General features: G+C 37.4%; 6 protein-coding genes and 1 non-coding gene across 11 annotated transcripts; 2 read left to right on the forward strand and 5 right to left on the reverse strand.

Annotated features, from left to right (window-relative positions):
- Positions 1-1,957: 1,957 nt before the first annotated feature.
- LOC135072800 (signal-induced proliferation-associated 1-like protein 2) lies at positions 1,958-32,612 on the reverse strand. The gene is made up of 11 exons (XM_063966837.1): positions 31,648-32,612; positions 29,145-29,378; positions 28,709-28,994; positions 28,027-28,627; positions 27,805-27,940; positions 20,188-20,303; positions 17,298-17,469; positions 14,671-14,771; positions 13,332-13,430; positions 12,853-13,062; positions 1,958-3,817 (listed from the first exon to the last, which is right to left on the reverse strand). Exons 1-11 carry the CDS (start codon positions 32,288-32,290, stop codon positions 3,707-3,709), a joined length of 2,709 nt encoding a protein of 902 aa, XP_063822907.1. The 5' UTR covers positions 32,291-32,612; the 3' UTR covers positions 1,958-3,706.
- Positions 32,613-43,184: 10,572 nt separating this feature from the next.
- Positions 43,185-59,180, reverse strand: LOC135072801 (cilia- and flagella-associated protein 44). The gene is made up of 42 exons (XM_063966838.1): positions 59,014-59,180; positions 58,444-58,603; positions 55,657-55,819; positions 55,426-55,580; positions 55,188-55,351; positions 54,981-55,111; positions 54,789-54,893; positions 54,465-54,614; positions 54,318-54,377; positions 53,977-54,219; positions 53,695-53,871; positions 53,419-53,610; positions 53,197-53,339; positions 52,736-52,872; positions 52,451-52,631; positions 52,187-52,352; positions 51,984-52,087; positions 51,797-51,902; positions 51,542-51,714; positions 51,191-51,400; positions 51,005-51,115; positions 50,471-50,639; positions 50,198-50,371; positions 49,923-50,120; positions 49,704-49,839; positions 48,827-48,926; positions 48,632-48,734; positions 48,406-48,525; positions 48,129-48,327; positions 47,869-48,028; positions 47,593-47,731; positions 47,297-47,499; positions 46,947-47,175; positions 46,702-46,806; positions 46,257-46,364; positions 46,001-46,155; positions 45,745-45,894; positions 45,500-45,641; positions 45,262-45,421; positions 45,060-45,173; positions 44,844-44,983; positions 43,185-43,385 (listed from the first exon to the last, which is right to left on the reverse strand). Exons 1-42 carry the CDS (start codon positions 59,039-59,041, stop codon positions 43,305-43,307), a joined length of 6,144 nt encoding a protein of 2,047 aa, XP_063822908.1. The 5' UTR covers positions 59,042-59,180; the 3' UTR covers positions 43,185-43,304.
- Positions 59,181-59,278: 98 nt separating this feature from the next.
- On the forward strand, positions 59,279-59,967 carry LOC135072545 (electron transfer flavoprotein regulatory factor 1). The gene is made up of 2 exons (XM_063966499.1): positions 59,279-59,446; positions 59,568-59,967. The coding sequence occupies exons 1-2, from the start codon at positions 59,402-59,404 to the stop codon at positions 59,778-59,780; spliced, it is 258 nt and encodes an 85-aa protein (XP_063822569.1). The 5' UTR covers positions 59,279-59,401; the 3' UTR covers positions 59,781-59,967.
- A 544-nt stretch (positions 59,968-60,511) lies between these two features.
- LOC135072536 (synaptotagmin 1) lies at positions 60,512-98,907 on the reverse strand. Of its 5 annotated transcripts, none has more exons than XM_063966479.1 (11): positions 98,786-98,907; positions 73,794-73,895; positions 73,158-73,283; positions 72,554-72,696; positions 72,030-72,128; positions 71,185-71,379; positions 70,935-71,111; positions 66,545-66,662; positions 65,525-65,658; positions 64,099-64,306; positions 60,512-63,295 (listed from the first exon to the last, which is right to left on the reverse strand). In XM_063966479.1, the coding sequence occupies exons 2-10, from the start codon at positions 73,891-73,893 to the stop codon at positions 64,112-64,114; spliced, it is 1,287 nt and encodes a 428-aa protein (XP_063822549.1). In that variant the 5' UTR covers positions 73,894-73,895; positions 98,786-98,907; the 3' UTR covers positions 60,512-63,295; positions 64,099-64,111. The 5 variants fall into 5 exon arrangements, with proteins under 5 accessions (XP_063822549.1, XP_063822553.1, XP_063822551.1 ...); XM_063966483.1 differs by lacking the exon at positions 98,786-98,907 and adding an exon at positions 77,396-77,539 and having other exon boundaries at positions 66,545-66,653; positions 72,030-72,122; XM_063966481.1 differs by lacking the exon at positions 98,786-98,907 and adding an exon at positions 77,396-77,539 and having other exon boundaries at positions 72,030-72,122.
- Trnal-cag (transfer RNA leucine (anticodon CAG)) lies at positions 78,624-78,695 on the reverse strand. The gene has a single exon. It is a non-coding gene; the product is annotated as a tRNA-Leu (tRNA).
- Positions 98,908-136,641: 37,734 nt separating the features above from the next.
- Positions 136,642-137,271, reverse strand: LOC135072803 (uncharacterized). Its single transcript, XM_063966839.1, has one exon. It carries the CDS (start codon positions 137,269-137,271, stop codon positions 136,642-136,644), a length of 630 nt encoding a protein of 209 aa, XP_063822909.1.
- A 397-nt stretch (positions 137,272-137,668) lies between these two features.
- Positions 137,669-138,798, forward strand: LOC135072804 (uncharacterized protein K02A2.6-like). Its single transcript, XM_063966840.1, has 2 exons — positions 137,669-137,730; positions 137,976-138,798. Exons 1-2 carry the CDS (start codon positions 137,669-137,671, stop codon positions 138,796-138,798), a joined length of 885 nt encoding a protein of 294 aa, XP_063822910.1.
- The last annotated feature ends 5,381 nt before the right edge of the window (positions 138,799-144,179 follow it).

Here is a 144,179-nt window from a genome sequence, read left to right on the forward strand (position 1 = left end):
ATTTGCATTTGATTAACTAGATAATCGAAATCAAATATTTACAAATAAATAGGTTTATAAAAAGAATCCATTCAACACTATTATTATCTCAAGGGCCAATTTTTCAATCGCCAGATTCTTAACTCATAGATTTAAGTCATTTTACAATGTTCTTATAAAAACATGGTAACAACAAACTCTCCAAACAGATAAAGTTACGAAAAATTTTAAAAACTGGCCCAAAAAAACAATACCTTTACTTGTTTTTTTTTTCATCCTGACCCTGAACCGACATTTTATAGGTAGGTATTTAGTAAACACACAAACTCAATTAAGGATACAAAGAAGTAAAGTAAAACTATAAAAAAGTCTTACAGTAAAATACAGTTTTAACCTATGTATGTATGTATTTAAATTATATGTATGTATTTATCTGATTTTTTCTCTAACTATGAGTAAATTAATTCTCAGTAATGGGGAAGGGAGGTGTGTATAATTTATTAACGACACAGCAGACTACAAAAAATTTTAAATAAATGGGATTTGGTTTAAAAATCATCTTTGTGCTAAATTTTTTTAACTCTTACTGTATTAATATTTGGCAGGTTTCAATTCTGATTATTTCTATTTTTACAAGCTAGTTACCAGTGTAGGATATTATATTATTATTAAATTAACAATCATTATCTCATGATTGAATTAATCGACGTCAAACGTGTTGCCAGAAAGTAAATATATACATATTTATAAATAAATAAACGTGAACAATATTATATAGTTTACACAACTGACTACACATTTGATCGTGATAAGTTACCTAATCTAATTGGTGTTCACCTTACAATGATTACTTTCATTTTAATTAGCTATTGAAGATGCTTCCTCAGCTGATCATATCAACGATACAGTGCTATTAGACTAAACCCGTTCTTAGTTCCTAATCCTATACAGGGTCGCCAGGAGTTGACGTTCAAAGCTAAAGTTAAGATTCCTTACATCAAGGTGTATTTAAATCACGCCCATGTATGTTCTACGATTTTGCTTAGTTTAGGAGATAGAGTTAATTTTGTGATTTATCCTTAACTATTAACTATGGTTGTTTTTTAGAGTAGGCGCACACCGTTGATTTTTAGTTGGCCGATAGTTGTGCCTGATTTTAATTTGTATGAAGAATCGGCCAAATCGAATCGGCGTAGTGTGCGCACTCCCATACTGATCAACTGCCCGACTAAACTATCGGCCGACGAAAAATCAACGGTGTGCGCCTACTCTTAATCTTTATCTCACTCTGGCGAGCACTTGTAGTTGTACACCTTGATGCAAGGAATTTAAATTTTAGCTTTGTACGTCAACTGCCTGGCCATCCTGTATAGCAACAATACTTTCGCACCGTGCTTTAATTCGGAAACTCAGTTAAACAAAAACATAATTTAAAATATGGTTTTTCCACACAAATAGGTAACACAATAATGGTCACTAACTACGCGGGTAAAAAATTTTTGTTTTGTGATGTCTACTCTGTGTGGAAGCACCGTTTTCATTTTATAGCCAAATCAAATGCTAGAGATATGAGACAAGACCAAGGGCACGGGTATACTCGTAACATGAACTTGTACGTCTTTTTAATTCCCCTGGAATATCATGTTAGCGGATTTAAAAAATACAATACGTCTTTATTCCTAAGTTTAGCTAAACACTAACGCGAAGTGTGTAGAAATTTTTTAAACAATAAAATTGAGAGATTATGACCTGATTTGAATTTAATAAATAACCGCCAAAAGGTGTCTGGCGCAGTAGGGTAAAAAGATGTAAATCAATGGAAAATTATGAAAATTTGTTTACCAGGTTATAATAGTTTTCATTTGCGCTAGTTTCTTTGATGCGGATCATACAATATAAAAATAACAATATAATTTCTACCACTAAGTGATTTGAAAATACTTAAAATGAAGTAGATCTTCAGTAATGTACCTACATTACGTATAAATTGACATCTCAGTGTTTTCTCAATTGTCATTCGCATAAATCCGAAATAACTTTTGAATACGTCCAGTACGGCAATATTAATCCATTTTTAGTTCGAGATCACAAACCAAAACAATAAACTATCGTACATTAAAAATGTTTTGTCTTGCATTATTACAAATTCTACAATATACGGAATTGTATTATTTTTCGTCTAAATATAGCATTTCGGCAATAAATTAAAACAATACTGAACTTGTACTTGGTAGGTATACTTACTTTCTGGCCGAACATTTTTTTTATATTTTGCACTTTTGTAATAGGTACCAGTTTTTTTGAATTTTGCTGTGATTTTGTAGAAAATATAATAATGCGTAATGTTATAAGAATTCTGATCTTGAATGTATATCTTCTGTAGCTTTATTTGTGTCAATTTTACATTTTATAAGAGTAAAACCATTGTGATCATCGTGCAATATATGCTTAGACCTGCTTGTTATTCATACGTCGAATGGACCATAATAACAAGCTTTTTATACAGGGTGTTAGGTAAATGGGTATATGAGCCGACACTAGCCCATGTTAACATGGTCATATAAATGGTATGGTGAAGTCAGAAATTTGATATCATCATTTTATTTTTTTAAATTTTCATACAAAATAAATTTTACAAAATCCGATTTGTATGAAAATTAAAAAAATTGAAATGAAGATCAATTTTCTGACTTCACCATACCATTTATATGACCATGTTAACATGGGCTAGTGTCGGCTCATATACCCATTTACCTAACACCCTGTATATTTTGACTCACTCATTATTATTTAATTTATTTTAGTGATCTATTTGGGTAGTCAAGTAAATTGTAGTATACTAATGCTTACTCGAAAAGGCAACGATTAATATAATTTCATCATATTATTTTAGATTATAAAACAGCGAGTAACAAACAAATGTAATAAATACTACAAATATTTTATGTTGTACCCAACACTTTAGGTACAAAACATGCCAAATAAAGGCGTCGCCCAAAGCGCAGAAAAGGCACAAAATTCATAAGATACTGCGCATAATAATTCATATTATTACGCTACTGCAGTTAGCTAAACGCTACGCTTTGTTCGTCGATTTTAAACACTGCTTAATACCTACATAATGTTATGTAATGAGTCCAATAAATACAATTATTCACTATTTTAACCTTGTAAAATAATCTTACTTATAACTTAATTTTGTGGATGGAAATTTATATTTTTATCCCATGGTTTACATTTTAAACATATTTTTTTTAATATTTAGATTTTGTATTTTTTTTTACATTGAACGCTAGAGATGTCGACATTTTTATAGAAAGTCTCTGTTAAAAAATGAAAAGACTGAAAATTAACTGTAATTATATTCGACGGGGCAACACCCGCACTACACAAATCAAGAAAAGTTCAATTTTATTTAGTGCTGTCAACATCTCTTTCGGTAAGTGAATTTTTAAAGAAAGTTTAAATTTCTAGCTCTGTTTTTAAGTTCCCCAAAAATTCTCAAAAATCATGGCTAGGCTTTATAGCAAGGAATTGAGATTTATCCTTTTAAATTAGTTCACAGGTTTAAGTTCTCCAAAAATCCACTGGCCGAAATCCAGATTGTGGCGGGGCTTTAAGGATTTGATATAGGACTTTCTTTTTTCGTCGGTAGGCGGTGTATGGTGGTGTGGTGGGCGACTCACTGGCGGTCGACGGTAGCTCACTGGCGGTCGGCGACGGTTGCTCACTGGCGGTCAACGGTGCGCTTGAGCCACTGCGTGAAGTGGCGCAGTTGCCATACGGCGCGAGCGGACTCCTCGCGCAGGCGCGCGTTGTGACGGCGCAGACGACGCACCTGAAGAAAAAACATGATGATTAGCTATCATGTATCAATAGTTATCTATATTATTTCTTCATTTATTAACTATAACAGCGTTGAACTTTTACACTGTAATATACAGTTTCAAACATAGTATTGGAACAGAAATTACCATGAGGTACAAATAGTTAAAGTGTGGTCTTGTAAACGCACGACCTACGCCCGGGTCAAAACGTTTAATTTGAAAGTGCCCTTAGCCTTTAATGCTCGTTTTCACCATCAATACCTAATTTAAACGAAAACGGGCATAATAGTCGCGTTTTATGAGCGTCATCGGAGTATCGTGATCGTACACATCAGTTGTAATCGGAGGAGTCAAGAGATATCGATAGCCCTATTTTTCGCACACGTATTCTCCCTATTGTTTGGTGGACGCGGTTTGGGGCGTAACAGCCGAGGCTTAGGGAAGGGTACTCGCTGAAAATCAGCGTCGGGAGTCGGGACATGTAATATACAGGGTGTCCCAAAAACAATGGATAACCCTGTACAGTCCTATCAACTTAAGCTGAGAATTGCATTTGTGTGAGTGATCGCCAAAAGTACCGTTAGTAAAACACATACAAATAAAATTAATGTTTTATTAAAAGGAAGTCTATAAAACACTTGCTACCAATTGGGCCGATGTAACGACACTTGACACATCCTTTTAAATAAATAAATAAATAAAAACAGGTCCTCGCTCAGCATATGCCAAGGCACGAAGTACCTCGACGCTGATATTCTGCGAGCACCGTTTATAGAGAGGGCGTCCAGCCAGCCTTACAAAATACAACAAAAAGACAAACTTTATAAAATTACAAAATAAAAACAGACTAAAAACTTTTCGTTCACACCTTTAAAATACGTATTCAATTTGCATAAAATTTCTTTCACTTGGCTGCTTAAGGCTTGGTATTTCTGCTAAAGTAGGTATTTCACGCTGTCAAAATCTGCGCGCGCAATACTTCGCCGAAGACAGCGCGCCAAAGAGCTCTCCCAGCTACACAGTATAAAAATACCAGTTGGTTAGGTTAGGTTGACTTCCTTCCGTTCAAGCGTCACACTCACAACACTTTCAAATACAAATCATATCCAAGTGATACAAATTAAAACACCTTTCAGAATTTTTGGGAATATATTTTAGAATCGAATAAATATAAAATATAACTGCCAAAGTAAACACGGTTCAAAGAGGCGTGGCATCACCCGACCTTCCGGAAGTTCAAAAGAATTTCAATATTACGTCACCCGACCTATCGGTAGGTCATTTAATAATCAGTTCATCAGAAAAACATTTTATGATCAGTTACTCGTAGTAGCGATTATTTAGAGCTTTGATAATAAATTATAGTTGTTGCAATTCACGAAACTTTGCATGTGGTTAATTACATTAATCAGTACACGCATCAATTTTGTTGTCTTTTTGTTTATTAATAAATAAAAATATCATACTAAAATTGCATACATATTTGTTTGTATTGGTCTGGGTGTTTTCCTTCCATAATTTATGTACAACGTATTACGGGGCTCTGTATCGAAAATCACTATGAGCATCACACGCGGTTACCTGGCGCAGGCACCCGCTCTGAGCACTCATGGGAGTTTATGCAGAGGTTGCTAGAGTTTGACTTTGAGCTTTGTTTATAGTCATTACGAAGCAGATTTTGATGGGAAACTGCACTTGAATTCGAAAGGGTAATTTGACGGTGTTAGGGGAATTCTAGGAATAAATGCAGAGCCTCCTCATTGAGATTGAGACATTTCAATTTGAGATTTCACTTGACATTGATTGCAATCTGACATGGAGTTTTCAAACACTTGTAAAAATAAAAAGTAATTAAATCAAAAGCAGGAAGTATCTAGTATTGATATCAACTTCGACGCAAATGACTCCCAAAATAACTTTCTACCCCTTTCACACGTTTGTCATGAATTATAATATTAAGGAATTGTTAAGCAAAATTTCAAGTAGATTGAACCAAAGAATCACTGTCCCATACAATCTTTGCCCCCTTTTTTCACCCACTTCATTTCATGACCCCATTTCGGAAAATCGGATGCCTACGTCATACAAAAAACACACCTTCCAACTTTCAGGTCTCTACGATATCCGTCAGTCATTTAGGACAAAGCATTTTTACTAGTTGTCCAATATTCTAACGTTCCAGGTATGTCATTGACAGGAGGGCGTTACTATCTTAATGGTTATTTATTAGTCCCAACTTTATGCCACTTGACATTTCAGAATCGTTTGACTTTAGATACCTAAGCGATTTGATATTCAGAGTCTTTTAATGAAATCAAGTTCTAAAATAACTTGAGGTGTTGTACCCGATCAAGCTTTTCATTGCAGGACAGTTAAATAGTTTTATTATTAGTTTCTTCTTTAAGTCTTGATTTGTCAGAGTAGGTAAAGGCTCCATGAGAGCAAAATTTAGCTTTATAATAGTTATTAATTTTTTTCTTGAAATATTTGACGCCTTGTAATCTCTCGTTAATATAGGTCCACACAAATAAAGAATGTTTGACTTAGACTTAAATAATTATTATGCTCGTACATAATTATAAATAAACTAGCTTTCCGCCCGCCGCTTCGCCCGCGTAGTATTTTTCGGTTTTTATACAACCTACTTTCCGCCCGCGGCTTCGCCCGCGTGGAATTTTGTCTGTCACAGAAAAACTTTATCGCGCGCGTCCCTGTTTCAAAAACCGGGATAAAAACTATCCTATGTTCTTTCCCGGGACTCTATCTCTATGCCAAATTTCATCAAAATCGGTTGCGAGGTTTAAGCGGGAAAGCGTAACAGACAGACAGACAGACAGACAGACAGAGTTACTTTCGCATTTATAATATTAGTTGGGATTACACTCATATATAATTTGGCTTGCTATTGGTGAAAGATTTTTTAAAATCGGTTCAGCAGATCCCGAGATCACCCCTTACAATTTAACAAATATACAAACACACAAACTTTACCTCTTTATAAATTAGATAAAGATAGGTAATTTGAAACCCTATTTTGTTTTATTCTTTTTTTATTTTAAACATTTCACAATCCAAACTAATATTTACTGTAGGTAAGTAAATGCTAAACTAAATAGTAAAATATTAGTTTGGATTATGAAATATCCTACTTCCTACTAATATTATAAAGGCGAAAGTTTGGATGTCTGGATGTTTGTTACTCTTTCACGCAAAAACTACTGAACGGATTTTGTTGAAACTTTACAGTATTATTGTTTATAACCCAGATTAACATATAGGCTAACACTTATGACGATATGTGACAAATAAATTTCAATAAATAAATAAGACGTGTCTAAAAAGCGCCATCTATCTATCGTCATTGGTTAAAATCTACAGCGCTGGACAAACTACTGTATGACGTTCGTAAATATTCATTTGGGGGAAGCCGTGAAACGCCATCTATCAACATGATATCTAACGGGGGTAAAACGAGGTCTACGCGAATGAAGTCGCGGGCGGCCGCTAGTTTATATAGGTAACTTTCCCTCCGCAACCTTTTTGGTATTCCATGTATGTGTCTTTTAACTGATTTCTGTTACACATTTCATGTAAAATTTGTCCAGTTATCCATTTACATCTGCATCTGTAAACAAGGGTTCATGTTCTCCAGCCCAGATGCCGAGTAAACAGAATCGTCTTTCAGTGACGTGCAGCTGCCCCTATATTTGACCCACTGACCTAATTTTTTATTATTTATTTGTATCAGTGTCAGTGTCTTCTAAAGAGTGTAAAGACGATTGTATGTAGGTACTATTAAAATGTAATTTTAACTCATTGGTTTTGTCTCATATTTGAGGAATGTACTATGTATCATGAGTAGAGTCTTCGTTTAAAAGGATGCGAACGATTTAAATTTCAATAGGTAGACAAAATTGATAATTCTTAATTATCAAAAATTTTAGCTTTCTCCAGTAGCACTGATATTATTATACTGTGACTCATCAAAGTCATCATTGTCAAAAATATTGACAAATCGCGAACTGTCACGGCCATAAAACTGACACGCGTCCGTCCTCCGTAAGCGCCACCGCGCGACTGATTGAGATTGTCCAAGCCGTCATGGACGATTTTTTCCACATTTTTTAACATAGTAACTAAATAAGACGCAATATAAAAATTTCATCCGTTAAAAGCCCTCAAGTTATTTCTGAACTTTAGTTTAGTAAAAGATTTAGAATCTCAAATCGCTTATTTTAAAATAAAACCATAAATAGAAAACGAATAGAGGTAACTTTGGGAATTTATTCTATCGAGTCAACTTCATTAAATCGTGTTTCCATCCGTTAATTGCCCTAGAAAATATCCTCAACTATGCCCAATAAAAATCTTAGCCTTTAATTTTACTGTTTAGTACCTCAAAAATGATAAATGAAAACCTCATTTTCGCCATTTTCTCTGCTACCCGGCCTTAATGGATTTCGTACAGGAAATTCACTTACAGTAGGAGCCATTTCACTAATATTTGGAACACAATTACATAAAATTACACGTATCTGCTACCAGTACCGGGGGTGAAGTGAAGTATGTGAGCGACAAGGAAGCGGTGCGTGGCGGACGCGCCGCGCTTCAAGCCGATTGCCACTCTAAACTATCGGTGTGCACTCACACAAATGCAATTCTCAGCTTAAGTTGAGAGGACTGTAACCATCGATAGGCCTTGCCATGATCTCCCTAACGTCCATTTTTGACCCCTGTAAAAATATCACCGTTTTCAAGATTTTTAAGTTTTCGTGCATTTTTAGAAATTGCCACCTGCGATTACTTTTTCTCATGCCATTTCTACAAATGAGGATACTTTTCAATCTAGTTTTTTTCCTTATCACAAGGGATAGTTGGGCTATCAAAAGAAAAGATCAAAGTTTAACAAACTAGTTTGAAAGTATGAAAATTTTAAGAAATTGCAGAAGAGAAGGAAAAATTAATTCATTGTCTTGCACTTTTGATCAGCCATCGTGTAAAAAAAATGTAGGAAGACCATCGTGCCCATTACCTTAAAAAGTTCCTTGGTTAATTGAGATTCTGAAAAGGTATCACAAGCCTATGTATTCTGTATTATTTTTATCTTATGGCTACTTGAATAGCAACTAGTATGAAAACTGCAAAAATGAGTTTTTCTCGTAATAGTTAAACTAGGACTGCATAGTGGCATTAAATACAAATGGATAATTGTTAGCGTAGGAATTTAAATAAAGCAACATTTTATCATCATCATCATTTCAGCCATAGGACGTCCACTGCTGAACTAGGCCTGTACCCTAATGATTTTCATAATGACCGCTTGGTAGCGGCCTGCATACAGCACCTTCCAGAAGGACGTCCACCTACAAAGTGGACCGACGACCTCATAAAGATAAGCAGGAAGGTGCTGGATACAGGCCGCTACCAAGCGGTCATTATGAAAATCATTGGGGTACAGGCCTATGTTCAGCAGTGGACGTCCTATGGCTGAAATGATGATGGTGATGATTAGAGATTGCAATCCGGATTATTCGAAATTCGAAAATATCTGAAAATCCGGATTTTGAGGCTTTAAAAAAATCCGGATTTTTACTTTGAAATCCGGTTTTTTCGAATATTTTTACCCCAAAAATTTTATCATAAAATCATAAACCAAAATATCTATTGAATGCAACATGGATGCAAAACAAGCGAAGTTTTGATTGAACGAACCCGCAATTCGTCGCACAACACTCACACCTGCACTGTGCCTGCACAATGACGCGTCATGCCGCATGCGTAAGTGAATTCGCTAGTCGGCCAGTGAGTTTTATACGAGACGCTGATTCTGAAACACCATATCGCTGAGTTTTAAAGTGTAAGTCATTATCATCATCATCATCTCAGCCATAGGACGTCCACTGCTGAACATAGGCCCCTTGCCCAATGCTTTCCATGTTGCCTGGTTGGTAGCGACCTGCGTCCAGCGCCTTCCTGCTACCTTTATGATGTTATCGGTCCACCTTGTGGGTGGACGTCCCACGCTGCGTTTTCCGGTACGCGGCCTCCACTCCGAATTCAAATTATTTATTGCATGTCACTCCAGAACCTTGCTGCCCCATCGGCCGTCAGTTCTGCGTACTATGTGCCCTGCCCATTGCCACTTCAGCTTGTATCCGTCGGGCTAGTATGTCAGCGACTTTAGTTCGTTTACGGATCTCCTCATTTCTGATTCGATCTCGTAAATAAACACCGAGCATAGCCCTCTCCATAGCACGCGAGGCCACGTTTCCGAACCATAAGTCATCACTGGCACAGAATAAGTAATAGTACAGGTACAGAAGGATTACTCCGCAAGACGATTTAAATAAATGCGAGTCTTGCTACGACGCGATACAGTGGAATTCAGCTCGCACAGCACTACGTACCTACAATTTTATTCACCTACAAGTTTTGTCTCTTTCTATCGCGTGCCTCTGAACTCTTCTTACGCTGTTAGGGTTGCTGTCTAGTGAAAAAATAATTAATCTACTTATTTGTAATGAAGTACGTATGTAGGTAAGTATGCATTCATTATGGAAAACCTTGGGAGAGGCCTTTGTCCAGCAGTGGACGTCATTAATTTGCTGAAACGAACGGACGCATTCTGAGCAGTAGTCATGGTAGGTTAGGTTCCTATACTATCCTAAGAATTATTGATTACCTACATGGCCAACATACCTTTCAGCATCCATCTTTGTGAAGCGAAAAAAAAAGATAAATCCGGTAGATTTCTTTTCGAATTTAAACACCCGAACGCCGCACAATATTTCTTTCTCTTTATGTCCATTTTTAAATAATACTTCGATCATAGAATTATAATCATACTACAACGCACGCCAGCGTCCTGACGGGCGCGCGCGTGACACTCGACTGATATAATACCCGCCGGCGGGGCGCTTCGCTGTAGGTAATTATCGGATGTACCGCGCGGAGTGAGCCAGGCCTGTCACTGGTAACACACATTGGCTGTAGACCTTAGTCTTCAGGCACTGAGGTATTTTGGACGAAAAGATGTTGCGTCGTTTACCAAACGCTGCCCAGCCGAGTTGGATTCGACGATTGGCCTCTTTCTCAAAATTGGACCTTCCCAGCTGAATCGTTTGTCCGAGGTAGACATACTTGTCAACAATCTCGAGAATTGAGCTTCCAACCGAAACTGGGTAGGGCGCAACATGGACATTGGACATAAGCTTTGTTTTCTCCATATTCATCCGCAGGCCAAGTGTAAGTAGAGATCTTCAACCTCGCCCATCAAGTTCACCCAGCGGATTCGATTTGCTTACATTAATTCATCTCGAAATGTTATTGTATGAGAATGGGAGTGATTGTGGAGAAGTCCTTAAAATAGTTCTAAACAGGTGGTTGGATATACCGCCAACCATTTAGCTGGGTTGATGATGGAGTCAAGAGATGACCATAGGAACTCTTAAACGAAACGGCGGAATCGCATCGAACTTGGGTTCGTTATATTTGTCTTTTCGAGCACTTTAGTGCTAGATGATGCCCAGGGTCCTGATGATGAATCAGGAGGTGGCCATAGGAACTCCTAACCGAAACGGCAGAAACTTATAGAGTTTGAGTTCGTTGGATTCGTCTTCCCGAGCACTTTGGCCGTAAATAATGACCAGGGCCCTGAGATTGAAATACAACTTAAAAGTGTAAAATAAAATTATAATAAAAAAATGAGCTCCCCTGGCCTACCTGGAAATCTTTATAGACTTCAGACAGGTCTGCGGTAGTAAGGACAATCTGTTCAGGTGTCAGGTAGGGATTCTTAGATGGATCAAACTTGGAGTGCAAGTGTGGTTATGTTCCCCAGTCGACGAAGCACATGATGTCGTGCCCTGCGTGCCCAAACAACTGCAAGCAGGAAGATTTAATGAAGGCTACTGACAATGCCACTCTTGTGGCGGAGTTTTGGGCTGACGCTGTGTAGGTTTGTTGTCGACACGACAAGAAGAAGAATAAAAAAAATATTTTATAGGTACAAGCAAGTTTTTATTCTGAAATGCATTTTTATGTTAAATAATGCAAGGTTCAAATAATTTCGAAAGCTTGTAGCGCAAACCGAAAAAAAGAGGAATAAATTCCATGCGCGATAATGAAATAAAACGCTTTTCTTCAAATACTTTTACATCTTTTTGAAAAAAACTACGTTTTATTTAAATTAAATTGATGGTTTAAAAAATTTACCCAATATTCGAAAAATCCGGATAATCCGGATTTGTACGTAACACAAATCCGGAAAACCAGATTTAAGAAAAATCCGGATTTTGCAATCTCTAGTGATGATGATAAAATAGTGCTTTATTAAAATTCCTACGCTAAAAATTATCCATTTCTATTTAATGCCACTATGCAATCCTAGTTTAACTATTACGAGAAAAGCAGTTTTCATACTAGTTGCTATTCAAGTAGCCATAAGATAAAAATAATACAGAATACATAAGCTTGTGATACCTTTTCAGAATCTCAATTAACCAAGGAAGTTTTTAAGGTAATGGGCACGATGGTCTTCCTACATTTTTTTTACACGATGGCTGATCAAAAGTGCAAGACAATGAATTAATTTTTCCTTCCTCTCTGCAATTTCTTAAAATTTTCATACTTTTATACTAGTTTTTTGAACTTTAATCTTTTCTTTTGTTAGCCCAACTATCCCTTGTAATAAGGAAAAAAACTAGATTGAAAAGTATCCTCATTTGTAGAAATGGCATGAGAAAAAGTAATCGCAGGTGGCAATTTTCTAAAAATGCACAAAAACTTAAAAATCTTGAAAACGGTGATATTTTTACTGGGGTCAAAATTAGACATTAGGGAGACCATGGCGAGGCCTATCGATGGTTACAGGGTTATCCATTGTTTTTGGGACACCCTGTATGTCCCGAGTATCGCTGATCGGGCGCCTTTTTGGCTCGGGATTATGCTGGCCTTCTTCTTTCTTTAATGTACCATTTTTATATTTGTAAATGCCATCGCTTGTCTGGTGCCAAATTAAGATTGTATTATTTACTATTCTCCTCACCTCATCCTCCAAATGGTGGTGTTGCCTCTGGCGCGCGGCCACGTCGGCCTCCAGCGCCGCCACGCGCGCCGCCAGCCCGCAGCCGCACGCCGGCGCCGCCGACACCGCCGCCGCCGCCGACACCGCCGCCGCCGCCGACACCGCCGCCGCCGCCGACACCGAGCCCGCCGACTCGCTGCGCTGCTGCCGCGGCTCTGGTTCAGGTACCTCCTGCCGAAAAAAAGCATTATTAAAACGTGGCTCAGCAATCAATTGACATGCGTTTATGGTTTGTCATTCTCGGTTGCTTCTCTATGAAAGTGTAATAAAGGCTAGTGATGTCACTGTTTTTCTGTTCCCTTGGAAGGTGGTACACACAATACTCTCATTATTAAAGACTTTCTTGTAAAATATTTAGAAATAAAAAAATATAATATTAAAACTTCACATTGATGTGCTAAAATATTGTATTTTATAAGTAAATGTAAACTCAAGCTTACCGTTAATTCAGACCAAGAATCATGGACAGGATCATTTGTCATTGCTTCCAAGGAGGATTCAGTGTTGTCCATGGATGGATATTGATGTTCCTCACAGATCTGAAAACGATCGACCTATGTTACGAGTATGTCGAATACGATGTTATCTTAAATGACACATTTACTGGCGTCAATGTTCTATTTATCATTTTACCTGTTCTTGGCGAGAAAGTAAAGTGCCATATATAGCAATTTTGTTTTATTTTGTAAAATTTGTGTTTAGTCGACTATTAATGTGTAACATAATGGTGGATTATTAACCATCGTTCGTGAACGTGCATGAGTATAGGTAGGCAAATGAAACAAAACAGTGCAACATCACTTTTCAAGTTTTCTCAAGAAGTCCGTGTCAGGTTTCAGTAAAGTGCTCCATTTTTACTGAAACATTAGGGAATCTCATCTATCATTATTTCATGAATTGAATTCTATTTTATACTTGAACTAGCGGTCGCCTGCGACTTCGTACCCGTGGATCCTGTTTTACCCCCTTGGGGGTTGAATTTAGCAAAATACCGTCTTAGTGAGCACATACGTTCTAAAAGGAACCCCCATGCAAAATTTGAGACTTCTAGCACTTGTAGTTTCTGAGATTTCGTGATGAGTGAGTCATGCTCGTTTTCACCATCAATCCCTAATTTTTAAGTGACCCCTATGGTAACAAATAACAGGAGTTTGTTTACATAGGGGTACTTAAAAATTAGAGATTGATGGTGAAAACGAGCATCAGTCAATCAGTGACCTTTCGCTTTTATAGATAGATAAATACTTGACACTGGCTATGTGTACAGTCACGGAATGAAAAGGTTCGTCAGTTTTCAAATTGATTCCTTCAACGAATCGCGAGCACATATTACCTTTTGAAACTATGTTACAGAATAATCTCGAGTTAGAGAAAATAATCTTTAACTGTTCGTCAGTAAAGTTCAAAATCATTCAGATCAAAGTTGTTTGACGATTTATCTTGTCAAGAAGATTATTATGATTGATAAACTAAAACCTTCTTATTGGTTCAACCTGCCATTATTATTTCTCTTAAATAAAAAAACTCATTGTCAATTGGTCAATGTCATCATTGCATTGCACTGATGGGATAGAAAAATAAACGAGCAAAACCTTATTCGTTAGCAAACGTCATATTTATTTAAATGTTAGCAGCACTGTTTCTTGCACTGTTATGTTGGCAGGTTTGACTCTTACAGTACCTAGTGCAAGCAAAAACCGACACTAAGGTGACGAACCTTTTTATTCCGCGACTGTACAAACCACACGAAGCCAAACCTGAAAAAAAAAATCATTTTACCTGAAGCATAGCGCGAGTGGCGGTGTGCACTAAAGTGGCCCAGTCCAGCGCAGACGCGTCGGGCAGCGGCAGCGGCGGCGGCGCGCCCGTCGCACCCCCGCCCCCGCCCCCTCCCACGCCCCCCTCGGGTGCACGTCCACTTCCCAACTCGGCGTCCATCAAACGCATCAGCTCCTCCTGGGTAACGGTTAAAATTCAAAATTTCAGTGTTATCATTTACACAAGATTTTATTTTGATCGGTTTAGGTTTGGGATTGGAACCTGTTTAAAATTACATTTTTGAGTAATATATTCTTCTGTATGTTTCAATCTTTCGACAACTGTTAAAACCTTGAAAGAATATCATCATCATCATTCATTTAATGTAGGGCATTCACTGACAATGATTTCCATATTGACCGGTTGATGACGGCCTGCATTGCGCCTTCCTGCTATACCTTTATGAGGTCATCGATCCACATAGTGGGTGGTCCTACACCTCTTTAAAGAAATGGCAAAGAAATATTCTTAAAAGGGAACTAATGGGCGAAAATGCCAGTGTGGGGAGAACAGCCCAAAATCCTCGATTTGCTTCTGGTAAATGTGAGGGTTGTGCTCCTGCAGCGGAGATGTTAAAAGGAGTTAAAATTCAAAATTCTAAAATTAAAATTCATTTATTTTTGCAAATAGGCTTTAAAAAAGCGCTTTTACACGTCCCAATATTAACCCTACCACTGCTTCGGGACAATAAATGGGCCAGTGCTGAGAAGAAGCAGCGCAAGAAACTCAGTCACTATTGTCAGCCTCCTTTTCAAGGTTTTACAGTCTTTAAAATATACAAATTATAGTCATAAGTATTAATGCGAGCTAGGTAGTTAAACAGTTGATAAGAATAATGGTTCCATGGGCTGAAAGACGTAGCGCGGGCAGGCTTCCTACTACGTGGACCGACGATCTGGTAAAGGTCGCGGGAAGAACCTGGATGCGGGCAGCGCAGGACCGTTCATTATGGAAAGCCTTGGGGTAGGCCATTGGTTCCCAAAGTGGGGGGCACGCCCCCCAGGGAAGGCGCAGACTTTTAAAGGGGCGCGCGGGTCATTTGTGTACTTAAGTACAAAAAACCTGCGACCGCTGAGAGAATGCATTCCAGACTGCTCGATACGACCAATAAATAATCTTGACCGGAGGAGGGGCGCGGAATTTTTTGTATGGTCAAAAGGGGGCGCATCTCAAATAAGAAATACATACATACTTGAAATCTACAAAGTAACACAACATCCAAAATTATTTAAAACTGCTGCTGAGGTATACCCGAGAAACACAAGGTCAGCAAATAGACTAGTATTTGACTTCTGCCCAAAAATCGCACTTTGTCATAAAAAATGCTATTCTATGTGCATTAAGGTTTATAACAAAATTCCTGAAAGATTTAAAATAGGTCTTGTAAAAGTAATGACCAGAAAGCTTAGGGAATGGCTGACCACTTCCTGCTTTTACAGTGTTCAGGAATTTCTGGACAAAAAATTTGCATGTTAATGTATTTTAGCAGAATAGAGCACTTCGTATTTATCTGTATTAACCTATTCTTTGCAAATAAATGTCTTAAGTTTGGAACCAATGGGGTGGGCCTTTGTGCAGCAGCGGACGTCATTTGTCTGAAACGAACGAACGATGGTTGATTACCGTGAGCGAGGTGGTGTTGTCGCGGCGCGCGCGCAGGTGGCGCGGCGAGTCGTCCTGCGAGCGCCGCCGCAGCACCGCCTCCGACACCGGCGACGACTGCGGCGAGCGCCGCGCGCTGCGCCCCGACCCGCCTGCCACACATACAACTTGACAGAGACTGTACCATCGGCAACAGTGTTAACTATCCATTGCCTGTCATGTTGTCTCGTACTATCGCAAAGAATCACCATTTGATTAGAGCGAGAGCAAAAACGGTAATGGATAGTTAACAGTGGCCGTGTTTACGGCTTGGGATCAATCATTTTGCAAAAATCAACAAGCAACGATAAAACATATTTTACATAAATTGTGTAAAAATTTTAAATGTTGGGTAGTCATAATTGGCCTACAAAATCTCACTAAAACACATTGTAATATAAATTGATATTGTGCTGTGTACTCTCCTTAAATAAATAAATATTTATTTAGTGGCGAATTCTGTATTATTATGCGTAAGTAAAATTATGGGCCAAGAGTTCCCAAGCGACTCATTAGCTAGGCCAAACTAACGCATACTTTGGGAAGCTCTGATACAAATGAAAATACGAGAAGTGGATATGGCAAGGACGCTGTATCTAGCCTTTATTCAAACATTACAGATGACCCACGCTGAACTGTCCCACCAAACTCAATGACAGGGGGGCGCTACCATCGTTCAACTATATGGTTTCCAGCATGGCAAAAATCGGAACCAGCGATCCGGTATTGATGATGGCGCCCCGCTGTCAATGTCATGGCTAGGACAGTTCAGTATATTGGAACTTTAGTCATGTGACCGCTTCTCGTTCCCCTATGAGTGTATTCGCAACTGAGACATTCGTTTGCGAATCTTCATGTCTTGAGTAAGTCGCCACGGGACTCACGCATTCGCAGTCGCAGCTATTGCTCGACGCGAACGTTACTGGCATCTAGTTGCTCTCACTCACCAGTTCCGTAGCCGGAGCTGTCGGAGCGCGGCGGCGAGTGCGCGGGCTGCGCGCGGCGGGCGCGGGCCGGCTGCTGCGCGTCGGCGCGCGCGACCACGCTGTCGTTCGCGCCCGCCACTGGACTGGTGCATTCGCAGCCGCAGCGGTTGCTCGACGCGAACGTTACTGCCACCTGGGTAGACAGAAATTAATCAGTTTAATTCATACACCAAACAAATATTGCGTATTCATAACGATGCAAGACCATGTGCTCGCCGCATATACAGTTATCTCCTAACACACCGCTTAAACCAAGCTGCATTTGAATTCTGCCCACAACTTTTTGTAGTCACGATCAGGCCTGTTCATCTCCGCGAGTTTACATCGAAAACAAAACACGCACGATGGCCCACCTACAGGATACTATTCGACAAGGCCTCACATACGAGCGAACATTGACTCACGCACGCGTATTCTTGTGTATGATGGAAGAAAATAAAGAAAATGGTGTACTAAATACTGTGCAGTATTTAACTGCCTAAATAATAATAAAAACACAGAATGTACTTTTTTACGTTGCCTCAAGACACTGAGAGGTAAATAAGTAGTTAATATTATTCATGATAATTCATGCTAAATCATGTATTTTCTCCGCCATTTTCCGCAGTTTGGCACCTCACGTCACATCATTTTACCGAAGTCATCCCTATAGCTTCGGCGCAGTGCCGATCACTGACGTTTGTCAATAAAATGGTGCTTGACTCTTGAGACAGGCTAAATTACACCATATTGTTAATGACATTGAGCATACATTTTTTTAAATACCTTCGCGAAGTAAAACTTCTGTACGTAGTACTTATTATTATTCTGTGCCACGATAGCCGAACGGTAAAGGGGTCGGACTGACCGACATCCGAGGAACGCTAGTTCGAATCCCGCCGCCTCAGGGCTATTGAGGTGAGCTCACTCGTAACGTAACCATAATTTAGCTCAGTACGAGGGGCTAACGGGACTTACAAATTACTGATATTCTTTAAAAATATCAAACTTACGGTAACTGGATCTGAGGTCTTAAGTAGGTCGACCAGCTGGTCGTGGTGTAGAGCCACCACGGCCGCGCGACACACTTCCAGCAGTCGCGCGCCGCGCCTGATGCCGGCGCGCGCCGCGCACCCGCCGCCCTCTACCGCCGTCACCAAGCCGTCCGGTTGGACGTGGAATCCTGGAACGATTGTATGTTTTGTTAAAACGCAATCAAAAAGGTATCAAATTATTCAGTACTAAGAAAGTATAACGCCGGGTCTCCAGCGCGTGTTTTGCAAAAATGTCCTCCACAATGAACAAAAACATCGACCACATTCAACATTTTTTGTAGAAAGAATGTTGTTTATGTGCGCCATGTGTGCTCTGAAAATGGCCTATAAGAAATTGATTTTCCAAATTCTATTCTTATCTCCATTTGTTGTTAAATCACGGTTATTCAACTGTTTCATTAATAAAGTCAACAGACATTTCTACACATAAGTGGACTATTTAGAAAATGAATGGCCTTCCGTCACGCGACATCAGCAACATCGAACAGATTTGTTTTCATTTTAATTTCTACCTCGGTATATTTGTTAAGTAAGTTCTTTTTGACTCGTCAGAATTTTTTGGGATCTTATTGAATATATTATTATACATTACCTATAACGAAAACGAGTCATCGTAGGTATTTTAGAGGTAGGTTCTGAAACCTACAGAAATGGTTGCAAAACATTCTGAGAGAGTATCTTATGTCCTGCAACTTCGATAAGGAACTTCTCCTTAGAATGCTAAAGCTGGTGATGATTATGATGATGAGTAACATGGCGGCGGCAGTACACTGCTGATGACGATCACTAGCACTACGCACCCAGCTGCGAGGCGGCGCCGCGCTCCAGCGTGAGCTCGTGCAGCGCGCGCGCGTGCGGCGGCGCCACGCTGGCCAGGCGCCGCAGCAGCGCGTCGTGCCCGCGGCGGCAGTACACTGCTGATGACGACACTAGCACTACGTACCCAGCTGCGAGGCGGCGCCGCGCTCCAGCGTGAGCTCGTGCAGCGCGCGCGCGTGCGGCGGCGCCACGCTGGCCAGGCGCCGCAGCAGCGCGTCGTGCCCGCGGCGGCAGTACACTGCTGATGACGACACTAGCACTACGTACCCAGCTGCGAGGCGGCGCCGCGCTCCAGCGTGAGCTCGTGCAGCGCGCGCGCGTGCGGCGGCGCCACGCTGGCCAGGCGCCGCAGCAGCGCGTCGTGGCCGCCGCGCACGCGCACGCTCTCGCCGCGGTGGTAGTACACGCGCGTCCAGCCGCCGCTCACCACCCAGCCTGAAGTCATCAAAGATATTTAGTATCATCTGCCAAAAGTAGGTCTCGACTCGAAGCGCTGGCGCCCGTTCCAGATGTTCAACGAGGGCGTACGGCGGCGGGTGCCGTTTAATGAACTCGCTGCCCCGTGCAGCGTTTGTGAAAACCCTACGGGTTACCTACAGCGTCTGCGCCATAATGCCCTACTCATACTATTTTTCGATACTGACACGTGTACGAGCGCTTAAGTTCAAAACGGTTTTTTATTAGTCTTTTATTATTTTTAAGACTTGACCATTTTTAGATACTATTTTAACAATCTATACAAATAAATACATTTTTGATTTTGACTTTAAAAATAGAAGTAAACAAACTTACCCAGTAAAGAATTGGTCGGCAAAACCAAGATGATCTGTCGAGTGCTGTCTTCGACTAACACAACGCTATCGGCTGAGACGCCCATCATGCAATCTAGCAACGTGCCGCCAGCACCTTCGTCCTGTACTTGTACCTAAAATATAAATAGTAAGTAGAATTATCCAATTAAATAAGGTTTTAGAGCAAAACAAGTCTGGCAAACTTACGTGAAAACACAGTGCACCGCCAACTAAGACATCGGTAGTGCAATTCTCAACACGCGGCAAAACCGTATTGTTGTTGGAGTTGTTCCCGCTTTTCATCAACAGTGATGAAAATATAGCTGCAAAGGAATATGAAAATGTGTTATTATATTTTTACAACCTATTATATAAGGTGTTATTTTTTGTACTGATCATACTTTACCAACGCATCTAATAAAATCATACAAATACAACCCAAGTGTTTTTAAAAAAAAATTCAGGCTAGTTTTCGAGTAAAACGACAAAGAATGTTTCGAAAAAAATAAAAAATAAATCATCCTTTGAGCGCGGTGAGTATTCGTTTGTACGCACTATCGTAGTAGCCGGCCGAGGGCAACGACCACTGCCACGTGCCGCGCCGCGTGAGTCGGCCATATTGATATCGCTGCCAGTCGCTCCGCGCCCACAGCCCGCGCCGAGCCGCCGATCGGCATGCGGGAGCGCAACAACATTAATAATCGTCCCAGTCCGTCCAATGCGCCCAAACGTATTGCAGTGTATGTGTGATTTATTACAATGCCGCGCTTGATCAATAACAAAACGCAGGTGAAATTATGTTTCGGGCACACTAACTGGCCGACGAGAAACATTGACGAGTCGAAAACCTTCATACCTTGCTTGTTTGGAGCCGCGCAGCGCTTCAGGGAGCGCAGCCGTATCCTGACTTGACGAGATTCCGTGGGTTTCGAGGACGAAGTTCTGGATTTCAATTTCAATCACCGGCACAGTGCTGGCGGTACCCAGATGCGAGCGCCGCAGACGGCGGCTTTTGCGTAAAAATACGGAATGCCTTATTGAATCAAGGAGTTGTTGCCAGAGGGCCACGACCGCGACCTAGTTCTATCGATGGTTATTGCGGAAGTCTACCTAGGTACATACCTACAGTGTGATTTGGACAGATGAGTGCTTGTTTACGCGAAAGGGACTTTTTCCGTAAAAAAGTTAGTGCGCGAATTGTGAATACAACATCCGACGTGGTGTCTAGTGAACAGCAAGCAAGTGTGCAGCCCGAAAGCATTACCTCAATTCGATCGTGGCTAGATTAGACAGTGCAAGACAGTGTTTACGTGAACATTCAACAAAGGCTTGACGTTCAAAATGTATTGTGATTAGTGTAATAATAACCTAGGAACTTTAAATAACAACATTCAAAATAGGTAAATGTGTGAATAAGTAAAATCAATGAATCTAAAGTGTGATGGCAAATCTTAATTAGTTTTATTTACAACACCTATTCATATTCAATATTAGGGTGCATTTCCACTGAAGCGAAGCGAAGTAGTAATAGGTATGTACCTATCAATTTTTTATTACGTCTCTAAATAAATTGCGTAGGCATTACGAAACCGTAGATATTGAATTCCAATTTCTATCCTATTTTAAATTTCTAGTTTAACGCGGATGATTCGCCTCGGTTCGTTGGAAAAGTCCCCCGCTATTACACTAATGAAAATACACTTATTTACCTACTTATGTAGCTAGATTTTGTTTCTCCCAGCGCGTAGTACCTATTAACATGACGTAACATCGTACATACTCACGAGTGATAATTTTTGGTAACGTAGGTTTAGTGTAATCTAACCTTAATGTTGCAATTTCTTACAAAACTTGCGCACAAAAAGCAAATCTAGTATGAAAATCATTAAACTTCTAATGCTCGTAACTCAGTTCAGACTGAGTTAAGAGGTATACATGTCATAGTAAGTTTGGTTTATTACACTATTAAACAGTACTGTACCGTTATTCGAAGCCTTTATAATGAGAGTAGTGTCTGTCTTTTCCTGTTTGAGTACTAGTTTTGACGTATAATCTGCCCACGTGACTTCCGCTCCGGTCCCCCACCGCCTAAGCACGCCTCAATTAGCGACACTAGCGCCACCAACGGTAGCTCGAAACTAGGTTTCGATATTCTCGCCATTGGTGTTTTAGTTCCCGTTCGAGACGGTCGTAGAATTAGCTCCGCTAGTTCGCGACCCATCTCACAGGTACTAGTCGTGACGTGATTCAGGTAAAATATTACCATCATAATGTAAGTACTTCTAAATTATTATGTACTGGCTGAAAACTTATAAAAATTACTGTGATTACTTATTTCGCAGTGTAATTTATTTTTACAACGGTGTTACCGTTCGGGGGTAGATTGCATTTAATCTAACTCAGTGTAATTTTAAATAATTATCTTTCTTCTCTAGTAATACTTGTACCTAACGGTATTCCGTTAGACGTGTTTTAAAAGTAACATTACTTTTTAGCAATGTTTGTTTCTAACGGTTTTTCGTTAGATATGTTTTTAAGCTAACTTTTCTTCTTAGCAATGTTCGTACCTGACGGCGTGTTCCGTTAGATGTGTTTTAAAACTAACATTCCTTTTTAGCAATGTTTGTGCCTAACGGTTTTCGTTAGATGTGTTTTAAAACTAATATTCCTTTTTAGCAATGTTCATTCCTAACGGTATAACACTCCTTTTTAGCTGTGTTTGTTCCTAAGGGTTTTCCGTTAGATGTCTTTATTTTCAAAAGGAAAGAGGAAATATTATGTCCACGTGCAGAAGAGGAGCAAGAGTTGGCGTAGAGGTCAAATCAAAGGATGGTGTGGTGTAATGTGATAGTCGCAAGATGTGATTGCTTGCTACAATAAGCTGTAAGTACCAAATTACCAATACCATTTCAGACATACGAATTCCATCGGATGGATTGTGTTGATTTATAAATCAACAAAATAAATAAACGGTAAACTACCTTTATCAATATGCATCCGGGGAAAGTATGAAAACTTCCACTAGGTAGGGTAGCGTACCGACGTACCTATTCTACCGCCATTATGGAAGTCTAACGCATGGCTATAACCCAAGAGTGAAGTGTGCAGTTTGTCCTATTAGGATACGGTACGTAGGTATAATAATACCTTTGTGGTTTTCTTAAACTATGATTTCAGGAAAACGCTATGCTGTTACTGTGTAGATAAACAGTGAGTCTGTGTAATAAACGGTGAAGGATGTACATCGTCTATTCAGCCTGATATGCAGTTTATTTGATGCTAGCGGCGTCTGGAAAATTTTTCGGCAGCAGTACGATCGCAACTCTGCTCCGCAGATCGATCTGAGATTTCGCCTTATGCTAAATACCTACAGTGGAAAACTCAAACTGGCTACTCGGCAAGCTAGATGGCAGTGTAACCAAAACGCAGCAGCATAATCCTGTAGCGAGGGTAAGTTCTCTTGGAGCAAACAGGGAAAAACCAGGAGCCAGAACCTTTTCTCCCTCATCCCACCGGGATAGGAGAAAACTCAAACACTCAAGGAGTCTCATATTGAGCCAGGCAACGCCGCTCATTTTTATTTACGTCGAGAGGTCTTAGTAAGGCATTGGTCCAAACCCTCTTGTTATCCCTCATCCCACTGGGATAGGAGATTACCCAAAGAGAATCGGACTCAAATCATTACATTTCGAGCCGAGCAACCTCGCTCATTTTTATTTACGTCGAGAGGTTTTAGGGCATCGCTCTAAACTCTCATGTTATCCCTCATCCCACTGGGATAGGAGATTACCCAAAGAGAACCGGACTCAAATCATTACATTTCGAGCCGAGCAACCTCGCTCATTTTTATTTATGTCGAGAGGTCTTAGGGCATCGCTCTAAACCCTCATGTTATCCCTCATCCCACTGGGATAGGAGATTACCCAAAGAGAACCGAACTCAAATCACTACATTTCGAGCCAAGCAACCTCGCTCATTTTTATTTACGTCGAGAGATCTTAGGGCATCGCTCTAAACTCTCATGTTATCCCTCATCCCTCTGGGATAGGAGATTACCCAAGGAGAATCGGACTCAAATCATTACATTTCGAGCCAAGCAATCTCGCTCGTTTGTATTTGCGGTTCAAAGACATGAGGGCATCGTCCTAAATCCTCATAATTTTTGAAGAGTTATAAAACCCAAACGCCTTATTCCACGGCAAACGAAAATAAGTAAAGTTGCCGAGTAGACATGAGGGCTTCGCCCTAAATCCGCATAACTATAAAAGGGTCTGAAATTCTATTTAGCACGGCAAAATTAAAGTAATGTTGCCGGGAGGACATAAGGGCATCGCCCCAAATCCTCATAATTTTCAAGGGTTATGGAACCCTAATTAAAATGCTTTATTTCATGACAAAAGTAAGCTATTTAAGACCTGCCATGGGTAAAAGGTGGAGACAGTGAGATTACGCAAAAATTACTCGATTCGTGTCAGTTTGGCTTATTTCATTACTGCCGAGATGATACAAGGGCATCGCCCTAAACCTTCAGAATCTTGAAGGATGTTAATTAATCGGGGCCGCAGCTATGCGCCCTGAATTTTTGGTACCGAACAGTTAACGCCTGGAGAAATTAAATAAACTTAAGCCTTTATGCAGCCTCTGCATAGTAAAGTTACAACTATTGACCTGATAGTCTTTTAAATAAGGTATACATTCATAGACGCTTGGCGGGTACCACAAAGTACTGAATACTAAAATAAGTATTTGTCTGCTATACATACCTATAGTACACCGACAGACTCATGCAAATGTTCTGACGGCAATTGATTCGCACAGAAAGAGTCGCGACATTCGCGCCCTTACCTATTGGACGACTTCATTCTGGGGTAACTCAGGACCCATCCTTGCTTCGGGGTCAGATATAACCCATGCCCCTATTGTAATAAAAGCACACAAGTCTGGATAATAAACACAATGAAGTCGGTCCTTACCTGTATAAAATAAATAAACAAAATAATAACAGTCTTACAAACTAGTAACAGTAAAAGGTGAACTCCATAAATACAAAATGGCCTAACCGAGTCTCGGTTACCAAAAACATACAGATCAAGTCACGTAACGTTACAAATCCTAAAGCATTGGCTCTTCTCATGTTATAACACTACAATTCATGATTTGCGTGAGGCAAAGAGCATTTTAACCGCCAACTTGAGGCGCTCATGGCACCCAATACCAAATACTTATGATCCACAATAACCAAAAGTATAAAGCTTATCTGAGCTTAAAACAAATTGGGCACGCTGCATGGTAACGCATTTCGCAATTGAATTTCACTGTACAACGAAAACAGTGACTTTAGTAAACCGTACTTACTAAATATATATTAAACCGCGTAGGTTTACATACTACAATTTATTATTTTCTCATTTATACAAGCCATTACATTCGTTGGAGAAAAGATTGCATACCAAAAGTCACACAAGTCTTCAGTCTCTTAACTGAACTTTCCGTGTGCCCTATTATAGTGTCAATGACTACGTCTTGTCTACTTAATTTAAGTAAATAAATATAATTTATTATTAATGTCATATGACACCATGTCATATTGTTAATTCGACCTTTTGTGCACCTCTGTGGTTCAATAAAAATTGTCGTATGAATATGAACGACTTTTACGAGGAGTTAAAGGGAATAAATCAAAACCTTCAGTCCAAGAAAGTAATTTAACTCTGATTTTTCCAATTATCACTGTGACCTTAGGGTCACACAGAAGTACATAAACATGGTTGGAATTAATTTTGGATAATGTGCCGCACTCTTAAGCTCTTTGCTTGGGGCCGAAAGTCCTTCGCCTACCTACATAGTACAATTTACAAAATTCGTATTTGATGTGATTTAAATCCATCAATTATTATACTGTAACGAAGGTAGTCACAAGCAAAATGTTGTGGCACACATAACTGTTTACGAGTTAACTTGTTTTAAGTACAACAGCCTCGTGAAATATTCTAATACCTACCCGACTCGCTAGGTCAATAAAGTAATTTGTCTCTGCTGACTATTGTCACAAAAATTAGTACTTACCTACTGGCAACTTAGGTATGTACACTTCAATGAATCATGAGTGACATTGGCGATGATATAAAACTTAGTGTTACACAAACATCATTACATAAATATTTTTACATAAATATTATTACATCGTGCAAATGAGCGATCGTCCAACGGCATTCAGGGTGATGAAAATAAATCATTCGAAATTAAATCCGATGCCCACCCTAAGGGCCTTGATGAAACCTGATAAGGTTTAGATCGGCTACGAAACTATCATTTAATTCTAGCTGTCCTTGCGACTTCGTTTGCATAACTTTTCCCGCTTTCGCAACATTCTTATTGATGCTCCGCTACTATTGGTGGTAGAATGATGTTATTATGATTTTATACATAGAATTCGTGGTTAAAGGACTCCAACACAAAGATAGTTTTTGTGTTGATGCAAACAAACTCTTGTTCAGCCCTATAACATTATTATCATAATTGTAATTACAATAATACATAATTACATATTAAGATTGCTCTGAATTAAGCTGGTTGACTAACCGTCAATAAGCTGATCTAGCTGACAAGTTATCACTGTTAGCCCTAAAGATAATGGTCGCACAGTCTTACCACAGCACCGACGTTTGTAAACCGCAAAGTTTACTAAGTTTGTACTAGGAAAGTCTGTATTATTATAAATTTTATCAATTCCGACTCAAACTTCGCTATCCCTAGCGAACAGCGATAACGCGGAATACTCAGGCAATACAAAAGTATCGTACCTATACATAGCCGGCTAGCTATTGTCACCTATTCATTACACCGTCCACCTAGGCTACGGTCCTGTAAAGGTTTATAAATATTAAAATCTGAGCTGATACCTAAATGTGGGAAATGTTGGAGATCATCAAACGCCCGCTATCGGCAAGCGACCTTAACTGTACCAGTGAATATTCTTATCCATACCTAATAATTATTCACTCCTACCGAAGCTTATTAAATTTTTCCAACGGTCTGATACTGTGAGTGAGGGTGGACGTAGCTTTTGCGCCTTTTACATGACGTAAAGTAACCGATAGTTCATTATTACATAGTTGTTAATAAACGATGCATTAGACGTGAATTTACGGAGATGCAGATGCAGGTTGCGTTCTGTAAAATATTATAATGTACCTACACATAGTACATTACCACTCAGTAGACAGATAAGCTAAAGTTCTAACTAATTCATAACATTTCTCACTGATCAATGTCTTATTCTTCAATTGATCACATTGGCGATTACACAGCGCCACCAGGAGATAATAGACACGTCTCTCATTATAAAGGCTTCGAATAACGGTACAGTACTGTTTAATAGCGACGTTTTACCTGAAAATAAAACGTTTATTAAACATACTTACCTTATTCGAAGCCTACTTTTTAAATCTACCTGGTGTCATAAAACACAATGGCGAGAATATCGAAACCTAGTTTCGAGCTACCGTTGGTGGCGCTAGTGTCGCTAATTGAGGCGTGCTTAGGCGGTGGGGGACCGGAGCGGAAGTCACGTGGGCAGATTATACGTCAAAACTAGTACTCAAACAGGAAAAGACAGACACTACTCTCATTATAAAGGCTTCGAATAAGGTAAGTATGTTTAATAAACGTTTTATTTTCAGGTAAAACGTCGCTATTTTGTAATCAGAACACAAAGTTTGGTCGATGGGCGCGCGAAAAAAAAAAAGACGCCACTTTCCATACAAAATCTGGCATTGCCATTTATCTTAAATAAAGATTGATAATAAATAATTATGTACTTACAAAATTTTTGGCCTGTTTCCACTGTTGTAGCCGTCACGTAGTTTTTCGACAAATCTTTTAAATATTCCTGTCGTGTACGTGTGGCCATTGTACAGAATTTTGGCGACTGAATTGCTGCATTCTCGCCATTAATTACCTAAAACAATATTAATTATTGTCAAAATAATAATTTATTTTATGTTCATCATGCATTTTTGAAACTGTGTAAATACGATGACTTACCTTACTTAAAAGTAAATCAGTGAAAGCTTCACCTTTTGGATACACTGCTCCATCTTTGATTGGAGGCCCAAATAAAGGTACTTCTTTTGCACGACTTACAGCTATACTGTAATGCGTGTTCTCCGTGCACGGATCTATCGCTCGAATCACAACAAAAACGTGTTGGAATTGAGAGCGAATATTCCGCGGCGTAAATGGCGCAGCACCTGGTTCTTGGAAGACAATAGTTACTATGTCGTTGCCTATATGTCGCTTTCTCAACAACTGCTGTCTATTATGTGGTGTATATGGAAGCATTGTCGAAACGTGAAACATTATCTCACAACCCTGGTATGTCGTATACACTGAATAGAGGCCTGTTGAATCGGTGCGATTGTCGAGACCCGCTTTATATTTCTCAAAGTCTTTTAATCGAACGGTCTGTCCTAACATTTGCAGGAATTCGACGAAAGCGGGACCGGCTTCCTGGTTGTTATACATTTCTTCTTCGGTAGCTTGGCCGCTTTTGCAATACATAACGCCGACTTTGTAGTGTCGGGTTACGCATTGTTCGTCCAGCCGAAGTAGCTGTTCCTCTGCTCCACTGTTAGGTACACCTAACCTGAAAAGGTACATTTTGTCATTTAACAAACTGATCAATACCGCAAAAAGTTGGATCAAACTGTATTTTTTTATTTCTTACCTCAAACAACCCAACTGCATTTCAGGTGCGACATAGTCCAAAACCTCTTTCGTGCAGTATGTAGCGCTGTTGTTGCTTGGCTTTACGGTAGGCAGCGCATCTTCAAGCACAGATCCCCGAAGAGTCAGCAACTCCGAAGTTCGTATTATGAGCCGGTACTGCCAGGCGAGCTGGGAAGCCGGCACAGACGCGTCGCCACCACCTCTACGTAATTCCACACGTTCCTTTTTTATGGAAATGGCTATAGGTCCTAGACTTTCGTCCATGCCGAACCAGTTTTGGTGAGCTACAAAAATAAATTAGACTTAGTATGGATATAGCCTTGGTTCCAGGGAAAAACATAGGACAGTTTTTTTTCCTGGTTATTGAAAGTAGGATATGCGCGTGCAAAATGCAAAAATTGTTATAGGTACCTAACTCTGTAAAAAATACTTACGTTGATTATAGAAATAGTTCCTATAATATAACGCGCCTAAGTCTTGGCTCTCAACAGGCAGTGGCGTGAGGACTCTGGCGAAGGGGCAGCCGTGTCGCCAATGGGTGTGTCCCGGCGGAAACTCCAGTACTGAGAGCCCGTAAGCGGCGCGGGGCCGGTGCCACCCTCCGGTCTGGCCGGGTATGGCACCACGAGCGGTTCTCCAGCAGAGCGACACACAACGCTCTTCTTCACCTAAGAAAAATACAAAATTATGCATCAGATTACGCCGATGAATTCCTTTTCGAATCGTGCGGAAAAAGTACTAAATAGTTAGATTAGACAAACAGAAATTATAACTTTTCAGTAGGAAGTTACTAAATCACTGTTTCAACCATCCATACTCAATATTATAAATGAAATAATCTTGTCTGTCTGTTACCTTTTCACACTTAATTCAGTGAATCAGGTTGGAGTCTAGGAAAAATGTGGGATAGTTTATCCCGATTTTTAAAAGTCTTTCTGACCGAAACCAACGCGCGAAACCGGGAGCAAAAGCTGGTTTAATTATCTACAATACCAGATTAGTAGCAGTGTGTTTTCCTAACGTTTAATTAAATCCATAATGTGCTTGGTTGTGAATCATTCTTAACTGTGTGGAATGTTAGCCACATTAACTCACATAAGCTGATTTATCAATGATGATAGAAATGAAAGTGCAATTACTTCATTCCTAAGAAATCTTGATCACATTTCACACAGTCTATGGACATCGATTATAGTAATTACACAAGTTTGGATTAAGTGAGGTACTATTATTATAAAGATTTAAAGAAAATAGTAAAATATTGAAATTGCAGAATAATTTTAATGAGTTATTAATTAATGAAACCTAATAAATCTAAAATAGAATTGCTGACAAATAAATAATAATGCTTATTACAATTGATTTTTAAATTGAAATTAAATTAATTGATATGTTTTCCGGTTTTTATGTGCTACTGCTCATTTTGTTTTCATTTAAAATATGTACATTCATAGTCCAATCAAATAAATTTTGTGGAGACAATTTAAGTAGGAAATATTAATGGTCTGAGGTGTAATGAAGCATTGCTGTACAATTATGTGACAAAAGTCAAAGAATAAGACAATGGAGTCACAGTAAAGTTTTGAACATCAATAATTTTTTGATAGTTTCCAAGTTATAGTCTAAAAAAATATTTAAACATTCCCTGACCTTCCTTAGTTTTTCAAATAATATCATGAATTATATGTAGGAGATATCATAATTTTTTGTTGAAATGTGGATACCTACCTAATATGGCCACATAGTACATCAATGTTATTCATATGTTCATACCTATCTTTAGAATGAACAATACCTTTCTCAGTAAATAACCTCATGTTTGATACAAGAAAACTGTATACCAATAGTATTCAGCATATTAGTCATAAATAATAATGGATGCTCCAAGAACAATAATAATGTGAGAGCTGAATTTGTATGTCACCTTATTCACAGGTGACACAATGGCAATTCTATAGAAGATTAGCATGGTTAAAGGAAAATAGAATTGTTTATATGCCAGTTATTTACAAACCAGCATTAGATAATATACCACAAAATGTATGATTTTTTTTATTGAATTAATTATCAGTATTTTTGTGTAGGATGAATGTATTTTAATTAAAGAGATATTGAATACCTGTATGAAGCTAATTTTTATTGTTAAATATAATGTTAAAATGTATGTATGCTTTATAGAACAATCACAGCTATTGCTGTTATTCATCAAATAGGTAGCCTGTATGTACCTACAGTAGAATCTCGATTATCCGGACTCATTCTTCACAGTTTCTAATTACCGATTCCGGGTCTGGACCCATAAAAACCGAAGGCGCCGCCACCGTAACATGGTACGGACGTCTTCTTAGTTCATTGTTAAAAGAAATGGATGACCAATGGTCTAAAATTTAGATTTTTAGACTCTAAAATGATGTATTGAAAACCCTTTCTATTGTAAAAAGTTAATTATTGTTTGATTTTACTTTGAAATCGATTATCCGGATTTTCGATTATCCGGAAACCCTTACCCCTGGTTTTAATTGATCCGGATAATCGGGATTCTACTGTAGTTACAAATACAAGTATACATAATAATAACAAATTGTCTATCTCGAAATGTTATTGGCCCATTCTAATCTACGTTATTATTATGTCATTGAGAGGACAGTTAGCAGATAGGTAAGTGTTTATTAATTTTCTTTATAATAAACACAATTGCACATTCACAGTTTTGGAACCGATAATACCTTAGCACCTAGTTAAAATCTTATATTTACCTGGTTATTTTACTTTAGTTAAGTCTTAGTACCTAAATAATTCATTGGTTCGTTTGTTTTAGCCAAATGACTTCAACTGCTGGATAAAGGCCTCCCCCAAAGTATTCCACAATGAATGGATTGAACAAAATAATTACAATGATAATTTTTGTGTAAAATAATAAAATTGATAATGTCTTACCTCCCAACTCATTTCTAAAGAATGGGCAGCTTTCAAGCAGTTCATTTGATCTTCCATCTCCAGTATCAGGTACAGCATCTTCACCTGGTGGTAAACCTTTTGTTGCCAGCAAGGACGCAGCTGAGGCTCCGGTGGTAGTGTTGCGACGTCTACTAAGCAATGCACCTCTGATCTCCGCTGCATAACTTAAGTTGGCCATAAGTGACTGACAGTCATAATGAGCAAATTGCTTTCTTTTGGTACATTCTGTGAGAGCCGAAATGGCTCCTTCGTCAAGTGTTTGACGTGATATAGCAGGTGTTTGACCACCCCATAGTTTGTTGAGTTTGAGACGGGGTTTGGGACTTGCACTCGTACGAGGCTGTGGGCCGTCTGCGTGGTCGCTGCTGAGTACATCGGTGAGGCGGTCAGTCGCGCGCGCTATCCCAGGAGGCTTGTCTGACGTAGAAACTACGTTGTAATTGTGCACCATCGCGGGTAGCCGTTCGCAGCCTCCCCCGATCACGTCGATTGAACCGTGACTTCCATATTCTCTACGTAGGCCGTTACTCGATGGCTGATCACTATAAATCAAGTCGAGGCTAGAATTGCTACGGTACATAACATCTCTGGCTTCCTTCCTTCTGTGATCTGGAGCGTACATGGCATTATTTGCTTTGCATACTTTTAAGACGAGGCAGCATGAATAGTATAAAGACTTCGCTAGCTACACATTATTTAGGATCCCTTAGAATAAATTTATCACCACGAAGATACAACAACACAACATTGATCATTGTGAAATGATCTGACACCAATCTCCGACTTATTTACAAAAACACACCAACTTATGTAAAACTAGAATTCAATCGTTTGTAATTTGTACATTGAGATCTGCTTTTGTGATTATTTTCGTTGGTACAATTTATATAGAATTATTGTGAAAACTTAGAAAAAACTCGCGAGTAAAAAGTCAATCAACTGCACTGCCAAATGCCACAGACTAAAAAAATCACACATTTCAATCATACATAGACAATTATTTCTTATTCTTATTATCTGTGGAATAGTAGTGATGTAACTGTTTATTATGGGAATTAAAACCGGTTTTTTGTTTCCGTTTACGATTATTTTATTTAGTCATGGCAGTCATGGTTAAGGCACAGAATAAAATAAGTAGGTATCACAGATATGGATAGATGCAGCATGTGTCAAAAATTGTATGAAGCCGAGCGTGCCACTTTTTAAACGTCATTAGTGTCATTTTAGCGAATTTTAGTGATTGCCGCAACGTAAAAGTAATCGTATCATCGTACTGCATTTGCAAAGTCATCGAATGATATCGTGTGACTCGATTCGAAAATTAATTAATTCCGATAAAACTGATAATTTGTTAAATACAAAACCAAAAACATCTTTATTTACCTTTTTAAAATAAATTAATTCTTACAAATCGTCAAATCTCGTTATTTTTTTTACCCTACCAGCGTTTTAAGACATAAAAGACAATGCCGGAAATTGGCATTGTCTTTCATCGACCAAACTTTGTTTTTTGATTACAAAATAGTGTAATAAACCAAACTTACTACGACATGTATACCTCTAAACTCAGTCTGAACTGAGTTACGAGCATTAGAAGTTTGATGATTTTCATACTAGACTTGCTTTTTGCGCGCAAAGTTTTGTAAGAAATTGCAACAAAATAGTGAGATTGTATGTGTAAACAAACAATACCATCCATTAAAGGCTCCAGACATCAGTATAGAGCAGAATCAGCGCAATAAAAAAATAGCGCAATATTTTGTTGCAATTTCTTACAAAACTTGCGCACAAAAAGCAAATCTTGTATGAAAATCATCAAACTTCTAATGCTCGTAACTCAGTTCAGACTGAGTTTAGAGGTATACATGCCATAGTAAGTTTGGTTTATTACACTATTTTGTAATCAAAAAACAAAGTTTGGTCGATGGCCGCGCGAAAAAAAAAAGACGCCACTTTCCATACAAAATCTGGCATTGCCATTTGTCAAGTGCATGAATACATGGATCAGTGTGTGTCTTATTGTTATGAGTAAATACGGTTCCTTGGGATCGGTATGAGTGCACCACATACAGGGACCATGGTTTTAACTCTTAAGAGTACATCGCAGGATATGTATTAAAAACAATGCTACTTTATACTTCTTCTACTGCTACTTTATTCTAATTAATTATTTGTTACTTGTGCTGTTAATTACAATTCTCAATCCGTAAATAATTTCTTGAAAAAAAAAAAGCGCGGGAAACGTCGGTTTCGGTGGACGTCATTTTTTTTGGAGAAATTATTTTTTCATTATTTTGCTATTTATAGGATCAGTTAAGTAGTGCAGTGTAGTTTGTTAACTTAATTTTTATTTATATATCATTTAAGTGTATCATATCTCATCACATATTGGGTAAGTTTTAACTTTTTAACTCTCCATCTCGTCCAATGGACGACGATCCTCATGACCCGGGTGGGACAGCCCCCCCGGTTTCTAATTACATTACTATTTCACGTAATAGTTCATGTCTGGACACTGAAGGATCGGTAACCGATAATAATAACAGTGAGTCAAATGTTTCGCATGCAAAACGCAAACGAACTTTAGCTAGAAAAGTTTGCAAACATTGTAACAAAAAAAGGAGGAGTCGTCATAATAAGTCTAATGTGTTCGATTCAACTAACGTTTTTGAATGTCAGTGTGTTCCTAGTAGCAGTACTAGTGAATTACAGGATGCGCCCATAGTTTCTTCATTAGATCTATCCCCATCCACTGCGAATTTGTCGGCCAATGAAAACGTAACCAATTCTCCAAGTGCCCCAGTTGCTAGACCTTCTTATGTAGCTTCAGATTTGGCACCATATGTTGTTCACATTCAAAGAGTTCCATCTGACCCCAATGAAAATTGCACCATCCATCCTATTTCATTTGGATTTTTCTTAAAAAAGAATGGCATTAGAAACATCATTGATGGTAGTCTGAAAAGAATCGGACGGAACCGAATATCAATATCTTTTTCCAAATTTGAAGATGCTAATTCATTTCTAGACAACGGGAGCTTAAAGTTTAATAAATATAAAGCGTTCATTCCTTCTTTTAATGTGACACGTATGGGTGTGGTGAGAGGTGTGCCAACAGACTGGACTGAAGAGGAAATTGTAAACAATATTTCAGTACCAATAGGTTGTGGAAAAATTTTAAAAGCTCGGCGACTTAAAAGGAAAAACATAGTTAATGGAGAGGCTCAGTTTGTTCCTATAGAAACGGTGGTGTTAACTTTTGACGGTCAAGTCCTCCCTAAGAGAGTGTTTTTATGTTTTAACTCCCTACCCGTTGACCTGTATATCTACCCGACTATTCAATGTTTTAATTGCTGTCGATATGGGCACGTAAAAAGCCAATGCCGCTAAACTCCCAGGTGTTTCAAGTGCGGTCTAGGCCACTCAGGTCATACATGCTCAGTGGAGGAAGATGATATAAGGTGTTGTTTGTGTTCGGGGCTTCATATGGCCACTAGTAAGATATGTCCTGAATATAATAGGCAAAAGAACATAAAAGAAACTATGGCTAAGGACTGCATTACATATGCTGAGGCACTTAAATTACACCCTCCCTGTTCTAAATCCTATGCAGATGTTTTAGCATCTCCCACCCCTCAGACTCTTTACAATCTTGATTCATCAAATTACTCTAATAAGACTTCATACAAAAAAACTGTTTTCTTAAAGCCAAGATCTCCTCCTAGGTTCTCTAAAGGGTATGACAAATCAGCTCATGATGAAATTACTAAAGGACATAACTCTCCAATTTTTCCAAGTAAAAGTATTTTAATTAATAGTGATGAGAAAAACTCAAACTCTTTAAGTAATTTATCATTAAAAGAATTAATTGTAGCTCTTATAAATTCTCTGCAAACTAATTTGTCATCCCTACCGTCCAACGCTGCCCCAATCAAAGATAGAATATTAGAAAAAGTTTCACATACTGAAGAAAGCATCAGCAATTCAGTGGAATTGCCGCAGCATTTTAACTAAAAAAAGTGACCTTTTACATTTAATAAATAAAGAAGATCCTTTTATTATTGCTCTACAGGAAACATGGCTTAAGCCTGTTTCCATTTTCAAAGTACCTAAGTTTTCCTGTGTTAGAGAAGACCGTAGTGATGGGTATGGAGGCGTGGCTATTCTCATTAGTCACTCTACCCCATTTTCCCATGTCCCAATTCCTCAGCACAGTAGTGATTTTTCTATTATTGCAGTTTCAGTAAACCATACAACTTTTGTCTCAGTTTATATCCCGCATCCCTCTTCTCAGATTTATGATGAAATAGATAACATTATTAGCAACCTTCCTTATCCTATTATTATTATGGGTGATTTTAACGCTCAACATGAAGCTTGGGGAAGTAGTAGTTCTAATTATTACGGTAATAGGATTTTAGAAATTTTAGATAACAATCAATTATGTATCTTAAACTCTGGCGTTGCAACTCGCAGGACTGCGCCTCATGAGGGAGTGAGCGCTCCTGACTTATCTCTTTGTTCTACTAATTTAGCTTCGTCATTATCATGGTCAACATTAACTTCATCGTATGGCAGCGACCATTTCCCAGTTGTCATTGAATTTCCAGATATTAATAGGAATGTAAATAATCGCGATCCTCGAATGAAATACAGACTTGACCGAGCTAATTGGAGCCTATTTAAGGATAAGGTAGAACAGGGTCTTTCATCTCTACCGGTTGTTAGTGAAAACAATCAATCAGCATGTGCTGATGCTTTAGCCTATTTATTAATCGAGTCTGCTAATCAGGTATTTCCTATTAAAAACGGTCGGCATACTAATAAAATCCCCTCACCACCTTGGTGGGATAGCGAATGCTCAGATGCTGTTAGGAGAAGAAAGGAAGCGGAAAGGAATTACTGCGCTTTTTCAACAGAAGCTAATTTTAACTTACTAGTTGAAATAATGTCAAACACCAAAAAATTATTAAAACGTAAGAAGTGGGAAGGTTGGAAAAACTTTTGCTTATCTATCTCGCCAGATGTTTCCCCTTCCTTTGTTTGGACTAACATAAGAAAATTTAGATCTGCCTTTAAAGAATCTCAGCCGCCGTCTCTTAATGATACTTTAATCGAAGAATTTTTAGATAAACTTGCTCCTCCTTCTGTTGCTGAGAATCTTTTTGTCCCCAATGATGCCTTATTATTTACTAATATTGAACATTCAGTTCTTAGCGATCCTTTTTCACTTTCTGAGCTTAAAGGAATTTTAACTTATGTTAAAGACTCCGCGCCGGGTGGCGATGGGATCCCCTACTCATTTCTGTGTAACCTTAGTAATTCTAGCTTATTATATTATCTAACTCTTGTAAATTCTATTTTTAATTCTGGTTGCGTTCCACCGTCATGGAAATCTCAGGAAGTAATTCCAATTTTGAAACCCCAAAAGCCTCGAGAAGACCCCAATTCTTACAGACCAATTGCACTCTCATCCATTCTTATGAAAGTAGCTGAGCACTTAATTAAAAATCGGTTGGAATGGTTTATGGAAAGTAAAGGCCTGCTTAGTAAGAGTCAATACGGTTTCAGAAAAGGGAAGAGTTGCGCAGATAGTATAGGCATTTTTTGTACTGATATTAGATTGGCATTTTCATGTGGCACTTCAGTTCTTTCGGCTTTTCTTGATATAACAGCAGCATATGATAATGTGTTGTTAACTGTTCTCAAAAGTAAACTTTTACAACTACAAGTTCCCGGTTTGCTCGTAAATTTCATCCTAAATATCTTATCTATGCGCACTATAAATGTTATTCATGACAACAAAATCGCATCCAGGTTATTAAGCAAGGGCCTTCCTCAAGGATCCGTCTTGAGTCCTTTGTTATTTAACATCTATAGCTATGATTTAGAAGCTTCTATGAATAACAGTGCTCATATTTTACAATATGCTGATGATCTGCTCCTATATGTTAGTGGAAATAATATACAGTTAATGTGTGAGTCTCTTACATATTCTCTCACCCTGTTAAAATCATGGTTAGATCAAAATGGCCTTAGCCTTTCTCCTTCTAAAAGCTCAATAGTTCTGTTTTCTAGAATCCGTTTTCCACCCCCAATTAGTGTTTATTTTGATAATCAACCAATCCCGGTTAAAAATGAAGCCAAATTTCTAGGAATCATTTTAGATTCCAAAATGACAGGTCTTCCACATTTCTATTACATCAGTTCTAAATGTGAGCGACTATTAAATATCCTCAGATGTCTAACTGGTGTCTGGTGGGGCGCTCATCCGTTTTGTTTAAAGCTCTTATATAATGCCCTTATCAGGAGTATACTCGATTACGGAACTTTCTTTCTTGAACCCTGCAGTATAGTTGGACTTCGTAAATTGGATTTAATCCAAAGTAAAGGTCTTCGGTTAGTAACTGGTGCCATGAAGTCGAGCCCTATCATTGCTCTTCAAGTCGAGTGTGTCGATCCACCTCTTAAGCTACGTCGTCAATACTTAAGTGATAGATTTTTATTCCGAGCATTACAGTTTTCGAATCATCCTCTCCATTTAAAACTTCAAAATCTTTTAGAATATGTAGAATCTTCTTCATACTGGTATCACAAATCTCCTCCGTGTCTAGTAATCAGTTATCGTAAATACATATCTCTGCAAGCTCCTACCCATAGTTCCTCTTATCTGCCAATTTTTAGTAGTAAATATGAAGAGTTAATGTTCTCTCCAGAGATTTATTTTGATCTAGGTGTTTACAAAGATGATCGAAATGCCCTCACAAACTTTAATTTTATGATTGACAGAGATTGGTCTAACTGGCATCATATGTATTGTGATGCATCTAAGCATTCTAATAGCCAAGTAGGCGTTGGAGTCTATCATGAACAATTAAAAATAGTTCAAAAAATCAAATTCCCCCCAGAAACTTCTGTATTTACAGCTGAATGTTTCGGCCTTTTCAAATCCCTTGAATACATTTTAATTATGAAACTGCAACAAACTATTATTTTCACTGATTCAAAAAGTGCTCTTCAAGCTCTTGTTAAATTCCCTTTTAAGTCAAATACTTTCTACCCTGTAATCATGGATTGTAGACGGCTACTATTCAATTGCTTCTTAAAAGATTTTAAAGTCGTATTTGGTTGGATTCCTGGTCACAGTAATATTCCTGGGAATGAAAAGGCAGATCGCTTAGCTAATGATGCAATTTCTTGTGGTGACATGTTTCCTTATAAAAATTACAGTCATGACTTACTTTCACTTCCCAAACTCTCTCTTATGGAATCCTGGGAAAGTCAATGGACTGACAGCAGCCAAACTAAAGCAAAACACTATAGGAATATTCAACCACATGTTCCTCTCAAACCGTGGTTTTTCAAACTGAAGCTGGATAAGGCAGGGACTAGTAGCCTCATTCGTATGCGACTGGGTCATGTTTGCCTCCCCTTCCATTTGGCTAGATTAAAGATTGTAAACAGCGACAAATGCGACTGTGGAGACGGAAGTGAAGTGGGTGACATAAACCATTGTTTATTTTCCTGTCCTAAATATGACCGCTCCACTTTTATATATTCCTTACTTTCCCTCCGTGTCCCTTTTCCTTCTTGCATTAATTCTCTTTTATACACGAACGACCTAACTATATATAAATGTATCTCTATTTATTTATCTAATAATAATATAAAGATTTAGTTTTTATACATTTTATTGTTTATTGCTGAAGTAATATTTACATTTCAATTTCCTATTTTCCTTTAACTACTGCCTGTTCCTACCTATACTGATCCTAGCCCTAAATTCCGAAATTCCGTTTTTTACTGATCCGTTTCCCTACCTTGACATTGGCAAATGCGCAAGCCGCGCGAGCCATTAAAAAAAAAAAAAAAAAAAAAAAAAATAATTTCTTCTTTCTACCGTGTTCGTACTACTGTCCTCGTAAAATCATCGTAACCGATTGTTGTAATCGGATTACATGAACATCACTCGACCATGTATGTCCATTTGGACATATCGGAATGGCACGCTTTGACGATCAACTTGCTGTATCTACTCTAATCCATATCTGTGGTAGGTATAATATAGATGACCCACGCTGAACTGTCCCGCCAAACTCAATGACAGGGGGGCGCTATACCATCGTTCAACTTTATGGTTTCCAACATGGCAAAAATCGGAACCAGCGATTCGGTATTGACGGTGGCGCCCCGCTGTCAATGTCATCGATAGGACAGTTCAGTATTTTCTATACCTATAGCCTGACCAGGAACATAAAAACCCTGGCATAGAGGCGCGTCAATTGCATTTGATAGTGCAACACTGAGTACAGTCGTACCTGTGTTAAATTAATAGGCTAACTTTATGTATCAGGATTCAGGATTACGGGCTAATTTGATATTTTCATATATAAACGAAAAGATATTATTATAGGTAACCTAGTTTAAATAAATTAAATGAAACCATCAATCGAGATAGTAGGATTTATTTTATTATTCATCAATAATCAAATTCAGAACTTGAATATTCAACTGCAATGTCTGCTCATGAACGCTTCAAACTCGGTACTTCTTTCCCAATTCCATAAAATTCAACACTTAGAAAGTGACAAAAAACTTTAAAATAGGTAGTTGAAACAAACCACAGCTAATTTTCATAGTGGACTGTACTATACGATAAACATGTCAGTCAATTTGACAACCTTTGTTGGAAACATTATTCAATGAAAATATTGTCCGAACCCTTGGTATTTCTCTTCGACAAATAATTTAACACATTGTGAACCACTTTTCTTTCACGACTATAAAAAGATTTTAGCAATTTCATTCACAAAATCAATTGCGCACATTTAAAATAAAGTTTGTTTACACTTTGACAGCAATAGACTGACATGCAAGGTGACATGTCAATGAAGTTTTCAGTTACTGTTGCCATTAAAAGAAATTAGTATAGATGACCCACGCTGAACTGTCCCACCAAACTCAATGACAGGGGGGCGCTACCATCGTTCAACTATATGGTTTCCAACATGACAAAAATCGGAACCAGCGATCCGGTATTGACGGTGGCGCCCCACTGTCAATGTCATCGATAGGACAGTCCAGTATTTTGGAACTATACCATTAGTTTTCCGCAACATGGCGAAGGTTTTTATGTTCCTGGTCAGGCTATAGGTACTACGTAGTTATGGTCAATCGCAGGAGTGCAGCAGACGACCGTTTTTAGTTTTTATTTCAATGGTCCTATGGCGTAGGCTTAGATTAATAACACTGGTCAACAAAAAAAAAAAAATTGTTTGTTTCCTGTGATTTTTTTTCTGTTTCTATCTCAAATTGACGCATATTTTTTAAATATGGCAACAGTTTTTCTCTAACAGCTTTTGTTTTTAAGTTATAGCTATCTACCCTCATTTAATATTTTTACTTAGATTTTTGATTTAATTGGACAATAAAATATATTTTGTTGGTGTTTTCGATATTGCTTCGTTATGAAGATGTTGTGTGCTTAATCCAGGTGGCTTCTGCTATGTTTGTGGTAAATATAATATTAAAAAAAACCGGCCAAGTGCGAGTCGGACTCGCGCACCGAGGGTTCCGTACAAACCTGCAAGGTTTACAAAGTTCGTTCGATCGAGTCATAACTATGTTTTTTTTTTCACGGGTTAAAGGCAATTAGATCTAAGTATTTGATATGAATTTCAACTTGATAGCTCTACGCGTTCATGAGGAAAAAAGTAATAAGTTTATATTTATTAAAAAATATATATTTTGTAATGTAACTAAAAATTTAAGGTTTTCGGAATTTTTCCTTTATGTGTGCTATAAAACGTTGCTTCATGCCAAATTTCAAGATTCTAGGTCGACTGGAAGTACCCTTTAGGTTTTGATTCCCTTGCGAGTACTTGCGAGTTTCAAAATATGCAGCTTAAATTGCTGTTTCTTTTGATTGCGTTGACATAGAAGTTTGATTTTGTTACAGCTTAAAGGTATTATAGACCTGAGTATTTGGTATGAATTTCAATTTAATACCTCTACGCGTTTATGAGGAAATAGGTAGTAAGTTTAAAATTATTTAAAAAAAATATATTATGTGATGTAACTAAAAATTTATGGTTTTCGTAATTTTTCCTTTATCTATGCTATAAGACGTTGCTTCTTACCAAATTTCAAGATTCTGAGTTCACGGGAAGCACCCTGTAGGTTTTGATTCCCTTGCAAGTGTCGAAAATTTGCGGCATAAACGGCTGTATCTTTTGATTGCGTTGGCTTAGAAGTTTGATTTTTTCACAGCTTCAAGGGACAGTAGACCTGAGTAATTGATATAAATTTCAGCTTCATACCTCCACGCGTTCTTGAGAAAAAGGGTCTTGACAGACGGACGGACGGACTACAAAGTGATCCTATAAGGGTTCCGTTTTTTCCTTTTGAGGTACGGAACCCTAAAAACATCGAAAACCTCTATCGGACTGGATGAAAACTGCGTAACATCGATAGTTTAATATAAATATTTGAAATTAAGTAATCAAGACCACAAATGGGTCAGTTGTGTTCTGAGAATAGGTATGCATCTTTTAGGCCAACAAGGGGGCTACACAAAATTCCCGTTCCATGTGTCTCTGGAATAGTCGTAACAAACAATAGCATTGGTTACAAAAAATTTGACCAGTGCGGCTTCCCGCACACACAACTTTTAGCTCTTCAGCTAAAGTTGATACAAACAATTTTATAAACGTGCCTTTAGTTAGCCAAGACCGTATCACCGTACTTCCACCACTTTATATGAAGCTCGGCATCTTGAAACAGTTTGTGAAGAATGTTTTAATTTTCTTTCACGCAATTTTTCAGGTATAAGCACAGAAAACTTAAAGGCTGGTAATTTTTGATGGGACTCACATTAGGCAACTGGTGAATGATCGTTATTTTAAGAAATCAATGAGTGAAGTCCAGTCCTAAACTTAAAATGATTTTTTTTGGTTATAAGTAATTTCCTAAGCAAAAAGAGATTGTTGAGAGCATGCTATCCAACTTGCAAGAGCTAGGGTGCAACATGGGCATAAAAATACACTTCATGTACTCGCATTAACATCGATTTCCACAAAATGTGGGTGATTTTAGTAGTGAGGAGCAGGATAAAAGTTTTCATTGGAATTTTCTGACAATGGAAGAAGGTTATCAGGGGCGTGGTGCTCATATATGAATGGCAGACCATTGCTGGAGTTTGCAACGAAATCATAAAAGATTTGCTAGTGTTCAATAGAAATTTTATTAGCACAATGTATAATTTTTCGTATTTCTTTGTCAAAATAAAAAAACTCTATATTTTAAAAAGTAGGTAAAGCTGTTGGCTCTCTCCCAGTATTTTTTTCATAATCAGGGCAATAGAAATACCCAATAACAGAAAAAAAATTAACAGAAAAAAAACATGTGTTGACCAGTGTAATCTAAGGGCGTAGGTGTACAAATGTGCATAAATTAACAACTAATAGGTGAAAATAATGAAGGTCAAAATGTTATTATAATATTTTAATAAGGACAATACATAAGGTTATGAAGGTAATATTCTAATTTAAGTAAATTAAAACTAATGTCGAATACATTTATGTGAAAGTATTTGTAAAAGATAAAATTACTATGCTACTTTGTCATTTTTATCCATTTCAATCACTCCCATGATCCTCATCGGGATGACGACTTTGCTTGTCGGTTCCAGCACTACGAGAAGTTGACGTCACCGAAGTCTGAAATAATAACACAAAATATTAGGGGTAATCATTGCTTGCTACTTTGGATATTTACAAGCAAAAATTCTTCTATAAATTAAACTAGCTGACCCGCGAACTTTGTTCCGCCTTAATGGCAATAAATAAGCAGACTTTTTTTTAATTTCGAACGGGATAAAAAGTATCCTATGTCCTTTTCCTGGCTCTAAACTACCTCCCTGACAATTTTCAGCTAAATCGGTTCAGCCGTTCTTGAGTTATAAGTGGTGTAACTAACACGACTTTCTTTTATATTATGTTACGGTTAATGTGATAAATTGAAAATTATCAATAATAACCGGTTATTATGAATAATTACCGACAGTCGCGGTAAAAGTGATAAATTAATCACATTTAACTGTGATTATTTAATAATTCAACCTTAGTACTAACAAATTTCATACAAGAGAACAACATCTTGTGTACGTGCTCGTGTACAGCCAAACTTTTGAACGTTTTGATATCATATATTAATATAATTTGGCATAATGAGTTTGGAATGTTTCTTGCATAATATTACTTTTCCATGATGCCTATAACATAATGTTTTGATTTAAAGTGAAAAATAGGTTAAGGTGCGGCGGGGGTGGCCCTTGGGCCACCCCTAAGCCGCCTATTTAGTTTTATACACACATAAATGACCTCATATTAATCACATTTACCAAATCATGCGGTAATTATTCATAATAACCGGCGATTATTCATAATTTTCACATTTATCACTTTGACCGTAACATATACAGGGTGGAAACGTTAAGTGATCTCACTCGATTATTTCTAAACTATACAAGATACCGAAAAACTGATAACTGATTCTGAAAGTGCTTCACAAGCTCTTTCAAACGGTACCAATATTAGGTTACATAATAAACTGGATCTATCCGAAAATTAAATGTTTTCAGCCTCCATACTAAATGTATGCCAGTCAAACAAAATTAGAAGTATTAATTTTTTTTATTTAACAATAAACACTTAAAATGAACTCGTAAATTGCATTCTTATTTAAAATTATTCATGGAAAACATTGGTTTTAGGCTTTACTTGCTATAATATTATCAAGACATGAGTGCCATGACTGTGGCTGTACTAAATGTATGGAAGCTGGAAACATTGAATTTTAGGATGGATCCAGTTAATTTTGCAACCTATTATTGGTATCGTTGGACAGAGCTCGTGAAGCACTTTCAGGATCAGTAACCAGTTTTTGAATATCTTGTATAGTTTTTAATATTATGTGGTTTTACTAAATGTATGGAAGCTGAAAACAATTATTTTTCGGATAGATCCAGTTAATTCTGTAACCTATTATTGGTACCGTTGGATAGAGCTCGTGAAGCACTTTCAGGATCAGTAACCAGTTTTTCGATATCTTGTATAGTTTAGAAATAATCGAATGAGATCACTTATCGTTTCCACCCTGTATATGGATTAGTTTACCATATCAATGGACATTGCTTTCTTAACTTCCTCTTCTAACTGCTTTGCTTCTTCTGGTTCCACAACTTGAGCTCGGAGACAATCGATAGCAATCTTCACAATATGCTCTACTTCGTCAGGTGGTAACTGAACACCGCAATCTAGGAAAAAGCTCTTATCAATAGAAAGTAAATATTACAATATTAGAATTTAAAAAATATATTTAATTAATTATACCTTTAATGTCTTCCATGACGTTGAAGACATCGATGCGGTCTACAGATTCGGCTGTGATGGGGTGATCGTCATCTATGAGAGAGTTTACTAAAGACGTCATCGTCTCTTCAGTTTCTGTAAAATGTTCAAAATATCATCATCACCACAATAATTAGGATTCAATCTTAGGAGTTAGTGAAACGTTGCAAAATGAAAATAGAACCTAAATCAGCCAGTTCTGCAGTGTGTAGCAGAGCAGCAAGTGCTGGCCCAAGACGTTCGTGTAGCGGCTCCTTGGCGTCCGCAACCTCCTTCAGCGCCTCTTCGAGAGACTCCATCACCTGCTTGGACTCATCTGGGACTGCGCCTTCCATTGTTTCCACCTGATTTTCATTTATGTAAAATTGCCAGTACTTTCTTTCTAAATAGGTAATGAGAACTGACTGTGAAGTTAGACTTACATGTTGACGAATGATGCGATCAGCCAGCGCGGCAAGCGCATCGAATGCTCGCGTCTGCTTTTTATATTGACTTGGGTCGCCTCCGTATCGTAATAACCACTTACGTACTAGGGTGTCAACTACCTCGTAACGGGATCTTGACCTGAAACATTAATTTATTCATTTTTGTGCGATTCCTGTTACTTAACAGGCAGGAGTGACCAAAAAAAGGTATTGTTGGTAGGTAATCTTTGTAGGATTCTTACCCAGAGATCACGTCAGGCAACTGAGCGGTGAGTTCTCGCAATAGTTCATCCGCGTCGTCTCGTGACACGCGCATCGCATCGAGGCAGTCGTAAATCAACTTCATTATGTTCACATCGTACACCATTTTAATTTGAGACCCCAAAGGGGTTCTACAAGAAAGAACAGTTTTATTTTATCTAGAGTTGTATAGCTCTTTAAACTTTGTTTTGCGTTAATCAACAGGAAATAAGACTAGTCTCTGAATAAAAAACGTACATTGGGAAGTATTTCTTCCTAGTTTGCGTCATATTCCGAGGGGCTAAGAACAGATAGATATCAGAGCGATCGGACTCTGGTGGAGAGGCTGTAGGGGGCGGAGTCCTTTGCGATAGCGGCTTGAGCCGAAGACCATGGATCTCGTCACGTAGAGCCTACAAAACATTATAATTGCTATCAAAGTACGCTCATACGTTATGACGTAATCTTGCCCATAAACTCATCAGAAGAAATAAAAAGTTAGGGAGTTGAAAACCTTTATCTGCTGTACTTGCTGTGCACGAACTATACGTAGACGCACCACGTCGCGCTGGTACTGTTCTGGTGTATATCCACCAGCCATGTCTGATGGATCCTTGGGTGGCTATTAGGAAAAATGTTATTATAATTTATTAGTAAATACATTTATTATATTACTAGCTTTCCGCCCGCGGCTTCGCCCGCGTGGAATTTTGTCTGTCACAGAAAAACTTTATCGCGCGCGTCCCTGTTTCAAAAACCGGGATAAAAACTATCCTATGTTCTTTCCCGGGACTCAAACTATCTCTATGCCAAATTTCATCAAAATCGGTTGCGAGGTTTAAGCGGGAAAGCGTAACAGACAGACAGACAGACAGACAGAGTTACTTTCGCATTTATAATATTAGTTGGGATTTTAAGCAATTTTTTGACAATAATAAAAATATGTGCATTTATTTTACCTTTTGTGGTAAAACATCCGCTTGCAATGCTGCAGCTACACGCAAACGGTCAGAATACCGTGAAAGAATGCTCAGGTATTTCTTTTCTAGGTCACTGTGACGCTCCTGAAATAATAACATGAATGTACCGAGACTATTGTGCTTAACGAAAAATAGAAGCAGTTTAGGAATTTGAAGCACTTGCATCGATTTATAATTTCAACAAATTAATGTATAAAGCATTTTGGAATGAATATTCAATTTACCCGCCACTGGCGAAGCTGATTCAGTATCTGCGGCAACGTGCCCAAGGTGGCAGAGAACTTGTGTCGTCTCGCCATCTGCCGAAGCAGCTCATCGAGAGTGCGGTCCACACGGCGAGGCTTGCCTAACTTGCGCGTGAGCACGTCTCGCATTTTAGCGCGAAGTTCTGCCGCTTCAGCCTCCATGGCGCGAAGGTCGATGTTCATGCGAAACAGGTGGGTCCGGTTTACTCTATAAATAATTATTTTTAATATCTTACCTACTAATTGCTAGCAAGAAAATGTTTAGCGTTTGCTTGCTTTGCAGCCAAGTTATAAGATTCTAATGATTTCAGCAAATAAAAGCATGTTACTTCTGTCGCTGCTTCTGCTGCTTTATCTCGTCCTGTAGTTCAAGCACACGACGTCGCAGCCTCGCTAGCATCGCCTCGGGGAATACCACAGTGTGCGAAAGGCCTTTGGGCCCGGTGCATCCACGTAGAGCTGATGCCCGTATCTGATCATACCGGAGCACCACAACTTGGTCCACGTCGTTCATGCAACTTTGTTTTTCCATCTAAATTTTATTGATGTTGTTAGAGAAAATGCAATTTTGAAAAGCGATCGTTACAATTTTTGATAAGTAATACGTCTTTGGGTGCTATCTTACCATGAATTCCCTTAGATCATTCTTCCTCTTCTCTAACTGCAAAGAAAGCTTGCGCTTTATTTTATTATGGGCTTCAATATCCTTCCTGAGTAGTTCAACCAATCGATCTTGCTCCATCATTTGTTGTTCATGCCGATGCCTGGATTTAAATAGGTAAGTAATATTATGGCGTACCTAATTATTTCTTATTACTTATTACTGATTCTTTTAAAAAAAAAATTAGGATGGACAAATAGATTAATTTGAGAATTTAAGAATTATTGGACTCTGATGAACCTTGTGTTCCTGAGGTCGTAGGTCTTGTTATAGATATCAGGATCGCAACCTTCGGGACAAACGTTGGGATCGAGACGAATAGGGCCTATGTCTCGGCTATCCATGCTGCCTTCGTCTTCTTCCTCACTGGATGATGAGGATTCTTCAGACTCGGATGATTCTAGAATACAAATTTGTGATATTAGTAAGAATATCTACCCATCAATTAAATCTCTGGCGTTCTAGAGTCTAGAACCTAGACGTATTAAGGCGCCCTTTACCATCCTCGTCACGATCTCGCGGTGGCCGATACTTCTTCTTGAATATTCTACGCAAGAAGTCAGCAAACTTGTTGTCTTGGACGAGCTTCTTGAACTGCCTCTGTAGATCTTGACACTCAGCATCGAGACGCTCCTTTTCAGCATGGTGCTCTTCAATACGGTGCTCGCAATCTAGGATTTGATCTTGAACACCACGGACCTAGCAAATTTATTAGGTGGAAAGATAGTACTGAGGATATTTGGTTGCAGGGAAAATTTAAATACTGCTCTAAAATACCTGCATCAGTTTGGCATAAACTCTTTCAGCAAGTCTATCTTCGTGTGCCTCAAAGCGATTTAAAACGTTCATTTCTCTGTGTAGCTGATAAAGGTGTAGTTCTAACAACTGACTTTTTTCCTAAAATAAATAAATCAATATTTTTATTTTCATTCAATAGATAGGTATTCTTTTCTTCTATAATCTGAGGGTATTCTAAAATATGATAACTAGTAACAATACTTACTTGGACACGTATACGTTCTCGTTGCAATTGTCTCAAACGTGAGTCAAACTGTTGCACAGAAACTTCGGCATCAGCAAGTAGCATGTCTTGTTCATAAAGATGTCTATAGACATTTAAAAGGTAAATAGGTATAAAATTTGAAAGATCTCAATCATTCATTAAACTACTGTAAAACGAAACGTAACTGTTACCTACCTTTCAATGCGTCTCTCACGTATTTCAATTTCCATCTCTGTTGATTCTAGGTCTGGTCTTGGTTTCAGGAGTTCCCACGAAGCGGCAAGTGGTCGTGTTTCTAAGAAATGTTTAAAAAAGTTAACGTTTGAGAGTCATAAATATGTATAATTATTATTAGTTCTACCACAGAATAATAATAAGTACTACGTACAGAAGTTTTACTTCGCGAAGGTATTTAAAAAAATGTATGCTCAATGTCATTAACAATATGGTGTAATTTAGCCTGTCTCAAGAGTCAAGCACCATTTTGTTGACAAACGTCAGTGATCGGCACTGCGCCGAAGCTATAGGGCTGGCTGACTTCGGTAAAATGATGTGACGTGAGGTGCCAAACTGCGGAAAATGGCGGAGGAAATATATGATTTAGCATGAATTATCATGAATAATATTAACTACTTATTTACCTCTCAGTGTCTTGAGGCAACTTAAAAAAGTACATTCTGTATTTTTATTATTATTTAGTCAGTTAAATACTGCACAGTATTTAGTACACAATTTTCTTTATTTTCTTCGATCATACACAAGAATACGCGTGCGTGAGTCAATGTTCGCTCGTATGTGAGGCCTTGTCGAATAGTATCCTGTAGGTGGGCCATCGTGCGTGTTTTGTTTTCGATGTAAACTCGCGGAGATGAACAGAACCCCGATTACGGTAACTTTTAACGTCTACAATCCAGACACGCTTCATCGATTCTGCGATACGATTGGTCAAAACAGCTGACGTACGCTGTTGAACGACCAATCGTATCGCAGAATCGAGAAGCGTGTCTGGATTGTAGACGTTAAAAATTACCGTAATCGGGGCTCAGGCCTGGTTCTATTAACTTTTTATTACCTGTAATTGGCACAAATCTAGTCACTCTTGGCTGTCGTACTCTCGCTTGGGGGTAAAGAGTCTTGCGGTCCGGGGCGATTTGAGATTTTTTTGCTGTTGCTCCTCTTACAGGAATCACCACTGGCTCAGGCTTAATCTGTAAGATGACGATTGACGATAAAATAATGGCGAAATGTCTTACAATAGTCAAAAAATATGAGAAAATTACTAGGAAACCACCTCGAGATGTTTTTCGGGAAATTCCAGTTCTTCATCGATATGTGGTATTTGGGGTGGCGACTTAACCATTTTTGGTGGTATTTCGCATCTAATTTCACTCAATCGTTCACCAATATGTTTCATTTTCTCTACCAAACTAACTTTATGTTGACGTAACTCCAGTACTTTGGCGTTGAAGGCTCTTTTGGTGTCATATATCTAGAAAATAATTGATTAAGCATATTCTGGATGATATCGGTCTAAAAATCTAATATTATAAGATGTCCTCATGGTACCTCTTTCCTAGCAAGACAGACACGCAGTTGCGTGTTGTGGCCAGGTGGTGCAACGTAGTCTGGTTGTGTCTTCAGAAGACGATTACCGATTGTTGCTTCTGCTTCTTTCAAGGCCTCCGCTGCGCCAGGCGGCATGGCATTAGGGTCAGGCTTGCGGGAGAGATGTTCTTGCCACTAGATTAAGACATAACACACAATGAAGAAGCTCTTGTATACCTTTTTCAAATTGTTGTCATAGAATTCCTTACAGGAATAGATTATAAGTAGGCTTACCTCAATAAACTGTAAATGATGCCGGTTCAAGCGCTGGTGGTAGTTTCTCAGTGCTTTTTTCAGGGGGTGTGGAGGTTTTGGAGGGAGGCCCAGTAGAAAAGAGGCAATACGGGGTGGACCATAGGAAGATTTGCGGGCTGCAGCTCGACGGGTTGTTGACTCCGCTCGTCTGTGTAACGTGACGACAACATAAAATTAACGGGCTTGCTTAATAAAGAAACTTATTTCTTTTATTATGAGATACTTAACTATAAGGCATACAGGTAAAAGAGTGTTGCAGACTCATTCTCTCATTTATGTATTTTTTGAGGTTTTGAAAATGAAAAAGTGTAGAAAGAAGATGCGGTGCGAGTGTGAGTTATCACTAAGCAAGCATCACAGTCATTAATATTTGTCTCACCTTAGTTCTGCTTCTGCCAGTTCCAATAAATTCATATCTCTAAGGTCAGCGTGAAATTAGACATGTCTCTATAAAATCTTGTAATAGGTCAAAGGAGAGGTGAAATTGAATCATTCTCCTAGAATTAAATTTACCTTCCCCTTAATGCAGCTTCCGCCATTTTCTGGTAAACCTCTTCGAGTTGGTTATAGAACGCATTCGAAAGATTCTTTTGTCGTAAAGGTCTAATCATAACTTCTGGATCCCTGCCAAATGAAAGATTCAATAATAATTTGTACGTTTTTACGCTCACGTAACACTTGGGTATGTTTGTTACCTACCTAATTGCTGTTAATGTAAACGGGAATACGTCCAACTGAATGATATTTCTTGAGTACATCTTGTGCAAAGCTAAGTCGGAGGCTTCTAGCTGGTGTGCCAGCTTCCTCTTGGTCAACGCTTTAGCGTCATCCAGCTCCGCCTCTTGTACAGCTAACGGTCTTGGGTCAAGGGTCACGTCGATTTGCTGAGATACTGGAAGCGTGCGGTTTCTGTGGGCATGAAAAAAATTGATCTGTTTCTATCACCAATTAATTTAATTGAAGTTGTACTTTTCCAGAATAAATAACACATAATAAGCTATACCAATTTCAGCTAGAATTCGAGACTATTTTGAAATAACGGGAACTTACGCTTTTATAAGTTTGTTGTACTCAGCTGTAAGTTCGGCAAGGTTGTCACGCACTCGTTTCTTATGTGCGTTGGCAATCGCCATCATCTTGTCGTACTCCTCCTTTTGTTTCAGTTGTTCGTGAGACATCAGGTCTCCTTCCAAGGTGCTCGGTTCTTTCACTTTCTCCATTTTCTGATGACATAAAATTTATGACGGCAATGTAGGTATCTAATCATTATGCCAATAATAATTTTATATCACATGATTTACTTACAGGCAATTCAGGAGGTGCAGGCAGCGAAGGCGCCGGTAATAGAGGCTCATCAAAGTTGATAACATATGAAAATATATTGCCATCAGATCCGCAAGTATAAAAATTCCTAAAAAAATATGATTTTAATTAGAAATACCAGAAATAGCAATTCTAGGAAATTAGAAGCAATTACTTATGCATTACTTACTTTCCATCGGAGCTAAACTCAAGGCATGTAATTGCGCCAGTATAGCGGTCATGCATCGGCAGATAGTAGTTATCTATGAAGTCTATACGGGGAGTTGGTTGTTTCTGTAAATTGAAACCGTATTATGATCATAGTACATTGTACACAAGTGAAAAAATACATATTTGTACTAGTTTTAAGTGGATCATAATGGTAATGTTTACCTCCTCTTTAGCCAGCCGCCTGCCTTTCAGTTTTTTTAGCAGCTTCTGTTGCGCCATCATCCAGGTCATGTAGTGCTGCTCGGGGGTATCTTCTTCCTCTGTTGGCATACGAACTACCCGCACATAACCTGTGTTTGTACCTATAATAAGGTATCGTTCATCACATCTGTAAAAATTAGAGGTCAAGATGAATCAAAGACGTCTTCGTCTTTATTCTGAAATTATTCAAATCGTACCTAATTATCAACTTTTAAAGGAACTTACACAAACTTCAGAGAAGTGATGTCATCACACCAAGCGCCAGGGAACGGTCCATACTTGAGTATTTTGTTGTTGCCAGGCTTTACTAGCAAGAGAGCACCAGTTCCACGCTGCACCACCCATATACCTTCCTCGCAGTAATGTGCCCAGGTTATAGTCGTACCAAGCATACTTTCGCTCTCCACTGGAAAATTAACCTTATTTGCTTAGACTTCTACCTTTAGGTTAATAAAGCCTTCTACCCCATAAACAATTATAGAAAAATACTATTAGTATGGCAGGCCTTACTTAGTTGTATTTCTCCTAAGTATTCTTCTTCTTCTTCGTCATCTTTTTTTTCTTTTTCGGCTTCTTCCTTGGCTTTTAATGCTTCTTCATCGATACTGGCCAAATCTTCTTCTTGAGGAAATGGTCGATAACGCATGCTAAAAGATAACGATAATTAATTAGGTAAATAAAAAAATCCACGTTTATTTTTTCAAATTTATATTCTTACTAGTTTTCCGCCCGCGGCTTCGCCCGCGTGTAATTTTGTATGCCTCAGAAAAACTGTATCGCGCGCGTCCCTGTTTCAAAAACCGGGATAAAAACTATCCTATGTCCTTTCCCGGGACTCAAACTATCTCTGTGCCAAATTTCATCAAAATCGGTTCATTGGCTTAGACGTGAAAGCAAGAGAGACAGACAGACAGACAGAGTTACTTTCACATTTATAGTATTAGTATAGAAGTATAGATGAAGTGACTTACAAGTTTTTCTTCACCAATGTTTCTTTGTAGGAAACGAAATCTAATTTGAACGTCGTAATTTCTGTATATTTGCGATTGGGAACCTCTGGCAAAACTGCCTCCATCAACAGGCCAACTTGTCCACAAAGTAAAATAACGCGTTCCTAAAATTAACATGGACTATGGTCTTATTTACAGTTCCACTTCAACTTCAATTGACTGACATAGTTTAGCATAACTTACTTCTTCTGGCTTCCATGTCATAAAGGCGATATTGTTTGGAGTCTCTATAAAGCCAAGGCGATGCAGAACAAATGGTGTTCCAGCTTCTAAACGGTACATAAATATGGTGCTATCCTGCCCACAGGTTACCACTAGTGTGCGTTGCTCATTCATAGTTATTTGGACGAGAGGCTTCGAATGGGGTTTCAAGAGCTGCATGAGTTGATAAAATTGTATTTAAATGGCATTACAAAGTTAATAAATGGTTTTCAATTTAATTTTACTGTTCTATCTTACCGATATCATGTCTATAACATCAGCATTGATGGAGTCTTCGCTGTGTATAGTGAGCGCGGAATGCACTCTGACGTCAATCATGCTGGATTGTGCCTGTAACCGTTCAGGATGGAGCAGTAAAGTCCTCATTATCCCGTCTGAGAACCCCAACATTATTATTCTACTTGTTTCATCGACCTGGGTGTAAATTAAATTTAGTTCAGTGAAAAGTTGAGTTTCTGAGGAAATGGCTGTCTATATGACGTCTTCTGACGTGTTTGTAAAAATCACATCATAACTTACATCCACGGGAGGGTACAAAAGACAAGTGATGGCGGTTGGAAACTGGTATCGTGCCAGCAATACATGGTTTTCTGTGCTGTAAGCCAACAGCGAACCATCTTCTCCAGCTGTGACTAAGATTGGGTGAGTCCGTAAGGCAGCCATTGCTACCACGCCTCCTGCGTGGCACGTCATCACTTTACGATGGTTACATTCGATTTTGTCTATCTCAAGCTCTACAGTCCAGAGTCCACCGTTTCCGTCCTAAAACGACGAAAAATGATTCTCATAGAATTCTACTCAAAATTTTACTTAAATGTAGGAAAACAATAATAATAATAATAATATACTAAACAACTTACTTGAGCATACCAGAACATGTCTTTTTGATGCTTCAGACACATTATCTGGCAATTCGGCACCTGAAATCGCAATTTAGCTTTTATTAAGCATATCGAAATAAAGCAAAATAGGTAGATACTTATTGCTAATGAGCATTAGAACCATACACAAGTCTCGGCGACAGGGTTTAATTCCACATACGGGTCATCTTCGGGTGGATCAGCCTGCTCTACAGTATCCCAGTACCAAGCGCGTACGCAGCCATCCCGAGCGATTGTTGTGACTTCGTCACCAGCAGGACTTAGCATGAATTGTATCTGGAAACAACATTCATAGTAGTAGTAGTTTTTTACTAAGTTTTCTTTTTTTTTTCTTTTTTTATTATTTTCTATTGACGTTCATAAGTGCCACTTGTGGTCTAAACTGAATAAATATTTTTGATTTTGATCTTGAGTGCCTTAACTCCTTGAAATCAAGATCCCAATACTCACAACTGGTGCCTTGTGGCAGTTCTTCCGTCCACGCTGTGTTACTTCAACTTTGACGAGTCCAGCTTCCCATACGAGAACGTTACCCCATTCACAACCAGAAAGCACCTTGTTGATAATCATAAGAATCATTATTTTATTGTACTATACAACTTTGTATTACATACCTACTCCTAAGCTACTAGGTTATTATACCTTTTCGTCGGGCATAGGGTAGACACCCAGCACATCACATATTTCAGTTTTACCAAACCTTCCAAGTTCTCCCTTTAATTTCAGGCCGGTGAAAGTTTCCGCCATTTTCCAAAATTTTATATGAGCGGCACCTAAAATCGATAAGCCGAAGTAAGTATTACTTACTCTTTGTAAATTATTGCAATCTGATGTATTAATTTTATTCACCTGCTGTTGTAAGTTGCCCTGGACAATATGGTGAGAACATGACTGCATTTACATCAAATGTGAAAGCACTGGTACGCAATAAAATCTTATGACGTTTCCAATTCCAAATGGTCAAATTGTAGTCGGGCTCTTTTCCAACAGATGCAAGTAGTTCACCATCGGGACTGGAATGTATTACAAGTTACTATCATCGGAACTATTTAGGAGATTTTTGACTGAAAAAAGCACGTATTATCACCTAAAATCGAGCACAGAATACGCATTGGTTGTGCCATCCCGTAAAACTGCATCAATGTCCATCTGTGGCCATGTGTACAGAAGAATCAATGGATCTCGGTCACCCTCACGACCTTCTGCAACGGCTATGCGATAGTTCGGGTCTCTGCGAAAGGACTGTATTTTTTTGGGAATATTAGGTAATTAATAGGCTGGGTAAGTATTATTTTGTAAGTAAGAAAACGGGTATTACTGTGATATGTCCAATAGAACCTCCAGTGGTAGTCCTACGGAACCAGGTTTGCTTTGTGTTGACGTCCATGAAGGTCATGATGCTGCCGGCTGCCCAGCACACGACAGACTCGTCGCACGCGCAGAGGTTGAAATACTTGTGACAGTTGTATCCATAGGAATATCTTAGTTACGAGTTAAAAAAATATTTTTATAGACAGAACCACTATGTACCTACTTATTTATTTTTAAGGACTAAGATACCATTAGTTACGGCGGTTATGGGTTTGAATCTCACTATATAAGGGTCATTCCACCGGTCAAGAAAATCACGTGTCCGGGGCCAAAAAGTACCCGAATATCATAATATTTTAGTAACAAATATTTTTATCTAATAGTATAACTTTGGTTCTTGTTGTTAAACCACAGAGATAGTTAATAATAGTTAATTAAGTAATTTAAAAAAAATCGTAAGTCGTCAAAAATTGATTACCACGACGTGTCCGCGCTCCCGATTTCAGAACAAATTTGCTCGTATAAATTAATCCGATATTATTACCGCTTTCAATGCTTATGTAATCGATTACTGATTAAATAAACATTGATAAATTAAATACGATATAACTATATCACTAAAAGGTTTTGTAAAATAATTATTTGAAGTTGTGTCCGGGCGTTAACCGTGATTACCCCGACACGTCGCTAATGTGCGCCTACGTCCCTAGCTACGCAATTTAGAAACGAGCTCTATCCTCCCCCGTGAACCTTTAGTGGTGGCCTGCGTGCCGAGGTGACCGGTAATGCAACTCGTCGCAGGATTTTGGAGTTATCGACATAAGAATATGATTACCCCGACCTTGGTTCAGTGCACGATTGATTTACTCTATCCTGTTTTTTTAGGTTTCTTTACATGGAAAGTTCTTGAGAATGTACAGGAATAATGGTCCATGTAACCGCATTTTTGTGTATTAAAACATATGGGATTCAACTTACAGATTGGGCAGGGCTCAGGATAAACCTTAATTTTTTGACTACCCCGACCTTGATTACCCCGACTTTTGTCACCTAGTAATCAATAATACTGTAATTTTACCAATGAATGATTAACTAAATAACGTTTAATAAGCAAAATTACCCTTTACTAAAATGAAATCCTATCTCCTATTAATACATAATATTATCCCTCAAAATTGATAAGACCCCTGGACTCGACCTTATCACCGCTGAAATGCTGTAAGCCGATGTAAACTCCGCCGTTAACGTCCTGATACCTGTCTTCGAAAACATCTGGATGGAAGAGGAACTCCCAGACGACTGGCATAAGGGGCTTCTAATTATTGTGCCGAAAAAAGGGTAAAGCAAGGGTATCAGTACCGGAAGACCCAAGAGATGCGATCTGGAGTGAGGAATTGCACACCGTTGGTGCAGAGGATGTCCAACGAGTCCACAATTTCACTTACCTCGGGAGCATCGTTTCAGAGCCTAGAGGTACCGAAGAGGACATCACTTCGCGCATTGCCAAGGCCAGAGCTACCTTCGCACAACTTCGAGCCGTATGGCAGTCACGGAAATTGACCCAAGCAAGATCAAAATATTCGGGTCCAACGTCAAACCAGTTCTGCTCTATGGGCGTGAAACGTGGAAGGTCACTAAGGTTATCTCGCACCAGCTGCAGATCTTCTTCAGCCGCTGTCTTCGCCGAATTCTCCAAAATCTTCAAACGACGAACTTTTGGAACGCTGCCACGAAATACCGATCGTTCAGCAGAATAAACGCTGCAAGTGGAACTGGATCGGCCACACTCTCCGAAGGGACCCCGATCACATCCCCAAGCAGGCTCTAGATTGGAACCCCCAGGGAAAATGCAAACGTGGTCGCGCCAAAAAAACATAGCGGCGCACTGTTAAGACTTGGAGAACGCGAAGCTCAAGACCGAATGCGATGGAGGACTGTTGTGGACGCCTTCTGTCCCATATAGGAGACATAGGACATTGAGTCACTAATATTATATGTATAATGTATATGTATGTTTTTTACTCTTTTACGCAACAACTACTTAACAGATTTTGTTGAAACTTTACAATATTGTCGTTTATACATCAAAATAACAAATGGCTAGTTATAATAACATTTATTTTACCATAACTTAAAAAAAACCTTAGAAAATAAAATATTTTGTTTTATTTTTGATTACTCTGACTCCCAACTTTGATTACCCCGACCATGAAAATTTTGATGTCGCATAACTTTTTATTCCTGCTTGCTACAGATGGGCCAATATAAAAAATATGCTCGTATTAATGTCTATTTTGAAATGTTTTACCTAAACTTACTCTAAATTCAAAAATAAAAAAGGTCGGGGTAATCAACAAAATAATCCAGATCCGGAGAATGACCGATAAGAGGTATGATGTGTGTGATAAGCATGAACATAAAAGCTGGCCGAGATAGGTATGCTGCTTCTTAGTTTTCTACTATTAGTAATCGTAAATATTACTTATTCTGTGATATTACTTTATTAAAATAAATTCATGGAAAGTTATTTAGTTTTTAGCGTTAAGAGTTGCATCTCAAACTATTTTGAAAATTATAAATAACTTGAAAAAAACGAACTGCCTAAGGCGGGAATCGAACCCACGACCTTTGGCTTACCGAGCGACTGATCTTCCATCTGAGCTAGGTACTTAGACACTGGATGAATCTGTCGAAATTTTCAAGTTATTTATAATTTTCAAATTCATGCAAGTTAAAACATAAGATTTTGATGTAGGTAAGTCGTCAATTTCTTAGTCTTTCAATAAAAGGATACTCAAATTCAAATAGATCCAGTGGAATAGTCGAATCCAAAGTGTTGACTGCACCAGATACGAACTCATCTGGATCGTATTCAGTGAGAATAGATTCTTCCTCCACATGTTCCTCTTCGACCTCCTCAGGGGCTGCTTCTGGAACTTCTTCTTCTTCTTCCCCTTTTAGTTTAAAAAAGTTAATTAAATTAATTTTATTTTTCCTTTTGCGTTAGGCCCGGCGGAGCGAAGAAGTGTTTAGATTATCCCATCAGATTTTATTATTCAGGAAACAAGCTCCACTACGCTCCGCCTTGGTGGAAATCGGGCCTTAAGTAGGTACCTGAGTTATGAACGTATTTTAGGAAAACATAATTATGGTAGGTACAGTTTATATTTAATTTTAGAGCATGAAGTGCAGCAGTTTAAATATTTAGCGCATGATAGTCTAAGATGTTTTTATATGATATGTCATTGCATGATAGTAGGTAGTCACTGGGCTTGCTGACACAACAGTTATAGCTACTGAATATACGAAAATAAAGGTATTAGATTATGTAAAAATAATGTCAATGATTAAAACATGTAGATACCTTCTCCAGCAGCTTCGTCATCAGCCATTATTATTTTATTTTAATGATCTACACAATGATACCCAATTTGAACACAATGCACAATGCGATGTCAACAAACAATAAATAACAAAATAATGGTTGCTTAGTTACGAGGACTTCAGTCTATGGCGTCTCTATTTTTAACTACGGACTCGAAGATTTTTGCAAAAAAACCGGTTTCGCAGAGTACTTCACTAATATCCAGTCAAAGAGAAAGTTTAGGATAAAAAAAGAAAATGTCATTGTGACAGTGACGTATATCCAAAACTTTCGTGATGAAAATAAAGTTTTGGACTATGAACTTGAATTTCAATAATATTTTCTTTCAATAAATTGTAACTTTCTTGGCTAAAGTAATATTACTACAATGAGTCAACCGCATCGCCAGGCCGTTCTCAATTTATATAAAACCGTAAGTGTACATTTCTCAAAAACAAACCAATTTACGTAAACATTTTTAATTTGTTTACTATCTAAGTTTGATATCAGTGATAAGTAGGAACCTTGATTGTATTGATTTTGTTATTTTGCAGTTGCTGTTTCTGGGACGCGATTGGCCTCAGGGCTACGATTTATTTCGGAAGAGACTGCACAAAGTGTTTACGAAGAACAGCGAGGAGACTGATCCAGAAAAGATCAAGGTAATGATAAAACACGGTGAATTCGTCGTTAAAGAAATCGAAGCTCTTTACAAATTGAAAAAGTATCGTACAATGAAAAGGAGGTATTATGACGAAACTGCATAGCATGGGTACAGAATTTACTCTGTCTACAAGATCATGTTTTATTACTAACTTTATTTATTAGATTTATAGGTACTCATGAATTGACGTTGAGTATTGTAATTTAATAATCCAAAATGTGATAACTTAAATACATATTAGCTGTGAATTTTTACCTGAAATTATAAATGATGAAATGGGGTAAAATTGAATTTTAGATATTATCTTTTGTTGTAAAAATTTGTTAAATTTAAGAAAAAGTAGTTATTGGCTTTTTTCTAAACAAATTTTATAGTACTATAGAACTAAAACTTCCTGAAAAGTTTTGTAGTCATTTTATTGTAACAGTGCAGTGGTAGATTCAAGAAATGAAACAACAAAATCTATGTAATTATGTATTATAGACATTCTTCATAGTTTACATAATTCATTACTATTAAAAACTCTAAATAAATTATAATAATGAAATAAAAATATCTATTTATTTCGTCTAAAATAATTATTAACATAATTTTAATCGGACAATGCTTTTATTCAAGTGGTAAGTGATATGACAATTATTTGGATATATACATATAATAAACTTTATGAATATATACATGATACATCTACAATAACAACATTATAACCGAAACAAACCTACTAATGTATAGTCAAGTGCAAGAGATGGGCAATGGGGATACCGATTAAACCCTGCATTGTTTAGTGTAACTATTAAAATTAAGATTTAGAACGGATTAATTCAACACAACAGCATTCCATACAACAGCTCAACACGCCACACAATATTTTCATACATTATTATGCAAAATAGTTATTGATAATTGTAACTACCTCAAAATCGGACCAATTATTATGTTGAGATTTTTCCAAGTTGTTGTTACACTAATGCATATCCAGTAAGATATTAAAATGCAATAGCTAGTGGTCCATTAAGTCATCATGATAGCTTCCTAAAATATTTTTTTAATATTATTCCAAGGTTGATTACAATTTTTAGAGTGCTCAAGTGTCATAATTGCTTGAAAATGTATTATTCTGAGGTAGGAAGGTCCTTGATCCAATGATGGTAATGTCTTTCATTTCCGTTATTAGATCGCCAAATGAACTTTCACATAGTTTCTATATATGATACTTCGTAAATACGTCCGTATCCTTGGACAATTTTCGAGGGTGCTATCTAGTCCCAAAAGTCGAGTTCTCCGACTACTGCGCCAAATCATTTGTTAATAAAAATGATATGAAATTAAATGTAAATAAAGTGAAATTAAAAAGATCAGTGGAGACTAAGAATACATTCATGTATTTGCTGACTAAGCTTGAGTACCTGCGCTTACCTTAGTCAATACATTAAACAAGCAATCATGGTAATTAGGCACGGTGACGAAAGATGACAAATCATCGACGAATTTAAAGACAACGATTTGTATCAGCGTATTGTTAAAAGTTTTATTAGTCTAGCGATTATTCACATATTTCGTTTTTCTTAAGATTATACAAAACATTATTAAATAGCATGTTGAATTCTATATTGTCAATCTAACGAGGCCTGACCTTTTGATTGGCGCGCCTGAGAGTAGTGTTGTTATGATAACCATACAGATTCATAGAAGTTTTTGGGTAGTTCTTTCTTAGTTTTCTTTTGATCCAACCTTGCGATCAGGATCAGGATCGATCAGAAAGGATCGTTTGTGACAAGTTATGGAGTTCTTTAGTCGCTATTCACGACACAGCATTGTTGCTTCTTTCTTGTGACTTTCTTGCATTACCTTTTTAAATATTAACGTATCTAAAAAGATACACAAAATGTCCTCTTTTTATTTTTAAGTCTGTTCACAAGAGTTAGAACTCTGGCGCAGTAATGTACGTTCGCTGTAGGTGTAACTTGCACGTTTCAAAATATGAAGCAAAACGGTCTATGAATCTGTAGTTATTTACTAGTAAGTACAATCTATATTACATTTAACATAATTATATTTATTGTTAAATACAGTACTTGAACCACAAGTCTATTCCTACTTGTTTCGTGTTGGTGCACTTCTAATACTTGAAGCCCGAGTCCGATACTCCTATACGTAGATATACCATGTGATCGTGAAATTTAACATGTGATTACATTATATACACAATAACACATACGTTTGAGATCAACAACAGTCAAGCTTTAGCTAAGTATGTAAGTATATAGACTTCATATAGAAATTAGAAGATTTCCGAACATCATATACTTAACCATGGACTTTAAATGATTGAAGTAAATGAATGCAATGAACGAAACTGCTTAGTAGACGTATATTGCAGTATAATTCAAAGACGATTAAAACTTTCAAACTATTTAACAATATCTTTAGTTATAATGTTTATTTTAAATCTTAAACGTTTGACTAGTTTCGATGATACCACGTGGTTGTTAAGTGGCCAATTGTTAAATAAATTATAATTATTTAATAAACTATGTAATCACGTAGACCAAGAATAGACATTTCTATAAAATAATTACATTTTTGCAATTTTTTAATGGGCCATAAGTAGATACTTTAATTAAACTGTGTAAAAAAATGTCATGTCTTAAAATAATAAAGATTATTAGGTACCTATATAATAGGCCTATTTGTTCCTCGTAAGAAGAGAACTTGAAAAATAATTTACTAAACAAAATATTCTGTCATAGCAACTCTTTAAGATACAACTCTAAATATGTTATACTACCACAACAATTTCTCTTCTATAGAGGAACAATTTTAAAAGGGTATCAATACTATAACACTTACATTTTAGTAAAATAGAATGTAATAAATTTAACAGGATTCAACTTATTTACATAGCGTTAGATATAGGGTTTTAGACATAGGAAATTATATTTCGTACCTACGTAGATTGCGTTGCAAACGCGTCGCCTAGTTGCTACAAGGAATGTAAGTAACACAGTTGTAACATTAACAAAGCCCACGTAGTAAAAAAAAGCTATGTTATATTAGTATATCACTTTTAAATTAATGTTTTCGTAATAAATACCGACGTTTAAGTCGTGGAAGTGGCAACTCAACATAGAAACATTATTTTACGCCTCTCTCTTCACACGTCTACTAACCTCCCGCCAAACAACACAACACCACGACTAATAGCGAGATACGAGTATTAAATGGTCAATCGAGATGAAACAGACAAAAACGTCTATTACGAAAAAAATATAAAATATTTTATCATACATTAGCTACCCTCCTCAGTAAGTTACAATAAGTGATAGGCAGGTAAGTATGTATATTTCATAGTAACTTAATATTAAACTAAACGCAATCAATCCTATCAACATTCTCTATCTATTACAATACACAGAGGATAGAATCTAAAATTATTAGAAGGATTTCAGCAAATACTTGCTTTAAAATAAATTAAACATACACAATAAATATAATCGTATAACTTTCTGATGATCGAAAGATTAAATTGAAGGTTCAATAGCGAATTTATAAGAAAGTAAAAGTTTCGTAATAACTTTGTATTTTCTTCACACTTGGAACTCCGTCGTACTGGTTCACCTGGAACAGTTAATGCAGGAATGTGTTTTTATTATAAACCAAATAGTTTCGCTTGTCTATGTAGCTCAGTGGTTAGAGTATTTGCCCGACAGGTGAAAGGTTGTAGGTTTTTTTTTAAATGAGGCAGTTTATTATCTCAGTTTGTACGTTATTGGGTTGCATTTTAGTAAGAACTATGGCAGTGATCGTAAAGTATTTGAAAAACATCAGCACGAAATTAATTTTGACTGACGCTACAGTAAACATGCACGTTATAACAATAAATAAAGTTTCAAAAATGTAATAGCGGTACGTCTAAAATGCCACAGCGATAAAATATGAGCTGTAGGTTGATTTTAAATAGATACTGTAGAACTTATTTTGAACGGCAGTGTTTAGGCAGAGTGATAAAGTAGGAGCCGTTTGATCTGAAATACTCGTATTTTAAACCATAATTCCTACTAATATATATGCGAAAGTCGTTTTTACATGCAGTCGCTAACCAATTTTGATGAATTTAGATGTAGAGTTCTGACCTGATAAACAGGTAGATACGTGATAGATACTAGGAAATCGATCTTTACCTTTATGACATGAAAGTTTGTGCAAATAACCCCTAATTTATCAAGATAGTGATTTGAAAAAAAAAAACACCCGTAATCACAAACAATGCTTGCTTTAAGTGAAGCAGCAAATCGCTACGACGCTACTTTTATCGACCCTGTGTTCCTCACGCTGTGAGACCTCATGGTAAAGTTAGTGAATACATTTGACAACCAATACTAAAGTTGCGGGTCGAAGTAGTAAATAATAGAGATAAGTACCGCGATCAGCCGTTTAATCCTTCTTCTCTCCATCATCGGGGTCCTTGAGGGTGTGCCACTGCGCGATGGGGCGCCGCGGGCTGGCCAGCATGTCGGACCAGTGGCGCAGCTCCGTGCCCGACGCGTTGTACCCCAGCACCACCTTCCCGATCGGCTCGGACGTCCCGATGCGGTCGTAGTCCACAACGGTTACCACTAGATTCACTTTCTGAAGCGCAAACAAGCATGTAGTGCACATTGAAACAAATGATGGTGAAATGTGAAACGTATTGTCCAGAACAATAGGTACAATGTAGACAAAATTTTTGTTATAAATTGTTTGTCGCCATTGTATCTATTAATCCATTCACGTTTTTGTGTGTGATGAAGTATGCAATAATAATATGTAGAATACATAAATAAATACAGATATAAATACACATGAAAGCATTTCGTCACATGCCACATATACAGAAATCATAACATTTGGTAAATAATTCATACTTACAACGCATTTTGGGGGTCAAAGCAAAGGTTGAGAAGGAAATTGTGAATAAGAAAAAGTTGATGCAGAAGAAGTACGAGGAACTGGATTCCTTAAACCATAAGTAATTACAATTTGAAGTCACCAAATTGTAATGCAGTTACGAGGGGAGATTATTGAACACCACTTAACTTGTAAGTTTTATATCGATAAAAGCCAAACTTTTAGAGCCCGCCAAAGATGAAAATCTTTAGCCGAAACACCCAGTTACAGGTAAAGGTTGACATCTCTTTGAAGCAGGAGTCACTAAGAGAGGCTTTAAACAATACAAAATAGGATTCAGGATTTAAAAGGCGGTTCATAGTAGGATCAGAGACAGACCAGAATCTATGTAGAGGGGATATAGCAGATAAGGCAACAAGTATAACATAGGATTCCTACAAACATTCGACTAGCTAAACAGTACAACAACAATGAACACACATAAACAAGAAACACAACATAAAAAACAAACAAATATTACGTATTGTTTATAAACACATAGATATGTTAGAATATCTCAGTTGAAATAATAATTTGAGTTAGTAGTTTGTGTTTGTATTGAATTTTCGTTTATAGAACTGTTTTGAAAACATAAAACTCATGATTGTACTTACACTGTAACAAAATGTCAAATTATTAAAATGTAATACAATAGCGTAACATAAATCATAAAAGAAAATAAACAAACACAAAATCCAGAGTAAATAGGACAGTAGGATCGGTATGGATGCAAGTGGTGTATGTATTAATATTCACAACAATCAATACACAACATCAAATTGCGAACAGAATAGACAATTCCGAAAAAATGATCTTAAAATTTTCGTAAACTTTCGATAACGAATTTAGTTTCGGAGTTTTATTCGGATAATTGTCGAATCTGAACGCTGCGACATCGAATTTTGCAATCTCGGCTCGCACCTGTATTTGTTCGAATGGTACTTCAAAAGTAAATGACTCGTTGTAATAGGGATTCAGTGTGCATTTCTTGATGCTCGTTTTCTTCTTTTTGAGACGTTTGCCGTTTTGCATGAGTGCTATCTTTACGTACGGATCTGTTGAGCCGCGCAGCAATCAGGATATGAAACAGAAAAATTCAGGATTAAACTCATTTTATACTCACTTACTTAATGAGTTGTTTAAAATATGAATGAAAAAGTAATAAAAGTAGAGGATCCTAAGCGAGATATTGCATTTTCTAGATTGGTTCCTTCATCTATCATTAGAAAATGGCGCTAAGTATAACTCAAACATAAATTAAAATTTACTTAATGATCTCAGGAAACAATCTACTCGTGTTACCTACTTACAAAATAATGGATTGAATACCATTTATTAGTTTTAAAGTTGCTTGTATTTTCAACCCATTATTGCCATTTATTAACAAGCGTGGAATGGAATACCATAAATATTTTCTGAGTAGATACAATATTGCGTATATTAATGGTGAAGAGTAAAATTATTTGTGAGAAAATAATAATAGCAAATAAATCTTTACTTAAGTATTTATGTAGGTAATTAAATATTATCGCATGAAACTAGTGTGTACGAATACCTAACGCAAAGTGTAGAGTTCTATTTTACTAGATTAATGTAACAAATTTACTAATAATGTAACTGTGATAAAATGAAATTACATGCATGTTAAATATTTTGAGCAAAACTTCTATCCTAAATTTTAATACACACCCTTTATCGATAAAACAGTAAAATATAACAAATGTTACACTAAAATCCCTGTGAAATTAGATAATAGTGTTATCAGTGTCATAAATAAATAGGATAACCGAGCACAACATCGAGATGTTACACACAGCAGCAATATCAGGCGTATCATATTGACCTTCCGATCGCTCTTATTTTTCATGAAATAAGAATGAGGTTCAGTGCAACTGTTACGCTAGATATGCCGCGAGTGTATATCAAACGTGCGAATGTTACCTGATAGGCCACCGACGTCCATTTTCTTTAGGTTCTTCGCTTCCAAAATGACAACTGTGAGTTTCCCGGCCGTGGGCACGTAACGCAATGAGAAACATATGTCTCCCAGCTTGTTGTCCTGCAAAATGTACGCGTATGTCAATTCTTTTTAGTCAACAAGTCAAGGCTGTAAACTGAAATACTTACTAAAATATTTGTAAGTAGGTAATACTTCGAAATAAGGTACAGTTCGAAAAATTATCTGCCAGCAGTCGACAAGTGAATGTTAGAACAATATTATGCAATTATGTTAATGTTCAGTACCTATTGATAATTCTAACCAGTATGATATCTTTTTGGTTGTGCATTGTTTCTCTGGTAGAAGAGTTTATTGGGATGTGAAAGTATGGAAGATAAAAGAGGAAGAGTTGTGTATGTAAGGATTACTAATAGCGTTCAGAGACCGGGTTAGAAAAGCTTTTTATAAAACATACAAATAATATATGGGCCATAAATAACGCGGCTTAGGGTGGGTCAGGGCACTCAAATCTCGTTACACGAAACAAAAATAAATGAACAAAACAATAGCTTCGTGTAGTCACCTAAAAGCGTAGTTATGGTTGTTGGAGTGGGCGGCGCAGTGTTTCAGTTTGGGTTTTTTTCTTAAGAATCAAATAAGATTGAAGCAAAGACAAAACTGAAGAACTGCCCCGTAGCACGTGCGGAGGACGCATAGCCCATAGACAGTTGAGATAGCCTCAATCGGGATAGAGATTGCATCTAATCATACGCACATTTGACGAACACTTTCATTGCGTTACATATAACGTTTTAGCACATAAATAATTTCATCTAAAACATGAAATTAAACACGATACATATCTGTTAACACATTCTAAACGACGAACAAAAAATACTTGGGTACACCAACGTTCAAACCTAATATGAAGCAATCATTTTCCGCTGTAATATATAATTTATATTTGTAACAGAAATAATGTGGTCATTACGATCTGTTGCCGAAATGAAGCCAATTCTATTTTTGTAACACCCAGCTCAGATCATCAAAGTGCTCACCTTACGGCCTAATCCTCCAGAAGTGACCTAAGTGTGCAATTATTACCTTTATTTGACGAAGCCTACTCTGCAAAGAAGACTAACCATTTTAGGAACAGATCGCAATTATGTCTAGTACACATAATACACATAACATACACGACACGGTCACAGTGTCTCTACTGCTCCCAACAAAGAAATAGCTTCTTTATCAACATTTATTAAACCTTAATTCTCTGACACATAACCGGCACGATAGCGATACGACGAGAGCGCATTCTCTATTTCCATATGATTTGACGGTCGTCGCACGCGTCGTGTATGTGATATTAAACACGTCGACATCTTAGTATTTATTTAGTTATTTGGTTTGAAAACGTGTTGTCTATCTGCGCTCACCTCTTTTCGCACTCATACCGTATGGCAGAGCCAGTACAATGTTTTTTCTTCATTTTAATATTTATTTACTCTACATAGTCAATAGCATTTCTTTCTTGAGCTAGTTCAGGTTAACACTCAGAGTTGGAAGTGCAACACATTACCAGTAACATCGACAATATACACTGACACGTACACATTGCAAACAATCATTAATGGTGTAGAAACATTGAGTCGTTATTTTATTCTGGTTAGGATTATGTAAATTGGATTTATTTATCGCTGTCACGCACCTCTTGTTTATTTTTAGATTATAAATACAGCATATCATTTTAATTTACAAAATTACAGCAGGTATAATAACAAATTATTAGAGCAGGTATAATATATTTTTACTGCATTTTAAACACGAATGCTTGCATATGGAGCTTCTATGAAAACTTAATGTTTCGACCTAGTTTGCTTTGGCGGTGGTCACGAATGAACTCATTATTACAGTTGTTTGTTTTATGTACAATCTGATTTGTTTTATTAATAAATAAGGTGCTGTGCTAAGCTTTTTAGTCTCGACTGAACCTGCTTAAGTAACACTGAAACCATTATTTTGTATTAACTAAAGGTAAAATAGGTGAGTGACAACTTTTATCCTACAGCTAGATCGGCACGTAGGATGCATGTAGTTATAAGTTTATAAAGTTGATTTAAAAGATTATAAAATTCCTACACCATTAGTACTACGTTTTGCCATGCAGCTGTTTGTGGTGCATTATTGTTAATCTCCTCACAGCGGTCAGCAGAAGGCGACCTGTAACACATTATTTGTATTGGGTTACAAAGAAACTATATTAAGATGATCACTTAAGAAATCTAAAATATAGTCTTCTATTGCCTTGGGATTTTACCTTATAGACTGGGCGTAGTAAAAGTATGTACCTTTTGCCCATACCGCTTTTTGCGGTCATATTTTTAACAAATTGTAGAGCCAATATAAGAAAGTTGTTAAAAACAATTAAGGTGTGTTACAATGGCAATCAGGTTTGAATAACAAACGTCATAGCAACTTTTGAGTATGACGTTAAGATAATGCCTTTGAATTTTGAAGCGGAATTACGAAGTTATCTGAGAAAAAATAATGATAAGTTAGGTATTGATACCAATTGAAATAAGAAAATGTAAAAATCTTAGTAAATTCAATATTTTTTCTTGGATAACAACATTTGCGTAGCCCGAGTGGTGAAATTGAAAGTACCAATCTAATAGCGAATAGCCAATTAAAACACACACTTATTAAAATTGATTAGTTCATCACCCTGAGTTGACAAATTATTCCAACCTAATCACATACACATTACAGAATTTTGAAAAAAATGTGTGACAATAGGTACATATTACATTAATACAAGTCAGGGAGATCACATAAAGCTACGACGATATATAACATATACACTAGTAACATATACATGCAACATTCCCCAGCCGCAATATAAAATTAAAACAAGTGTTGGATGGATAAAAATAAACTTATAAACAAAATGTGGTTATGATAGGTGATAGGTAAAGGTGAACCATTTTGCCGTGGATATTGAAATCCGAATGATGCCTAATTTCCTATGTATAACCTAGCAATTTGACGATATTTTTCTATGGAAAACACCTTTATTCACTAATCAATAGATTTCGTATAGACGTGTTCGGAAGTGGTGAATTTATATTTAAATAATTATATCTTGATGTGTCTCAAAATAATACTTACGTGAATGATCATTTCGTTTTTGAAGCGGCATGCAAGATTGTTCAGGACACAATCAAACACAGCCAAGCAGAGCAGAGAAAATATGGAGAAAAAGAGAAAAACCAAGTAAATACATTTTTGCTGTCGAAATTAATTTTATCAGAAAAATAAATGACGACTCAATCCACATTGAGGGGCCTTGACTCCAACGCGCATCGCATCTGGCCACGACGCAACCGTGATAAGGCCGCAACCCAAAGTCATAGTGAAAGAAAGGATAGCTTCAAGATTATGTCATTAATGTTTATGGTCAAGGTTCCTCTGATCAAAAAAGTGCAGTAAAATTTCAAAAAATGTAAGTAAGTATACCATCCTTTCAAGGAGCTTGATATGAAAGAAAAACAGCAGCTTGAAAATGCTAAATCCAATCATGGACTGAATAGCTAAGTAGTTGGAACTTAAAAACTAAATAATAGGCGGATAATATGATGAAAGGATGTTATAATGTAAAGTAATGCTGTGTTGCCAAAACCCATATTTTTAATATTAACATGTAGTCTTTAACTGTGATTAAAAATGTGTGTTTTGGCAGTTCAGCCTAAGCTAAGAAAAAAAGATAAATAGTCTTCTTGATACTTTTTTGTAACAACTTCTGTTGTAACAACCTTAGTCTTAGTTTGTGCATTCATAGGATCGATGTCGGTTCCTATTGAGTAAGTCGTGTATAATAGACAAGGCTGTTGATGTGACCTGGGTGCAACTGTTAACGTGTCGTTAACTTAACCAATCGTATTTTTGTGCAACATGACGTCATTCAGTGTACTTGATTGCATTGAGTATTAAATGAGTAACATGAAACAAATATTAGCTGTTTGGCCCAAAAACTGTTCAAATATTGAGAAATATACTTACTTTTAAGTATCAGTTGTTATTCTATGCCTCTTTATGGCTAATAAAGTCATATTTAAATACATTATTTTACTCACTAATTTGTACCTTGAAACTAGAGATAAATTAAACCTATTAAATATAATACCACGAGTACTTAACTCTTACCACGACTTCAAAAATCGAGATGCTGAAATTGTAATTTAAAACGCAAACAATCAGTCTACGTTTGGGATTAAAAGTTAATATCATAGCGAACAATATTGTCAGCATGACGTCGTATAGTAGACTGTATGCGAAATCTAAGTATAGGTGGTCTTTGGGGTATGTATCTGTGGTATGGTGTTGTGTCCGCACCTGCCCGCCCTCGCCCTCCACGCTCTGCAGCTCGCGCCACTCCTCGATGGTCTGCGCCAAGTCAACCTGGCACAGAGGCACTTTCACCTCACCAATCTGGTCATGTTTCGAGAACCGATCGAAGTCGAAGATCGCAAAGACGAGCGTTTTGTTCATTGCGTCGGCGTACGGCACATTCTGCATAAGGATTTAGACACATTAGCGTTTTCTCCAAAGAAGCACTGTTTGCAACCTATTGTAGTTCGCTTACCTTGAACACGAAGGTTTCGTTGAAGACTGGACTTAAAGTTTTTCGATGGACCTTCGTCTCAAACTTCTTCTTCTTATCGGGGAGCAAGTAAACCTTCACGTAAGGGTCTGAAGTACCGCCCATGTCTAGAGCCGGCAGTTCTTCGGCCTGGATGACGGTAACTGACAGACTGTTGCTGTTAAAGTCATATTCCAGCTGCAAATTAAAATCTTTGATGAAGTTCAGTCAGTGTCGACAGGTTCAATAACCATGATAATTGAATGGCACTTAAAATAAAGCAGGAGGGATAATAATAATTGATAAGCATGGAGTTGGATATCGGAATGTGATAGATGTTATTTGGATAGGTAATAATAGCTGATTATTTATAGGTGACAGTTCGCCGAATAACTTTTTGTTAATCTTATATGAACTTATTATGTGCGTTGTGGTAAATGGAAGCAGAGTTAATTAACGTGAACAATACCTATACGAGTATTGGTACATGCCGGTCTCCTTCAATAGACCAATAACAATAGAGTTACTATTTTCCTTAACTTTTATTTTTGAATTGTTATTTCATTCGTATGTTCTGGATTAAATATTTTAATATGACATGTTTAGCATAGGTATGTGTTCATGATATATGTAATAAATGATAATATATGGAGAAGTGTTACTGCTGAGATACAATATGACTTTGAATGGTATGCATAATTAAATATGTTTTTCTACTAAATGCGTATGTCATTGTGATAATAATATACTTAGATAATACAATAAAGTAGAGTGTTTGCTGCGTTCGTACCAAGCTGCCCAATATGGTGGATAGGGGTTCTTCTGAGGTAATTGGGGAGCAGACCCACCTTGTACTGGAGCTTGCCTAGTTTCTGTTCTTCCTTCTTGGAGTCTCCGTCGTCGGGCTCTTCGGCGTTCTCCGTCAGCTCCTCCATGTCCGGCTGAACCTAAATGCACGTCCCGCGGCAAATTTCACATGAATATCATATCTCTTAAGAATAAGCGGCTTGAAGGATCTTCGAACCATTGCCGTGCATGCAACAACAAACATTATTGATCCACCTTTAAATATAAATTAAAAGTTTTCTAGCAATTTTGTCTGTTACGGAACACAACTTTACTAATAAATCAACAGTTGAAACGGTTTATTAAAATTCACGAAGAGCGTAACAGTCGTTAGAAGGTACGGCAACTGTAAAAGTAGAAGCTAAATTAATTTATTTAGCTGTCATACCTTTATTACTATAGTTTAATTAACACCAGTAGTGTCATTTATTAGTACTATGTAAAGCTAGTTTCAGTGCTAAAGTCTGTAGGTAGATTTTAAATAGGTGCTCCGCGCCAAGCCGAGGAAATGGAGACAAAACATTACCTTTTCCTTGTAGGCTGATCCTAAGAGCTGGACGGACTTCAGGTCGACGCCTTTCATGCCCTTCTTGCCGTCCTTGGAGCGTCGCTTGCGGAAGCATCGCCTGATGCAGCAGAAGCATATCCCCAGCACCACTATCGCCACGCCTAAATAACATTGAATGCATTTTAGCAGCTACAACTATACACAGGGTAGGGTGCTACTAGGGTCAGGTTGATAGGTAAAAGTGGAAAGATTTGAGACTAATAAGTAGGTACTCTTTGTAGCGCTACAGCCGCAATTAGATTGGCGACTAAGGAATTAGGCTAACCAAGCGGACGTCTGGTTAGCTACCACCATCTTACTTAAGTCTGTCGCTATGACATAAATGTTTCGGTACACTAATTGTTGTGTTTCTGAGTTGGAAGTAAGATAGGCGATTCCTCCGAGGTTGAAGATTCTGAACAGCATTGTTGTTTTCCGGCAGTCGGAAGTAAGATAACCAATTCCTCCGTAGTTGAGGATTCCGGGTGAACCTTCCACCTTCGTCCTAAATATCACTTTTCGTCAGTAGAGATGTCAGATGCTGATCAAGAGCTACCTAGCTGTGGACTTAAAAAAAACTTACCGACTAAGATGGCGACCAGCTGCCACGTCTCCATGTTCATCTTCTGCGCCAGCTCCGTCGCCAGCTCGCCGATCGACTCCTGCGTCGGCGGCGGCGCCGTTGAGCCGGCCGGGGTCGTCATCTCCGCTATTCAAAAATAATGAATATTCAATATTAGAATGTAAAGGCCGACAATAGCGATACACTTACTATTAATTAAGATCGATCACAATGTTGCCTAAATTATCTCATTTTATATCTAGAGCCAGATTTGTTCATGACGCAAATGAAACTGTTCTAAGAACTAAATTATAACCTAGCTCCGCTTTAAACTTATAGCTAGGCAAGTGAGCTGGTTTAAGATATTTAGTTAGCTAAAAGATTGGAAGTTCTATTTCAATGAATCAGAAGACTATTTGGAAACTTCATATCTAAATAACTTCAAATGCGGGCTTAGAATTAAAGCTTTGTGAAAGTAAAGGCTAAGGTATTACTTACTATTCAAGTAGATAGTTATGGTACCTACATCTTTACATTGAACGTTCATTTTCCCTAGACCCTTGGCTCTCGTTATACATGTCTTTGATTTTGTATTCGTGAAACCACTATGATTACTAATTATATTTGCATTGAAAACAAGAGGTAGGATAGTGTTACCTTCGCGAGTGTTTTCGGAGCTGGCGGGCGGGGTGGACTCCTGCGCCTCTTCCGCCGCTTCGCGGCGCCATCGCAGCAGCGCTCCTAGTAGCGGCGACATTCCTGCAAACATTCTTCTTTATAATATTCTGTAGATCACTTCGGAAAGTGACACTGGCAGCCCAATTTACACGGATTTAATGAAATTACTGTTAGCTTCTTTTTCGTATTAATGTAATAAAAAAGTAGGTATTTAAGTAACACTCCTTCATTCGTGCTACCCTAATCCCATTCCCCGTGGCTCTAGACAAGTCTTCCCTCGGGCAGGCACTCGTTGCAGCACAAGAGCCATTCAAGTATCTCACATGATCTTACGTCCCCCCCTCAGTCACACGCCGTGAGTAGATGATAAAGGGGGTTTCCAAACTTATTAGCTAAGACGGTGTCATAACAATGTTTTGAATTTTTATGAAAATGGGTTCTGTTTACCAAACGTGTTTGGTGTGTACGTGTCGAAAGTCTAGATATGCCTACTTATTATCCGTGTAGGGTTACCAGTCCCAAATTGGATGCGTACCTACCACGCATTAAATGAGGGATGAAAAGTAATGATAATACGTCCCAGACACTCAGATCACAACGAGGTGACTATAATAGGGCAAATGGGTACAATACATACATACAGTTTAGTAACTAGTAGAGTTGCCAGTGGCGTCGATCATAAGCCGGGAAGTTTTAACGGTCATAGTTAAGTATGCCAAAAAATTCTCGTTACTTTGTAAGAAAACCAGTGCGTGCCCTACTTGGCATATAATTTACAATCGCTGCATCGTTCATGCCATTTTGGGGACCAACCAGACTTCATTTTCTACATTATTAACATAGCTGTGAATCTCATCATGGACGTCTAAACTGTACTATTATTTATTATTTTTAATGTGAAACCAAACTTTTCAAATTATATCTATTTATGAATAGTAAGCTGTGAATGTAGTACAAAAGCTTCCACTGCTACGACGCGAACTCGTAGTCGTCGTAGAAAACCTCTTAGTAGACTTTGAAGTTTGATGATGAATTTCGTAAAGCTTGTTCGAAAATCAAGTGATTTAAAAAAATATTAAAGTTGTTTAAAAAGACACTTAACTTAATCATTCACAAACCTATGTACTATACAGGGTGTTAGGTAAATGGGTATATGAGCCGACACTAACCCATGTTAACACGGTCATATAAATGGTATGGTGAAGTCAGTAATTCGATATTATCATTTTAATTTGTTTAATTTTCATACAAAATATTTTTTTATAAAATCCGATTTGTATGAAAATTAAAATAATTAAAATGAAGATATCAATTTTCTGACTTCACCATACCATTTATATGACCATGTTAACATGGGCTAGTGTCGGCTCATATACCCATTTACCTAACACCCTGTATAGTTTGATTCAATAACTTCATGGACAGAAAATATTTTAAAGATTTTGGCAACCTTATAGAGAACAATTCAGGATACAGGAGCATTCGTTATAAAATTAATTAACCCGGTATTATCAAAATAATAAAGTATGCAAATGAAATAATATACTTAGCAAATGATAAAACGTAGATAAGATAAATTATATGAAAAGATATAGAGATAAGTTTGAAAGTCCGTCACAGGGCCGGATCAAATTTGGGGGTTTTGCTATTTTATCTTTTCATTTCAATATAGTTAATAGATTTCCTGAGCAACACATGATCGCTGCCTGGCTTTATAATTGTGCTTTGTATGACCAAGATAAATATTCCCTATCAAACATGTGAGTCTTTAAAGGCGCCCTCTGTCGTGAGTTTCTTGACAAGTCTGTGAAACACGACCTGAAAATTTTCAGATAACGTCTACTTCAGATCCTTTTTCTTTTGAGGCCAGTGAACCATAAAATTCGCGAGAATGTTAACTTAAGCTTATTATTAAAACGATGGCCTTTTAAAATATTCTATAATTTTGAATTTTCTTTCTAACTTTCATTAGATGTAAACCGAAAAAACATGCTCTCATGTCTCAGATTTCTTTCTGAAAAAAAGCTGTTTTTTTATTTCTATATTAATATTCAGTGATTCAAATCTATCAAGGAAGATATTATGATCCAATTAGGAGAGCCTGAATGCGAAAAATGTTTGAGGATGGGCTGACAATCATAAAGGAAGTCATTGAGTTGATCAGAAGCAGGAAGCCGGAGCTTCAGGGAAGATTTAATAAAAATACCTTGACTTTCTTAACGTTAACTGACTGAATATAACAATTGACGAAGCTTTTGTATGAACCGTATTATAGGTACAGACGACAACACATTAAGCTACTCGTAAATACAGTGGCAGTCTGATGCTGTCAACTGTACCTAACCTATTATTTTTATGGATATTGTCAATGGAGTCACGTCCACAATTATGAATTTGCTATATCGCATGTCAGTAAGTTTTTGAGCGTTATTATAATAGGGCTAACGCGTAGGCTTATAGAGCCTTTCGCCTAAGTGAGGCACAAATAAACCCAATAAAACTCGGACGTGACAAAGTCTGGAAGACGTTGTTTGTTTTGTTTCAGCCAAATGACGTCCACTGCTGGACAAAGGCCTCCCCCAAGGTTTTCCACAATGAACGGTCCTGCGCTGCCCGCATCCGCATCCGGAAGACGTTGACTGCGCGATTATTATAACTTTTACTCTCTTTTCTTTCTTCTTTATAATCTGAAATGTGTGGATGTACTTAATACACCTACAGCTTTATGAGACGGAGCCTTATTTTTATGATGAAAAAATGTACGGTTACGATCGTCAAAATCTATTAATATTATACCTACCCATTTTAATGTTTGGCTCTTGTTAAAGTTGAACAATAAAATAGGATTATGAGAGACATTTCTTTTGATTTGAAAATGATTTTGTTTGTTATTTAATAAATACTTACTATGTATGTTTAAATGATTTTATGATTTAAAATCACTGTTAAACGAAAAAGTTAGTCTACTCGTAGCACGTCAGTAATAACATTTTAAAACCAACTTGTATCTAATTCTCACTCTCGTCTCGTCTAAGACGTCTAGTTAGATCTCACGCTTGAGTTCACTTGACTAATTCCATCTTGAAGAGCCACCAGTAGGTAGGTACTAACAGGTAGTTAAACTAAACTAAAAATTATATTAAAAAACTTGTGACTGCATTTGATTGCGGTCCAAGAATGTTGATCGCTTCGCTGCGTTCATACAAAACAGGAGATGTATGCAACTTTATCGAATTCAATCTTTTAACGAATGCTACTTTGATAAAGCCACTAATTTTTCGAATTGGCGAGTTCATTAGCTTTACAATACACTATGGTTCAAAGGATCGATCCCTATTGGAATGGTTTCCATTGAATGCGGATCTTCCCGGTTCACTAAGAAGCGATATCTTTTCTTGTTTATTTTAATTGCATAAACTAGGTTACCCAAAGCCGCTTACTATTATCGGAACTATAAAGGAATTTAGCTTTTTGCGTTGTATCACGGAGATTTGCATAAAACTGTTCACTTCTAGGAGAAAATTGCCAACCGTAATGGCTGTGAAGTGGGAGCTTCGGGTAAAGTAGCTGTTTCAACTGACCTTTATTTTGTTCCCCCTATCGAGCAGCTTCTGGAAGTCGGGATGGCCTATCAATTTCTATTCTGGCAGTCACTTAACACGGGTTGGGAACATTTCTGTGAAATATTGTATTCGAGCGAGGCCTCCGCTCGGCACTGAAGGCAGGACGGGGGTTGCGCGCGCAGCCGATCGATTACTGCTGCGCGATGCGATGCTCTACGTTCGAGTTCCTGGCCAAGTCACGACGTTTACGTCACCATTGCGTACATTGAAGAGTCGCTTATAATGTCAGCTTTGAATGGGCGTCGCACAAGCTCAAAATGTACAGCAGCAAAGTCGATTAAAACGCTTTATTTGGTACGCGAGACTAACGATCTTAGTTTCATGTTATACGGCTACACAGCATTGTATTTAATAATAAAGAATTATGTACTTTCGAAATCACTCTGATAATGAGGGCACGCGTGGGAGTGAGCTTAACTGTTTAGTTTTTGTTTTTGATTAGAAACTTTATTAAAATTCAGTATTGTTTTAGGAGTTGGACATTAAAAAATATTAGTTTTTAGTTTAATAAACAAAAGTAAGATAAACTTGAAGCTCGGTAAATAATTTGAACCTGTAGTTGTTTTTGTAATTAATGGTAAATTATGAAAATTGTGTGAACGCTTCAGTGCGTCTTGTTTGTGTTTCTTTGATACAAAACGTGGCTATTTCCTCAGAAATAAGCGTCAGAACGCTCGCTAACCCCCGCCCGTGTCATTTGGCGCCCACGCAGAAGGCGGTTGATAGAAGCGATAGCGTTATATTTAGATTAATCCGCAGCTATTAAATATCGAAAGACTTGACGCCTTTCCAAGGGAGTTGATATTGAACGAGCTGGGTGAATTACTATGGGAAGAAATGTTCTAAAGAATTGCATTCCCTGGCACAATGGTTATTTATGATACTTCGTATAGGGAAGGCCTCGTTTATTTAGCAATGTTATCTACTGCCGGTTTTTTTTATTCACAACAAGGAAGCTCTTGGCCTGTATCTCACCTGATGGTAAGTGACGATCAGGCCGAAGGTGGAAGCGAGCTTCACCAGGAATACTCAACCACGGAGGAACTGGCTATCTTACTTCTAACTGCCGGAACACAACAATGCTGTTAAAATTGTTGTTATGGCGACAGACTTAGGTAAGATGGTGGTAGCTAGCCAGGGGAACTTAGAACAAGCCCTACCACCAAAAAAACCGAACAGAAAAATCTGCCCCCACTGGGAATCGAACCCAGGACCTCTGCCTCTGAAGCAGGTTGTCTTACCACTAGACCACAGAGGCGGTTAGGTTTCAGCTATCATTTGTGCGAAAAATCTTTTTGGTTAGAGAACCATCAAGTGCCTAATCCACCTAAAACATCTAGTGCTCTTTCGTCCGTCTCAGCCAAATCTTGTCCATTGCTGGACAAAGGCCTCCCCCAAGCTCTTTACATAATAATAATTATGGATAAGTTATGGGATGGGTATGAGAATTCGAGGAAATTTCTCTCTCAGTTAATTACACTGCGCTATCATCGATTCGAATTCCTCATGGGACCACATAGTTTGCTTTCTCCCGGGACTACCTAATCTTCGCTGGAGGGGGTTTATTGGCGATCAAGTCATAAACCCTTGCTATGTCGAAGTTACAGACCTTGCAATAGTAATTTATATTTTTCAAGATTTGAATTGATATGGAGAATTACAAGGAAATCTCATAGTACCTACAGTCAGTATTCTGTTGGTTTCAAAGTAAATTAGGTCATTTTGACATTGATGTAGGTAAGTAAGTCCTTTTACTTGAAAATATAAGCTTGAACCTGAAATAAAAAGGCTGGCTGCGCAGGAATTGGGTCTGCGTGGTCTCGCATAAATGTTCTAACACACTAATAAAAAGTCAATTTATGTTTTTTAGAATTGTCTATAATCTCATTCGGAAATTTATGCGGTGTAGAGCAAGCTTGATTATAAAATCTCTATTCATATCTAATTTGAAGCCCTTGTTTAGGTCGTCCTACTAATAATATTATAAATGCGAAAGTTTGGATGTCACGATGTCTGGATGTTTGTTACTCTTTCACGCAAAAACTACTGAACGGATTTTGATGAAACTTTACAGTATTATTGTTTATAAGCCAGGATAACATACAGGCTATAATTTATGACAATATGTGACAAACTAAATTTCACGCGGGTGAAGCCGCGGGCATAAGCTAGTATGGGAATATTTATAAATACTTATAATTATGAAAAGAGCATTAGCTAAGAGCACTAGCTAAGCTAATGTTCAAAGTAATTCAATTTACCCTGTCCAAAGGCGTTAACAAACAACTTGATTTATTATACCTATAATTTATAAACATTCCTACGAAGGGACTCGTACTTTCACCATAAAACGTTATGTAACTGAGTAATATTAAGACCTGAAAAATATAATATTGGACAATACAATAGGAAATAATATTGGATCGTTTCCAAATGATGTAGATCGAAGAGCGACCTTGGGAGGGCGGTAGGCCGCCCCTAGGCTGCTGTGAAATGCCTCTACTTGTAACAATGTATATTTGTATTTCTGGCTCACTTGCCGCCATGTAAGGTAAGTGCCCCCTACTTCGGTATATTAAGGCTCTTACGACTTTAACATTTTATTTAAAAATAACCAAGCATGATATCAGTATGAAAGCTTTTGTATGCTAAGCTTTGGTCTTTTGACAGTAAGTTAATACATAATTTATAGTTATATAGTTTGAACTTTTTTTTATATTAATTGTTCTGCGGACCTCTTGTTTGGATCCTGTTTCGTGATAAAATTTTGCTCTGTTTCTAAGTTCGTGAACTTATGTCCCCTATTTCGGGACAAGGTTTTATGCATCCAGTTAGGACATTTTAATAATGATTAAGGGTTTAATAAATTTAAAAACGATAATATAAATTTAGAATAAAATAATTATGTGAAATTGACGATATTACTTACCTGAAATATTCATAAGAAATAATGTGAGTCTAGCTAGGTACGTACCTACATAATATTTTGATTTGTTAATTCTAACAATATGTGAAAATATTTATATAACCATTAGAAATGTAGGGCGGGGAGGGGGGAACTTCACCCCACCCCCCCCCTTCGTACCCATAAAATTTTGATTTGTTATTTCTAGCGATAAGTGAAAATATTTATTTAACCATTAGAAATGTGGGGGGACTTAACCCCCCCCCCCCTTCGTACCCATAAAATTTTGATTAGTTATTTAATTTTGTACCGATAAGTATGTTAAAATATTTACACAAGCCATTTGATGCCGGGGGTGGGATTATGAGGAGGGGGGGGGGGGGACTAACCCCCCATAATCCCACCCCTGGAGCTGTTTCAAGTAGGGTATCCCCCCCCCCCCCCGCCCCCTCCTGAAATTAACCCCAGATACGCCAATGACTCATAATAAAAAGTAAGTAATTAATTAATTTCTTAGGTAGGTAAGTATTAAAAACTAAAAAATATGTCGATTTCTTTGATGGTATGTGTCATAAAAGTACCTAACACCATACATTTATATATCACGAACTTGGAAAAAAGTAACAATAATACGGTTCCTTGTTTCGTGATACTGATTAGTCCAAATTCCCCGAGTAAAATTCATGGATTATTGTCAAAATGTGTCAATTAACTATTATCTATCCCATATACAATACAAATAAACAAAGATAAATAAAATAATTCGAAATAAAACCAAAATTATGCTGGTACTACTTATGCTAATTTATCTTAAAATTGGTCATTTATGTGAACTTCAAACTCGTGTCATATAAATTCTAGTGAACGAAACATATACCGAATTTAGGTCATGAGAAACTTAAATAAATGCATTATTTGTTTCATAACTTACATTTAAATTATCATAAATAGTTATTTAAAAACCAAGCATCAAAATGTTATCCATAATATCCTTGAATCGGTAGTGTCACGAAATAGGGGACACCCGAAAAATAATATGTACGCTATTTCGTGAGTCAATTAATCGCAATTTTAAAGGAATTCTACGTTTTCATATAACTTTTTTCCAAGCCAAATCAATTGTCAAGGAACACATGAACCACTATTACAAGTTTTATTTAAATGGACGTTCCTTCGCCTTTTTATAAGCTTAAGAAGTTGGAGCGCTAACCTTACGGTGAGAGCAACCTTTGCAAGCCGCACGGATGTTTTTGGCTCTCTGAGAGTTTGAAGCTTCGTATTGCTCTCATTTTTGGCGCCACAATGTTGGGACTTGGTTTTTTAGATAGCTTAAATAATAGAGTTTTTGTAGTAATGAATAATTTTTATAAATAATATTCCATTTGCTTATTATTTGAGCTAGAAAAAAAACTTACGAACTTACGTACTATCACGAACTAGTAGCCGTTTACCTTATATTGTATGTTGCGGTGGGCCTTTAGCTGGGATTTGAGAGCCCTTACTCAAAGAGACTACAAAATTATTTATGTATGTGAATATGTAATGTAGTTAAAGCTAATAAAGCACGATGGAATTCAAACAACTCAAAGCATGTAATTTAAGTTATGTGACGATGATTTACGATTGTGGTGTGTTTAAATTACTCTCCAACTATGATTAACTCAATTAATGGTTGATTCTCTTAGGGACCTTTCATTCGACCGAAGGCATTATAAGATCGATATAATTATATGAGCATTTCAGTTCTATCGAAGTTCTGACCTAAAAATAAAGTTTTGATTACCCAAATACAGACAACAGGACAGTACTTAAAAGTTGGTCATAGTATGTAAGATTATTGATAAGTACACAACATACCTACCTACATAATAACAAAATACCTAGGATCTAGTCAACTTTCTAGTAATTTGTTTAGACATAATAAAGCTAGACTTAAAGTAATTAAATTTAGGAGTCTCGAGGGAATGTACACCTTGTCCTTAATTATAAACTTTGGTAGGTACATCATGTAAGAAATAATGTACGAGTAGGCAATTTGCTTTACCTGTTTGTTTACATGAATAATCTCAGTAATATTTTCTTATAAGGGATGTTTTTTCCAGCTCTCTTTTTCTTTTGTTTCTTAGACTCTCAGCACAATTGACAGTATTCAGATTTTTGTTTTGTCCTTCCAGTAATTCGTAAATTCCTTCAAGACGAGAGATATCAAGGTATACCTATCTTGAGGTTGCATACCGGGTATTATACTACGAAGAAAACTAACCCCGTTGAGAGATCCTGAATTACTAAATTAAGAAAATGAGCCTCATGTAGAGACTCTGAAACCATGTGATATCTACTGCTACGAGAGCTATGACGAATGTATTCACCACATAGCAAGATATTACCACTTTATCTATATCACTATTCAAAAACCATCTCGCCAAACCGTTTACTGACCTATTTAGGCGTAAAAACAGAAGTGGACCGAATCAAATACGAATCGATGTGTCACGACCTGGATCACCGTCTCGGAATATAAAGCCACATATCCACTAGAGACAGCCTCGGGCTGTGAGGCTGCCTCGTCCGAGCGACAAAATGTGGCTCGGTCCGCGGCGACGAAATTTGCCTCGCAACTTTCGTAGTCGAGCCTCAGGTTGAGGCTGCGTCTCCATTTGAGCAACCGCGGGTCGAGGCGGCTGGTCGACCCGAGGCAGCCTCTAGTGGAGATCCAGCTTAATGTATGATGTATACGAGCTCGTAGACGCTCAGAGCAGTATAGCGCTCTAGGTCGTGAACTCGTAACTAGATTGTCTAGATGCCTAGGATTTATTTGAAAAAGGCACCAAAATGAAATGTATTTGCCACGACATTTACTAGATCGGATACCTCTATAGAACTCTAGGCACTTGCTTTATTTGTTAGGTAGAATAGAAATGTCTACGCGTATGCAATTTTGGAATCCCATGCGTGTGACCTCAGAATACGGAACAAACCAGAAGGAGTGTTCAATAACATTTCTACGCGGCAAGTTGTGTCCAAAATACTTCCCCGCCCGCGCCCCTCCACCCGCTTTAGTGTTACCAGCGCCGTGTGACACTCCCATTTTTGGGGTAAAATTACGTAATTTTTTTTATAGAGATGTTAAACAAGTAAAATGTAATAAAGCGAAATAAGTACCTATCTACCTCTGAATTTAATTGTTATTCTAAAGTAACTAAGTGTAGATGAATTTATTTCTACTAAATAGTGTAATATACGTAAATGTATAATATAATTATTTAAAAGTCAATTACAAAAATCAAATATTTCAGAATGCCAAGTAAAACAAAAAATAGAGTTATGGTACTTTATTATGTAAACTCTTAGAATAATCCTATCCTACTAATTCTACTAGTCCTACTAATATACATACAAATGCGAGTTTTCAAGCAAAAAATCCTATGCGGACTTTGAAGAAACTTAGCAGTACCTACCTATTACTGTTTATATACATCAGAATAACATAAACCTATAATTTCAAATGATTTGTGACAACTGAATTTTACGCGGGCGAAGCCGCGGGCAAAAGCTAGTTATTTTAAACGATTATAACATTTTATTCGACACTCCTAAAAAAAGTTAAATGAATGATCATTACTTAATCTCCAAAATAGGAAAATTATAAAAAACATTAAACAAAAAACCTGGCGTCTCCAAAAGATAAATAAATCGCATAAGGGAATTTTAGGTACACTACAAAAAAGAAATTCATCAGTAATGATATCTAAATAATGTATTTTTCGAATACGTTTTTCATCAGATTTATTGAATAACATGATAAAAAATTAAATAAAAAGAAATGACAAAAAAAAATAATAAAGCATTCTAGCCAAAATACACTCCTGAGTTTAGCACTCTCCTAGTCCTCAAGCATAATAAGAGTACGTATACGTTCGTAGTACTTTTGATATTATGTGTCTTTCACACCCAAAAACGTTGTACATTGTACAATTGTACCTTTAACCTCTCAACTGATAAGAAGCTATGTCGTTTTTTTTCGAATTATTTTTGTCCATTCTGATTTCCTTACTTCGTCAACTGGAAAGCTAAAATGTATACAGTCATATATTTTATTATGATATCTAAATTTGGTCCTCATTATTTATGGAGAAATAGTAAAAATAAATTTAATACATTATATTGAATTAATCAGGTTGTCACGGAATAAATTACACTAACAATTAATTAAAACAAAAAATGTGGGTAAAATATTCCATTATTCTGTAGTAACGCTAACAAAATAAACGCGTGAATTTTTTATAAACAAATATAATTTAATATTAAAAAAAGTTGGGTAAAATATTCCGTTGATCTGTGGCAACACTTACAAAATGTAACCGTGATTTTTTTTGAAAATTATTATTTAATTAAAATGAATTGGAAATGTGCTACTTACACATGAAACGTGATCCCATGCACTTTCTTCGTAATCCCAGGAACATTCTTGCATGTTGGAACGGCACAAGACGGCATATTTTAATTATTAAGTGTCAATCTGACGGATATGTAAACAATGCGCGCGCTGGCCATTGACTAATTGCTCTAAAGTCAAACTAATGCGATTTGGAGTAATTTATATGGATACACATTTACGCCCGTTGACGGTTTCTGGTTTGTTCCGTATTCTGAGCGTGTGACATAGAAAGCGAAAAGAGCAGATCAACTGATTAACAATTTCAGTAGACAAGGTTATTCTTGGCGACAGACCTCTTTTAGATTTATTTATTTTTTATTATTTTTTACTTTTCTATTTTTGTATTTATGTTTAGAATGTTTGAATATTCTATTGTTTTTGTTTGATATTGTTTCTTGACAATATGGCAGTGTTTCGATTTTACTTGACGAGAAAAGTGCTCTTTTGTGCAATATAAATAAAGTTTAGTGAAGTGTTATTGTGAGTTTCATTCAATAGTAGCCCTGCCCTGCTCCCTCATAGTCCACAACCATCGTTTACAGTTAAGGGAGAGTCCGGTAATTTGGACCAGTTTTTTTTCAATCCTATTTTACACATAGTTTTGTTTTGTTTTTGCTAATGTCCATGGTATACAGTGTGAGTCACGTTAAAGTGCACATATGAAAATAGATGAAACTAGACCTATTTTTGTCGACAAAAAAGAGGTAAAAATTTTTTGCGATTTTTTCTTAAATTTTTTATAGATTTTTTTTTCTTCCAATTACTTATTGTAAAGAAAACGTAATAACTTTTGTAGGATTTAAATAAACACCGCCCTTTGCCATAGTTAAAAAGTTAATACTTTTGTCTATGATGCTAACTCTGTATTCTCTGTGATCCGTCCGTGTGGACGTCAATAAACCGTTTAATTGAAATAATTCCCTCTTTTATTAGTATACTTCCAACAGGTTATGGGCCGTCCCGAATACCCGTAGTGAAAGGGAGAATTTCGACAATTTATTGAGATAAATCGGAGAATCACATTTCGAAGTAATATTCTGAAAATTTTTCCCGATCGAAAATGGCTACCGCGAACCTTCAACTGGAAAAATTGGCCGGTCGGGAAAATTACTCGACATGGAAGTTTGCAGTTAAATCGTATCTAGAACACGAAGATTTATGGGAGTGTGTTGATCCAGGAATCAACGTTGATCCGAAGAAAGATATCAAAGCCAAGTCGAAATTGATTTTGTTGGTAGAACCAATAAATTTCGTGCATATTGAAAGTGCTTCGTCCGCCAGAGAGGTGTGGAAAAGACTTGAGGTTGCATTTGAGGACTCCGGGCTATCTCGAAAAGTCGGATTATTGAAGGATCTGATAAACACCACCCTAGACAACTGCTCCAGTATCGAGGAATACGTTAATAAGATTATGAGTACTGCGTACAAGTTACGGAATATCGGCTTCGAAGTTGGTGATGAATGGCTGGGAACACTCATGCTGGCAGGTTTACCGGATAATTATAAACCGATGATCATGGGTCTGGAAAGTTCCTGCATAAAGATTTCATCAGATTTTGTGAAGACAAAACTTTTACAAGAAGTGAAAGTCTCCGAGTCTTCTGCATTCTATACAAAGCACAAGAATACCTCTAACACAAAGCCAAAAGGAAAAGGTCCCCGCTGCTTTAAGTGTAACAATTATGGGCATTACAAGAGCCAATGCAAAGCTACTACAGTGAAGAATAATGATAACAAGAATAATCATAACACCTTTTCAGCTTTCAGCATGTCAAATCAGGACGACTGGTATGTTGACTCGGGAGCTACTATGCATATGTCAAGACGCTCTAATTGGATGTATGACCTGCAAGCACCTCCGATTAATAAAATAATGGTGGCGAACAGTGACTCAGTCTCCGTGCACAGTATGGGTAAAGTAAATATACAGACCCGTTATTGCAAGAATGAGAATCCAATCCAGGTGAGAAATGTCTTGTATATTCCTGATCTGAGTACAAACCTTTTATCGGTTAGTCAACTAACCAAGAGTGGCTGTAAGGTAGAGTTCACTGACACGGGCTGCAACATATTCAATGCCAACAAGACTCTAGTAGCAACTGCGAATTTATGCAATAACATGTATAAACTTAATACTGTTACAGATAGTGCATATACAGTTTCTCATAATGAGAGTAAGGTAGATATTACTACATGGCATAAGAGGATGGGGCACCTAAACATGGCTGATGTGAGGAGATTAGAGGTATGTGCTGAAGGTATAACTATCAGTAACAAGGAAGCTGATAATGTTTGTGTCACATGTTGTGAAGCTAAACAAACTCGATCACCGTTTCCCCATTCTGGTTCGAGGGCAAATGCGCTGTTGGAAATAATACATACCGACTTATGCGGTCCAATGGAAACGACATCGGCTGGAGGAGGAAAGTATTTTATAACCTTCATAGACGATTTTTCACGCAAAGTTTATGTATACTTTTTGAAGAGCAAAACTGACATTCGATCGGTATTTCAAAAGTATAAACAAGAAGTTGAAAATGAATTGGACAAGAAAATCAAAATTTTGAGAAGTGACAATGGGAAGGAGTATTGTAACCAGGATTTTACTAACTTTCTAGCAGTTTCCGGCATCAAACATCAGACGAGCTCTCCGTACTCACCTGAGCAGAACGGGTTGGCCGAGCGGATGAACAGGTCTCTTGTCGAGCGTGCAAAGTGCATGCTATTTGAAGCAAAGCTGAAGAAAACTTTTTGGGCTGAGGCTGTTGCTGCTGCAGCTCATGTTATCAACAGATCGCCGTCGCGAGTACTGGGTGAGGTAACACCATACGAAAAATGGACTGGTAAGAAACCAAATATTTCACATCTAAGGATTTTTGGCACTAAGGCCATGGTACACGTTCCTAAACAAATTCGACAGAAATGGGATCGTAAATCACGTGAACTAATATTTGTTGGATACTGTGAGAACACAAAGGGGTATAGACTGTTTGATCCTATTAACAAAAAGATTGTCATTAGCAGGGATGTAATATTCATAGAAAAAGATCTTGAAACTGAAAATGTTACACCGGAACCTGTATCATTGACACAGTGTGTTAATATTCCCCTGGATGCAAACAATGATTGTTCAGATTCACAGAATAGTACCGAAATAAATAACACTCTAACAAATGAAGAGGATAGCGTTCAAATTGAAGCGGAAACTAGTACGAGTGACACATCAATTTACAGTTGTGATAATGGAAGGTCGGATGATGAGACCTATTACCCTGATACAAGTGATGATACTGAGGAGAGTAGTTTTGAAAGAAATATCACTTTGAGGTCACACCAGAGACGCAACCTTCAAGGCAATAATTTCATGTGTGTTATGCCAATTTCAGATCCACAAACTGTGAAAGAAGCTATGGCAAGTACTAAGGCTGAATTTTGGAAGGATGCTATGAATGAAGAGTACAAGTCTTTGTTAGAAAATAAAACTTGGGAAATTATTTCGCTACCAGCTGGCAAACGTGCAATACCATGTAAGTGGGTTTTTAAGACGAAGACGAATGAGAAAGGAGAAATTGTTAAATACAAAGCAAGGCTTGTGGTCAAGGGCTGTTCTCAAAAACCCGGCATTGATTACACGGAAGTATTTTCACCAGTGGTAAGAACGACTTCGCTTAGATATTTGTTTGCTCTGTCTGCCAAGTACGATATGGATATGTGGCAAATGGATGCCGTATCAGCGTTTCTCCAAGGAGACATAGAGGAGGAGATTTACATGAAAATGCCTCCTATGTATGACAACACTGATAGTCCCACAGATAGTGAGAAAGTTTGTCGACTGAAAAAGTCTCTATATGGATTGAAACAGGCTAGCAGGCAGTGGAACAAGAAGCTTGATGCAGCATTAAAAGAATTGGGTCTTTTACAAGCTAAATGTGATCCTTGTATCTACTATAACATTGTGAATGAAAATGACATGACTTTTATGGCTATTCATGTAGATGATATTATTTTGTTCACAAACAATCAAGATAGTAAGGCTCGTATTAAGGAACAGTTATTCAGCAAGTTAAAAATGAAGGATTTAGGTGAACTGAAGTACTGTCTTGGAATACATGTAGAAAGAGATAGAAATAAAGGCACTCTGTATTTAGATCAAAGAAAATATATACAGGAGGTATTGAGCAAATATGGAATGGCTGATTGCAAAACTGTAAAAACTCCAATTGATCCAAACTTCAAGTTTCAAGGAATAGAAAATACTGAAGAAAGTAAGATAATAATATTGAAAGACATTCCTTATCAGGAAGTAATTGGATGTTTATTATACATTTCACAGGTCACTAGGCCCGATATTAGTTTTGTGATCAATATGTTGAGTAAGTACAACACCAAACCTCAACAGCAACACTGGGCTGCTTTGAAACGAGTGATGCGTTATTTGAAGGGTACTCAAGACTTCAAACTGAGTTATAAGAAGAATCCAGAGGAGACAATGACGCATGGCTACTGTGACTCAGACTGGGCCAGCTCAGAAGAAGATCGGCGCTCTTGCACAGGTTACACATTCTTGTTTCAGGGAGGAATGATTAGCTGGAACTCGAGGCGGCAACCTACTGTAGCGTTATCTACGACTGAAGCGGAGTACATGTCGCTGTCATCGTGTGTACAAGAAGCTTTGTGGCTGAGACAACTTCAAGAAACATTTTGGCCACAGTTGAAGAGTGAACCGATGGTTATTTATAGCGATAACCAGAGCTCAATCAAGCTTGCAGGTACCGATGGATATCATGCCAGAACAAAACACATTGACGTGAGGCACCATTTTGTCCGAGACAAGGTACTAAGTGGAGTGATTGATGTTCGCTATATACAAACCAACATGATGGTTGCAGATGCACTTACCAAGGCAACGACGCATGCAAAATTAGAATACTGTGTATCGCAAATGGGTTTGTGTTTAAGGGAGGATGTAGGATTTAAATAAACACCGCCCTTTGCCATAGTTAAAAAGTTAATACTTTTGTCTATGATGCTAACTCTGTATTCTCTGTGATCCGTCCGTGTGGACGTCAATAAACCGTTTAATTGAAATAATTCCCTCTTTTATTAGTATACTTCCAACAACTTTTAAACTAAGCGGTATATCCTGATAAAATAAACACAGTAATAATGCTAAATAACAGGCGATACTAAAAAAATACATAAAATACACAAAAAAAGGCCAACAAATAATAAAAAATGATACTTTTTAAAAAAAATCTGCTTTTAAATTCGTGTTTTTTTGGTTATTTGCTAAATTTCTCCAAAAAATGCCCCTATAACGGGTGGTTTTTATTACTTTGTATTATTCTCTATTGTATTACCTTCGTAAAACCAAAAATCACATGTCTCTATCCCTATCACAACGTTTGCAATGATCTAGTATTAGTAAGTATTTATAATACCGAAAAATGTTTCAAATATTTGTAATCCACACTAATTTACGCTTCTAATTAGTAAATTAGAAACACGGTGTGATTAAATTTAACAAAATTACAAACTAAAAATGCAATCTCAAAAGTTACTTGAAAACAATGACATATCATATAAATAGACACGTTATACGCCTACATGATTGTCTTTTAAAATGGCGCAAATAGTCCTATTTTATGACAGCTATGCGTTAAGACATTTTGCACAGGAAAGGAGAATGGGGTAGAGTAAACCTGAATTGAATTTTCGAATGAACTATCAAACTGATATTTAAAGAAAAGCAAGACAAAACGTAACTTATTATTTTCCCTCAAACCAACTTAGGTCTTATGCCTTTTTTTGTCTTATAAAATGAATTTAAATCCGGATTATTTTTATGTGCAGCAACGTGCAAAAGGACATCATCCACGTTTCATATTATATTTTTGGTCCAAAATCAAAAGTGCCGGCCAACAAAAAAAAGTGCTGCATTCTGACAGAATACGTCTGCCTTAGCATTTGTTACTATGGCACCAAAGCCGTAGCTCCACTGTGCGTCGAGTATTTGAGATCTAAAAGTCATCGACTATTCATACATTTTTTGTTCAAAATCAAAAGTGTAGGCCAATAAAAAAAAAGTGCTGTATTCTGACAGAATACGTCCGCCTTAGCATTTGTTACTATGGCACCAAAGCTGTAGCATCACTGTGCGTCGAGTATTTGAGATCTTTCCCCTATATTGCTAAACTTACAAACAAAATCCACTTTAATTTTTTTTAATACTAGCGGCCGCTCGCGACTTAGTACGCGTGGATCCCGTTTTACCCCCCCTTCATCTATCTTACGCGGTTTAGATTTTTTCATACAAATGTTTTTTCCCGCTAACTCCCGTTCCCGTGGGAATTTTGCAATATCCTATTGTAAATAAGCTTTAAGTTTACTAAGGTACCTGCATGCCAAATTTCAAGCTTGTAACTTAAGCGGTTTAGATTTTTCATACAAAAGGATTTTCCCGCTAATTCCCGTTCCCGTTGGAATTTCGGGAATTCCTTTCTTAGTGCACCTCTACGGTACCTAATAGGGCATGTAATATCGGAAGGTTTTCAATTCCGATATTGGATTCCGATATTAGATCTCAATATCGGAATTCCGATATTAATATCGGAATTGAGTTCATGTGCTATAAAATTAATATTTGGTTATAGGTATTCGTAAAAATTCTGTATTGTTTATAATAAAATAATGATTTTAATCAAAATCTTTAATTTGGTACAAAACAGCACTTCATATAATTGAAGTATTTTAAAACAATTTTTACGTAATGGGTATCCATTGCATTTGGTTTTTTTATGTGACAAGAGGCAAACGAGCAGACGGATCACCTGATAATGAATGGTTACTGATAATGAGCCTATAATATGGACTAGCAAATAATTAAAGTGTTTTTGTAAAATCACAGATATCAAACAAACTTTTTTACTCCTTCATTATATTACCCTGTTTTATGTTGGCGGAACGAATTAGAGTCATTCAATCACGTGTTACAAAAAATGTAGAGAGTGATAAAAAATTTGAATATGTTTGTAATTTGATCCTTTTTGATTATCGATCTACAACTCACAAAATCACGAGCCATCATTATCATCATGTCAGCCATAGGATGTCTACTGCTGAACACAGGCTCCGATGCGGATTTTCACAATGGCCGGTTAGTGGCGGCCTGCATCCAGCGCCTTCCTGCTACCTTTATGAGGTCGTCGGTCCACCTTGTGGTTATGAGTCCTACGCTGCGCTTTCCGGTACGTGGCCTCCACTTCAGAACCTTGCTGCCTCATCGTCCGTCTGTTTTGCGTAGTAAGGCAGAACCGTTGGAAGACCTTATCACAATGCTCGAAGACCTTAATCGAGTTTCCCAACAGGTAGGCCTTCGGATGAATATGGAAAAAACGAAGCTTATGTCGAAAGTCCATGTTGCTCCTTACCCAGTTTCGGTTAGGAGCTCGATTCTCGAGATTGTTGACAAGTAAGTATGTCTATCTCGGACAACGATCAGCTAGGTAGTTAGATGCAATTTCGAGAAAGAGGTAAATCGTCGAATACGAAGACGAAAGTCTTCAATTAGTGTGTGTTACCAGTGATGATATCCGGCTCGAAAACGTGGCCTTTGAATATAGGGCACAACGTGCTATGGAGAGGGATAAGCTTGGTGTTTCTTTACGAGATCTAATCAGAAATGAGGAGCTCCGTAAACTAACCATAACCAAATCTATGTAAGACCACTTATGTACCTGGAATTACGCAAATAAAGAAATTTGATTTGATTTGATTTAAGGTCGCTAACATAGCCCAACGGATTAGCAAGCTGAAGTGGCAATGTGCAGAGCACATAGTACGCAGAACTGACGGTCCATGTCCAGTAAAATTAATATTTGAAAGGGAGTTGAGATGTCGTTCTTTGTTGACCAAGTACCTATGGCAAATGCTAAAATTGATTTAGAACAAGTTAAATTAACCATAAATAGTAAAGATTTAAAATATTTGCAGTGGAACAAAAAGTGATGGTGAGAGACATGAGAAAATCATTGCTCTTGACCAATCATGTACTTTGGGCTTTGTGGCAGGTTGTGGCAAGTTTAAACGCTTTGTTTAAAATCTCAATTAAAACTTTTATCTGATTCCGATATTACGATATTGGGTCGCTCAATATCGGAATTGAAATATCGGATCTCGCAGTCCGAGATTCCGATATTACGAGATTCCGAGATTCCGATATTCATGCCCTAGTACCTAAGCTACGTCCTTCCAAATTTAACTATTAAGGCTGCACACGCGACGGAAGCTTAAAAAATGGAGTAACTTCTCCCGTTTTCCCAAAATTTCCCTTCACTATTCTGCTCCTAAGTATACTATAACCTGCTCAGGAGTATAAAGAATAATTGTACCAAGTTTCGTTAAAATCCGTCGAGTAGTTTTTGAATCTACAGTGTGAGTCACGTTAAAGTGTACATATGAAAATAAATGAAACTAGACCTATTTTTATCGACAAAAAAAAGGTCAAAATTTTTTTATTTTTTTATTTTATATAGATTTTTTTTCTTCCAATTACTTATTGTAAAGAAAACGTAATAACTTTTCAACTAAGAGGTATATCCTGATCAAATAGAAACAGTAATAATGCTAAATAACAGACGATACTACTAAAATACATAAAATACACAAAAAAGGCCAACAAATAATAAAAAATGATACTTTTTGAAAAAAATCTGCTTTTAAATTCGAGTTTTTTTTGGTTATTTGATAAATTTCTCCAAAAAATGCCCCTATAACCGGCGGTTTTTATTACTTTGTATTATTCTCTATCGTATTACCTTTGTAAAACCAAAAATCGCATGTCTCTATCCCTATTACTACGTTTGCAATGCTCGTTTGAACAAAGGCCTGCCACAACACTATTCTCCGCTACAGATAGAGACAATTTTAATTTTCGTAACAGGCGTAGTCACACGTTACATATACCTACCTACCGTAGCACTTTGACACAACGTGTGACTGCGGTTTTCCAAACATTAAAATTACTATGCAACTACATTAGCAACTTTGTTCAGTTCAGTATTCTGAAAATCTTGTTTTATACTTTTTCAGCGTCGTTTTTTGTAGTAGTTGGGTTTTAGTTTTTTTGGCACCAGTATCGATCACTAATCACCCCCTGATAGTTACTTTGAAAATATATTTCGTGTACAGAATTGACCTCTCTACAGATTTATTATAAGTACCTATAGATTACAAGTAAGGTAGGTTATCATAAAATCGATACCAAATAAGTAAAATAGATTTATTAAATTGAGTTTAGACCATTAATTCTATAATTAGTAAATTCATGTGTAGCGTGAGTTTTGTTTGACCGATATTAATTAACTACAATTTATTATTAAAAGCTATTTTGCGTACGTAGGGTGTAGGTATTAGCCTTTTAAAACCGGATTGTACAGGTATTACCTGTGGTATTACTTGGTAATCCATCTGGCCAATCTCAATTGAAAAGAGAGGATTTGTTTTTGCTTAATTCAGGAGCTGAAAACACAATCAATATAACATTTGTACACAATTTGTTTTGCTAAAATAAATATTTGTTTTTATGATTGTGGCAGAGTTGTTTTATTTGCACAGTTTGATACCGTTGTACTTGTGTTCTTGCTCGTACCGTTATAATCCTTTGATTACTTGATACAAATTAATGACGTAGCTCTTTTAAGAATATTTTGGTGAAACTAATCATAGCCAAACGAGGAAAGGGAAATTAATTCCTTGAATTTTTAAAAGCAACATTTGTGATAATAAATCCCAATCACAAGTATTTAGTTAACTGATTATATCAAAGTATTAAATTGTATATTGCCAGCTCTCAGTCTAATATTACCAACAAAGGACCATAATGTAGGTATTTTTACAAAGCTTGAAAAGTCGTTAGATTGACATACACATTGAAAATTTCGCAATACTCTCTCTGTGGTAAAATGAATTTAGGTATCCCACGCACCGGTCTCTATCTCTCACCCGTCGGTCCAAGTATCCCTTGAAACTTGAGAACGTAGTGAAGCACCTAATTGAGTCTGATGTAGGTATTGTTGACGTCAGCATTTTGCGTCTTTGACGTTTCTCTATACACTGAATTATTTTGCTGATTATTTTCAGCAATTCTAGGAGAGACTTACGTAATAGCATATTCTATATTAAATACAGTCTGTCTGGCTACTCAGCCCTTAATCTGCTTTAGTCATATAATGTATTTCTCCATTGCTAACCTATGTGAGATATTGGGCATTGGGAGTGAGGTCACCTCTGTGACCGAACGAATGTGAGTTACAATGCCCAGTATCTCACTTCTAACGGTCATTATCGTGAAAATAAAAACAGGATTGTTTTCAAAACACGCAACTAAATGACAACATCCTTATGTAAGTATGTTTTCAACAAACATCGCCCAGTGGTAAAATAAGAAGTGACTCGTTTTCCGGTCAAATCGAATAATATTTCCGGTTCCGACAACGCAGCCATGTACATAAAATTCACATGGGATTCTTGGGTGATATGAAAATGTTATTAAAATATTTTAGTAACACCTCAAACTAAATTTTAAATAACTTGTCAAACGTCATCGTCACTGGACACGAGTTAAAAAGCGGGGTAGGAGGATTTGGAAGCCAAGGACTGGTAGAGAGAGATTGGTGGAGACGGATCTGTCGGAAGAACTCTCAAGGAATGGGATGGGGTGATGTGACGTCTATAGAGAAACAAAGGGAGAGAGGAAATAAAATTATTTACCAAAAAAAATCATCCTAATAGCGCGGTCATGTCGACATCTACTTAGGCCGTCCGCGGACGTCCGACTTAGGCACCTATTTTTATTTCAATCACGGGTCTCGTCATGTGACGAGGGTCTGGTTGTGCCGGTTTCAGTGCAGGCGAATACAATGGAATTCTGACTACAATATTCGCTATTTGTTGTTTTTTGTTATATTAAAGCTTAAGTATACCTACTCGTATTACACTAACATCGTATTTTCTTTTCTGAGCCTAAAATTCGACGGTATTTAAGTAGGTAATATGGATTTATTTTTTGTAACGCAGAATCGATTAGAAAATACTTTTAAAAATAGGAATAATAGAAAAGGGTTCTGTTCTGGTTTTTCATGGGCTATATTTAGCACATTTCTCCACAACAAGTAACGAACAGAATTAATGCTCTGTATTTTGAAACTTCGTTCTTTTGTAATTTTTTTAGAAATGTACAAAAGATGTAACGGCTTGTACAAAAACAAGACTGATGACGTATTTCAAATGTACAAAAATGTGCCTTGAAAAGGGTTTTGTTTTAAAAAAGATTTGAACTCATTTATCTAGTTAGAAACTCCAAATAGAAAGATTTAACAATAATTTTAGAACGTCTTGTGAAAGGTTTAGGTACTTTTGTGACGTCTGGGCATAATTAACATCAAACCAATAAAAAGAAATGGATCGTTAACAATTGGACTTGATTATTTATTCAAAGAAATTGTATAATAATAAGTGCGAAAACCGTCTGGCATGAAGTATACTTGAATGACATCTTGTGACCTCATAAGGCAATACCCTTGCAAAGAGCCAGATATTTATTTCCAAGCTTACAAACAAAGGGGAGTGTTTTAAGAAACAAATATTACGCTGCTTTGCATCCTTTGAAATATAATAAGTTTATTTCTGATTTCAGTTAGCAATACACGCTATTTCGTAAACATGGCTTTCAAGTTGATAGAATCAACCACGTTCAGTCAGTCAAAGTTATTTTTATAAAATTTTAATTCACATCACAAAGATTTGAGTTAAGAGCGGTGATGACATCTCATGACGAATTCCAATTGTAAGCCTAAAAACTATACCTAAAATGGAACCACATTATCAGCGTGTAAAAAATAATTAATAGTCATGATAAACTTATTTCATAACATTATTTTATATTTAATCAAACGGCTGTATATTTATGTATTTAGTCTTGTAAAGAAAACACTCCGTAATAACTAGTGAATTTGTCTATCTTACTAATATTATAAATGCGAAAGTTTGTATGGATGTCTGAATGTTTGTTACTCTTTCACGCAAAAACTACTGAAAGGATTTTGATGAAACTTTACAGTATTATTGTTTAAAACCCAGGATAACATATGGGCTATAACTTATGGCGATCTGTGACAAACTTTTCACGCGGGTGAAGCCGCGGGCGAAAGCTAGTCATTTAATAATCTGATATTAGAATTCTAATATTTATTTATGCGATATTAATTGTATTGAAAGCCCGAGGAAAATGTCTGCGGAATTTAATTTAGAAATACACGACCTCCGTCCGATATCTTAGCTATTAAAGAGGCAAATCAATGAAATGGGATGTTGTAAATCGGAGGAGTCATTTCGGATTGCTATAATTGGAAAACCAATCCGGACCTATTGCGTATTGCACAGGGTTGCTCAGCTGCTTAATTTGATTGCCAACTATGGCAGAGGTCGCGGGTTCAATCCCGACACAATACACAAAATTATGTGCATGAATACATCTCTCTGGTGGGCTGGCATAAGGCAAATTGATGGTGGTGGTGGCTTTTCTGCTGCACATTAAACTGGTAGAGCTGATGGCCATTGCATCAATCAGCTCTACGAGCTATGTGCCCCCCGCTCTATAATAATATTATTATATTTTTTATTATCAGTGGGCTAGTTAAAGTAACCTATCTTTAAATTATACATAAACTTTTCCAATAGAACTAGGTTCCAGTAGAATAGAACCTACTATGATCGTGGCGGCACGTTTAACTGCTCTATTGAAAAATATTTTCTACTGGTTTTGAACCTTATCTTATCTCACTAAAGATCAAAATAATGTTAAATGCTTAAACTGCCGCAATTAAAGCTAGCTATGTCCACCATAGCTGTTCGTGTGTACATGCATAGCAACTTATCGTTTTGGTTTCAAGCTGTGAAGAAAAAAAATGGAAAGTTATGATACTCAACGCCCTTCCTACCCTTTAATATGACTTTAATCTTTTAAGCTAGCTATTTTAGATGTATATTTAGTTAAGCTTAAACCACCTACGCTGTAACAGCCCACACGTTAGAAAGAGAATAATATAAAAGCTTGATGGAAAAATTTATTCTCGGACTACCTACGCTTTGTAGCTAGACTAGTTCATAGAGCAGTTGAAGATGCCTTTTCTAATAACAGTAGGTTTCATGATGCGAAAATGTATACAATAAACGCCAAATATAGTCAGTTTCCAAACGTTTTTAACTGATCATGTGAATAGGTAGACATTTTCGATGCCAAACTTCACTAAATACCTACTACCTTCTTCCGAGTCATTAAGGCACAGAATAGATGAAAGATCTGTAAAACGCTTAGTGGTACACTCTATTAGTATACTTAGGTACCTATGTCACAGCTCACAGGCGACAAAGACCGACCACTAAACCTTGTAGATGCCCCTGTCGCCTATGCGCAAATTGCGCCTTAGGCGATTAGCAAGCTATATGTATGTATGTTATACTATACAACATAAATGACCGCAAAAGTTCTATGTCGTACAAATTCACATGTACTATTTGAATTTTATCACAACAAAACTGATACCGCAGTCCCACACTTAAATATAGCGCGTAGATAGGTAAATTTATTTATATAGCGATAAGTCGAATCCCTTTTAATTACTAACATTGAATTATAAATATTTTTAAACAATCGTAGTATGACTTTGAAACTCTATCTGGGCAAATATTTTTATGACGATGTGTTTTGTATTAAAATATGCGATGTTGGTGTGCTTGTATTCAAATTATAATGTTTAAAAACTGCTGAATTTGACGATATTCAAAAAAGGACATTAGAGATTTAAAGCAAATGGAAGATCAAAGAAGTAATTTATTCGGAGCGCCTAAGGCGCGGGTCGAAAAGGCTTTCCTTGATGAATATTCCTTTGCCTTTTAAGCGCGATAGTGTGTATTATTCAAGGATGAATAGTAAAGGATTGCTTACCGATATTTTCTCGAGCACTAAGTATGAAAAGCACTGTCTGGTAATCCCATCACGATTCGGGCGAAGGAGTGTTTTTCAGCGCATACAGGCCGGCGGAGCGAGGCGGCGTGCGCTCGAAACTGAGCCGCCTCGGTTCAGGGGCGCTGTAGTCGCGGCATCGCCCTTTTGTAAACTGCCAGCGGTTTCAGCAAATGGCTCCCAAAGCCTTCAAGCGCTTTCGTTTGTCGCGAGTTAATGGTTTTAATTTTATTGAAACACTAATTTACTTATGTTTGTGACTTAGGTGGTTTGTTTACGTGTGCGTCACAAAACTCGTTATAACAATTTAATGATTGTTCATTGTTCACGCATCGTTAATTGCCAACTGGTGGGTAAAAGTCAATACCTATGTTGTTATGATATTTAATTTATTTAGACAGTTATGAGTAGGTATATTAACCCCTTAAAAGTGAGTATAACTATTCAGCGGGTAAGTACTTACAATAATCATAGAAAAGAGCATGAGCTTTTTAAGAATAGCTAAGAATAGCTAATAACATAAAAATACATTTTTTTAAACATTTGTTTTCTGTTTATTTGTGTATGTTAAATACATGTTCTACCTTAAAATTTGAAGGTCATTATAACGATTCAAAATATTTAGTTGCATTTGAAAAAAACAGTACTGTATTGAACCTTCATTCTTTACTTTCATAGTTAACGGAAAACGAACTCACGACCGCTGAAGCGGCTGGAAGGTCAAACTCTATACTCGTGTTGCCAAACATCATTGATTTTCGAATGGCTTTTATCTTGAAATCTTATTCGAGACCTCAACAAAGTTTCAATGCAGGTGGGATTTTTATACAACTCTTACTACCAATACGAGCATATTGCTTAAATCGATCATAACATCTGAAATATCGATTTTCAGCTTTTCTTTAAAAGCTATCAAGTTACTGTTCTGTAGAGAAAGAAAGAAAATGTCTAAGATGAGATTGACTTAGTAGTAATTTTCGGAAATAATTTTCTTGAAAAAATGGATTCAGGAGACAAGTTTTTTGGATAAACTTGAATTTAGAAGTAAAGGTTGCTTTGTTCCCGAATTTTAAACATGACATGCTATTCCATATTAACCTAATATTGGTGTTGCCATAAATGTGGAACGATCTTATGACGTAACACTGACCCCGAGGGAAAAGTCGAGCTTTTGTGTGAGAAGCGAGTTAAACTTTGGTTCTCTTTCACCTCTCGGGACCGATCTTGGGCCGAAAGGTATCAGATTCGGCTAAAATCACCGAGCCGTATCAATTATTTGATACTGGACATGTCTTTTTAGCTCAATATTTTATTGCGTAGGTACTATATTTTCTGACTAATGATTGATAGTTTATCGACGGACTTAAAGGTGGATTGGGTTCACAAAACTCGCGTTTTATCAGATTATTAAAATGCACTTTCGATGATTGGATTCCTTAGCATGGCGTGCAGACATTTTATACATTTTAATTCAGCAATCAGAATCGGTATTTCATATTACTTAATTTAGAATTTTGTAGTAGGTAATTGAAAATTGTAGATTGTGTGATTATAAAGCAAAGAGAATTGTTTTCAACAATACCAAATAAAATAATAACTAAGTAAGTAGGTAAATTTTCAGAGTTAATTTGTGAATATAACGTTTGATTGGGCTGTTTCCTTAAAATTAAGCCAGGATGAGATATATTAATTAGTTAATTTGGTGAGGAAAAAGAAATATATCTGTGTAATCAAATATTTATTTATGCAGAGTCCTTAGTAAGCGATTCTAATGATATCGGTTTTCCTGTTATTTATATGACCTTTATCACAATGTATGTAGGTTAAGGTCAGCAGTCCACTGTGCATGAGAATTAATGAATATCATTGACACCCTCTTTTTACAGTCAGGCAGCGTTTAAGATTTTTCAGATAATACCCATTGTAACCCCGAGGTACCACATATGACAATAAAAAAATGATATTTATGAATAAAAAAGGATGTTCAATTGGTAGAAAGTTGAAAGAAGAGGGCTCTAATATTTTTTTACAATTACGTTGGCTAGAAGCTAGATAAGAAAAAAAAAAAAACTCAACATTTTCTGCAGACATAGTCAATGAAATCTGGCGTCACTTTCAGTAGTTAAAGTGCATTGAAAGTTTCATTAAAGGAGCAATAAAGTTTGTAACTTTACCACCAGTTTGGTTGCTGTCTCTAGCACCTACATACTGCAGGTCACGTTCTCTAGTGGCTAAAGCGGGAATCTGATGTAACTGCCTGAATGCTGAAACCGCGTTTCAGAGGCGCCCGAACCCCCGGCTGCGGGCGGTAAATGTTTCACAAAGTTGTCTCTAGAGGGCGCCCTGAGTCAGAATAGTGAATATTTTTTATATTTAGCATAAATAAATAAACTAATATAATTAATTATTTATCAATTCATAATATCGAGTTGAGAATGATTTTAAACTTTTCTGAAAAAATAATAAATCTTTGGTTAAAAGTATTGAAAATAAATTTTCGTTTAATTAGTAGAATAAAATAGAGCACTATAATAGTTCGTAAGAAATAATAATAGGAAAATAAAAAATAAACAAAAATAATAAAAAATAAAGCAGATACTTAATCTAAAGTCGAAGTACCTTAGCTTAACATAGTAATCAAACATACTCGTACGTACACAAAAAATATTTTATAAAGTTATGTACCATAACTATTAACTTAGCAAGCACATCTAACCAAATCTCCACATAAACCGCTACATAATAACAAACAAAACACATAAAAGAAATAGCAACACAAATACGAATTGCTACCATTTCTCTTACAAATGTGGGTAAGCTATGTTCCAATTTTGCGTTCGGTGGCCAGTTCGGCAGACAATGCATGTCTGTATTGCTTTGCATTTATTTATATTATTATGCAATAAATACGAGCTTGTTGGGAAAACAAATCCAATAAGTAACAAGTAATGAAAAGGCATAAAATACAACGAATTTTCGAAACTTTAAATGCCGTAGTCGACAGTTTTACGTGGTGTAGAATTTTACAGTTTTTTTTTAGATTGCGTTACATATGATTTATATTAGGTACTTAGTGTTCGATACATGATCCTAATTATCTATGTATTTGTGTATTACTCACAAAATTATTCTTAACTAAGTAGGTGAAAATTTAAACAAATTATTACACAATTAAATATTCCTTTTGTACTTATTTCATTAAGATTTCCACATAATTCAGCGTGCCAACTCGTCGGAAAGAATATTTAAGATAACTAAATCCCCTTAATACCAGTTATAATGTTCTTAAACTTGAATACAAACGAGTTAATTTATAAAAAAAACCATACTCCTACGCTAAGCGTGAGATTAATTGTGATCCAGCTTCTCTGGAATTTCTGGTAAAGGATGGAAACTTAATTTTGTTTCTTAAACTTGCCACCAGTTAAGCGCTGAATTATATCTCGTAACACTCGGGGCAGAGGTTCTAAACCTTTGGATTAAAAATAAATTATTTACGACTGCTTAATTATTTACTTCATGGCTATTTAGTGATAAAAGTGCATAAAATGAAAGTAAAAGATTGGTCTTTAGTTAGTTCTTACGGCTTGTTATGGCAAGTACTTATGGTAAATATTTAGATATTGTAGGAAGTCCTTATGGTATGGGACCAAGGAGCAAACTATTAATTTACGTACAAATGGCAATGCCAGATTTTGTATAGAAGGTGGCGTCTTTGTTTTTTCGCGCGGCCATCGACCAAACTTTGTTTTTTGATTAGAAAATAGTGTAATAAACCAAACTTACTATGATATGTATACCTCTAAACTCAGTCTGAACTGAGTTACGAGCGTTAGAAGTTTGATGATTTACTTACTAGATTTGCTTTTTGCGCGCAAGTTTTATAAGAAATTGCAACAAAATATTTCGCTGTTTTTTTATTGCGCTGATTCTGCTCCACACTGATGTCTGGAGCCTTTAATTGATGGTATTGTTTGTTTACACATACATTGTCACTATTTTGTTGCAATTTCTTACAAAACTTTCGCGCAAAAAGCAAATCTTAGTATGTAAATCATCAAACTTCTAACGCTCGTAACTCAGTTCAGACTTAGTTTAGAGGTATACATGTCATAGTATGTTTGGTTTATTACACTATTTTGTAATCAAAAAACAAAGTTTGATCGATGGCCACGCGAAAAAAAAGACGCCAATTTCCGGCATTGTCTTTTTGCAGTAGGAAGTGCAATATTGAGACTGCTCTACTTTTTACCCGACTGCGCCAGAAGGGGAGTTATTTTCAATCTTCATTAAGGGAAAACAAGGTAGGTATATTGAATTGGCTGATATTTCTATGAGGCAATCGAACCAACTAAATCTGACAGTTAAATCACAGTATACATGATTGATAGCGATATTTATAACGATAACAAACCTAACCATAAAAAGAATATCGAAGTGTTCTACAATGTATTAATATTAACTTATCCAGTCATGGCATGCCTAACTAAAATTCTTTTAACGTTTAAACTTCAGGGAACATAAATTCCAATTAAATCATAGATGGATAAAAAGGGAAACCCGTACTTAGTAGCGTTTTCGTCGCCAAGAGTCAGAACGCCGAGGATAAGTCACAAAAACAAAATGACTCGAGCATTCCGATTTACGTCTCACTTCAAGTGAAATTAAATTGAACGACGTCGTCGAGTCGATAGCGCACCTACAAAGATAATGGAAGGAGCAATTGATCTCTGTTACTGTTACCAGACTAGTGTACTTAAACGGCAGATAATAACGAGTCAAACACTCAGTGAGTCGAACTCAGTTAGTCAAACGAAACAGTCTGAGCTAAAGAACACGATGCGTTGCGGCGGCGGTGCGACATTGGATTGGAGCTGTGTCGCTGCGTCGTCTTACATAGGTATCTGTGGCGGGCATAAAAATATAAGCAGCGTGGTGCCGCATCGCGTGGTACGGCGAAATCTTTGTCTATTCCACTTTCAATGTTGGTGATTAAAGTGGATAAACAGTTCACTTTGGTGAGCAAATCCAGGAGATAAAAGTGGAATAGATCGAAATCTTAGCAATGCGGCGCCGTCGCCGCAACGGATCGTGTGCTTTGGTTTTTGACGTAATAATGAATGGCCGGCTAGATCCGCTAAATAATAGGCGGCAAATATTTTTGCTAAGTGGCTGTTACTTTAACCGTCTATTAGGTATGATCAATATGCCGGGTATATTTCAAGTGTGCCTGTTGGTTCACATAAGAAACTGTAAGAAATAGCGCGAAATACTAAAAGAAGTCTCGGAGCCAACATATTTAATTGTTAAATAGTAAACAAAATTGGCTATTTGAAACAATTTCTGAGTTAGCTAAACACGCGTGAAAACTTGCCGTAGGTATGTTATCTAGCTCTATAATAACTCTCAATTTAATGCACAATTCGTCAAATAAACATTTTGGTACAATAAAAGCTAACTAAACTGTACAGTAGGTACTGTACGCTCACATGAATATTCACACTATTCAACTAAAAATATATTTTAGGTACAACCGTCTGAATATATTTCCTTTAAAAATTCCGAGTGCATAACTTTGGAAAATTTCGGCCGTAGATACTGTGTTACACTTTGATACTTAGTAAAGGATTAAAATATAGCTTCGTACTATTAATATATATCTAAATCCCTAAATGTTATTATTTTTAACTCTAAAACTAAATATTCAACATTACATACAATTTGGTCATGTGTGGTCGCTGTACAGTCATTGCCATTGGCGTAGGCTCTTTCAGTGAATGTTCAAATTATGGGTTTTAGAGCAATTTGTAACAGCCATGCGGCGAGGATTTATGCGATCAGAATTGCTTTAACGACTGCCCTGAATAGGCTGATGATGCAGCCGGAATCATCGCAATGCCGTTATTAAGATACAATTGTGGTTGCAATTCAGTTTTGAAGGGATTCCCTTGGAACAGTTTACGAGTATAGTGAACCTGGTTATTTGTCTAACTGCAACATTATAGCTCTGAAGTAGGTGTGTAAGATTTGAATGTGATGTATGAAAATTAGGATTTAAACACCTTAAAATTAATCCCAAGCACAAGTAGCATTCAAAATAATGCCTTTCATTTTGAGTCAACAAAATGGTTTTTGATAGGTCTAGAAATTAATAATAAATCTGTCAGTTGATTTCGAAAAACCGCAACGTTACAAATCAATTTAATAAAATGGTTTTGACAGTACAACCTTTTTAAAACAGATGCAAATCTCATTTTAATAAAGACAAAAGAAGTCCATAAATTACTCCTAATTTAATTTGTTTTGAATTTAGAACGTCAAATTTTGGAAGTTTTGTAGACCAAAACAAAATATTCCAAAAAGGAAACTGGCCATCACAAATAAATAAAACGACACAAATAAAAAACTTAATTCCAATGCGGTGCCACGGCGGTGCCGTTCAAAGATAATTAGAAAAACTACCATTAAGCAGAAGGCTCTATGCCTAGACTCGATCTTAAATAGTTAACTTACTTACAATAAGTACCTAGGCATAATGTTTTTCTAATACAGTATCGAGGTGTAGTGGATCGAACAAAGACGATATGCAATTTCCAGTGAGGATATTAGATTCACGCTTCATGCCCATGCAATATTGTGCAACCTTTCACGATATCAGCGACAGTTACGTGAGTGTTGTATTACCGGCGCCTTTAACGTCACTCGCCTGTGAAATAAATACAGTGTGAGTCACGTTAAAGTGTACATATGAAAATAGATGAAACCTAGACCTATTTTTATCGACAAAAAAGAGGTCAAAAATTTTTTGAGATTTTTTTTAAATTTTTTATAGAATTTTTTTTCTTCCGATTACTTATTGTAAAGAAAACGTTATAACTTTTAAACTAAGCGGTATATCATGATAAAATAAAAACAGTAATAATGCTAAATAACAGGCAATACTAAAAAAATACATAAAATACACAAAAAAGGCAAACAAATAATAAAAAATGATACTTTTTGAAAAAAATCTGCTTTTAAATTCGTGTTTTTTTGGTTATTTGATAAATTTCTCCAAAAAATGCCCCTATAACCAGTGGTTTTTATTACGTTGTATTATTCTCGATCGTATTACCTTCGTAAAACTAAAAATCGCATGTCTCTATCCCTATCACAACGTTTGCAATGATCGTTTGAACTAAGCCTCTCCGGGCGCGCCATTCAACGCTTCGTTAACAACGAAACTGAAAATGGCTCTAGATTTGTAATTTTGATAAAGACAAGTTAGATTTCAAATAAAAACAAAAGATTTCGAAGTAAAATAAGCATTTTAGTTAAAATTAAAATTGTCTCTACCTGTAGCGGAGAATAATGTTGTGGCAGGCCTTTGTTCAAACGATCATAGCAAATGTTGTGATAGGGATAGAGACATGCGATTTTTGGTTTTACAAAGATAATACGATAGAGAATAATACTAAGTAATAAAAACCACCTGTTATACACACACACTTTAACGTGACTCACACTGTATTATGTTGATACGTGCTACTCTATATTCGCTCTATTGACTCTATGTCGCAGTGGGCTGTGAACCGGCTGGGAGAGATTTGAGGACCCCGATACGGATCCTTCTGCTGAAGTAAAACTAAATATTTTTTTTCAATAAATGCTCAAGGAATATCACAAATCTTTAGATACTGAATTGGTAGAATGAGTGTCCTCATTTTTCCTATTTACCAAAACTTTTAAGTCCCTTTACTTGGTATCAACTTCATCCCTTCCTTATAATAGGATTGTAAACGATAGAAGGAAGACATAAAGCAAATAAGAAAGCAATGATACCGAAGTTAAGTTTTAATGAATAAAAAATACGGCATCCCTAAAGCGAAATGAAAAAGGCACAACTCGTTCCGGTTTGCTCAGAGCGGAATTTTGCCGTCAGCTTTTTAAACTTCTTACTCGAAGCCGCGTATAGCGGTTAGCCGGAGCTTAGTGAACTTAAATGTTCATCTAAGTATAAACCAGTGGAACTCTCAACTGAATCGTTGAATCTTAATCTTGGCTAAACTCGCTCCGACACGATGTTTATTGCTACGTCGTGCATATGCTTAAACCAACAATGTATAGTACATTCACTTTGATGACGCTTTCGAATGAAAATAGAAACCAACGTAAGGAAAGAATAACATAGCTTATACAGTGTGAGTCACGTTAAAGTGTACATATGAAAATAGATGAAACTAGACTTATTTTTATCGACAAAAAAGTGGTCAAAAAATTTTTGAGATTTTTTTTTAATTTTTTATAGATTTTTTTTTCTTCCAATTACTTATTGTAAAGAAAACGTAATAACTTTTAAACTAAGCGGTATATCCTGATAAAATAAAAACAGTAATAATGCTAAATAACAGGCAATACTAAAAAAATACATACAATACACAAAAAATGCCAACAAATAATAAAAAATGATACTTTTTGAAAAAAATCTGCTTAAAAATTCGTGTTTTTTTGGTTATTTGATAAATTTCTCCGAAAAATGCCCCTTTAACAGGTGGTTTTTATTGTTTTGTATTGTTCTCTATTGTATTACCTTTGTAAAACCAAAAATTGCATGTCTCTATCCCTATCACAACATTTGCTATGATCGTTTGAACTAAGCCTCTCCGGGCGCGCCATTCAACGCTTCGTTAACAACGAAACTGAAAATGGCTCTAGATTTGTAATTTTGATAAAGACAAGTTAGATTTCAAGTAAAAACAAAAGATTTCGAAGTAAAATAAGCATTTTAGTTAAAATTAAAATTGTCCCTACCTGTAGAGGAGAATAATGTTGTGGTAGGCCTTTGTTCAAACTATCATAGCAAATGTTGTGATAGGGATAGAGACATGCAAGTTTTGGTTTTACAAAGGTAATACGATAGAGAATAATACACAACAATAAAAACCACCTGTTATAGGGGCATTTTTTGGAGAAATTTATCAAATAACCAAAAAAACACGAATTTTTAAGCAGATTTTTTTCAAAAAGTATAATTTTTTATTACTTGTTGGCATTTTTTGTGTATTGTATGTATTTTTTTAATATTGCCTGTTATTTAGCATTATTACTGTTTTTATTTTATCAGGATATACCGCTTAGTTTAAAAGTTATTACGTTTTATTTACAATAAGTAATTGGAAGAAAAAAAATTCTATAAAAAATTAAAAAAAAATCTCAAAAATTTTTTGACCTCTTTTTTGTCGATAAAAATAGGTCTAGTTTTATATATTTTCATATGTACACTTTAACGTGACTCACACTGTATAAGTATAAACAAACCTTTGCATAATTATTATATTGCATCGTGATTTAAAAGATGAACTTTGATAGCCTGAAAATATAGAAGGAAATCATCTTGTTCGAAATATTCGTTCGTTCGTTCGTTTCAGCCGAAAGACGTCCACTGCTGGACAAAGGCCTCCCCCAAGGATTTCCACAAAGACCGGTCCTGCGCCGCTTGCATCCAGGTACTTCCCGCGACCTTTACCAGATCGTCGGTCCACCTAGTGGGAGGCCTGCCCACGCTACGTCTTCCAGCTCGTGGTCGCCACTCAAGAACTTTCCTGCCCCAGCGGCCATCAGCTCTTCGAGCTATGTGCCCCGCCCACTGCCACTTGATTTTAGCGATTCTGCGGGCTATGTCAGTCACTCTGGTTCTCCTACGGATCTCCTCATTTCTGATTCGATCACGCAGGGAAACTCCGAGCATAGCACGCTCCATCGCTCTTTGGGTGACCTTGAGCCTTCTTATGAGGCCCATAGTAAGCGACCACGTCTCAGAGCCATACACCATCACTGGCAACACACACTGGTCAAATACTTTTGTCTTGAGACACTGCGGTATTTCGGACGTGAGAATTTCGCGAAGCTTCCCGAACGCTGCCCAGCCGAGTTGGATTCGACGATTAACCTCTTTCTCGAAGTTGGACCTACCTAACTGGACTGTTTGTCCCAGGTATACATAATTGTCAACAAGTTCGAGTGTAGTGTCTCCAACCTTCAGAGGAGTGGGTACAACACGGGCATTTGACATAATTTTTGTCTTGTCCATGTTCATTTTAAGACCCACTTGTTGAGAGGCTCTACTGAGGCCATCGAGCATTGTGTTTAGGTCCTCCACGGTCTCAGCCATGACTACGATATCGTCCGCGAAACGAAGGTGTGTGATATACTCGCCGTTGATATTTATGCCGAATCCGCTCCAGTCCAGAAGCTTGAAAACATCTTCCAGGGCGGTGGTGAACAGTTTCGGAGATATGACATCTCCCTGTCTCACCCCTCGCTGCAACTGGATAGGTTTCGAGTTCTGATCCTGGAGGCGGACCGACATTGTGGCGTTTTCGTACAAGCCCTTCAGCGCTTCGATGTATCTATAGTCAATTTGGCACCGTTGGAGAGACTGTAGCACTGCCCAGGTCTCGATCGAGTCGAAGGCTTTTTCATAGTCCACAAACGCCAGACAAAGTGGCTGATTATACTCCTCGGTCTTCTGTATAATCTGCCGTAGCGTATGTATGTGGTCTATGGTACTAAAGCCTTTTCGGAAACCGGCTTGTTCGGGAGGCTGGAAGTCGTCGAGCCTGCGTGCGAGACGATTCGTGATGACTCTCGAAAACAGCTTGTAGACATGGCTCAGAAGTGAGATGGGTCTATAATTTTTCAACAAGGTTTTGTCGCCTTTTTTGAAAAAAAAGTATCACCACACTTCTGTGCCATGCCGTAGGCGTTTTTCCCTCAAGTATGACGGAATCGAACAGCCTCTGAAGAGCCTTTAGTACCGGCGTTCCGCCTGCTTTCAGAAGCTCAGCCGTGATTCCATCATCACCCGGTGCCTTGTTGTTTTTCAGCTGTTTGAGAGCCATTCTAATCTCGTACAGGCTGACGTCCGGGATATCTTCGGTGTAGTGTCGGGTCAGTCTAGCTCTTGGGTCTTCGGCTAGATTTGTGACAGGTGTACGTACACTCGTGTATAATTGTCCGTAGAACTTCTCAACCTCTTCCAATAACTCAGGCCCCGACGAGATGTCTCTGCCATCCTCGGTCTTCAGCTTGGTCAGTTGACTTTGGCCAACAGACAGATCCCTAGCGAACACTTTAGAGCCTTTGTTACGCTCAATCGCCTCTTTAATACGATCTGTATTAAATTGGCGTAGATCGCGAGTCAAAGACTTGGAGATCTGTCTGTTAAGACGCCGATACTGAGCAGCATCTTCAGAGGACTGCAGAACCAAGTTTCGTCTCTCTTCCATAAGTTTATTGGTGAGGTCAGAGATCTTTTTGGTTCCTTTTGGACGACGGGTTTTAAAGAACTTAGACCCAGTCGTTTGGACAATTTCCACGAACCTGTCATTGTATTCGTCCACATTTTCGCAGTCTCCTAGGCATTCGAAACGATTTTGCAACTCGAGCTGAAAGCTTTCGGGGTTTTGGAGTTGGATGGGCGCTGGGCGGAGCGTAGACTTCATCAGTCGACGCCTCTCGAGCTTGGGTCTGATATTCAATGTGCCTCTTACCATTCGGTGATCGCTTCCTGTTTTGACCGAGTTGATCACAGAGACATCATTGAATATATGCTTCTTCGTCGACAAGATGAAGTCGATCTCATTTTTTATAGCGCCATTGGGATGCAGCCATGTCCACTTTCGCTGTTTTGGCTTCCTGAAGAAGGAGTTCATCATAAAGAGGCCCTCCCTCTCCATAAAGCCAGCCAGCAGTTGGCCACGTGCGTTCCTCTCTCCATACCCAAATTGCCCCACTTTCAGCTCATTATCGCTTCGTCTACCCAGCTTCGCGTTGAAGTCCCCCATCACAACGGTAAAATGGGACCGGGAGCTATGTATGGCTCTGGAAATATCCTCATACATAGTCTCCACTTCGTCGTCGGGGTGTTCCGTGGTCGGTGCGTATACCTGTATGACCTTCAGCGAATACCGTTTGGTGATTCTGAGTATAAGGTACGCTACCCTCGCCGAAACACTCTCGATCTGGACCACGTTGTTGACAAGGGACTTGTGGACGATAAACCCGACACCACCCTGGGACTGCTGGTCGCCCTCCCGGAAGTAGAGCAGGTTTCCGGATTTCAGGATTATGGTGTCCTCCCCCTCTCTTCGGACTTCGCATAATCCTACGATATCCCACCGCAACCTGCTCAGTTCTTCCTCGAGTTCGGCGAGCCTCACGTCAGTCCGCAGCGTGCGAGTGTTAAATGTTGCCAGGGCCAGAGGTCGTCGGGGTTGGTAGCCTGTCGGTACCCGGTGATTCTTAGCACCCCTCGCCCCACCGTTACCGCTACCGTGGCCCGGGATAGTGGGGCCGCCGGGGACTAGGGGCCGTGTTTTTTTGTTCCTCTCCATGGGGGGGATTTGCCTTAATCGCCACGCTTGGCAGGCGGGTTGGCGATCGCAGTTTTTTATAAGGTTTCGCACGCAGACGCTGCTGCCCGTCCGGTGCTGCAGGGATTTTGTCGCCTCTTACGACACGCCTCCTGTTGGCGGTGGGGAAGAGTATTCTTTATGGCCGTCCCCACACGGCACTGTCGAAATATTATTAGTAGTAAATTTGTACCTACTTATTATTATTCTGATATTGTTTAGAATCAGTAATTCATAAAGTTTGAAAACTATAAACATAAGTGTAAAATCCCGCCAGACGATCCGAACTTGGTTTCAAAAACGTAATGTACTTTATACTTAATACATTTCAGCTCCTTGCGAGTGTATGACTAACGGAATTATAAAGTTGCCGGAAGCGGGCGTCACGAACAAAATCTAAGTGAATTTGTCAAACGCGCCTGTGTAATAAGCTTCTACTAGAGTTGCTTAGCGACTTTATGAGACAAGAATTAATGTCCCCGTCACTTGTCAACCGGTGCAGCGCCGGGAAAAATTGTTGTTATTCGTCTTAGTGCGCTGGAAAGTTTACATGAAATATCGCCGCTGGCCAAATTACTTCGCACTTTACTCGAAAAGTCATACTTATTTATATTTAATGAAGTACTAACTGCGCTTTCACTACCGAATAAATTAATTGTGATAATAACTGCAGTGAGAGAGTTAGAGAAATAGAAGGCCAAACTACACATAACTCTATATGTTCAGGGAAGATTTAAGCAGAAAGTGCAAAAAGCTTCAAATGGAAAATTTAAATTACATTGCAGTAAAGTTTAGACGTAGGTATGTTTCTGGAACCCAAATTGAAATTATGTTAAAATAATATCATAGGAATAAGCATACCTAGAAGGTTTTTCGGTTACCTCGTTTCTAGCGGACACCGTGAAATGGCAAAAAAGAAAAAAGAACGGAGATGGCACACTGAGAAAAAGTACTATGTAATTAAGAAAAAGTTTGGATAAAAATGAAACTTTGCTTTTAATACAATGAAAAAGGAGGAAAGTTTTGAAGTTGATTCATTTATATTCGAAAAATAGCTGTGACAGCCTCTCAAAAAGTATATTATATCCGCTAAGTACCAATTTATGTACTTATAAAATAGGCTAAGTAATAGAAACTAATTTATATAGCCACGTACATATTAAATTAATGTCCATTAGAATACTTAATGACTGAAGTGCTGCGACGAGGCACAAAAAAGTTAATGGAGGAAGGCGACAACAGACATTTACAATGTTGGGGCTGAATCATAAAATTTAGAATTAAAAAACTTGTATTGTATGTAAGTACTAACTACTTAAAAAAAATTCAAACGTACTATTTTTATAACTTCCTTTTATATCACGTCCTTTAAATTTGTATGAGTAGGTTGATCTACAATTCAAAATCGGTTCAGTGGTTTAGGCGTGAAAACAAGACAGACAGACAGAGTTACTTTCGCATTTATAATATTAGTTTAGATTTTATCGTAGTTATGGTACAAAAATGATTTACCTACGAATAGGAAAACAAGCGAATAAAGAGGTTGCCACAGGAATGTAAATCACAAACCTGGGAAGTAAATTCGTGAAAATAAATTCAAATAATCTACACTCTACATAGTACGAGTAGTTACTGTTCATGAATTTGCATTTATTTATTTATTTATTATTAGGCATACACAACAAGTAACAATCACAAATAATATATAAAGAAAGTAACTTATGCTTAGATCTAGATCATCACTCAAATAACGTGTACACACAGCATGGTTAAAATATTGCGTAAACAGTATTATATTGTCTTAATTAACAGTAATAAACAGTAACAAATAGGTAACAATACTAGCTATGTCAAAGCAATGCCCGAAGAGGAAGCGCAGTAGAGGATCTTTTTGACGTTGCGACGGAATCGGACGTGCTTAGGCTCGAAAATATCGAGATCTAGTGATGTCGATGTTTTGCTATCGTTCTGTTCATTGAAAGTTAATAGACTTTTAACGAGTAAGGTATTGCTATAACCATGATGAAGTGTTCTTTTAATCTAATTGGTAATTAAACATCATCCTTTCAGCAAGAACTCAGTTCAAATTAATGTAAAACAAATTGACAGTGCTTGAGCGATCGTTTACAAAACTCGACCAACCGAGTTAAAAACGATTCGAATAAACAGTGAAGGGTGAAGGTCCCACAGCTATCCCACCTTTCCTGGCGTGGAATCGCAAAGATGATTGATGTAGACCGTACAAACAAAAAGGAAACTAAATCGAGTCACACTTGGAAAGATTCACAAACTCAAGATCAATTTATAAAGAGGGACAAGAATTTTCGCTGAAAGCCGCTATCCGATTACCTTGGGGATGTATTCCGAACGCATGCCGGCGGTGACGTGAGTTATAGGGGGGCGCGGTTTTCGAAAAATATACGTATTTTGTTCTAGGTTTTTATGACAAGTACAAAAAATAATAATGTTGCTATTAAAAAGAACTGTGACTGACGAATACTGCTTTGTAAGAAGTATGCTTGTATCTTCTCTCTTGTGTATCTTCTCTCTTGTTGTAGATCTTTGTTATTTCAGCTGGTTGCCTTATTAAGTGTAGTCGAGACAAGAAATATTTCGTACAACCAATCATCATAGCCATAGGACGTCCACTGCTGAACATAGGCCTCCCCCAACGCTTTCCATGTTGATCGATTGGTAGCGGCCTGCGTCCAGCGCTTCCCTGCTACCTTTACGATGTCGTCGGTCCACAACCAAAGTTGATGCGTTTTATACATACTGTCCCAAAATTCAACGATGAGCCGGCGCCGTAGGGTGGACATAGTCATGACTACTTTAGGAAAAATAAGAAAAAAAATCTATCTCAACATTTTTTCCTTACTTATAATTGTTGCTATTCGGACCGATTTTGATGCATTTTCCTCTGAAGGTCATATTATGGCCTATTGTTTTTTATCTCCATTTAAAGTAAGTAGGATTTCTAACTACAGTGCAGCGTCCCGAGTTTAAATATGCATTTAATCAGTCTTTTAAACTGGCTGAAAAGTGATTGTATTCCTATAGCCTTACCCCCATTATGACTACTCCATTTTAAGCTTATTTACCTCTTCAAAGAGATACAAGATCTACAAGATAGCCAGTTTGAACCAACAAGGCCAATTTGTTTCAAGTGCACCACAAAACTGAACTCAATTCGGTGGCGATCGCTATCTGGCGTAATTTGCAAGCGCTATCGCACGTAGGGTTGTCACTTGCAAAAGGCTCGCGTAAAATGGAAGCTAGTCTTTAACCTTTCCGCGACCTACGAACACATTTTTTATGATTTTTGTGGAGTCGATTACACCGCAAAAACATGTAAATCTCGACCTGTATGATTCCCGAATATTATTTGAGCCGTGTGAGGGCGAAATTCTTTTGACAAGAACGAACGCAGTGATTTTTAATTGGTTGAATTTCAATTTAGACCGATCTTAGGACATAATCTATACAATTCAGATTCGTCTTTGTAATATGGAAAGGAATGGTCAATTAGAAAAAAATACAAGCAGTTTTAGGCGCTGTAGTTACTTTTACTTATTGAAAAAAATTAAGGCACAAAATTTATAGCCCAAATAGTCCGTTAGGGATGGCCAAGAACTCTAGACCGAATTCCAACATGTCTGCCACCCCTGATCGAGATCGAATCGTGCGCTAATCTACAGGCGACAGCGGCGCGGATCATACAATTAATGACGATGTTTTTTGAAGACTGATAGGTATTTCGTTCAGCTAATTTCGTATTCAACGCAGAAAAATGCTATTTTTTAGTTTTCTAAGTATACCTAAACTGATATACACACGAATTATTTCCATTCTCTTTATCTTTTCGTTTGTAAAAGTTTTCAGAGTGTGTTCGCTTCGATTCATCTCGAGACGTGCCTGCGCATCTGATGTGTGTGAGCTGGGAGACGTCGCGAAACTAACGAAGGACGAAATAAGAAAGTCGTTTGCAGTGAGCCTGTTGCGGAGCGATGTAAACATTATCTCAATAATTAAAAGGTCATACAGACTTAAGTAAATAGTACCTATGCTATCAAACAAAACTTTAAATCTCACGAAAACTTGGTTTAAGCAGGTGCAGATTAGATGTGGAGCAGAGCTGCAAAAATATCGCAAAGCTATGGATGACGAACAACAGATAACAAGGTGGACCGACGACCTCATAAAGTAAGCAGGAAGGCCTTGGCCGCTACCAATCGGTCAATATGGAAATCATTGGGGGAGGCCAAGGTATATTCTGCCGTAGTAGATTAACCAACTTTACATAGGAGAGTAATCAATATTTTATAAAAACGCAGATAAACCAAACGCAACTCTATTCAAAGAGGCTAAACTGTAATAGAAATGGCAAACTTTGTAACTGAATGGAAAACAAAGCGCCTCTACGCAGGCGGCCCGCAAATTTACCTCCAGATCGTAATCTTTACGCATATCACGCGAACACGGGCGCGATGTTTGGGCTGGGAACTCACGAGGTGGTTTCGGCTCGTATATTGCGGTTTTCCTCGACGCCAGCCACGGTCATGGACGGCTGTAGCGTTGACAATATCTAAATCTGACGAAATTATGCGTAAGAATATAATGTTAGTTTTTTTATTACCTACTAGGTTTCAGTAATATTAGAGCGAGGACTTAGTGAGCTATTTTGGCTTAAGTCACCATTCTTTTGAATAATTCTATCGTCATATCTGTACAAAAAATCTCGCATTCTCCTACTAACAAAAATATAATAATGTGGTGATAATGTTACGAGAGGTCTTAATAGTACGCAGAATAAACTGGGAAAAGTGTTACATCTACGTGCCGTTACACCAGCCACGTGCGCCAGATTTTATTGCTATTGGACTGAAAAGAAAAGAACTTCGTAACTTGTCTCGTCAGTCAGGAATTACGTATCAACCATGACCTTGGCTCCAGGAGCGAGTGAATATCAGCCAAGTCGTGTGTTCACCGCCTCAGGGCTGCTCTCACGCACTTCACTCATTCCTTATCTTGTCTATTCCAAACGCTGTGACCCTCATTCCAGCTGAGTGGGGATATTTTTCACAGCTGATTGCTGTCTTCCAGCTTTCAGCGCTGGACATGGGTCCTCGATATCTTGGGGCTTTTCATAGCGAACACGTTTTGTTGCTGGTTTGTACCGTACTCAAATCCGGGAATAAGAAACGGTTGTTGTTATGACTCAACATTAATCAAAGACTTTCTGTGGAATACCTTCCCAGAAGGCAATATTTCTAAGAAGAACCATATAAATAGTTCTTGCTCAATATTTTACGGGTTTTGGGCTCCACATGTAGTCAGGTCCGAGGGTCACGTGCTCGCTACCGCCGCCATTTTATTTATTTACGTCTGAACATTGCAGTTCGCGCAGGTGTGTTATTATGAAGCTTATCTAAAACAACGCATCGTAGGGCTTAGCCGTAAGTCGTTTAGCAGCAAAAATTATATTAAAGTACACAATATGCGTAGTATAACAAAATATGAGGTTATTACATTATGTGTGCTTCTAATAACAAGCTATAAGTAATCTACCACCAGTTTTCATAGTTATTCTTACTACATGCAACCAAATAACTCTGTAAGTATGCAGTAAAATTTGCATAAAGGTGCAATAAAGCGTAAGCCTTCGAGATTCACTGTCTCATTACACGAGGGTATAAAAAAGGTCGTGGCTTAATAGTGGGGTCATACAGAAAGCATAAACATGAGGCGACTTTTGTGATTAACTGCAGTATGCGTGTAACTAACTTAAACTGTAATAATGTAAGTACTTACATGGGTAGAGTTTAATTTCAGTTAATTTAATTCAATGTTTAATTACATAACTACAAATAAAATTAAGTTTATTATGTTATCATTGAGAATTTTTTTTGGATAGCGAATGGTTTTGTGAGAGTGCATTAACAAAAAAGCACAAGTCACAATTACGAAAAATCTAGTGAACTGTCGCGTTATAATGATTCTTACCGGTATTGCTATGGAGACGTCCTACTTAACCGCGATCGCCGCACCTCACTTGCTATCTTATACACCTAATAGCCCCGTGGAATAGTGCCCGGTAACGAATTTGTTATTCTTCGCGCACCCACCCGGGTATAAAGCTCATTGATAAGCCGCGCCGGGGCATTCCACCTGGAGCACCGAAGGTAACGCTAGTTTTAACTACGTGCTCTTTTTAGAACGCTAGCGACGCATAGATATCGCGTAAAAAGGTTTTACTGCTAACAATATGGCTTACGACTTCGAAGTTACGCACATTTTATAGGTCAATCCAAACCCACCCAACAAATGTAATTATCAATATCATTCAGCGGTGTCATACAAGTAATGTCGTCACAAAACGCAGCTATATTTTATCTTACATTCATTTTTAATTAAGCTGGCATTTATATGTGCCCTAAAACAAAATTATACCTTTACAAAATTAACGTTTCGTCCGACAGATAATTGGGTATTAGCGCCATTTCTTTCCACGAAATCAAGGGATACAAGCACATTCGTTTATAGAGCTAATTGTGTGTTTTGTTAACGAGAAATGACATTAATTTCGGCTTGGCTTATCCTTGCGGCCCAATGGTTCAGGTGACTGGCTTTTTGTCTCTCTTTCGAGTAAAAAATTCTCCATTACACCTTACATAGGGATGCCTCAGATGCGAAATGTGAAGCATTTCGCAAAAACGTGTATTAGGAATACGTATTGTATAGATAGGTAGTACATTAACAGTATACTTAACCCGGCTATGACTTTAGTATTCATGAACGGTACAACATTTTAACATAGAATTTCTGACCTGTAAATAATGTAAGTATTATCTGTAATGAACCCTTAAATATGGTTTTAAAAGGATAAGTCTTCATAAACGGTAGGAACTGCTTATTTTATAAATAAATAAATAAATCGTTAACGACTATTTGAAGAATTGTAACAGATATTATTACGAGTACCTACTATACCTAAACTTCTCGTTCTAAGATACACTAACTTATACCCCCTTGCTTCGAATCCACATTCAACCCGAATTTGAACTATGAAGTGCATTTCCCTGGTATTAGCGCGTCCATACACCCAGATAGCTTGATAATGAAACTGCTAGCTCGGTCCCAAGTTTTCAACGAGCAAACATGTTACAGGTTTTAGTAAGAGTTTATCTGGCACTCAGCACCTGTGCTTGCTTAGGTTAGAACCACAGTGTACCGCTTGGTCCTGGCTTGATTTTAATTCCTACATTTGGACAGCGAGTGAGGTCCACTTTTTGCGGTGGATTTGTCATGCAAATAACATGACGTTAATAAGTATCTCCCGCCGCCCCTCTTTAGCAGGACGTCACGTATTTAGGTCGGCTACGTCCGCGCTCCTTTTGCATAGTGCTATTCAAATTTGGAAATTTTGTGGTCACACGTACTAGTAGCACGGCGCGATCTATTCAGCTAATCTGATATATTTAAACCACATTTTACTAAGGTTTACGGTTTAGTTTAGAAGATGAATCTAGGGATTTTATTAAAGTTTTTACTTAATTTATTATTTCGAAAATACGATTAGTGGACAAATTATGTAACTACATGTCTGTTTTTAAAGTTAAATTAGCAATACGCTACATACCCTAATAGAGATAGTAGATAGATGTAGAGTTATACTTTCTTCCAAATTCAGTCTCTATTTTTAGTTAGAACATAGACATACGCATAGCATTTGACTATCGCCGTATATTACGTCCAGACAGTTGGATTCGAAAATAGAAGATTTTTGCAGGGAACAGTGTGAGGCAAACGAACGCCATCATAAATGTCAATAATTGTTACAGATACGCCTCTAAAAGTGATTTGTTATAGACGTTCAGAAACTATTTTATTATTCAACTGGCGTAGGAGCGAGTGTAGTAAGTAAGCATTTATAATAGCGTGGGAATGAATGGGTGCTTAAAGTCGAGTAACGATATAACAACCCCTGTCATGATTATTGTTATTAACTAACTTACCTAAATTAAGCACCACTTAAGAAATAACTGTTATAATTCATGTTATAAACTATGCTTTAGAATCTACAGCTATTTCTGTTATTGAGATAAAAGTATTCATTTAAAAACTTTACTAGGTAATGACATAAGTAATATGTAGTTTTGAGTTAAACACTTAGTACCAGAAATTGATAAAATTGACAATAAAAGACGATAAATAAAACTATTGAATAAGCTTAGTACTCGATCATTTGATAAGCAAAATCGGAATATAAATGCTTTAAGGAAAACTGTCGACTGAGAAATATAGCCGTCGAGCTCACGCTGACATAAATCACACGTACTTATTCCGTGTAAATAAATATAGGTATATGTATATTTTATACATATATTTTCTATAGAATCCAAACGTTTACCGAAGAATTTCCTCCGGAGCCTTTATTTGCATTGGAGCGAAAATATTTAATCAGGCGTGTAATCTTAGCGTTCCCGAAGCTTTTGTGGTATGAATGTATACAAACCAAAACGGTACCTGGTTACGTACAATGTACGCGTATTTATGTAACGTTGATAAAACATTTTCATGGTATACGAGTATATGAGAGTCGGACGAAACGCTAAACGCTGGGCAACCTCGTGATCGGTAAATATTTTGCTCGACAAACTACGTTAATACTATTGAGTGTTCTTGGAAATCGTTTAGTTACAAGGACATTTTTATTCAGAAAAGCGAAGCTTATAAGAAATATTTTTTATTAGTGTAACAAGCCATGTAAATATACCATTTGTATTTTATTTGTAAGATGAATTTCAAATAATTCTCTTTTAGACATCAGAAGGGCTTTAGACAAGCTCGCTACATCAGAAATCTGATTCAAGGACTATGTTCTATGTTATGTTATAATAAATGGATGACTTGTAGGAATTCAACCAATGTATGACTATAAATTTGTAACAGAGCTAAAAATTGTAGTGAATTCTTTAGTAGTTGACCTAGCAATCAAGATCGAAATGATAAAAAGTAAAATAAATATATTTTCAAACTCTATTTTTAATATGTATTTATTTATTATTTTGTACTTGACATTAAATTTTAAGCCTTCAATTTTATAAGTTTTAAAATAAATACCAAAGATTTGTCTTCTCGGGGGAAACATAGAGCAGTAAATCAATAATAAAATAGATATATGCTGCACATTTAGCCTCATTGTTCGTCGTTATAAAAGAAGGATAGCAAAGCAATAAATTAGGCTTCCGATTCCCTGTCTCAGATTACTTTACAAGCTGTAACATTCGTCCAATTTGTGGGCCATTCATCGAATCTACCATTCATTTATCCAATTGTACTGCACGGAGCCGCTACGACTACGAGTTTGTTGAGATTGCGTTTTCAAAAACGAACATGTCATTGTGTAAAAATCTATCTATAAAAGCGAAGGTCACTGACTCACTCACTCGGAAACTGCAAGAGTCTCAAATTTTGCATGGGGTTCCTTTTAGAACGTAGGTGCTCACTAAGACGGGATTTTACGAAACTCAACCCCTAAGGGGGTAAAACGGGATCCACGCGTACGAAGTCGCGAGCAGCCACTAGTATTATTATAACAGTTACTTTTTTTACGTGATTCTAGAGCTAGCGACTTCCTCTATCGCCCTTTGAAAAGGGGAATTATAAAACGAGCGACTAAAAAAAAACTTTGCGACTGATGATGGCATACTGTTTTAATACCTTGAGCGGTATGAATTTGAGTAATCGAAAAATTTATCAAACTAACGACGAATATTGATCAATAATAAAATCCAGAACGAGCTTACAAAATGTGGGTTTTGATTATTACATTTCAGACATAAAAATACTATCCGGGCGACTAAATTACTAAGTGAGCGACTAGAAATACAGAGAGGGCAACTTTAATATGAAGATACATTAGATTTTTCGAATTGAGGTTTTACTGAACGAACTACAAAAAAGTTAATTCTAAGCAAAGTTTTGTGAGCTGCTTTATTAATGATTATTGGTTACTGATATTATATTTGAGGTCTCATTTTTTTTATTTTGATACGCTTTATTAATGAATACTACAGATTGTTACAGCGCGCGAATTCGAATGGGGGCGGGGCGACTGTCCCGAATTTTTAACAAAATATGTATGCAAACACGTTTTGGGTCTAGCAATTCGGCTCAAACTAACAACACCGCCACTGGAAGCAAAACAGATACCTATTGGACAAAAAAGAAAACGAGGCCGGCCCGCTAAGTCCAAGCCAGCACTTATCATACAGTGACGATGAGTAGGTAGAGCTCCTCAATCCTCATAGGTACCAATGAACCTTAAGATTACTTTTTTTCGGGTCGACAGAAGCGACTTATTTTATTTTGTTTTTTTTTTGTTGATTCGATTTAAGAAAATACAAATTTATTTCATTTTTCGTAATACATTGTTTCATTTGATTACCTACCCTTAAATTTTAATGATTTATTTTTTTCGCTACTAGAATAGTGTTCCGTCAAATATTTATTTCATAAGATCATTTTTTATTTAAATGTAGGCTCATAATACGCTGCTCATAATAGTATTTTTCAAAGTAGTTTTTGCATTCGAAACACTTCATTAAAGTTCAAAATACCGCTCAGTATAAAAAAAGCATTTGCCAAATATTGAAAAAAATGCAGGACCTAACGTTGACACTCAATCAAATATTAGGTCGCTCAAATATTATGAAGCTTCTCATTTTGTATTTTAAGGAACTCAATTTTTTTTTTGTAAGTTGCTATTCTTTTGATTTTTCGTCACTCGCACTCAGTCGCTCACTTAGTAATTCTTTAGCCCACATTAATTATTTTTGACACTTACAACATAAATTTACAGTCACTCGTTTAAATACTACCCCTTTGAAAATACTTAAGTTCAGATAATCTTACTTCTTAACTCAGAAGAATACTCATGAGTCGGCGGAAACCGCGGAACATGACCGTACATAATATTTATACAGCCGCGGGAAAAGACAAATTATCGTGCTTTGGTGCTTGCATATTTCTAAGTAAAAGAGAACTGTGTAAAGAAAGATTTCTTGAAATAGATTATAATTATGTACATGTACACTATCGTAAAGAGGAAAGATTCGTATTTTTGTATATTGTTTTAATCTTTCATGGTCACTAGCATAATAATTATTTATTGACGGTATTGCTACCATGTACCTTAAATTCGAGTTTCCGATATTTTTGCATGTTTGTAACAAATAAACTCAAAAATTACTGGACCGATTTGAACAAATCTTTCACCATTATTTTTGATGAACATTCGCCAGGTCAGCTAGTACCGATAATAAAATGTAATATTTGTATGTATATTGGAATCAAAAGTAAACACACTGGTAGCGATTGATTACAAGTTAACGAAGACAAACAGCTTGAAAGCCGTGCACATTGGCCCATTGATTAGTGCGATGGGGAGAGCAATAGCAAATCACTCCATTAATTCTGTCGCGTTCGCTGCCACTTCCATTGTACTACTACAACACGCTGCTAGTGTGTGCTAAATTGATGATATGAAGAAAAATAAAGAGAATAATAAATTTATAGTGAAAATTGATTTCCATTTTCCAACCATCACATCAAAATCATATTCATAGTCCCAAATCATGCAGCATTTTTATAATATCCACTTCTGCAAAGTCTTGTAATGAAATCTAAATATTTATCATAGGAGATACTAAAATGAATTTTAAGACAACATTGTATGGTTTTGTACTATACAAATATGGAGTCTGTAAACAAACTCTTTTGCAAATCAAAGTATAATTCCTAAGAAGGGAACGGAGCATTACTTGTAGATAAGAAACTTTTTTATTGCCAATAAAGCGCATTTTATCCTCATCTACGTATAGCTTCACTTGTTGTGCCGCAGGTATAAGGAAGTACGTCGCAGCGCGCTTCTGAACTCAAGTGCTGATACATTATTCGGGTTCGTCTATAGATTTGGCCCGTTCGTTGTTAGAAGCGGGACTTTCCCGATTTTCCACGCCATTAGTGATTTGACAAACGGCGGTTTGTACTCGCGATGTCGTTTTCGTCCATTACGAGATTTCGAAGATCGAACAATCTTATTCGCTCTTTTAACTTCGATCGGGTGTCATACTTATCTTCCGGCTCCGAAAACTTAGAGGATCGTTTGTTGTATCCATGCGCGTGGGCCTGGTTTGAAATTGGTCTTCTAAAGATAGGGTTTATTTTCACCTCCCTATCTGAATTCGAAATGCTTTAGTGAGATTTAAGGTGCGAATATTTTTTTATGTGCTCATTTTCACGCCAGGGAAGTCGATGATTAAGCGTCAAAGTTAACTTCGAACTTGTCCTGTGTTTTTCTGAATAATTTCGTTGTCGGTCCAGTTATATAATACTTTCTGCCTGGGACAAACTAGGCCTTAACTAGTTTGGTTTTTATTGTCAGTCAATTGTAGGTCCTTACTACACAGATAGAAGTTCCAATGCTGGGAACGAGGGGTGGTTGTAGGCGATTGAAGAAAAACGATAAGTTGAACGTCAATTTAGTTTAGGTACTGCGTACCTAGTGTCTAATTTACAGAAAACTGAACAATCTTAGGATAATGTAATTAATGATTGATTGTAATCGATACTCAAACCATCGAAGCTTTAGTCGAGCTGCGAAGTTCACAAGTTGCGCGAAGCAGTTGATGCGCTCAGTTGGTAATTGCAGCAATTACTCGTACTAATAGATACTAATTAATAAATTATTAGGATATTTGTAAACGAAGAAGAAGAGTGCCTTAAACTCAGGAGAGAGAGAGAGAGACGTAAATGTAGAGTCGAATTATTATTGCTTTGCAAAATCTAATGAAGTAACGTCGTTCTGACCGTTCTTAGAAGTACTTTATATGGGTTCAACTGTCTAACTTACCTAATTACAAGTCTTTTGACTGACTCTCTACATGTTGTGGAAACTATTTATGTATTACTGTGAAGTTTTATAGCCTCTTGGAATAATCCATAGCTGGAAATTTTGTTTTCAGCTGCACTGTATAAGTACGGGGAGTCATCCTGTTACTAAATCGCAGACCTCACACTTTGATAAATGACTTGAGAGATGTTAGCGTGTCGCCGATGACAGCCAACACCACATGTTGAGTCGATGTTGGTCGCTAGAATTAAATTCACATTACACTAGGATCTACCTAGTTATCTAGCCAGTCAGAATCACAATAAGTTTTGATTAATGGCCTTTGATTCAAGTACACATTTACCATCTTAGTAGCTATTTTTCCTACGATTTCTCAAATGGCAATGATAATTCTTTTTACCTGGCTTCTTCTACATATCTTGTTAACAAGTGGCTAAAATATTACAGATGACAGCGACAAAATACCGTTTCCTTTGGTTAATTCGTCCAAGCAACTAAGGTAGCATGCACGCCACTTACGTCGCCCCAGGGACGCGGAAGGACGCGCCGCGGTAAGAGCAGGTTAATCACGGACATTCCATATTTAATATACACTACATCATTTATTTACTACCCGCTTGTACATAATGTTGTAATTAGTTGGTTGTAGATGATGTTTACACTTGCGCTTTTTCAATGTTTGTCAACGAGTGTATTTAACAATTTACTGGCGTTATGACATATTATTATGTTGAATCTAACAATATCAGATTATTATATCATTGTCAATGACACTGTTTTACATCTCCATTCGTTCAGGATCTTGTGATTCAAATTCTTTTGTTTTAACGCCCTTTTTACAAGAGGCTGTCCTGACATCATGAATGCATCTGATTTATTAAGGGAATGTTTAAATGCCTCTATTTTCTAAAAAAACGAAAAAACAAAAATAGGTAGATCTCGAGTATATTTCCTATTCAAGTAAAAACAAACTAACTAGCATTTCAGGCCAAACAAACAGTTGCTGGCTTTAAATTCGGCTGCATAATCCGGCGGAAGCAAAGAATAACTAAATATTAACACGCAGAAGTTTCAACTGTGAGAAGTGGAGAATAAATTGGAAAATATACTTTGACTCAAGCAAAACTAATCCCTAACTGAATCAGAGAATCACTGAAATCCGTAATTAAAATATAAAGTTAACGAAGCGCAGCGCTTGTGTATTTCTGAAACCGCTAGCAAACCGCGGATAGCTTTTTCAGATGGACTTTTTAATAGTAGACTAAAGTGTGTTACTGGCGGTGCGGTTAGTCACTTGTGGGTTTAACAAATAGGCTTTTAAAGTATACGAAGTGAAATATTGATCTTTTCTTCTTCGGGCATTTTAAATTTAAACAAACTTTTGTTAAAGGGTGGTAAAATAGAGCGTTCCATATTATGTTGTCCACACACTGTTAGTAATTGCCAAGAAGTTTTCTCAACATCCGGGTGTCAATTTGTTTGATGGATGAGCTGGTTATTGATTAAAATCTGTCCCCATGGGCGAGGTCTATGAAGGAGGCTGCCAAAATGGCTTGAGTCTTGGTTATTAATTGTATGGCTATTGCCAAAAGTAAGTAATATTTGTTGTTAGCCTCAAAAAGAAATCACCCCTATGTTCTATTAGATTCTTAAATTGACCAATATGTTGTTACAATTATTATGAATACCTAATTTTATTTATTATATCTTTTATTACCTAACATAGGCTTTGGGACCTGGCTCCGCCGGCAGGGTTCCTCCTATGACCCATAAAGTGAAAGATGGCGTATAGGTACATACGATAGCACACCGAACTATTTATTTTTGTTGCAAACTCGCCTCTATTACAACTAGATAAGATGCTACATTGTTTAGCTTGACGTGCCGTCTGTATACAAACCACGAAAGAGACTCCTGCGGGGCTACCCCGAAAAACGTAACCAAAGTTTCGAATGTTGCCATCCCTCTCATGCAAAGCTAGATGCCGGCATGAGCGACAGTGACAGGTAGACCCGAAAATACGAAAACAGAGTTTCAGAATAGCCCTGCGGGGACGGAAGGACGCGGTCCGGGCCCGTCGTCCTCGCATCCGTCGCACTGGGGGAATTATTTTAACGCCGAGAGCTTACGAGTACGTACCCTTCTTGGAAATTATTTAATGCACCGCTCTAGAACTGCACGATGATTTAACATGAACTAGTTTCCAATGAAAAATGTAAGCAAGGAAACAAACGCCGTGAACTATTGTCACCTCTAGGTATGCTTATAAAAATGTGGAAGTTTGTGAGAGACAATACATTTTTTTTTATTTTTTTTTATTTAACAACTTAAAGAAAGTTACATTGAGACAATTACATTTAGATAGCTTTAAAAACCACTAGGGTTTGATGTAAAGCTAACGAGTTTGCAGTGGGTACATTCACAATTTCACATACAATTACATAAATACAGCATAAAAACATTTTAATATTGTTACAATAGCTTTAGGAAATAGTCCTTCAGCTTATATTTAATATTTTTGACAGTGATTTCTTTCACAAATTCGGGTGGCATGCTATTTATAATCCGGGGCAGTAGGTATTCGACTGTGCGTGCGCCGTACGCGTTGTTGGCGCGCGGCTGCCACAGCCGGTTTTTAGATATCGCTCGAGTGCATACAGGGTGGTCGACCCGAGTTTTAAAAGACTCATTAAAAAAGTGCTCTTTTAATAAGGTGCATTGTATTTGTGTATGGATCGGTAATATCTTACAGTATTTAAAGAGGCCAGAGACGTTGTCTTGGAATTTAATTTTAATTTTGTTGGGCACATGGGCGGAGGTTTGTTATTAAAGTATTGGGTCGATTTTTAATTTCAGTTTATCACATAGCGTTTGATTTATCTAAATACTTAAGGAAAAAGGAAAGTCCTGGAAAATAAACAAATGATTTATTTGTAGGTACGAGACCTATTTCCCAACCTTTTTAGAGCCTTCCTACGGGTACAGATAACATAATACTACTACAGATTTTTAAGGCACAAAGAATAATCAACAATATTTTTAGGCCAATACGTCTATTGAAAGTAGTAAGTACATTAATGAAACACATGACTACGGCTATCCCTGGCGCATATAACTGCGAATTGATAAATTGAAATATTGCTGGTGTGTTTTACGCTTGCAGCAGCTGATGTGAAAGCACCTTCGCCTCCCATTTTCCCAATTACATTAAGAGCTGATGCACAGCTTTTTGTTACTCGCAGTGATCAATAAATAGGACTTCGTATTACGGGAATGTTGAACGGGAATTGAAAATGAAATAACTGCCGCGTTTTTCTGGCTCGTTGGTTTCGAGTGAAAGCACTAAATGTAATAGATAAAAGCTTTTTACAAAGTTTTTGCTGCATACTGGTATGCAACATTAGGGAAAATATTTTAAGTCGAGGTATTTTATTGCACATAGGTATTACTAGTAGTACCTAAATTAAATAACGACATTATTAATTGTAACAAATGTTTAAAAAACATGAATTACCTAAGCTGTACGATATAAGAAAGGTTTTTCTAAAGTAGGTACTTAAGTGATTTTCTAGCCACGATCTAAACATTGTTAAAGTACAGTCAATGCGGTCATCAACTCATTTTGTATATTGCAAGTTGTATAATTGAATCTTTTATGATTAATTTGAATTTTAAATAAGCTTACTCCGTAGTAATTATTTATAGGTATTCTTGGTATTCTAACTGAAGCCTTTTCTTGCATCATACATTTTTATTTATTAAAATATGGCATCGGGAACGAAAACCTCCGCAGCTTCGATGTAATAACATTTGACAGTGCACCTTGTGCAGCATATGTACGATGCTTTATATGCACTAGTCTGAATCATAATGTAGAGCCCGCCTGGATTCGCACTGAAAAATAGAGATTAAAATACCTAAGTAGGTAGGTGACAGGCAGTTTCATATTAAGTTGTAGCCGCGCTCGTATTTCATCCAACTGAGCAAAAGTATCACGTAGCAGTAACACGACGTCACTCCTAAACGGCTGCCTACTGTAGTGGCCGCGCAATAAATAAAAAAGGCGATTTAGGAAATCCCGACATGACTCCCCGGATTTATACAGAGTGTACCGACGCAAACTTTTCCTTGAGGTCATCAAAATTCTCCCCTCGTGCGGACGATTGAATGTTATGGCCCGCGAGACGCTCTCTACTTCTGAGTTATGGGTTGTTACCCCCTGACATGCTTACTGGCTACTGATTTAATTCAATGAGTCCCGCAACTGAGGAATAACTAGCTAATTTTGGGGTCAGGTCACATACATAAAGCGTTACTCTTCAGAGAGTTCCTTAGTTTATGAAGTTAGGTTACAAATATTGTGGCGTGAAATTATCTTTGCTGGCACTTCCGACTGCGGCTTCCGAGATTACAAGACTTGACTTTTCCGCTATGCCTAGACTCACTGAAGTCTCAAAGCGGGGTAAACTTGGAGAGGTTATTACACTTCTGAATAATTTTCAGAGTAAAAGGCTTATGGCTTTCTATTGTCTTTATTTTGATCATGATATTGTTAATTACTATTATATTTGACAGTGTTAGTTACTTTGTACAGGGATTGTAATAGACTTTTGTATTTGAGTTTAAAGTTTTTTATAACATGTTCACGTCTCGAATTTTTGTTAAGTATTTACTAAATTGAATACATCCTGTGTTGTAATCTTAACGGCATCATCAAAGTGCCTTTTGCACTTTTTTTGAAACAAAATATTTTAGACTTTAGAAATGAAGAGTAGGTATCTATGTCATGAACGTTAGTCTTCAGACAAATTACACTTGTGAGGTATTCATTCTTTTTCCTCGGTCCCTCACTGATGAGGATCGCGACCACATATACTTAGTGTTCTTCCATCGACTGCGGTTATAAGCTGTGTGGACCGCACGATGCAAACTTCCGCCCACCGTCTTCTTCACCGCATCTGACCATCTCGTCGGTGCCCTGCCCCGAGCACGTCTGCCTTCCATTTATTTCAAGATAATCATAAACAATCTAAAAATAACGATTCGCAGAACATCGTGATCAAAGCACATCACACATCGCAAGCAATCCACAAATTCACCTGCTATACCTGGAACAGACGATATGTGCTTAGTTATAAGTTTGAAACTCAAAACAAGAAGGTTTTTCTAGAACTAAGATATGTAGATTACAAAAAATGAGTCATTATTTAGCATAGCTGCGAGCTTATCTGTAGCCAGCGACACATTTTGCACCCAAGGGTGTGATCACATTTTAAATTGTGCATTTTGCACAAGAAAGTCTGCGAGCAGTGGCATATTTCTCTCACTATATTATACCAATCTAGTTCCGATAACAATACGTCTTTTCTGGTATTTCAGAGCATAGACTCGTGTTATAATATGTAGAGTGCAGAAAATTAACAAGCAAAACAGCCTGGGTTTCTAGGCTATTCCACTTTGATCACCTAGGAGATTAAAGTGGACTTCTTATCCATGGGTGATCAAAGGACACCTAAGTGCCGCCTGAAGTCTACTTTGATCACCTGGATTTGATCGGGTTTCATAAGTAATGGTAAGATAATTTGCAAAAAATGCATAGTCTGCTAGACTTAGTCATTTTAGAAGTGCTGATAGTGCTCGCTTAAAATAACTTAATTTCAACGTAGGGCAAATATACATATACCACCACAATGGGGTTAATCAATAGCGTGCATATGAATTCAAAAGTACCTTTTTATGTTTATATGCGTGGCTCTATCGCGGCCATTTATAAATGCAGTTCATATCGCGTGATTTGGTTTGCTAACCAGCAGCAGTGAGACATGAGCAGCCGTCAGGGGGATGTATGCGTCTCTCATTACTCCGGGCGATAAGCTCGATTTATACCGCGCTGTTCAGGGGACATTCACTTGTGGCCGCGGACTCAATTGCAACTCGCTTAAAACACGCAGTGTAAAATCTCTTTTATAGGTAGCGCAAACTTTGCATTTCGTTTATTAAGGTAGGCACAAATTTTTGGTTCGATAAGCAAATAGGTACTTACCGATATGTAAAAATCTTTACAATCAAAAAATTTGTAATAATATGAAAAAACCTACCCACTGGATGAAACTTTACCACTTAATTTCTTTTAAGGAAAATGACAAATGCTTAGTTAATTAGACGAACCGGGAAAAGCTACTCATGGACCTGTCAACTGAATTAGTCTATAACGATTAATACAAATCGTAGAAAATATACTTCAGTAGCTTTTAAGATTAATCTATAAAAACCGACAGAAATAAACTTTGTCTAAAGCTTTTCAAAGCTCTTTTAAGGCCAGAAGGAATACTAGAGAAGGCAGAACTTCGACGGTAGACTTTTTCGAAGCATTCTAATAATTGAGTGGAAACCTCAAATGAAATACTGATGCGAAATTAATAGATGCCCATCAAATGGAGTACTATGAAACAAAGTAGGTGTAGTATAATGGATAGCGTGATCGAAGCCGATCTGATTGAACTCTATTCCGGCGCTAACCGAAATGGACAACTGCGTCCGGCAATTACCATAAATAATGTGTCAGATCTAAATTAATAAACGTTTGGCCAATAATTCAAACTTAATTTAACGCATTGCAGCGAAAACACGAGCAATTACTAGGTAATCCAGTCGCGCCCGCTTAATGTAATCTGTTTTATATTGAATATCATAATTCCCGGTAACGAGTGTATTATCTGAGTGGGATTTTAACGCGAGTACCTTTGAAGTAAACTAAATTTGCATTTTAATGAATTTGTAGGTAGGTATTGTGTTTAAATTTTCAGCGACGGGAATTCCGATTTTGAAAATTGATTAACAAAATGAAATTGTGTTTTTGTGTAGTCAACAAATTGTAGCGCGTGGACACAATGGGATGGGATTTTCCATCGGCTACGAGAAAATGACAAACATGTAAGATTTTATTTCTTACTGCTTTCTTATCTCAGTCAAAGAAGAAATATAATTTGCATTAGATCCATTGATCGTATGCATTCGTATAGATCCAGCAACAGGTAACAAAGGGTCTAACTTTTGTTAAAGTTGCATCGTGGTGTAATTAATCAAAGAATAATCTTCAATTTACATAGACCATTTTAAATTAGAATATGTAATAGGAACGCACAGAGTTCCTAGTTTCCCGCGCTGGATTAATAATAATTTGGCGGTAGCCTCAAATTCCCACTTCAATCGTGGAAATTCCAATCTAATTTTCATTGGAGGCAACTTTATTAGCTTTTAACGAGGTTTTGTGGAAACAAAAACGGTTGGTATGTTCGTCGTAAGCCATTTACGTGATTGGGGACAAACGAAAACACGTCGGATATAGGCGGCTTTGTTATGTATTCTGTTTTGCTCTGTCTTATTTGAGGGGCGGTTTAGTACCATTTTATATCAATCTATGTCGTAATTTGAATTTTTTATGCAGCCCATGAACCGCATTTACATGGATAATGCTGTATCGCTTTAACAATGTACCGCTCAGCACGGAATATGGATTTGTCGTCGCAAATTGGCTGAAGTTGTTAAAGTCTGTATAATCAGGTCACACCACTAAAATACCTCATGAAATAAAGTCGTTACATAATGTGTGTCCACTTTTCGTTTCAGTAACTACTTACTTACTTTTAGAAAAAAAAAATGCAAAGTATTTTTTGTTTAATTTTTATTTAAATTAAAACAAATGTAGAGATGAAACATTTTCAACAAAGATATAATTTAATTTTCGTATTTTTAATCTGAAGTTACTTTTGAATCGACGATATTTCCCGCAATTTACACTAAGCAACTCAAAGGCTTGCCCGTGCGTTGCATACTTCACAAACCCATTCAACAAAGAATGGCAATTTACCTTCTACAAAGAAAATCCACTAAACTTTATTAAATGCCTCGATAAAATGTTTCCAATTTGAGCTATCGAGAAATACCTAACCTGAAACATTATCTTAATAAAAATTGGATATTCCAAGTTTCAAGACGAGACGGATTTCCTTTAAAGCATTTAAGTGTTTGTTTGTAAGATATTAAGTTTCAAAGAACAGCTACAAAAGTTTTGAGCTATGAGCACTTAATGTACTTCTGAATTATAAACACCGAGTTGCATTGTTGAAGTTTTTATACGTTAATCCAGTAGCTATCGTAGTTCATTTGTAAAAAAATATTTGCTTACTCCCTTTACATATATTTTTTATGTTAACACACACACACACGTAAGGTTCGTTATTCGTTTAAGTTAAAGTTAGTCATTTTGGACATCCAAAAAATCAGTTAACAACCAGACAATACGATAAAAATTTTGGTAACAAATAAAATCATGGTTCATTAAACTCTACCGTGAATAGGTATCTGCTTTTAAAGCATTTTTCTTGATAAATCGATGTTATTCTTAAGAATCCAAGATCTTGAATGTTTCTCGAAGATAATTTTATTACGAAATATCTTAAGCTCAAAGCTATTAAGGTCATAATTGTTGTTCGTACGAACACATTCGGAGGATTTTAACATAAAGTTAGCCCTGTTTTCGTTTCGCCAGCGAAAGGGGCTATTTGTGTTTAAATTATGCTGCGAAGTCTATGAATTAAATTCGGGATTTCCACCGCAAAATATAGCTCGAAAATAATGTTAATTCAGTTCAAATAGTTCATCGTTCTGACCTTACGTTAACTTTAAAACCTACACTAAAAAGTAGAAAAATAATTACTAATTACCTACTTATTCATTAGGACGAATTAATATTTATGTAGGTATACCATGATTGATACTTCTGGAGTCGGTGCCAAGATTATGAAACATGTAAAGTTTGCCTGCACCGACTCCAAAAGTATCAATCATGGTATACCTACATAAATATTAATTCGTCCTAATGAATAAGTAGGTAATTAGTAATTATTTTTCTACTTTAGGTTTTTTGGAGTCGGTTTTATTTTTTTTTATAAAATTTTACTTATTTCTTGCTTTTTAGTTAACTAATTATTACCTTGATGTTACCACTGAAGGTAGGCAGTACATTAAGACCATATTCTTCATGTCTAGTGTAAAATAATATTCCCTACAAAATACAGGTTACCATATAGGAAACCTAAAAAGACCTTAAACCGTCAGCCCACCTTAAAAACATGAAAGAATACAACTGTTGGTCTATTTGTACTTATAATATTTAAAGAATTATCCTACAAATCCTAAGCATTAAGGAGTTGTACCTACCATGACCAGTTCATCGTGATGAGATGATGAATATCTGATGTAAACATTTGAATAACTTTAGAAACTATACTTATCTATAAAATTAAAAGAATTATCCTCCAACTCCTAAGCATTAAGGAGTTTTACCTTCTATCATCAGCTCATCAATATGAGATGATGATTTCCAGGAGCAAATACTTGAATAACTTAAGAAAAAGTTTGAAAAACGATATACGTGCCTATAAAATTTGAGGGTTGCACTCGATTTCCCTAGGATCCCATCATCAGATCCTGACTTGGTGACAATGGGACCACCTCAGAAGTGTACCCTATCGAACAAAAAAAGAATTTTGAAAATCGGTCCACAATTGACGGAGTAATCGGTGAACATACATAGAAAAAAAAAAAAACATACATACAGTCGAACATATAACCTCCTCCTTTTTTGAAGTCGGTTAAAAATGCAGTGACAGCCGGTTTCTAAATTAGTTATTATACTTGAGCATGCTCAGTCTCTATCTAATATTAAGCTTCAGCATGCTCAGTCTCTAAGTATGAACTTACGCATTTTTTCGTTTCTGAAATATGAGAGTAAATCAACTTTGAGGATTCAGCCTGAGTATTTAATGGAGATCTGGTAAGTATACTTACTGAGTAAAGGTAGGTACTACTACCTAATTGATTTAAAATCAATTCATGATTGACTTGGACTTAAATTAATGAAAAAGCTGCGCCAGTTTTCAGTGCACCTAATGTAAATTATATAATGTAACTTAATTTAATCAATTTCTTTGAGAGCGTAAAACATAACAATGTCGTAATATCGTTATAGTTAGCCCACAGCCGGGCTTTGTGATAAACTTCGTCTTCTTTGCGCCGAAGCAAAAGTTGATGAAAGCTGAAAGCTAAATTGAGTTACAACGAGTTCTCACCAGGTATTTAAAATTAAACACTTACCTTGTCCGGGCTATCTTTGACAGAATAACAAATTAAGTTTGTTCAGTGTTTGTGAAAGACTACCGCTTCTTTATATTGGTAAGTTGTTATACATCACACATAAGAAAAAATAGGATGTTATTCCAATACTTACTCAATTCAATAGCTCAATAGGCAGAAGTAACTTTGACCAAGGCCCTTCTAAGATTTGAACAGGAGACCGCTGGTTTCGTCGGACTATAAATGCGTAAACTGTAGGTTTACTAGTCTATTCGTTAAGCCACACCGAAATAGACACAATAATGTAGAGTGAACTTGCTTCCACTTAGATTGATTAATGTGTCTGAATAGTTTTGTGACAGGGCTGAATTTATTTGTATAAAGGTCAAAAACCTTTAGCCTAGCCGCAGACTACAGATTTTTGTCGGCCAATAGTTGGGACGGGCTGTTAATCAGTATGAACAAGTATGGAACTGCGAACATTCTTCATACAAATTAGAATCGGGCCCAACTATCGGCCGACTAAAAGTCTGTATCTACGTGGAGTCTTAACTTTAACAAAATAATAAACCTCCATTCATGCATGCATTCTATCAAACTTTCGTTTTTCTTATATTTTTGGTGTGTTTGCGTAGAATCTTACCCTTTATTTGTATAAAATTCGTGTGAAGCATTCACAATCGTGATCGAAATCGCAACAAATAAATCATACGGAAATGAAATGATTGTCTACAGGCACGGAGTTGTGGAAAGCTACTTATAAGTCTTACCTACGCCCGTATTCACAAATGATACTTGCTTACCTAAGTGCAGCAGCAAATCGAACGCATAGCGTTGAATAGAGCTCTGTGATTGGTTGTCCACGCGCACTGTGAGACCTCATAGTAAGGTTTGTGAATGCGGGCGTAAATATAAAGAGGTTCTAAATATTTTATTTTGGTAAGCCTATTAGCAGGTAAACACAGTAGGTGTATTATGCTCTATTAGGTATTATACCTAGATAAATATTAAATAGGACTGTACGTTCAATACACTTGGCGAGCCTATACAAGTTACGACTACACAAAGAATCATAACATTATCATCCTGATACAAAAATATAAGCTTTTTAATTCACAAATGTCAGGACACAATCCATTACATACAGGAAAAGTGAAAAACTTCCTTAGGGAGCGGAAATGAAACCAACTGCCGCCGTCACGTCGCACTAATGTTGGGACCGCACGGCGTCTTGTCGCGTATCACTTTGCGGGTATCGTATCGTATCGTACCGTATCGTTATGTATCATTTGGTGGGGGCGCTAGTTTGTAGCACGTTGAGTGTGACTGCTCTCATATCAGCATGGCAGTGTTTTCGTTAAGTTACAGGGCGAAAAAGGGGCGATAGATTCTATGTTACCTTTGCTTTGACTCCCCTAAATTCTGAAAAGTATATTGGTCTAAAGCATATAGCTGAAAATTTTAACGACGGCACATCAAGCTAAAAAGTGAAACATATTTATGCGATGCGAGTAGCTACAACGTTCAATTGCTTGAAAAGTATTGAAGTTTATTTTCAAACGTATCCAATAATTGAACAAAATCGATACCATTCCACCGGTGACCTTTAGGTACGTTTCCATATCCAACAAACGTACCCGAAAGCTTCAAATTCTTGAAAAATAGGTAAGTGCTGTTAACAGGTACGAGTGAACCTCAAAGCGAGTGCCGAAAACCGTAACGTCAAAAGGTAGAAAAAGTCGTAAAGGGCCTTAAAATTCGCATCCGATGACATTCAGGGCGTGACTAATAGGCCCGCTTTATGGAACAGAAGACTCGAAAAAATACGTAGCAGCTGTTTCAATGAAAAATAACGTGTCATTAATCATACCTTTGAAAGGAAGGAGCGACACCGCGCGACAAATACCTTCCTGTGTGTTGTACTTAGCCGGCGCTTGGCGCTCGCATGGAGCTCACTCGTGCTATGTGGACAATGATAGCTCGGAAAAAGCCACTTCTTTCGGTTTCGTAATGCTGTTGTACATTTATTATATTATTGTGTTATATCGTTCGTATTCAATAAGCATTTTTGCTTATTGAATACGAACGATTAGCCTTGAAATATGTACTCGTACTTAAAAAAACAGCAAATTTAGGCTTCTATTGAATATAGGACAATAAATTGTGACTACACTCCAGGATTGATTCATGCGTGTGATTGTGATCTGTGATGCCTGAATTCAATCGGATGAGTTCAAGCCTAAAATCGAATTACAGGCTTCAATTCTGGCCTACTTAAGTGTAAATTCGTAATAGGGCTTTACTTAAAAATAAAGAATTAAGAGTTGTATTCTATTCCAAATAATAAAATTGTGTAAAAACGTGGCATGTGAGTTTATCCCAATTACGTTTTCTCACTTAGAGATAGTACTGAAAAGGGACCTGTGGCGGCCATCCGCCATAGCCACTTGCTTGGTCAACTCTGCGATCTGGTGTTCCATGTCGCTGTAGGGAACTGCAGCAGAGGAAGTGCTGGCGACTTGCGGAGTTGATGGTGCGATCTCATAAACCTTATCAGCCAACTCGCCGAGTTTGTCCTTATCGAGGTCCATTTGAGAGGCGATGACCGTCTGGATGTTCTGCGGCAGCCTGCTGGACCACAGAGTGAGCAGGAAGTCAGAAGACACCGAGGGACCAGCCAAACCCGACAGGTGACGCAGGAACTGAGACGGCTTCCGATCGCCCAGCTCTTCGTGAATCAGAAGCTGCTTAATCCTCTTCTCCTGAGAAGCTGACAGTCGTTTAATTAGTTCGGATTTCAGCTTTTCGTACTTGTCCGCTGGAGGTGGGCTGGTGATGATGTCCTTCACCTCGATGGCATATTGGTGGTCTAACTGCGCAACCAAGTAGTAGAACTTAGTCTCGTCCTTAGTTATACCCGATAGGACAAACTGTGATTCAACCTGGGCAAACCACAACGCAGGCTCCTCAGGCCAGAAGGGCGGGACTCTTACGCTGACTTTTAAAATTTCTTCATTGCCCATTATTACAAATTCGAAAAATCGCTCACCGCTTATGATCACACCGCGGCCTTATCCTTTTGTAGAATTTTTCCAAACTTCGACTGCTTCGGAAATTCTCCTTCTCCGTCGTCGGGGTCACCAGATATGGGGGTTATTTGCCAACAACCCACCATATATTTTACTCGGAATCCTATTCCGATTCTTAATCGTTAAGATTATTGTTAGGCAGTTCGAGTCAGGAAATAAAGGTAGGAAGAACACGGTGGAAGGAAGAATGTTATTAGCGGATTGGAAATTATATTTAACAACAGGAATAGCAAGAGATTGATTAGGATACAATAAAATTATTTAAATGTTGAGAGCAAAGCGATCGCGGAAGAAGTGTCACGACGACATATTTCAAATCTCTTCAACGGCGATGAGTGAGCGGAGATCGGTGACCGGCGTTGAAGCGAGACGGCAGCATACGTCTTCACGGGTGTGCGAGTGACGCAGATGTATTGTGACGGCCGCAGCACGCATGCGCCAACCATTCGGTCACGATTTGTTTGGCCAGGGATTCGCAGGGACTGTAGAGAGTGGTCTAGGCAATGCCTAAAATGCCAGAAAAGCAAAGTCTCTCGACACACTACCTCTCCTCTATCCTCTTTTCTTCCACCTTCCTCGAGGTTCTCTCATATTCACCTCGACATCGTAGGGCCATTACCTTTGTCATGTGATTACAGGTACCTCCTCACTGTCATAGACAGGTTCACTCGGTGGCCTGAAGCGTATCCGCTGAAGGACATCACCGCAGAGACCTGTGCTGCTGCCCTCGTGTCTGGCTGGATTGCCAGATTCGGTTGTCCTGAGCGGGTAACCACAGACCGTGGTCGCCAGTTTGAGAGCCACCTGTTCCAGGCCCTCACTTCTTTGGTTGGTGCGCGCCATCTCCGCACCACAGCCTACCACCCAGCGGCCAACGGTATCGTTGAGCGACTCCACCGCCAGCTCAAGGCAGCGATCATGTGCCACGCTCCAGCTTCACAGTGGACTGAAGCACTGCCACTGGTTCTTCTAGGCATGCGTAGTGCCTGGAAGGAAGACCTCCAGTCTTCCCCTGCCGAACTGGTGTACGGCGAAGCACTTCGCCTACCCGGTCAGTTCCTGTGCCCCAAGGACGACTACCTTACAGCTGACGTCACCCAGTACGCGACTCGTCTTCGCGCGTGCATGGCGAAGCTTGCTCCTCGTCCTACCTCCTGGCACTCCACTTCGGCCTTCTACGTTCCGCGCGATCTCCACACCTCTTCCCACGTCTTCGTTCGCCAAGATCGCGTGAGAGGCGCCCTGGAGCCACCATACGCTGGACCCTACAAGGTTGTCAGCCGGCAACCTAAGTACTTCACCTTGGACGTCAACGCCAAGAATGTCAATGTCTCCATTGACCGGCTCAAGGCAGCGTATGAGTCTAAAGAAGTTCAGAAGACGGCTCAACCAGCCGAAGAAGACGTCGTGCGGACTTCCAGTGGTCGAAGAGTCCGGCTGCCCGATCTTTATCGACCGTAGTCACGGTCTGCGGAGGGGAGTACTGTGGCGGCCATCCGCCACATTCCTAACTTGGACCACCGCCTTAGATTTCGGAGCGATCCGCTTCCGCTTGTGAGATTGGGCCAGCCCCGACCTGACTGAACGTGACCGAATGGTTGGCGCATGCGTGCTGCGGCCGTCACAATACATCTGCGTCACTCGCACACCCGTGAAGACGTATGCTGCCGTCTCGCTTCAACGCCGGTCACCGATCTCCGCTCACTCATCGCCGTTGAAGAGATTTGAAATATGTCGTCGTGACACTTCTTCCGCGATCGCTTTGCTCTCAACATTTAAATAATTTTATTGTATCCTAATCAATCTCTTGCTATTCCTGTTGTTAAATATAATTTCCAATCCGCTAATAACATTCTTCCTTCCACCGTGTTCTTCCTACCTTTATTTCCTGACTCGAACTGCCTAACAATAATCTTAACGATTAAGAATCGGAATAGGATTCCGAGTAAAATATATGGTGGGTTGTTGGCAAATAACCCCCATAGACCCTTTTCCCGATAGTGTTTTTAGTTTAACTGTTTTATCCTTTGTTACTTTTGGGCGACCTTAATTTCTTTTGCCCTGCGGGTTAATAAAATATGGACTATGGACAAATTAGTCCCTGAAACATGTTCGAAGGATGTTGGTTAGTCGGTCCGTTTACATTTACAGCAAAAGGTAATAAAAAGAAAAGTTGGGAAACCTGTATGTTATAAAATATTAAAGGACCACTACTACAAAAGATTATTTCAATTTACATCACCCACTTGTTTTGTTCCATTTATTTTGAGATTGATTTGATCCCATTAATCTCTATTACCTAAGAAAAACTAGACAAACCTACTTTCGACGCATTTAAATAATGGATGTATGGACATACGTATTTCATTCGCTGCTTATCTCTTGATTTATTAGGTAAGGTACAGATTTCTCTTTTATTGGTAACCTATCTTACGTACCTACATACCAAGCGTCTAACAGAACAAAGCTAAAGCTGAGTTGCTCCACCTAACTTTAATAGTAACTATAACCGGTGCTTTTTGTATGGAGTTTGACACAACTTTGACGTTTGTTAAAGCTAAAGTAAGATGATGCAACCCAGCCTAAGATATCGACTGAATTTCAAGCAAAGCTTTTATTGACATCACAGGGTACAATCTATGACTCAGGCTGAATCAAGTTTTAAATGTACTTTTTTCTAGGGATCTGAGACTTCTTCAAATCGATGTCACCCTTTTCAACTTTCATTATAATCTAAGATTACGTGTGAGCAAAGCTGCGTGCCGCAGCTAGTTGCTCATAGTTATAATTACGTGCTCACATAACCGCATCTGCCAGGCCCGGACCGCATCCAGCAAGGGCTGTCGTGGCGCAAGTTTATTTACTTAGCGGCGATAATGTTGCGCAGGGGACCGGTTTAATATTTAAATACGCCTGCCAGGGACGACAGCCGAATTTCGACTTGCATATATCTACCGTTTTCGTACGAAATATTTAACACGCTGCCCGGCAAATTATTGTCCCGTAAACTGGAAATGGGACAGTTTATGAACTATAATGTGAACGGCGATTAAATGATGAAGTACGTAATGTTTCGGCTATTAAATGATTAAGTACGTAATTGAGCGTATGATTTACTGACATCTTTTCTAGTCTTTTGACAATAATATTTATTTGGGATATTGGTAGTGTTAAAATGTTGGTTTCGTATCATGTACCTATAGTGAATCTAATATCTAATTAAAGTATTGTTTGTTGATTTACTGACAAACCTATTCATGCTTTTAATTTCTTAGGCACTTCAAGTCTTGTCTGGTGTCTTGTGTGAAGGCTGTTTTGCTGCTCCTTGCTGATGAATCCAGGACAACGTTCAACGGCAAGACGGACCAGTGTACCAATTTCGCGTAAAACGTGCCTCACCTATGCTTCATGGCGTTTACATGTGACAAAGACATTTTCGGAACAGGCATGCGTCTTAATTATCGCATCCTCCCAGACGCCACAGGCAGTCCATTAGGGTTGCCTCCATTACGTTCTCGCTATAACATTTTCCGTATTACTTTAGCTGGTTCACGGATTCCGTTTACGCAATTTCGATCCTTATGTGCGTGGGGGTTCCGCTCACCAGAACACGTACTAATTGGTGATGCAGAGTGAAACATCCCCGTCGCAAGTTGGGCCATAACTCCTAGTCTAGTCTGCAGTTTCTACTGAGATGTGTACTGACATTGCTTCCTGACTGCAGGAACTTGCAGCGAAACGGCTAGATTTAATGCATATAGCTTGATAAAGTTAAGCAGTATATCAGCCGCTTAAGAGTAACTAAGTGCGCGTTTGTGTGTCGATCGCTAAAATCACAGATATTGAAGTTTATGGCAGATAAAAATGTAAATCGCACGGTTTCGAATCGCGAGGGTGGAAAAATGCTGCGTTACGTGATTTCGAATTCTTTTTGGTTTATTTTTATACATAGTTTTTACTGTGAGAATAATATAGTAAAATGGGACATAGAACCAACGTAGCGGAATTGTTATGCTTCTATTTTTATACGTTTTATTGAATTGAAATTCTATAGCAACATCCACATTAAATCAGTGGGTTTTAAGTTTAAAATAAAAGAAAAACTTTATCTAGATACTCTTTTCCCGACTTTCAGGCGAATACACTTGGGAAGGTATTTTGTTTAATAATAATGAGCTTCACCATAATCTCGTTAAAACAGACTAACAATTACCTAGTAGTTGCAGCATAATTGGACAGCAATTACCTAATGTAGTTCTTAGCTCAGTGCATGTGAAATTAGATCTAGAACCATCTGCGCATCTTGCATAATAATTATGCATTCGGTATGTGTAAAATTGATTACATCTTTTAGTTATAATTTAATGTATTACACACAGTAGGCACTATGTAGCTCTAAGACTAGACTAGTCCGTAGTTAGACTGGATAACAGATATGAATATTATTTATATCAGCTATTTGAATTTAATCGTCAAATTTTTAAGTAATTAATACATGTTAATATCTCGTTTGACTTTCCTGTGCCTGACAGTTTTGTGTATAAAATTTTGAAATATTTTTACGTAAGTAAAGTCAAACTTTATACACGCAGCTTTTAGTTGTAACGTGCAACAAAAAGAGTGCGTTATGTTTATACATAACGCACTCTTTTTGTTGTCTCAATAATAACTCGTTGATGTAAATAATCTTTATAGATTATTTACATCAACCCAGGAAATAACGTCTCTACCAAGTGATATAGTACCTATCGATGGAGATATTCTTTTAATGTTCTACAAAGTAACAACTCCTCAAAGTTTCGGTCTACTTGCTGGTTAAGTAAGAAACTAAGTAATCTCTTTCTTTGCTGTAGGTAAGTTTGCGAAGTTCGCTAAACCCTTTAAGTTAAATTAAAATTCATTGTAAGCATCCACGGGGGAGTGGAACTAAACGAGCATGCTCGGAAACGATCTTCGCTCGATTCGCAAAAGAATATTCGCAATGTTATCGAGTTATTAAAAAAGTTTTCGTATCAACATAAAAAGTGCGGTACCGCGGTCCCACTGACGCACGAGAATCCTTTATTATGTACTTCCAGAGCCGTTTATTACTGTAATGCTTTTTACCAATAACAAGAAAGGAGCGAATACTTTTATGGAGAAAGCCCTAAAGTTTATATTTACGAGTATGTTAGAATCGTTAAATGTACGAACAAACAGAAACTTATACTTTGCTAACACTGAAATTCATATCGGCTCTACACAAAGAGATTCCAGAAAATCCCTGAAAAATGTGTTGTTTCGATCGAAGTAATATGTTCTGATGTTGGTGAAGGCAGTGCGTGGTAATGATTGCTTTATTATCATTAAATAAGTACAATGTTAAGCGAGTATTATGTACCTACCGGTAAGGCACATCAAGCTACCCTGTGACATCTAATGCAGTTTAATAAGTGCGATATAGTGATAAAAGTGGATACTAGTCTAAATATGCTGTCAACTGTACCTACGTAAAGTAAAAAAGTAATAAAAGTTTGTATATTATCAAATTCTCAAAGATCTCTGTCTGTGTTCTGTTATAATAACGCTATGGTTCAATACAGTTTCAGTTCGATCAAAGGGTATTTGCCCTTTTGAATTCAATATAATTAAAGTTCAAAATAGATGGCTCGTTATATTCCAATCTTCTGTTAAATATTCGAACAGAAATAACGTGATATTTGTGAATTCTATACGGGGTTGGGAAAGCATTTGTGTTTGTACGGAATTTGGAAACAAAGGTACAGCGGATTAGTTCCGAGCAAAACTTAGCGCTCCCGGCAGATACGGCTGGCTTCGATTACAGTGCACTTAAAGTTTACATACACCTACTTTAATATTCTCGATGCTGACACAAACTTAAGGATGGTATTTCAGTGGAATGTTTTGTTTAATTTCGGTTATAGGTGAGAGAGCCGCCTGCCAAGCGTGGGGATTTTGGCAAAACCCTCCACTATAGTAGAGGAGGCTCATAGTCCAGCAGTGGACTGTAAAGGTCTGTTGATGATGATGATGATGTAAGGAGAGATCTGGTGAAGGGCACGGGAGGTGCCTGGATGCGGGCGGCGCAGGACCGGTCTTTGTGGAAAACCTTGGGGGAGGCCTTTGTCCAGCAGTGGACGTCTTTCGGCTGAAACGAACGAATGAAGGAGAAGCAAAAGTACGTGTTGAGCGTCTTCATAATCTCAGTTTCTGTTTTGTAATCAATAATATATTTTCCATACGTGGTAGGTGTTTGTTAACTTTGCCTAAATGTGCGTACTTATATGGCTTACGTTTCCTCAGACATAATGTAATAAAGGCTAAATTGAATTACATATTACATATTTTAGAATCCGCGGTAAGAAGCAATTGGAAACTTAATACGGGCAGGAATGAATCCACGTGGAAGCGCCTCCAAATGTATTTTGCCTTATAAATAACGTACAAGATGCGAAATATCTCACTCAGCCGATGTTTAACATATAAATTGCTATCAATTTTTCTAAACTCATATTTGAGGGGCTGCTTGTACGAGATAAGGCGCAGACGCGCGCGGGTTTATTGCCCAAATGCAGGCTCATCTCCGTCTGGATGATAAAAAAGCGATTATGATAACACCCGTTTACCACGGAACATCACTATTCACTTTTTAATTTGATTTTTATGGGCGTTTTTAAAACGTATTTATTATTACAGCGCACGCGATCAAACATCTGAATGTTGACTTTTGTTGAAATGCATTAATGTTATTGTCAAATAATTTAATAAATAATATTAATACTACTTAGATACAACAATATAACCATGCAATATTTAGTTCAAAGTCAGCAGTGAAGGTGAAG

Source organism: Ostrinia nubilalis, chromosome 6 (assembly GCF_963855985.1).
Source record: "Ostrinia nubilalis chromosome 6, ilOstNubi1.1, whole genome shotgun sequence".
Lineage (NCBI taxonomy): Eukaryota > Metazoa > Arthropoda > Insecta > Lepidoptera > Crambidae > Ostrinia > Ostrinia nubilalis.

Excerpts from the sequence above, each read along its gene's own strand:
- LOC135072800 (XM_063966837.1), bottom strand. The coding sequence starts at position 32,290 with ATGTACGCTCCAGATCACAGAAGGAAGGAAGCCAGAGATGTTATGTAC. Across the intron at positions 27,941-28,026 it reads CTGATTTACTTTTAAGTAAG|GTAATTAATGGCGAGAATGC; the intron begins GTAAGTCATCGT and ends ATATTGTTTTAG. Across the intron at positions 14,772-17,297 it reads CAGCTCCGGCTACGGAACTG|GCGGGGGTGCGACGGGCGCG; the intron begins GTGAGTGAGAGC and ends GAGGGGGCGGGG.
- LOC135072801 (XM_063966838.1), bottom strand. The coding sequence starts at position 59,041 with ATGGCTGATGACGAAGCTGCTGGAGAAG. Across the intron at positions 46,156-46,256 it reads AGCAAGTACAGCAGATAAAG|GCTCTACGTGACGAGATCCA; the intron begins GTTTTCAACTCC and ends AATGTTTTGTAG. Across the intron at positions 45,174-45,261 it reads TGCAGAACTGGCTGATTTAG|AAACTGAAGAGACGATGACG; the intron begins GTTCTATTTTCA and ends AACATTTTACAG.
- LOC135072545 (XM_063966499.1), top strand. The coding sequence starts at position 59,402 with ATGAGTCAACCGCATCGCCAGGCCGTTCTCAATTTATATAAAACC. Across the intron at positions 59,447-59,567 it reads TTCTCAATTTATATAAAACC|TTGCTGTTTCTGGGACGCGA; the intron begins GTAAGTGTACAT and ends GTTATTTTGCAG.
- LOC135072536 (XM_063966479.1), bottom strand. The coding sequence starts at position 73,893 with ATGTCGCCGCTACTAGGAGCGCTGCTGCGATGGCGCCGCGAAGCGGCG. Across the intron at positions 73,284-73,793 it reads CTCCGAAAACACTCGCGAAG|CGGAGATGACGACCCCGGCC; the intron begins GTAACACTATCC and ends ATTTTTGAATAG. Across the intron at positions 72,129-72,553 it reads GATCAGCCTACAAGGAAAAG|GTTCAGCCGGACATGGAGGA; the intron begins GTAATGTTTTGT and ends ACGTGCATTTAG.
- LOC135072803 (XM_063966839.1), bottom strand. The coding sequence starts at position 137,271 with ATGGGCAATGAAGAAATTTTAAAAGTCAGCGTAAGAGTCCCGCCCTTC.
- LOC135072804 (XM_063966840.1), top strand. The coding sequence starts at position 137,669 with ATGAGTGAGCGGAGATCGGTGACCGGCGTTGAAGCGAGACGGCAGCAT. Across the intron at positions 137,731-137,975 it reads CAGCATACGTCTTCACGGGT|GTACCTCCTCACTGTCATAG; the intron begins GTGCGAGTGACG and ends ATGTGATTACAG.